At 39.0% G+C, this 144,179-nt stretch overlaps 6 protein-coding genes across 26 annotated transcripts; 3 read left to right on the top strand and 3 right to left on the bottom strand.

The window, feature by feature from the left end:
* Positions 1-6,432: 6,432 nt before the first annotated feature.
* On the bottom strand, positions 6,433-14,933 carry LOC124157463 (vicilin-like seed storage protein At2g18540). Its single transcript, XM_046532197.1, has 3 exons — positions 14,831-14,933; positions 12,382-12,477; positions 6,433-8,294 (listed from the first exon to the last, which is right to left on the bottom strand). Exons 2-3 carry the CDS (start codon positions 12,447-12,449, stop codon positions 7,388-7,390), a joined length of 975 nt encoding a protein of 324 aa, XP_046388153.1. The 5' UTR covers positions 12,450-12,477; positions 14,831-14,933; the 3' UTR covers positions 6,433-7,387.
* Positions 14,934-21,037: 6,104 nt separating this feature from the next.
* On the bottom strand, positions 21,038-36,181 carry LOC124157460 (trichohyalin-like). Of its 19 annotated transcripts, none has more exons than XM_046532193.1 (23): positions 36,065-36,181; positions 34,394-34,479; positions 33,888-33,989; positions 33,635-33,718; positions 33,401-33,502; positions 32,166-32,249; positions 31,215-31,298; positions 30,309-30,383; positions 29,816-29,914; positions 29,531-29,620; positions 29,260-29,349; positions 28,989-29,078; positions 28,718-28,807; positions 28,447-28,536; positions 28,175-28,264; positions 27,904-27,993; positions 27,633-27,722; positions 27,363-27,452; positions 26,956-27,045; positions 24,484-24,555; positions 24,332-24,400; positions 22,700-23,882; positions 21,038-22,198 (listed from the first exon to the last, which is right to left on the bottom strand). In XM_046532193.1, exons 2-23 carry the CDS (start codon positions 34,477-34,479, stop codon positions 22,070-22,072), a joined length of 3,069 nt encoding a protein of 1,022 aa, XP_046388149.1. In that variant the 5' UTR covers positions 36,065-36,181; the 3' UTR covers positions 21,038-22,069. The 19 variants fall into 19 exon arrangements, with proteins under 19 accessions (XP_046388149.1, XP_046388148.1, XP_046388131.1 ...); XM_046532192.1 differs by having other exon boundaries at positions 21,038-22,691; positions 23,193-23,882; XM_046532175.1 differs by having other exon boundaries at positions 21,038-23,882.
* A 7,385-nt stretch (positions 36,182-43,566) lies between these two features.
* On the top strand, positions 43,567-61,516 carry LOC124157459 (golgin subfamily A member 6-like protein 22). The gene is made up of 3 exons (XM_046532174.1): positions 43,567-43,718; positions 47,234-47,293; positions 57,781-61,516. The coding sequence occupies exons 2-3, from the start codon at positions 47,235-47,237 to the stop codon at positions 60,323-60,325; spliced, it is 2,604 nt and encodes an 867-aa protein (XP_046388130.1). The 5' UTR covers positions 43,567-43,718; position 47,234; the 3' UTR covers positions 60,326-61,516.
* Positions 61,517-64,818: 3,302 nt separating this feature from the next.
* LOC124158133 (vicilin-like seed storage protein At2g18540) lies at positions 64,819-108,246 on the top strand. Its single transcript, XM_046533317.1, has 3 exons — positions 64,819-64,962; positions 100,330-101,052; positions 108,129-108,246. The coding sequence occupies exons 1-3, from the start codon at positions 64,838-64,840 to the stop codon at positions 108,244-108,246; spliced, it is 966 nt and encodes a 321-aa protein (XP_046389273.1). The 5' UTR covers positions 64,819-64,837.
* On the top strand, positions 76,786-83,483 carry LOC124157458 (golgin subfamily A member 6-like protein 22). The gene is made up of 2 exons (XM_046532173.1): positions 76,786-76,978; positions 81,994-83,483. Exon 2 carries the CDS (start codon positions 82,037-82,039, stop codon positions 82,760-82,762), a length of 726 nt encoding a protein of 241 aa, XP_046388129.1. The 5' UTR covers positions 76,786-76,978; positions 81,994-82,036; the 3' UTR covers positions 82,763-83,483.
* A 4,965-nt stretch (positions 108,247-113,211) lies between the features above and the next one.
* Positions 113,212-127,264, bottom strand: LOC124157457 (chromatin assembly factor 1 subunit p90-like). 3 transcript variants are annotated; one of them, XM_046532171.1, is made up of 4 exons: positions 127,024-127,264; positions 117,626-117,723; positions 114,268-114,342; positions 113,212-113,941 (listed from the first exon to the last, which is right to left on the bottom strand). In XM_046532171.1, exons 2-4 carry the CDS (start codon positions 117,694-117,696, stop codon positions 113,539-113,541), a joined length of 549 nt encoding a protein of 182 aa, XP_046388127.1. In that variant the 5' UTR covers positions 117,697-117,723; positions 127,024-127,264; the 3' UTR covers positions 113,212-113,538. The 3 variants fall into 3 exon arrangements, with proteins under 3 accessions (XP_046388127.1, XP_046388126.1, XP_046388128.1); XM_046532170.1 differs by having other exon boundaries at positions 127,046-127,263; XM_046532172.1 differs by lacking the exon at positions 114,268-114,342 and having other exon boundaries at positions 127,046-127,258.
* Between the last annotated feature and the right edge of the window lie 16,915 nt (positions 127,265-144,179).

The following is a 144,179-nucleotide window of genomic DNA, read 5'->3' as shown; positions in this document are numbered from 1 at the left end:
AGAGCCCGTGGGCATCACCATTACACCTTGTCCCGAAGAAGAATAATGGTTGGCGCCCATGTGGCGATTATCGTGCCCTGAACGCTCGCACCATTCCGGACCGATATCCAATACGATATATGCAAGACTTCGCAGCCAACCTTCACGGAAGTAAGATATTTTCTGTCCTCGATCTCGTGAAAGCCTACACCCAAATTCCCGTTCATCCTGCTGACGTGCCAAAAACAGCCATCACCACCCCGTTTGGTCTCTACGAATTTCCATTTATGACTTATGGACTTCGTAATGCCGGCCAAACGTTTCAGCGATTCATAGACGAAGTGCTCCAGGGCTTCGATTTCTGTTTCCCATATGTGGACGACATCCTCATCTTTAGTTCTACCCCAAGTGAGCACGAGAAGCATCTGAAGGCAGTCTTTCATCGATTGGAGCAGTACGGCATCGTGGTGAATTTCGCAAAAAGCGTGCTCGGCTCACAATCAGTGACCTTCTTGGGTCACCAAATCACAACAGACGGCATTCGAGCCCTTCCTGAGAAAGTTGCAACCTTATTAGAATATCCAAAACCCACGAATGCACGCGCTCTACGACGATTTTTAGGAGTCATGAATTTCTACCGCCAATACCTGCCGCATGCCTCCGAGTATCAGGCCGCACTTCACACGGCCCTTTCCGGACTTCGCGGTTCGCAGAGCATCGAATGGACACCGCCTATGGAAAAAGCATTTTCTGATTGCAAGACTGCCATCTCCAGGACGGCAATGCTGGCGCATCCCATTCCTGAAGCAACCCTCGGCTTATTTACGGACGCCTCCCAAACCGCCGTAGGCGCCTGCTTACAACAACAAGTCGACCATCGTTGGCAACCCCTGGGCTTCTTTTCCAAGAAGCTCACCACCGCACAGTCTAGGTGGCCGGCATATTATCGTGAACTCCTGGCAATTTATTTAGCGGTAAGACATTTCCGACATATCCTCGAAGCGCAGCACGCCATTATATTCACTGACCATAAGCCACTGTGCTTTGCATTCCATCAACATGGAAATAAACTTCCTCCTGTCCAACTTAACCACCTCACCTTCATTGCTCAATTTACGACGGATATTCGCCACATCAGCGGATCAGAAAATATCGTCGCAGATGCGCTTTCCCGGACCGACGCCATTAATCCGCCACCAGTGGATCTAGCCTCTCTGGCGGAAAGTCAGCTTGAAGATTCTGAACTTCAAGAAGTACTCGGTGGGAATTAATCATTGAATTTGCAACGAATGCATATTCCTGGGCTAAATAGAGAAATCTACTGTGATATGTCAACTGGTCGCCCTAGACCATATGTCCCAGCACCACTTAGGCGGCAGGTTTTCGAATCTCTCCACAACCTTAGTCACCCAGGTCCTAATGACTCAGCCAAGCTTGTTACAGAGCGTTTCGTCTGGCCTCTTATCCAACGAGATGTTCGCGCTTGGAGTCGAACATGTATTGCTTGCCAACGAGCCAAAATTACCAGGCACGTCTCTTCGCCACTCGGACACATCGCACCGCCGTCCGCCCGTTTTATGCATGTTCATCTGGACATCATTGGTCCACTGCCAGCGGCCAATAACTTCCACTACTGCCTCACAGCAATAGACCGTTTCTCCCGCTGGCCAGAAGTATATCCCCTGGAAAGGATCACGGCCGAAGATGTCGCAGACGCGTTCACCCGGGTCTGGATTTCAAGATTTGGCTGCCCACAGCGCATAACAACTGACCAAGGCCGCCAATTCGAGTCGAAGCTATTTCATGCTTTATCTGTATTCACAGGATCACATCGCTCTCGATCATCACCCTATCATCCCCAAGCAAACGGCATGGTGGAGCGGCTACACAGACAATTAAAGGCAGCGCTTATGTGCCATCCCGATTCATCTTGGTACGATGCCTTGCCATTAATTCTCCTCGGAATGCGGAGCGCCTTCAAGGAGGACATACAGACATCTACTGCAGAGATACTGTACGGCGAGCCACTAAGGCTACCTGGAGAATTCGTCCTACGAAACCCCGACTCCGAGCATCCCTTGGATATCACCCAATTCGTGGACCGGCTTCGACAAATCACCGCTCGTCTGCGCCCTGTTTCCGCGTCACGACACGCCACACCTGGGACATTCATCTTTAAGGACCTTAGCACATGCACACATGTCTTCTTACGAGATGACACAGTGCGTGGCAGCTTAAGGCCTCCGTACACCGGGCCGTATCTTGTGATCAACAGGGATAGTAAGAATTTCACCCTGCGAATCAAAAACAATAATATTATTGTTTCTATTGACAGGATAAAACCAGCCTTTATTTTGGCCGACCACCTTCCTGCGGCCGATCCCGGAGGCGATGCGGTCTCTAAGGAGCACTCATCCACCTTGTCTTCACCGGACAAGCCACCCACGGTGACGACGCGATACGGCCGCCGAGTGCATTTCCCCGATCGCTACTGCCCTTAGCTGTTCGCATTCAACGGACTTCCAGTCTCCGCAGGGGGCTGGTGTGGCACCATTCAACCGGCGCTCGGCTATTCCCTCTATTCTCGCCCGAAGCTTCCAGAGGACGGGGGAACCTTCCAGATCGCCCTTCCAGAATGTTCGGGCGAGGGTTATATAAATACGTCGATGCCAGCAGCCAGGCAGTTCTCGCGAAGCCAGCGACTCACCAGTTTACCTTGTATTGTGACGGTGCCTCAATAATAAAGTTCCTTCGTTACCCAGCGCAAGTGTCAAATTTAAAGTGCCTTCTCCCACAGATTTCATCATTTTAATGAATGGAATGTTATGCGAATCACTCTGCTTTCTCTCCCTCCTGTATTGGACTTTCCTCTTCAATTCTCAGTGAGACGTGCTCTCTTGCATGAAATCTGTATAGCTCTCGGAAAAGAACCTGGCGAGGTTCTGAGCGAGAGAGAGGGTAGGTGGCGGTAGAAGGGGATGGTTAGAAACGAGGGTAAATTGGGTAGCTATACAACCCAACTAACGTCCATGAAACGCGAGTTACGGAATCGTCAGGAAACTATACCTGGTTGAAGCAATTCGATTTTATGTTTTTCCTAGAGTTTTAGAAATACTGCATTCTTAGCCATTGGATCCTTATAGAAATCTGGTGCTACAATTTTATCGTGCGCACTCGGTAGCGGATACAGAAAAAACTCAAGGGGGGTGCAAATATATCTTGAGTTGCCTTTACTTCTATCGTAATATAAAATGATCAAGTCACGGCCAGAGTATAAGAAAATTTTATTTAATGTGATTATACTTATGTAAAAGACAATGCCATCTTATGATTTAAGAAATTTAAATTGTGGTTTTGCATTTTCGGCAGTACGGGCGGCCCTCCATCTGTATCCACCACTATGCGCACTATTGTTGGTTAACCGTGTCAGTATTTTAGCTTCGATGAACAATGGGAATTATGAAAGTAATGGAACACATTTTTTCGAAACAGTGGTTGTTTTATTCAGCATTCAAATACTACTTGTTATCCCCCACCCATTTTTCTACACAGCACAAGTTTTCGACGTAAACTCGATTCAATATTACGGCCTGAAGCTACCTTGAACGAAAGGTCAGCATACCTGCACGGTACCATTCCACGGGTTGATTTCGCAGCCATCGTCGTACTGCATCAATAAGTTATCCACCATCCCCTTAGCGGTGATGATGAAATACGCGTTTCCCAACGACTTATCGTGCTTTTGTCCACTACCAGATCTCTGTAGAAACTCAAACACTGCCCGTTGTTTGGAACTCACCTCCGTAACAGACGCCACTTAAAAACCTCCGTGTAGCGCGTATGGGAATTCAAAGCAACTTTACAAGATGAAGCGGGAATGTTTGAAAATGTGCCACAAGAAATGCCAAGTTTTTTAACCAAAATTGGCCGTGAAAAAAATGTATTGCATTACTTATTTAACTCACCTCGTGTATTTCATCCGAAAGACAAGAGTGAATATGGTCCCATTGTTCCATTGAAATTGATTTCTTTATTCACTCGAAACGTATTAGTTTTTCATAAAACTAGTGATTTCAGATGCCAAAATTCATAACTGCTTGATATTTTAGCTTTTTTGTGTTTTTTGGGGAAGTGTTTATAAGAATATTAATCTATTTATTGTAATAATATCCGTCATTACGTACTCCAAGATTTTTCGTGTTTTGTTATATTATAATTTTTCATAATTGCATGATTTCTTCCTTCCTTCTTTCTAAAATTTTATACATTTCAAAGGGATAAGTCTTTATTTTAGTAGAAGATTTCTGCGCAAAGGTATCGATGATTTGGAGTTTACGAATTCTCTGCCTCATACGTACAGCATGTTTCGCCGGCGTTACTTTCAGCAAACCGTATCGTTAACGCAGTAGAATTTATAGAAAACGGAGATATATATACTCTATTCTCGATTGTTGCATTTCGCACAGTAATTTAAAATTATCTGCGATTTTGTGATCGCGATATTGATGAATTTTTCAATTTTTCTAATAATCATTTAACCTTTATTAGCAGCACCAATGGTATTACTTTCGTGCTTTAAATTGCCCAAATACATCTAATGAAGTAACTACTATAATGCAATATTCATGAAGGCACACGAATCCAAATCCATCATCAGCTGTCTCCAGTCGCGAGATTGCTTTGACACACTATCTCTATGCCTATTGTAATGTTGTTAGCGCTTATCGGATATAGTAATAGCGTTCACCGATTGTCACTTGGTTAAATGCTATTGCCAGGTCGCCAGCTGTTGTCTGGCTGATTACTATAATTAATCGTTTTCCATTGGCCTTTAATGTGCAAAAAATAAATAAGAGAAGAATAGTATGTGCGATATAAATAATTCCTGTGGTCTAAAAAAAACTAGGGAAAAATTGGATGTAAGGTTTTCGCGGCGTTTCTCCATATGAGTCACGGCTTTCGGGCGTTCCTCCGCGTTGTGTTCTCTATAGATGACGACAGTTTCTCCAGCCATTCTGCTGGCGTCTTCAGGTCAGAAGAAACGATGCATAATTAGGCCGTCTTATATAGGCACTTGGGGGATCGGTGGTTAGTTCTGATTGGTTGGTTATCAGGTGGGCTCTGATTGGTCACTGATTTTCAATATCCTTTTCCGTGTGTTGACTAATGAGTGGCCGTCTTCCCTGTTGCAGTTCTCAGGATGCTTAGGTATCTCTAAAGCCTCTCGGATTAGCCTAGGATAGAAGTGGCTACCATTACACAGGACTTTAGGCTTATCGAAGCCACAGTGTGGCCAGGTTCCGACCATATATGCTCCGAAACGGCAGAAAGGTGGAACTGCTTCTTCTCCGTGGCACGTTGAGGTTCCCTTATCCTGATTTTGATAGATTGTCCGGTCTGATTGCCACAAGAGCATTGCAGTTGATACACTCCCTCGCATATTAAGCGCGAGATCTTGTCTCTCTCCTTAGGCAGAAAGTCGCTTGTTTTCTTGCAGCAAGTGAACCTGGTCCTCACATTATTTTTGGCCAGAATTCTGGCAATTCTCTCCGTGGTTCACGCCACATAGGCCGGCAGCGTATGCCGCAGGTTTCTCTCGTGAAGAATCTTCTGTATATTTATTTCTTTTTTATCACACCATAAGGTCCGTTTTGGGACCGACTCTTTCTTGTAGCCATTTCTATGAAGCGCCTTGGCGAGATGTTCATTTTCTTTCCGTATGAAGTGTTGGTCCGAAATGGTCTTAGCACGGTGGATCAGGGTTTTCAATAGACCTGCTTTCTGAGAGGGGTGGTGATGTGAAGTTGCGTGTGGATATCTTTCGGTGTGGGTTTTATTCCTGTAGACGGAGTGCGCCAAGCCTCTCCGCCTCTCTTCCTTTCCACCGTGACGTCCAGGAAAGGGATCCAACCACTCCTTTTTGTCTCCATGGTAAAATGGATGCCCGGGATGTTGCCTATTCAGGTGTTCAAGGAATTTATCTATATCTTGTCGGCTATGGGGCCAAATTACGAATGTGACATCCACTTACCTCAGCCCAAGGGAGTAAGAGTCCACGGTCAACATTGCATCAGCACTGTTTTTAAAAATATATTTCTTTTGATTTTCAATAATTTACTCTCACATAAAAGCAGCCGTAATTTTTTGTCATTGTAGAATTTTTAATGCATGCAATGTTGGTAATGACGAAGTTCGTAAACTCAATGTGACATTTTTCATTACTCAGGCCTCTTTCATATTACGATTGTTCCAGAGACCTTTGGAACTACCGTGCGTTCACACCAAGACAGTGAAACTCGTGCTGTCCCCTGTGCTCCAATCTAAAGCGAACTAGTAACTAACAGTTAGAAAAGCTTTTTAGATAAGTAGGGGAAAGATGAAGAATGATTGTAGGCTTTCCCGGCGCATAGAATTGTGGAAGGTTACACGGGATTTCCACCGGGTCAGGTTCTCCAACTCCATCTCGGCCGACGTTTCGATGGGCGAGTTGTCCATCCTCTTCAGGGCATGTTACTCCATTCAACGTGTATTCAACGTATGGTTCTTCTTCCGCCCAGATTCTTCCTTGCTGGGACAGCTTCATGAAAATAATGAAACGATGGGAGCTTCACAAAATTTTCGTCTTTCTCTTGTCAGTTACCGATACACTGCCATCTTCCTTCTTATCCATCCTATGGTCGATGATATGATGTAACATTTTCACATCATTATGCTGCTGGGCTGGTCCCCTGCAATGATGGGAGCCATTTGGCACTGTCTTGATGGCAATTCTCTAGCTCACTTTTCAGGTTCAGTTTATGGCAAATCACAAGCTAAAATCACATCTCTATCACTTCCATTCTGGATAAAGCTCCAATTTAGAGAGTTGAGGGGCAGAGGGGAATAAGGAGAATTTTTCCTATGAATTATAAATATATTTTCCTCTTACACTTACTTTCATGTAGTGCCTTCCTTGTAATTTTCTTTACATTTAATGTTTGGGTATAAATGCGTTTTTAGTGCAATGATATCAATGTATTAAGGTCATTCATCTTCAGGAAATATGTAAGAGAATAGAAAACCTCTTGGTGTTTTGTCGGAAAAAATTTCCTGAGATGTATCGTTGAAGTTTTCACTTTTAGTATATCGGTTAGTGTACTTAAATCAAGAAAATAAAACATATTGCAATCACAACTTAAATCAAGGATTTTACATCGATGAATATATGAAGCTTTGAATACTCTGTTAAATTATTTCCAGTAGGCATTTTGAAGCAAAATCTTCAATCCGTCATAAAATCAGTACTCGGCTTTGGGCAATCTTAGCTTCCTAGCAACCTTATCGCTGCCTCTTTATGACAGAGAAAGGCAAAATAGACCATAATGAATGAATTTTCTTCGATCAATCCCTCCCTTTCCTTAATTCTGATTTAAAGAAGTTCCATCATTGCCTCTATCTCCCTCCGCCATTCTTCTAGTGCTTCCTTCTTTAGCTTATACAACATTCCCATCTCCCTCTCATCCCTTTCGCACATTCTCTTCCACCTCCTCTTCAGCTCCTCCATGTCCCGCCACGCCGCTTCCGTTTCCCTCCTGTGCCTCTCCTCCCTATCCCTCCACTCGAGGGCGCGATACTCCACCGACCGCTTCATCGCGGCCATGTCCTCCTCCATGTCCTTCCTCCTCCTCAGCCCTTCGCGCCGCCAAGACTCCCTCTCCCGCTCAAACTCCCTCCTCATCTCCTCCCTCTTCTGCCTCCCCCACTCCTCAACCTCCCTCAGCCGTCCCCTCCACTTCCTCTCCACGTCCTCCTCCCACCTTTTCGCCTCCGCCCCCTCTCCACATTCCGAGCCCATCGCGCTCCACGTTTCGGAGCCGGTTGCTCCTTCCGTTTCCGAACCTGCCGTCCTCTTCGTTTCCGAGCCTTTCCGTCGCTGTCCCTTCGTTGCTGTTGCGTCATCCTTTATTCTCTCCGCATCCTGTGCTAGCTGCGCCTGCTTTTCCTCCAGCTCCTCACCTTGCAGCCTGAGCCGCTCCTCCCGCGCCCTCAGCTCCGCCTCCTTCTCCCTGAGTCTCTCGTCTTCCCTCCTCCAGTCTTCTTCCCTCTCCATCCTCGAGCGGTGCACCATTTCCTCGCATTCCGCCAGTCTCCTTCGGTCCTCCTCCGCTAGCCTACTCATCATCTTGTCCCATTCGTGGTCCTCCCTCTCCACCGTCCTCCTCTGCTCCTCCCTCATGTCCCTCTCCTTCTTATCAAGCTCTTGGTCCCTTTCCTCCATGCGCCGCTTCAGCTCCTTGTATTTTGCCCTCACCGCTTCCATAGGGGCCTCGGGAACGCTTCATCAATAAGAAAGAAAACGATTCATTAGCATTCACATTTTAAGTATGATTCAATGTTAAAGCTAACATATGGACGCAAAAGCTGGAAAAGGTTAGTGGTCGAAGCGTTGACATGGGGAAGGTAGGAAGTCAGAAAAAGATCGAAATTTTGTATATTCATGGAGAGGGTAATATATGCATATGCTAAGGGCATGGAAAAGGTAGAAAGTCAATTGGTGCAATAAATATCAGTTGCAACGATTGACAAAGTTTGCACACTAATAAAAGCTTCTCTTTGTTGGCAAACCTCTTTCTTTCGTCTCCGGTAAAATTACCATTTGGTGATTTACAAACTTTCCCATGTCAACGATTCAATTATGTTATCTGGGAAGCAGAATCAACTGGCGATGGACGAATCAAGGAAGAATCACCAGTGTAATAGTCGAGAACAGCATTCGACATTACATTAAGGAGGATCAACTTCTAGCAGAAAAATTATGCACAGACGTAAGGAAATAATTCAGCAGAACTTAAAATCTCGAGTATGCTTATCTGTGTCAGTTTGGCGTGGACGATGACGAAAGTAGCGATATCAAAGTTGGAGCATTTGTAAATTGTTGATACAGGAGGATGATGACAATGTAAAGTGAGCGCTGAGTACGACCCAGGAAGAGAGGAGAAGATAGGAGGAGAGAAGAGAGGCGTTATGATTGCATTATGAAGAAGGCGGGACAATTTAATCGCCTATATCCTGAGATGTGATGCCTGATGGAGGTAGTCAATGAGGGACAAGCAAATGTAGGCACGACACCAGTGTATTCTGTATAAAAAATACAAATTAGACCATAAAATTTCCATTTAAATATACCGGGAGCTAGAGGGTCTGGTTTAGTCCTCAGATTTTCTCAGGGACGGATGACGCCTCGGTAGCTTTACTGGCTAAAGCACTCGAACGGAAATCGGGGTATTCGGGTTCGAATCCTGGTCAAGGCGGTTGATTTTTTTCTGTAGATCTTTCGCACTGAAAATTGCATATAACTCTTGAAAACTATGTATGAAATACAAAAAAAAAAAAAGTTTCGAAACAGTTCTTTGAAATACAAATTACAATACTCCTTCGGACTAAGAAACTTAAAAATTTAAATGCCGAAGATTGAAATTTATTTATGTTTATACCCTTTCATTGTTAAATACTACGCAGTAACTAAGTGGCTCCACATGAATTCATTGGACATGAACTACGCTTTGAACAAACCATAACAGCACCTGAAGTAAGTCACCCGTCCCCCCTTCCCCTCCTCCCAATAGACCAGTGGTTACCAACCTTCTTATCCTCCCGTACCTCTCTCTATGTATACAACTAATCGTTGTCCCAAAAATGTAGCGTGCACATTGCATTGCATAATTTCACTAGTAGGTGCCACTTTTAGTTATTAATAAATGAATAAATAGAAATTTTTTAAATACCCCGTACAATATGCATACATATTTCCTGGTTGAGAGATACAAAGTTCCTGGCGTCCGCCATTACCGATTGTTTTCGGCGAACCCCCGACTGGTTCGTCGCGTACCCACAAGGGGTACGCATACCACCCGTTGGGAACCGCAGCCTTTCACCAATGCTCAGCTCAAAATTCCCAACCCTCCCCTTACCCCTACCTTCAAGTCTCTCCCCCACCCTTCTTTACCAGGAATAGGACAATATTCTCCTTCCACCCCCACTTTCCTTTGGTCACTATTTATTCTGGCAAGTTAATCTGTTGTTCCTGATGATGATGCTGTGGAGTGAAAAATGTTGACTCCTTTGAAATAAAAATGTTTGTGTAAAAGTGTAAATTATCATTATTTCGTAGCCCACTTTCCTTGAACTTCAGCCTATCCAAATTCAAAGTGTGTTTCTATATGACGTTTTGTCCTTTTCTATCTCGATGAATCTTTTCGATAGTTATTTTCGTCATTCAAAGAAAGTTTCTTAATGCCGATAGAGCCGATCAGTATGGGCATGGATGCAACTATGCCAGCGAATGTTGCCAAAGAGCAACTGTGGTAAATGAGTCTCGTCAGTGAAGAAGAAATACCGCTGATATTTAATTTCAGTTTCTTTCTGATTGTAGCATCATTTTATTAAGGGCGTTGGTAAAAGAAAAGTAGCTTTCCATTACAGTTACTTCGTACAAAAAATCAATCAATTACGAGTAGAAATTACCGATTTTAAGAAGGAAATCATTAAAAATACAGTTAAAATTACTTCGTGTGATATTTTCCGCTCTAAAGACCACCTGGCAACTATTAAGTATTGCAATTAAAATGTGAAATAATTGAGTCATAGAAATTGCTGAAGTTGGGATTTTACTTGCAATGTATACAGTAATAGCTGCTGTAACAACACAAAGGGTTTCATATCTTGTACGTATTGTAATTAGACTAAAAATTGTGGCTGTAAAAGAGTGGCTGATCCTAGACAAGCAAAGTTAATTATACCATCGGATGAAGTTCGCCATGAAAAAAATATTTTTCTTCGCCGGGATTCGAACCCGGATCTCCCGATTGCCGGTCAGACGTGATAGCCAGTTACACCAAGGCACAGTTACACCACCAAGCCATTTTCTCAGAGCGAAATTCGTGATGGGTTTCCAGCATTCGGGAGATCCGGGTTCGAATCCCGGCGAAGTCAAATATTCACTATTATAATCCATTTTCGGGTGTACGTCTGCGTGCTTAATATTTGTCTCAACGTTTCATTCCACTTACTGGGAACGTCGTCAGGAGAATGAAAATATAAACATCTATCTTACCGTTGGAAAAACTGGTTCATTGTTGTCAAGGTATTTAAAAAAGTAAATAAAAATAAAATAAAAGCCAACTTCTTAAAAACATCTACTATAAAAAAGAAAGATGAAAAGTGGAATATTGTTATTAAATTTTCGAAATATATCTCTTCCACACATGGCTTAAACTATATCCATCATCCCTGTTAAAATTCATAGGTCGTTTAGGAATAGAAATGCGATAGAAATTTCTAAACGACCTATGAATTTTAACAGGGATGATGGATATAATTTAAGCCATGTGTGGAAGAGATATATTTCGAAAATTTAATAACAATATTCCACTTTTCATCTTTCTTTTTTATAGTAGATGTTTTAAAGAAGTTGGCTTTTATTTTATTTTTATTTACTTTTTTAAATACCTTGACAACAATGGACCATTTTTTCCAACGATATGATAGATGTTTATATTTTCATTCTCCTGACGACGTTCCCAGTAAGTGGAATGAAACGTTGAGACAAATATTAAGCACGCAGACGTACACCCGAAAATGGATTATAATAGTGCATCTAATCGCTGCGAAAACCTTAAAACTAAAAGTCAAATATTGTTTCATGGCGAACTTCATCCGTTGGTGCATTTAACTTTGCTTGTTTAGGACCAGCCACTCTAATTTTTAGTCTAATTACGATACGTTACAAAATATTAAACCCTTTTTGTTGTTACAGTAGCTATAACCGTATGCATTACAAGTAAAATCCCGAAATTAGCAATTTCAAAGACTGAATGATTCCACATGTTTATTGCAATGTTTGACAGTTGCCAGGTTGCCAGAACTTCATCCGTAGGTGTATTTTACTTTGCACCCGTGCGCGTGACTGCGTACAACTTGTTCCTGCAGTGCACTAAACAAGCAAATTGCAGCACCCAAGGGCATCTGTAGGCCTAGGTAAATCAGTGACATCAGAAAAGAAATTGTCGATCACTACTAAGCAAAGATTCCAACTAAACTAAGGATTCCTCTTTCACCGTTTAGGGCAAAGTAAAATTGAGATCAAATTTCGTAAAATTGTGATCGTTACAAGTACGAAATATGTACTGCAAAAGTAATAGTTACAATTGATATTGTTACCTCTTCTCGATTACTTACCAACACTGCTTATTAAAGGCTCAATTGTTTCGTCTGTATTTTTATCAATTTTATGAAATAAAATGAAAGTTAAATGAAATGAAAGTTTAATAACTTAGAATGCCAAGTGAGTAGGTATCTTATAATTATTATTAGCCGTTTACTTCGGTGTTAACCTTTTGTCAGAACACATGTTTTTTCACTTACCTTTTTAATTCTTGGCTCTTCACTGGTTCCATCACTTTTTCAGGTTCCTTCGATTCAGCCTGCCCCATCTTTAATAAAATTTGCCTCTCTTAGAGCCTGTAATGTGAACACATTTGTATATTATCATATCAATTTCATTTCATTCATTTACCTTTACAGGTCGTCCAGGAGGAAAAAAAGGTCCAAATTACATTTTTTTAAATGTAGTTTTTGTTGCAACTTTGTATCGGCGGTTGAGTAAAGATTTTTACCTCAGGAAAACGACCAGAACAGCGTTCAAATGAAGGAAAATATATTTTTTAAAGGGGAGGGTCTCATGAATAAAAAAAATACCTTAAAATGCGTTACATACTTGCCACGACTTGATGACTTTAACCTGTAATGACGAGTTTAGCTCGTCATGAACTTTCAATGACAAAATGCGCAATAGCGAGTGTATCTCCTCATCGGATTTTCATAATTTGAGCACTATTTAGAGGAACAATATAACTATTATGAAAGTATAATAATGTTAGAATATACATAGTGTACATAAATGATTCACATTTCATGAAATATGATGCATTGTAAGGATTAAAATGATTTTATTCGAATAGCGGTGGCTGTGTTCTCCATGTTTAATGATCACATTTTATTTCACAGTTGTAAGTTGATTACAAATTACAAAATATCATTTCATTACCTACTGTTTAAAATAGAACACTGTAAAAATAAATGCAGAATAGAAGCACTATATTCGGAACTTTATTCGAAGGAGAAAGGGTTAATAAGGATCTATAGAAAAATATCTGAGTAAATGGGAAGTAATTCGACCTGGACTAGAGATATTTCTGATATTTTAATCATATGCATCCATTTATACTCTCTTCCCTCATCGCTTTTCACTGTACTTGGGGGACCTCCATTAATGACGTGAGGTGATTTTGGCGAAATCTGGACACCCGGCCCTTGCTGAGATATAGTGATATTTGGCTCGACTCCCTCTGAATTCACGTGGGATTGTTCAAAATGCGTATTTTCTGCGTAAATACTTTGATTTATATTTGATAGCGTCAGATTTATTTAAAAATAACGATTTGTTTAAATTTTTGCTATGCACGATTAGTAAAGACTAGTATTTAAGATCACTAAGACCGCAATTTTACAATAGAAACGAGGCTCCAGGACGGGCTCGCCGGTTACACTCCTGGGGCAGGAATTCTAAGCGCTAGCTTTTTTCCTCTGCCCGCTGAAGGACTGGATGGAACAAGGAAGGAGGCGCCGCCGCGATAGGAGCCCGACGACGCCTCCTGGGAGGGGATAGGGAAGGAAGGGAAGGGAAGGGACGAGGAATCCCGCACCGTCACAAAGGCGGGCGGGTCCTACCATCAGCGAAACCAATCTTACGCAATTAATGTTCTAACGATCTTGGAGGACCATTCTATGAGGAAGAAATATCCAACGATCAAATCGTTAGATACCGCAATTTTACCGCGTTTCTCCCGGAAAAAAATAATTACGTGATACTTGACGGAACCCCCCTCTCCCTCACGTGAGATTGGGTGAGAATCGGCTTGACCTTCTCTAAACGCCTCTTGTAATTGATGGATGCCCCCTTGCCTACAACGCCTGCGAGTAGTATATGTTATCCCCCTTCTACCTCCAGTTGTCTGGCACTGCCTTTCAATGCCATTTGGTATTCCCTTTCTCCCGAATGCTCCTCAACTGCATTTAACCATTCATCAAATTTCTGTTGTGAAATTAGTGGATTTTTAACACTAGGATTTCTTTTAGATTAAAACATTGTGCTGGCAGTTTAGACTGAAATCGGAATAGAATGATTACTTTTGATCACCAGATCGGTAGTTCATTTAGCAAATATATATATTATCTTCTAGAAAACAAGTTATCCAATTAATATTTGCATTTTTCTGTGCATGAATTCTTTTGAACAATCAATTCAGGGACATAATCGACACCTAACAAACGTTTCCCACCAATTAATAAATATCGTGTTATTATTCCTGGGGCTACTTATAAAATGCATTCTCTACAATCATTAATTGCAGACCAATGAGGTTTTTAACCCTTTAAAATGCTGTTACCGTGGTCAAAAATGAGAAATAATGCTAAGCAATGAGAAAAATTGAATGAAAGAACGGTACTCTAAAGATTCACTAGCACTGAATGGCAAATTAGATGCGAACAAATTGAAAAAGTCTTTCATGAGAACGTAAAAAAGTTTTGTTTCAAGAGATACATATGGAAAGAAGATACTAAGAATATAAAAAAAATGGTTATTTGACGTTTAACAGGACACACTTCAGGTCTTAAATATCATTGCGTGTCAAGATTCTGTATGATCTCTTTTATGATATGACTGATGGCATGATGATTTTCTCTTGTTCTGATCTAGGTAAATCGAGTACTCTTATTTACAATCCTTGATATACTCAGAATTTTCACTCACCTTGCTATTGGTCCTGGTCGATGTGAATGCAGTTCACACGAACGTGAGCGTGCCGAAGAACACGAGTTATCACTCCCATGAAAACGCTATCGTAGAGGCAACGTGAACGATCTTCGAGCATTGTCTTATCTCATTACTATCACCGTCTAATTTAGAGATAAGTATGTTGAGGACGATACGTCCGAGCGGAGAGGTATTAACCTCCTAGATATGTTGTCTTCAGCGCTATTTTAATGATTTGCCTGCGGTCGCGTAAAAACTCAATGGCGGAAGCTTATGGTGATTGTGACTATCACGAATATTATAAAAGAGGATAGGTACACAAGTCGGTCAATAAATATGTTGTCATTCACCGCCCATTCACCGCGGGTTTACAAAAGTCGCCACTCGCGTGATCATTTTGTTCGCCAGCGAGAGGAAGAAGTTTCAAATTTTTAAAGAGCCGAAAGGAAGACTTGCAGTAATTCTGTTTTAGAATCACTCGGATTAGTCTCTTTTTTAGGGTTATAGTTTTTTTAATGGAGACCAGATAAGCACCACCCCATACAATCGTACTACAAGGCAAAATCATCAGCAAATCAAAACCATAGCTGTTACCAACTACCACGCATGGGAAGCGATTTATAAAATAACACTGGAACCACTGAAGAGGAATTCCTCCAGTATCAGCTTTCTCGAGTTTAAATAAGAGAATATTGTGATCGATTTTATCGAAGGCCTTTGGATATCAAGAAAAAATCCAGCAGTGCGTTTATTTCTGTTCCCTGAGATATAAAAATGAGAAAGGAATCTTTCCAGAATATCTTCACGAAAGAATTTCATTTTATCAAGATATTTTTTCAATGTAAGCTTCGCAATTTCTTTCTAATATATTTTCAAAATGGACAATGGAAATCGGTCAATAATTCTGAGGTAAATTTTCATCTATTTTCCAAAAAATGGGTTTAATAATCGACGATTTAAGAGAATTAGGAAATACCCTACTTGTCAGATTTAAAATAAATGTGTAATAGAGTATCGGAGAAATGTTATTGATACCCCCCAGCTAGCACACGAGAAACGGTCTCTTGAAGAAAGGTTGGAGACCCCGAGGAAATAATAGTCTTTTAATAGTCTTCCGCGTTTCCCGGGGAAATAAGGTATAATTAGGAATTAATAACCGAAATGTATACGCATCGTGATATGTTCTATCAATATTATAACATCATAATTCTATTTATTACAAATACGAACATTATCATGCAAAATATTGCCTTTTATATAAAGTTTTGAAAACCGATTAAAATGCGGCCGGAAAGTCAACAGATTTCATCCTTCTATGGGATGGAATCGGATCTACTCTATGCAGGTCCTCTTGGAAACAACGACTTCTATTATCCACACAACTTTTACCCCTCTCCTTACCTCTCATCCCCTTTCGATATTTATTGGGTCAATTCTAAGAGGGCACAAATCTAAGTCGTTATTATTCCGATCCTCGTGACAACATTTCACTGAGTACAAAGATCACAGATTGAATCTTTGTGGTATCTTATATATTTCATCAAATTATCCGTTGAGGAGGCATGTAAGAACTTGCGAATTCAGTTCTTCAATTCTACAAAAATTCATTGATCGGAATCTTGTATTAGTTCAGGCTTCACTTCGTGGAACTTAAGTGTATTCATAATGGTGAATGTATATTAGCAAAGTCATTTTCATTCAGATAATAACTCATTATATCCCACAAATGTGAAGTGGCCAAGTTTTTATCATTAATATATTCATTAATCCACTGTACTTTTTCATTTATAATATAGCATTAGAGTATTTACGATGAGATATACGTTCCGGGTATTTTTCTAAGGAATTAACTGATCAACCTTGCACGCTTTATCCTCATCCTAGACAGTATTTCTAGAATAGAATAACATGCTAGATTCACATTCACAGCTTGCTAAGGTTCCTATCTTCATTACTCTTCGTGAAATGGCGGCCATCGTTCATTATTGAAAAATTTACTACCCAACCAGAGTCCAACCCTTTTGCGATTTTGCGTTTAATGAAATTAACACTCTAGCGAAGAAATTACAGAGTTGAACATCCTCACCCAAACGTCAACAAAGAAACAACAGGCACACTTGCCTAGAAATTCATCGTTAAAATTTTCTTTCAAGCTGCTTCCGCCAAAACTGTATGTCTGGTGCAATGTCACTGGAGAATCATCCTGGTATCGAATATTACCAACAGCATAAGCTGTCAAAGAGGTTCCATCACCTGATGCTTAACACACATCACCTATCAATCATGAAATTAAAAAATGTTATGATTTCATACATTCCTTGCGAAAGCATGGTAGGAATGGCTGGATAAAATAGAACATGGGGTAATGGGAATAGAAAACCATATTGTTGATTTGTAATTTTTCCATGAAAACATGCACGGACTCCTGCGATAACCAGTAATTTAAGTCCGTAATGTAATATTACTGTCTATATACAGCACATAAGCCCTTGGGCGCATGAGTACTTGACGAGATAATTATTTATATAAAAGAATTATATGTACATCTTCATTTTATCAATAGTGACGATCATGTACGAGAAATCAACTAGTTCTTCATTGTCGAACCTCATTCAGAATACGCCACCAGTACATGAGAGTCCAACTATACCGACATTAAAAATTAACAATAACGTGCATAGCGAATAACGGAGGGATTTTCAAAGGGACGAAATGCCGATTATATTATCGTCAACAGCCTTTTAAATGAATTAATTTGGAAATCATCGTTAGATCGCAGGTAGAAATCAATTCTTATCTCTTAAATAAATTCCAAGATTATCGTTTCAGTTATGACTTTAAAGAAATGTATTGCCAACCCCATCTAACTACTATTTTTTTTAGATGGTGAAGTTAAGACTACTACCCCATTACAACTCCCTTTTAGTTTTTCTAATAGTCGGGAGGTCAACGCAACTTAATAATCTACAGAATCATTAATAGCGTCGAAAGGATAATGGCCTTTCTTCGTGAATATATTCAAGCCACACGAACGGAGTTATTTGAGATAAATACTAAGACACATTAGGTAACGAATAATACCCTTATAGAGGTGAATAAGAAACAAATGAGAATACAAGCAAATGTCAATCATACGCGAATCGAATTCACAATGAATAAACGCCTATATCCAAGTCCTTTAGGCACGAGGAATGTAGCGCACACGCGAAAGCAATATGACATTAAAGCCACAATAATTGGCAGGGATAAACCATAATTCAGTACTTACCTTTAACCAGTGATAATAAATGCTGTTAAATAAGCAATTACAACATATGGAAGGAGGATAACGACGTAGTGTTTGTATCTTCGAAGTCAGAACATCTCAGATTGGAGTTTAAATGAGTTTGAGAGGGTGTAAAAGAGGTGAAATGAGGGCTCCTGTTAAATTCGTGTTGTACTAAACTGTATTACAATTATTAAATTGGGTAATAATTAAAATGATTGCTGTTATCATACTGTCTCCGCATACTACTTTTTGGAGAAGTAATTTGAGAAATGCGAAGCGTTGTCCTCGTGAAGATGTGGAAGTGGGAGGTGTACAGCCTCGTAATTAAAAGAAACAACGGAAAAGACTATTATTTCCTCGGGGTCTCCAACCTTTCTTCAAGAGACCGTTTCTCGTGTGCTAGCTGGGGGGTATCAATAACATTTCTCCGATACTCTATTACACATTTATTTTAAATCTGACAAGTAGGGTATTTCCTAATTCTCTTAAATCGTCGATTATTAAACCCATTTTTTGGAAAATAGATGAAAATTTACCTCAGAATTATTGACCGATTTCCATTGTCCATTTTGAAAATATATTAGAAAGAAATTGCGAAGCTTACATTGAAAAAATATCTTGATAAAATGAAATTCTTTCGTGAAGATATTCTGGAAAGATTCCTTTCTCATTTTTATATCTCAGGGAACAGAAATAAACGCACTGCTGGATTTTTTCTTGATATCCAAAGGCCTTCGATAAAATCGATCACAATATTCTCTTATTTAAACTCGAGAAAGCTGATACTGGAGGAATTCCTCTTCAGTGGTTCCAGTGTTATTTTATAAATCGCTCCCCATGCGTGGTAGTTGGTAACAGCTATGGTTTTGATTTGCTGATGATTTTGCCTTATGGTACGATTGTATGAGGAGGAGTTTATCTGGTCTCTATTGAACAAACTATAACCCTGATATAGAAGAGGCTTATCCAAGTGATTCTAAAACAGATCTACTGCGAGTCTTCCTTTCCGATCTTTAAAAATTTGAAACTACTCCCTCTCTCACGCTTTTACGTGTATAAAGTAGAGATGGGTCGAATAGCAGATTTCTTGAACTCGAATATTAATTCGTTGCTCAAATATTCGAGTACCTTGAATACCAGAATTGCGCAAAGCATATTAAACGCACGTTTCGTCTTCTATTTCACTTGACGAATGTATAAATAAAAATGTAAATATCATATATATTTTTAAAATCAACTTTATTATTTTGAATAAATTCCCCGCAGTGAGATTGCTGTTGCTTTACATCAACTATTTTCGGTTGCTTTTTCCTAATGTGCCTGTTTTTTGGAGTGTCTTTGTTTACACATTCTTGTCATCTCCAAAGCCAACTGATTTTTTATCTTCCCAACTTTATTTGAATATAATGAGAAGTTTGGGCATTGAATGAGAAGCGGTGAAAATAATTTTTTTAAATGTTGGTGTATTGATGCACTTAGCAAAGAGCCCGCGCACTTGTCGTTTTTTACTATTATTTTAATGAAAATTTCTATCCTTTTTCATCTCTGGCGCGTTATTGCGGAGCCGATGTTCGGCATTAAGAAACAAAACTGACGCCAGGGGAAGCCTGCATCTTTGCAGTCTTCGAATACGTGATGATCTTTCCAATGAGTGGAACAGTTCGAGAGTAGTAGCTCAATGCATAACGGAAGGTACCCCAAAAGTCGATTTTTTTTAACCGCCATTTTTAATTTTTTTGAGGGGCTTGGTGGAGAAACCGGGGATTTTTTTATTATTTTCCCCGATCATTTTCGATTCCCCTCGTCGAACGATATCTTTTCACCACTCTCATTCGCGAATTTGATGTAGTTCATGAACTTGCCTAAAATGGCGCTGCATGCACCCAAGGCCATATATGTGTATGGCCTTATTATGGTATATGTATTCATATGTATGACCTTGCATGCACCAAACGACTAGAATTCTCTAGATTGCTCTCTCAACACTACTCGTAGTTATTATATGGCAATGTAAAGGACTGCAAACGACTGGAGTCTTCTACGTTTTCCCGAGACAACTGCCTGCGACGTGCGTGCGACAGTATATGGAGCGAAATTCAAAGTATTCGAGGTATTTGAGATCGCCCTGTTAGCATAATCATTCGAGATCTCGAATGTGGAATACTTTCTAGTATTCGAGTATTCGCGGATACTATTCGCGCATCTATAGTATAACGTACTTATTTTTGTAAGAAGTGGAACAAAAGCATCGGTGTCATATAGGCCGGGTAAGTGGTATTTTTGCAGGGTGTCAACTCCCTCACCAAGGCCCAAATTGCCACTGTTCAGAATAAAATTCACGTAGGTGCTTTGAATCAAAAGTCTACGACTCATAACATATGAGTACAATAGGTCGGTGAAAATTTTACTCCCTAATTATGTTAAAATTGAGGAAATTCATTGTTAAATAAAATCTGACAATGTAATAATATGTTTAGTAATATCTATTATTTTTTAACTGTTGGTACAATATTTTTACAATACTTTTAACCAATACATGGATAATATTATATAATTATAAAATGGTGGTAAACTTAACACACCTTCTAGATTTCCCTAATATCCCCTACATTTTTTCTATTCGTCTTTGTTTGCCATTAATATGGTGTGACAAAAATTATTATTATTATTAATAGTGTATTTCGAGGTGAATATCCGCATTCCATTCAAGTTGTACTCAAAATATCTGAAACTGTTAGCTGTCTCTCTCTTAGCCTAATTTATGAAAAATAAACAAACACTGTTTCCTGGCGATAGACACCTAGGTCACTCGGAAGAATATAGATAGAAAAATATACACAGAATAGAAGAAGATAGTCACCTCCTAAGTCACCCGGAAAACCGGTTAAGGAGAAGTTTCTTCCCAACTTAATCGGCACTCGGATTTTTTTTTCTCATTATTGAAGGATATAGTTAACTGAGCACATTCGCTGTGTCTTCATTCTGACCGACCATGTTACCGAGAGTAATGACCACTTTCAAGGTTTTTGCGACCAGCAATACCCATATTCTAGGAGATATTTCGACATTACGGAAAGTTGACTCAGACCCGAAATTGCAGTTAATTGAAAACTATCGAAAAGAAAAAGATGAAAATAATTTGTTTAAGTGGGTACATTTGGTGTGACGAACGGAAAAAGTCATGTGATATGAAGAAAAACAGTAATAATTTCATTTAAAGTATCAACATTTTGGAAATGAAATTACAAAAAATAGCTCAGAAGTAGCATAAATGGCGTAGATGTTTAAGAAAATACCCTACTCCTCAAAAATACCTTACTCCTCCTTGCTGGAGCATTTACGCATGGAACTGCCAGTTCTTTCAGTGGAGTGGGTAAAATTTTAAATATTCCAATGATTATACTTCCCTACCACTTGATGTCTGTGAACTAGGATCAAATAAAAGAAGTGCGTAAACCGATTGCTTTCAATGACCTACGATTTCTGGTCTGATCGGGTGCGTCCCGAATTGTCGAAATATCCTCTAATGTGATATAGTCCTTTTCCCTACTGATGGCGGTTGACATCGGACGGGCCTGTGTCCCTTTCACTTTTCTAACCAATCACAGAAGAGCGGCTTGCGAAAGTGTGGAGGAGTCTTCAGTCTCTCTCTCGCTTCCGAACGGTAAACATCGTTTTCCAACTCAAAGTGTTGTCAAATTTATGTTTATTATCACCGTTCGTTCGGCCTTGCATACAGTTATTTCCAGGGACAGGCAACGTTGGCGGGCCACATGGAGGGGAAAAAGGAGGGGGATGGATGGGAACGGTGAGGTAGAGGGGGCTGCGCCTCTGATTGGCTATTAGCTCTCTACCGTCCAGCCGCCAACAGTTGGGAAAAAGAGTATACGTATTATTGCTGGCACCGGTAACAAGGCCTTAACAGAGCTCAACCCAGATTACCGCATCAAAAAATATATGCATGCTCATCATTGAATGACGCAATTACTTTTTTCCATCTCTTTCTTCTTGGCCTCCAATTCTCTCTGCCTCTGGTCCAGTTCGGCCCTCTTCTGGGCAGACATCTGCGCCTCCTCCCTCTCCCTCTGCCTCCTCACCTCTTCCAAGTCCCTCTGGTTCCTGAAGTAACTCTCTTGCAACTCCTTGGCCATCTTCGTCGCTTCGGCCATATCCCTCCCCTCCCGCTCCCACCGCTCCCTCATCATCCTCTCCTGCTTCTCCGCTTCCTCACGCCACATTCTCTCTCTCTCCTTCTGCTCCTCCTCTCTCCTCTTCCTTTCCTCCTTGGCCTTCATCTCAGATTCCTTCAGCGCAGCCTCGCGCCTCTCCCGAGCCTCTTTGAACTCCCCCTCCTTAGCTTCCCTTTCCCTATCCTCCTTCGCCCTCCTCTCCTCGGCCTGCCTCCGCCTTTCCTCCTCCTCAGCCTTCAGCCTGTCCCTCTTCCACTGTTCCTCCTCAACCGCTCTCTGCCTTTTCACTTCCTCCTCCCTGTCCATCCTCTTTCTCATCTCCTTCTCCTCTTCCTTTATTTGCTCCTCCTTCCTCAACCTCACCGCTTCCACCCTCTTCAGCTCTTCGGCCTCTCTCTGCCTCCTCACCTCTTCCAAGTCCCTCTGGTTCCTGAAGTAACTCTCTTGCATCTCCTTGGCCATCTTCGTCGCTTCGGCCATATCCCTCCCCTCCCGCTCCCACCGCTCCCTCATCATCCTCTCCTGCTTCTCCGCTTCCTCACGCCACATTCTCTCTCTCTCCTTCTGCTCCTCCTCTCTCCTCTTCCTTTCCTCCTTGGCCTTCATCTCAGATTCCTTCAGCGCAGCCTCGCGCCTCTCCCGAGCCTCTTTGAACTCCCCCTCCTTAGCTTCCCTTTCCCTATCCTCCTTCGCCCTCCTCTCCTCGGCCTGCCTCCGCCTTTCCTCCTCCTCAGCCTTCAGCCTGTCCCTCTTCCACTGTTCCTCCTCAACCGCTCTCTGCCTTCTCACTTCCTCCTCCCTGTCCATCCTCTTTCTCATCTCCTTCTCCTCTTCCTTTATTTGCTCCTCCTTCCTCAACCTCACCGCTTCCACCCTCTTCAGCTCTTCGGCCTCTCTCTGCCTCCGTTTCTCTTCCCGTTCCTCCGCCCTCTTCTCTTCTTCCTTCCGCTTCGTCTCCAGTTCCTTCCTCACCTTCGCCTCCTCCACTCTTATCCTTTCCTCTTCTTCCTTTAGAAAAGCCTCCTTCTTGCGTTTCTCCTCCGCAATACTCTTCTCCTTCTCATCCAGTTTCTTCAGCCTATCCTCCTCCATCTTCTTCACCTCGGTCTCCATTTTCAGCCTGTCTTCGTGAATCTGCTCTCGCTTCTCTTCCACTTTCTTAGACGCCTCATTCAACTCCGCGCGCATCTTCTCCTCTCTCCTCAGGAGCTCTTCCCTCGTCTCCTTCGCCTCTTTCTCCCTTCTCTCCTCCGTCTCAGCTATTTCCTTCCCCCTGCGTTCCTCCCACTCCATTTGCTCTTTGTCTCTCCTCTTCCGATCCTTCCTATCCCGCTCTGCCATCTTCTTACTCTCCTTGCGGCCAACTTTCACCATATTGTCCATGCGCTGCATCATTTGCTCCATGAACTCAAACTGCCTGTTTGCCATCAGCCTAGCATCGGCTCTAAGCTCGCGCTCACGCTCCACGATGTCGTATTGCTTCAGTAGTTCCACGGCGTTGTCCAGATGGACGTGAGTGGCATTTCCGCCGCTGCCCGTCATTAGCACCGTGCTCGTTGCTCCAGTCTTTGATAATTCTTGCCCGTTCCGCCTAAAAAAAAAGGATCGAAAAAATATTTGTGAAAAACTGTGAGAGAAAAAATATGTCTTATTGCCTCTCAGTGCATTAAATGAAAGCAGTAACTTTTCACGTCGTCACGCCCATCGTGAAAAGTTCAAGATGCCACCAGTTACTCGAAAACCTTCGTGCGATGCGAATTTAAGACCAGATTTTTGTAACAACGTGCAAAGGTCCCAAGTCTCAGTGAGCACAGGAACAGAGCAAGCACAAGAGACAGAGGTTGTGCTTTCCAAGTCATCGTCGGGAAGGCAGTTCTACTATAACGCAATTTGGTAGCGGAGGTAGTCCAAAGCAGGACATGAAATAAGTAGCTGCATGAATGAGTAATAATATTTTTGGCTATGATTCAAATTTACTTGCAAGACATTAATCAGGGGTTCACTAGATTTTTTTTGGCACGGCTAAGTGCGGGATCTTACCCTCCAGATCCTCCGCCATACCCAGGAGACAATTGGGCCAGTCGCACAGCTTCCTGCAATCTCTGCACACTGCAAAAGTGAATGATAATACAAAGTCCATTATAAATTAAAGCACACACATTATGCGTTGCCTAATTTCCGATGGAATTTACCTCGGATGAGAATCCTTAACAGGACCACCAACTTGTTCCTCTACGTGTTGATCACCAGAGTAGTCTCTATTTCTGCAAGAAAAAGGGGAAACATGATTACTAGGTATCTTTCAACTTCAATTTAAGACCAATCAGCGATATTTGACGTAGAATGCCAAATTTGCAGGTTGGCTTAACTATTTTGTAACCTTCAAGTTGACATAGTGGACATAGCAGGAATTTAAGCCGAGGTAAATTATTCGGGTTTGCCTAACGGGTCATGTGTGGCCTATCCTCTGATTTTTGTACGTGCGTTTGTGAAGCGTACATGGTACTGGGAAACGCTAACGTGCATTGAATACAATATATTGTAAACGGCAGTGGCGGTGCCAGGGGTCGGCCAAATTTTTTTCGGTCTATCCTATGGCCCACCCAAATAAAACAGAATAATTTCAGAATCGAAGACCAAAATTAAAATTTATTTTTTAAAATTAAAATGAATTGTATACAGTTATAGGCGTAGAAAAACCGCTTTGTTATTGGGTTCAACAATTTTGTATTGTTCATATTAATTAGAACATATTTCATAGTGTTTCGCTTTCTTCTCAGTGGAAACAGTTTTGATGTTTTTCAAGTGAATATAAAATGAATGCACTCTCGTAAACGCGTTAAGGCCAGAGGTATGAATAGTTTTTGTTGCGTGGCATGTCAGGAAAGGAGTCCCATTAGTGCAAGGTCAATACATTAATGTTTTAAACTATATTTTGTCCTTCGCATTAATCCACATAAACTCGAGGTTAAGCCCTTCTATTTCATAATCTGGCCCACTCATCTGGCACATGCTTGAGTCGCTGCTGGTAAACGATGCACGAATGATGACTTATTTTTTCTCACTTACACTTCATCTAACTATACTAATAAAAGGATATTGGCCCAGGACGCGTGGGTGAAGTATCAAATGGGAATTTAATTTTTTGGAGTGTTCCGTGGAAACGTCGATGAGACACGTGATGAAACAAGTGACTTGAGTGGAAAACTAAAAAAAAAAAAACAAGTTTTCTTTGTGTGTATGATTTAACACTTTCCCGGCGAACAACATGTAAAAACTTTTCTCGGGATACCGCGCGGCTAAGATTTTATGAGACTCGCTACCCATACTAGTAGCCGTGAGAATGGGTAGCGAGTCGTTACCCGAAACGTCGGCGCTCTCATATAGTCTTACCCGCGCGGTATCCCGAGAAAAGTTTTTACATGCAAGATTACTTTGTCAAGCGTTGCCAGGGAAAAGCGTCCAATCACTTATTGTATTTAGCTTTGAATTGGAATCGCGTTCATGAAATCGTACAAGAATGTAATTAGGCTTGCATATAATATTTAACTTAAGACATTCCAGTGTATGATAGCTTAAGCTTCCCGGTTGATTCGATGCGATCTCAATTTAAAAAAAAAAACAATAATACTTTTTTATTTGCAATATTTTATCAGAATCGCGATTGTTCTCCCTGAAATATTTACATATATTGTAAGCATTCAGTAATTTATTATTTCTCTCAGTAACTCACCGATAAAATAAGACGATTACAGGTTGCGGGAGGTGAGGGTGGTGTATGCGTAGTGGATAAAAGTTGTTGCATTTCGAGAGAGAGTGATTCAACGATTGAGAGGAAATTCGAACTGAAAATGGCTGAGAAAGAAGCTAGAGGGATATAAGTCTCCACTGGTTCGACGGAGTATAGAATGTATTTGAGGTAGTACAGAATGGAAAGGAATGCAAGAATATGAGAAAAGCATGCACAACTTGGGGAATGAGCGTCACAAGAAGGCTATATTTTGATTCAACCCTTGAATTTGAGCATGGGGCATCGTAAAAATCGATTTTTTTCAAATTCATGGTGGCCAATGAAAAAAGTTGTGGGACTGATCAAAAGTAAGGTGTAAAAATTTGGGACTTCCAGGTGTACCCCTGACCCTCGCTAAAATGCCATTGTGGGGGGGGGGTCACTAACTGAAAAGTTTTTTATATTTTAGGTCATTTCGTATATATTTTGCCGAGTTACTGCCCTTTGGAGCAAATAGTTCTTGTAATTTAATCAATCTACCACATTTAAGCCACAAAATGACAAATTTCTGGCGCGTCCGCGAAGCAAATATTCCCACGCCGGTGCAGCTCCTATCCGGCTCCTAGCTACAAATACACATACATTTTGATGACAATTTTATGTAAAATTTGTGTGGAACAGCATTTTCACTCATTGATTTAGTTCTATTTACACCAATAATCTCATTAAAATATATATATAAATCGTGAAAAACCGTATTTTTTACATCTTCTGTGCTATTGATTAATTATTTAAATAACTCTTCTATAGTGTCACTCAGATATATCGTCATTATAATTGTGTATAATGACGTAATAAAAAAGTTGTACCATATCCACTTGTTCACGGGGAAAACAGCCGGATGTAAAGAATTTCATCTAGTGACAAATCTTACCTCGATTTTTTGCCATCCTTGATCTTTTCCTTATGACTGCTGTTGGAGTTGAGTGATTTCTTTTTTCGGACGTCTGAACTTTCATTCGCCCTGAAATAAAATAAAAATTGTAATGACAACATATTATCCTACACATCTCTTAATATTTCTGTAATAATTTTGATTAATGTTAAAAGAATTGCTTCCTTATCTAGTCCACTCTAGGCACGTGCTTTGTGTAGATAAAAACTTATTACTATATTCCAGTTAGATAATAGGTATTTTAAAATATATGTTTCATTTTTGGATGGTTGTAATAAATAATATAGTCAAGTCAAAACCCAGTACAAAGAGTGATTTTAAGGTGTGAAATTATCTTCTAATATTCACCCTGACATTCGAACTTTGGGAACAAGCAATTCACCTACCTGTTACTTTCACCGTCCTTATCTTTGTGTTTGTGTCGCCTAGAGGACCTTGCTGTTGGCTCATTTTCATGGTCTGAGACGTCAATTGTTCTGAAATAATTCATTATTGGATAAGGGATTTTAAGTATTTACTTTTTTGAATATTTAGGAGACAGTTAATGATTCCAAAATTAATATGAAATTCAGAAGATATATGTACCAATGTAGGGGTATAGTCATCTTTACATATTCACCCTGACATCGAACTTTGGGAACAAGCAATCAACGTACCTGTTACTTTCACCGTCCTTATCTTTGTGTTTATGTCGCATAGAGGACCTAGCTGTTGGCTCATTTTCATGGTCTGAGACGTCACTTGTTCTGAAATAATTCATTATTGGATAAGGGATTTTAAGTAATTACTGTTTTGAATATTTAGGAGACTGTTAATGATTCCAAAATTAATATCAAATTCAGAAGATATATGTACCAATGTAGGGGAATAATCATCTTTAAAAATTCACCCTGAGATTCGAACTTCGGGAGGGAGCTCTCCACCTACCTGCTATTTTCACCGTGCTTAACTTTGTGTTTCTGTTGCCTAGAGGACCTTGATATTGGCTCATTTTCATGGTCTGAGACGTCACTTGCTCTGAAATAATTCATTATTGGATAAGGGATTTTAAGTATTTATTGTTTTGAATATTTAGGAGACAGTTAATGATTCCAAAATTAATATCAAATTCAGAAGATATATGTACCAATGTAGGGGAATAATCATCTTTAAAAATTCACCCTGAGATTCGAACTTCGGGAGGGAGCACTCCACCTACCTGCTATTTTCACCGTGCTTCACTTTGTGTTTGTGTCGCATAGAGGACCTTGCTGTTGGCTCATTTTCATGGTCTGAGACGTCACTTGCTCTGAAATAATTCATTATTGGATAAGGGATTTTAAGTATTTACTGTTTTTGAATATTTAGGAGACAGTTAATGATTCCAAAATTAATATGAAATTCAGAAGATATATGTACCAATGTAGGGGTATAGTCATCTTTACATATTCACCCTGACATTCGAACTTTGGGAACAAGGAATCCACCTACCTGTTACTTTCACCGTCCTTATCTTCGTGTTTGTGTCGCATAGAGGACCTTGCTGTTGGCTCATTTTCATGGTCTGAGACGTCACTTGCTCTGAAATAATTCATTATTGGATAAGGGATTTTAAGTAATTACTGTTTTGAATATTTAGGAGACAGTTAATGATTCCAAAATTAATATCAAATTCAGAAGATATATGTACCAATGTAGGGGAATAATCATCTTTAAAAATTCACCCTGAGATTCGAACTTCGGGAGGGAGCTCTCCACCTACCTGCTATTTTCACCGTCCTTAACTTTGTGTTTCTGTCGCCTAGAGGACCTTGATATTGGCTCATTTTCATGGTCTGAGACGTCACTTGCTCTGAAATAATTCATTATTGGATAAGGGATTTTAATTATTTATTGTTTTGAATATTTAGGAGACAGTTAATGATTCCAAAATTAATATGAAATTCAGAAGATATATGTACCAATGTAGGGGTATAATCATATTTAAATATTCACCCTGAGATTCGAACTTCGGGAGGGAGCTCTCCACCTACCTGCTAATTTCACCGTCCTTAACTTTGTGTTTCTGTCGCCTAGAGGACCTTGATATTGGCTCATTTTCATGGTCTGAGACGTCACTTGCTCTGAAATAATTCATTATTGGATAAGGGATTTTATGTAATTACTGTTTTGAATATTTAGGAGACAGTTAATGATTCCAAAATTAATATGAAATTCAGAAGATATATGTACCAATGTAGGGGAGTAATCATCTTTAAAAATTCACCCTGAGATTCGAACTTCGGGAGGGAGCTCTCCACCTACCTGCTAATTTCACCGTCCTTAACTTTGTGTTTCTGTCGCCTAGAGGACCTTGATATTGGCTCATTTTCATGGTCTGAGACGTCACTTACTCTGAAATAATTCATTATTGGATAAGGGATTTTAAGTATTTATTGTTTTGAATATTTAGGAGACAGTTAATGATTCCAAAATTAATATGAAATTCAGAAGATATATGTACCAATGTAGGGGTATAATCATCTTTAAATATTCACCCTGAGATTCGAACTTCGGGACGGAGCTCTCCACCTACCTGCTATTTTCACCGTGCTTAACTTTGTGTTTGCGTTGTCTGGAGGACCTTGCTGTTGGTTCATTCTCATGGTCTGATGCGTCACTTGCTCTGAAATAATTCGTTAGTGGATAAGAGGCAGGAATTTTAAGTAGAAGTTTTTTTTAGAAGAAGAAGAAGAAGGAATTTTATTTTTTTTAGAAAATTCAGACGAAAATTATTGATCCCAAAATTAATATGAAATTCAGTAGATATGTATTCAAATCTAGACGCATATCTAATTTTCATTAGTAAAAGAAAACTGACCTTGAACCTCCACATTCACTGACGTTTCGCCTTATGGTTGAAGGTCCAACATCAAGATCATCGTCGGAATTATCCCCCGAATCACGAACTTCACTAATGCTGTAAAATAATTTATCTAAATACGTATTCATTGAGAATATAGAGTAAAATATGACTTCATTTCATTTATTTGCATATTTCTTAGTTTTAGCTAAAAGAGAATGAATTGAGACACTCGAAAAGAGCGCTCTTTTGGTGGGGTCGCCATCATGTACGGCAACATATTCCAAGAAAAATATCTCACAATCAGCTTCACCATAAGTCTACGCATAGACATTTTTCATTAATTTAATAATATAAGATTATGTGCACGAATGGAAGAAAATAGAAATGTCTTTTACAGAAGAAAACTATACGTATACTTTAAAAACTAATAATTATTGAGAACAGAAATAAATATCACAACTGTTGACAGGAAGGCGTGCCCGACTTTATTATACTGCCTTATGCTTACCTGACGCTCTCACCATATTTTGGTACGTGATAATGTTTTCTGTTTGTTTCCGATGTCGATTCTTCTTGATACTGTCTAGTCAAGAAAATAAGAAATAATGTGTCAGCATGAAGACGAATATTTATCCAATTCAGGTATGCTACCTAATATTCACCGTTCTCCATTTTTTGATAGGTATCATATTTTTCATAGGCATGAGCTTAATACCGTGGAAAATAAAATGGATCGACCGTGTAAGTAACGAGGAAGTGCTAAGAAGAGTGGGAGAAAAGAGACGCCTCCTAAAAACCTAAAGCAGGGGATGGGGCAACTTAGTTGGCAACATTATGACACATGATCGCCTGATGAAATCACCCGTTGAAGGACAGGTGGAAGGGAAGAAGGGTAAGGGACGGCCCCGAATGAGTTACGTGGACAGGTTATAATGGATGTAAAAGAGAAGGAATATGTCGCTATGAAAGGGCTAGCGGAGGGGAAAGAAGGATTAACAGCCTCTTTAAACCGATCTTAGGATTGTTGACTATTGATGATGGTGATGATGACCAGAGAAGTATCGATACCACATGCTAGTGAAATCTCTGAGCACTAATATTCGACCATCTAACGACTTTTCTCTCCGTAAAACGGAAAAATACTTTTTTGGGAGAAAATATGCACCCAGCATTTTCTTTAAATAGGTTGATCTACGTCCAAAGATATGTACTCAGTAGAGCCATGTAAATATATTTTTAGTATTGTCTGATATATCATATGTGTTGATAGAAAATGTTCAAGATACACTGGAAAGAGGATTTTCTGACTGAAAAGGGTTAGCTTAAACAAGAAGCTGTAGTCACTATGAACTATATACTAGGCTTCGTGAAAGATACTAGGCTTTGTGAAACTTAATTGGTTAAGAGTATCTACCTGTATTTTTTATCGTCCTCTGCTTTAGTTTTGCGTCGTCTGGGGATAGCGTGCTCCTTCTCACTTTCCGAAGCGTCACTAGCTCTGAAATACCGAATTTCAATAGGAGTGAAATGTTGGATATTACTATTTATGGTTTTTTTACGCTAAGACGAAAACAAATGATTAAAACATGAATTTTATGTGAGAAGTGCATTTGAGGGGGAAAATTGAAAGAAGTTTAAATTAAACCAAGAGTATGGATTTTAATTCTGATTCCGATTGGAAAGCAATCTTCGTTAAAGATGACCTCGTTACAGCATGAAATCAAGTACTTAACTTAAAAGTTGTGTTGTTGCTCATGCAACTATATCACGTATCTACAATCATGGCATCTTTGCATAAAATACTACACGCCAATTTAAAAGATGATTTTACTGCGAAACGTGTTTATCTCTTGCCATGTCATGTTTAATAGGGAGGAGAATGAGTTTGTTTATTTTACTTTCCTTGCTTAGGTTTTTTCCACTTAGGAACGAATGAGGTCTCGGTACGCACTTCTTTCGTATGTGGAGGAACTAATGTAATTCGCTTACTCTTGAAGTTTTACTCATAATATCAACAAAAAATGTCGTTTCCTAGTCCTAAACTTTAGGAAATACTCAAGTTCAGCATTGATGAATTTTAGGTTATAGAGTCACGAATTAGCGCGTCATAAAAATGAAGTACTTCGCGTCATAAAAAATCTCTTATTCATTTATTTTTTCATTTGTAAAAATTTTGAAATTTTGGAAAAAAATCTGTGCAGCAATTTCCTCAGAAACAAAAGTTTTATAAATATGCAGGGAAATAAATTGGTTGAGGAATTCTTCTCGCGTTCTCAACCAAGTAAATTCAGTCGTATTGGCCGACGTTCCGGAAGACGTGAAAGATACTGAGTTCTAAGAAACTTTACTGATTAAGAGTACTTACCTGTAGCTTTTATCATCCTTGGCTTTAAATTTGCTTGGTGTGGAGGACGCTGGATCTTTTTTACGCTCTGGAACTCCACTTGTTCTGAAAGAACAAAGTCAATAGGAGTAAAATGATGGATTTTGCTAGTTATTCCTTTAAAAAGTTAAGTCGATAACACATTATCACGACTTTTGATGGAATAATGTCGGCCAAAATCGATTTTTCGAGCAATCGAATTTAATTGAAATTTAAAGTTCGACTTTTCAACGAAAATTGGAATTTGAACCGAAAGATTGAATAATTGAAAAAAAATCAATGGTTCTTTATTTTTAACTACAGTTTGATCCAAAACATTTTAATTTCATATAAAAATTGAAAACTCATTTGAGATGTAGAAAAAACTAATTTAAAAAACCTACTTAGAATACATGCTTGAATTATTAGAAGTGAAAATCTAAAAATGCAGGCGCATTTAAGTTTTTGGATTGTCGTTTATTGATGATGCTTTCCGATTTTACCGGCCTTTCATGAAAGTCTTTCACACGGGAAAATGGTGTTGAGAATATCACATATTTATTGAAGTCTATTCGTAAATACATCATTTGCAAACTTTCTCTATCACCCATTATTCGTATTGAGCTTTGACTTTCAACGTTGGCATTTGGTAATGAAGCAAATTTATTTTCTTGGGTCTTAAATAAAACAAATGTTTAGGCCATCATTTCTCCTATGTTCGACGGTAATTTCAATCTATTTAATGAGAAATTATGTAATATCTAGAGAAACATAAATTATTATTGCATGCCAGTGTGGGAATGAGAATATTTGACAAACTAACTCTCATTGTGAAATTAATGATTGTAATAAGAGATTGAAGTCAACACCCCTGATTCATAGTGACTATATTCATTAATGAGGTCATTAATTATTTCTATTCATATACACCCTGACACTCTGGATCGGGGCTGAGTTTCCGAGTTTGGGAACGAGCCTACCACTTCGGCTGTAAACCTCAGTTGTGAATCTGTATCATCCAGAGGAGTTTGGTATTTGCCTTTTTTATTGATCTAAAATGTCTTATTTTCTGAAATAAGTCATTAGTGAGGAAATTATGGGAATTATAAGCTATTGCTTCATACAAATCCTTTAGCTGACAATTTAAGCTCAAAAAATAAATTGAAAGTGAATAGATGCACATAGGAATTGTGACGCTTTTCTGCTTATAAATATTTTTTTCAGGAAAAAAATCCAACCTTGAACTTCCACATTCACTAACGTTTTGCTTCTTATTGGTAGGTTTTCCTCTGCCCAGCACAACGTCCGAGTCGTCTCCAAGTTCGAGAACTTCATAATTGCTGAAAAAGAATTAGTGAATATACGGATGACTACAGACTCGGAGAGGCGCTTCAGTTAATTTTAAATATATTGTGTGGCTTAATTGGGTAATATTTCTTAATTTGTAAAATTTATTGATAATTAGTACATACCTATCGCTTTTATCATCATCGGCTTTAAGTTTTTGTCGTCCGGATGACTCTTGCTCTATTTCATAGTCTGATACGTCACTTGTTCTGAAATACCAGTCAATTCCGGAGTAATAGTTAAAATTATTCGTTATTGATGTTTATCAATTAAAAGACATCATGGGATCTCAGAATAAATTGAATTACTTCATTTCCTTAGCCTTATTGAGATGCTTTCCATTTCACAACTGAATATTTCAATGTTAAATCCACTCACCCTGTACTTTCACATTCAATGTCACTCTTCTTTCTGTTTTGAAGTTTTCCTGTGCCAGGTACAACGTCTGAGTCACCACTGGGTTCATCGAATTCATCCCTGCTGAAAAATAATTTGTTTAGTTGTGGATGTATGCATGATCGGTAACCCGTATAAGATTGCTGCATCGCGAAACGTGGGTCACGATCACAAAACATCAAAAGAGTATCTTACAAATTGCAAGTCCTCATTGCTTTAAAATAAAAGGCTACGCATAAGGAAGCCTGAAGCTGCCAGCAATACCGACTGGTATATTTATTACTGAAAATAGATGGAGCATGTTTAAAGGCACGTGAACGGGCATTTTGTGAAAGTTTCAACTCCGGATATCCAGCATTTAGATGATATAAATTTTAGTTAAGATTTTGAAATTCAGGAAGGAATTTCAAACAAACGCTTTGTTTTTTATGTTTTATTTTTATTAGTGTTCGCAAAAGTTATTACAGCATCAAAAACCAAGTACTCACTCTGAATATTCGTCATCGTTTTCTGATTGTGAAAGGCTGGCAATATCATCTTTTGGTGGACATATTCCTTTTCCTTGAGAATCCATCTTGAAATCCAGAAGGAATATATTTGAAGAAAATATGTCATGAAATTGTAAACTCTGAATAAATGGATAAGATAACGTAAAATTAATTATTTGAGATCAATCAGGATATGCAATGTCCGGGAATTCGATACCAAATCTAACGTGGTCGGGTAATAATTAGCAATATTTATCTACCCACTTATCGAACTTTTCAACGGCAATACCTATAGTATAACACTAAACTGCATCCCTCTTCATCCAAACTAAAGTCCATGTTTACCTTAAGTTATTTGCTTTCATTATATTCCCGATGCTATTTTCAACTAAATGGACCGATTAAAATACATTATTTTGGAAAAAAAATTTCCTAAATTTCTGTCATGAAAATGATCTAAAGCATCGGGTAGTGTGAAATATAACGAATATTATTTAATGTTTCCGAATGATTTGGGATTATTTTGCTTTGTTGCGAAATCGTCGGTACACAGACGTCCACAACGCAATCACAAGATACGCACGTAAGACAAGGTTTTGGGCTAGCTGCATTTTTTCTGTTTATGCCACAGCTATGTTCGACACTATCCGTATGTAGTTTGCTTCTATTGAAAAGTACTGATCGATGTTATTTCTGGTTCGCCCTCTCGCATCTATGTGCTTGATCCCTTCCTCTACTCTGATTATTTAATTTATAGAGTATTGGTTGTATTTTGTTGTACTTTGATTATTTAAATCATTTAAAATTATTATTTGTTGCTGCGTTGAATTTAATCGCTAAGCTACATAGTACGAAAGTGAAAAGTATCTATAGGTCTTTTCCAAATACATTGGCTGGTGCTGGACTGAGTTACCGCTGTGAACAACGACATTGAATGCTTTCTTAGTGGTGAAAGATATAAAAAAATGTAGCTTTCTTGAGATGGGAGCTTCCAAGCGGAGTTTCCAAGATTTGGTATGCGTAAAACTTCAATGCAAAGCCGTTGCAAACCGGAAGACGTCTTGATGCTCAAGCTCCCCTCGAAATTTATTGTTTTACTATTTGACCCCCTAGATTTTTCCCCTTGAAATTCTCTTACCACCCAAGAAGTTAGTCTCCAACTCCTCGCCTTCATCGCAAATAATTCTGCCGACAGTCTTTCCCAAGTACAAAAACCATTATATTTTTGGCCAATGCTTTCCCAATTTTTTTCATTATAAAAGCGGTATTGTAGAGCGTCGATTTTCCGAACTTCGGTCATCGGAAACGTCGGTTAACTGAAAGCCGAACGCAAGCCGAATCACGCCGAAATTATGCGACAGGGCATGCCGAAAATTGTAACGAAACACAATATTTTGTACTTTCATGTGTTATTAAAAGATATAGTGTTATTATAGACCAAAAACATGTTTTTTTGTGTCCCCACCTTTTCCCCCACCCAAAACAATGAACTCGACGTTATTCCCAGTGATGTTTGGTTACCCGAAAATCTGTTATCCGAACACCCCACTGCAGCAATTGTTTCGTATAATCAACTCTCTACCGTAGTTATTTCGAATACTTAATTGAAATGAGGTCTGCTTTTGGGAGCACGTGAAAAACAAGGAACATTTGTACACAAGCTCTTCTTACCTTATGGAAAAGATGGGTTGAGCTCCGAATTGAAGTTCAAAATCGTCCTCGTGTGTCACACTTCTTTTTCCTCTTAGTTTGTCGCCCACGTCAATCAGTTTGAGACACGCAAGATGATAACTCCGCTTTTGATGCGCAGAAGTACACCCGTTATCTTGCAAAAGAAGGGGCGAGGAGATAACTTAAAAATAAGACTTCTAAGAAACGGGAGGGTTAGTTATTTTTTTTTGTGACATCGATTCCACGGATTATAGCGATTTAGCGCCAATGATGTGCTCCATTGAGATTAAGTGAAACTATTTTTAGTCTAAAGTGGGGCTTTATGTGGAGAAGAGTCCCTCGAGCCACGAATAGTTTGAATATGAAAATGCAATCATTTACCTCGGGATATTAGAACAAGTCAGACGAGTCACCTTCTGGGGCTGCATATTGACGGTGGGCCTTAGATCGGGGTAAGCTTTTCTTGACGATGCACGGAGTGATGAAATCGAAAAAAGCATGACAAAACCTAAAGAAATAAACCTTATTTTAATTAGGAATTTGACGCTTTGATACCACTGGGGAACAGCCATTTTGGTCTCAGATGTGTGACTAGTTTTTGACTAATTTTTTGTCGCTGTATAAGAAAATTACCTCAATTTTTGTCAATCACGTCAAATTTTTTAAGCTACAGGGCACCCTCTTTTTGTATAATGCGTCGTACAAAATTTGCAGTTGAAGGAATTCAATGGGAAATCTTACCTAATATAATGTCCATACATAATGATTTAATTTATTCATAGGTGATCGTGAATTGAAAAACAGAGTAGATGATCGTGAACTGACGAAAAAAACTATCCGTATGGGCAACTTCCGCGCTTCACCAAAGCTCCCGCCAAGGAGGAAATTTCGGGCTTCGTGCCTAAGCTTCGTCATAGTATCTCCTGAATAACTATACTCCTATGCACTTTTCGCTGCATTTACCTACGGCGTCAGCCACCTGGAGCCGGTCGGATAACTTTAATATCACCCAGTTGCAGAGAAATAATGCCTCCTGTGATCGACACACAATCTAGCGGAGAGTTGTCAAAATTATTAAAAGAATAGTGAAAAACTTGGCGTATTAGAAGAAAAATAAGTATAGTTTTGAAATCAGGATGCCTGTTTTACCCTGAATAAGTTCAAAAATTGAAGTCAAGAGAAAATAAGCGAAAAATTGTTCCACAGCATAATCTCTATTATCTCTAGTAATTTATCTCAAATCAGTATTCCCTGCCGCCGCAAAAATGGGACCGGATTCAACCGCGGGCTCGAAAAATACGGTTTGAAATTCGGGGTTATGAGGGGGTATGAGGAGAGTTTTTCTTCAGAGTAACAATCTGGAAGCTTTGTCGAATAGCGTAGTGCAAGTTACCTGTCAGGATTCGGCGGAAGTGTATTGATTCTCTGTACGAATATGTAAAAATTATTGGCTGAAAACAGGCTCCGCTATTTTCTTACGTATTAATTACGTATCACCGGATACACTAAAATGTAATTTAAAATTACCTTATAGAAAAAAAATGTGTTGTAAGATAGTGTGATAGCTTTTTTCCGCTCAGCAATTCTTTAAACTACACCAAGAGCCTAAAGCTAGCTATCCAATAATGATTGGGCCATCCCTCACGTTTTTGTTTTTTCAGATAAAAATCGAAATTGGTCGTTTTTCGCAAACTTTTTACCAAATATGAGTGAAAAATCAGTGATTGATTAAAGTTGAACTTTTTTGCATAATTTTGATACGGTTATCCAAGAATAATAACTCATTTATAACTTGTAACTTTAGGTACTTGAGAATGACGCCTCAGCGTCGAAACACGTAGTAGCAATAAATAATTTTCCAGTGAAAAGTTACCAGAGTTGTGTATTTTCATTTCAAGATTATTAATGAAATACAATGCAATTAACATTTGATTGCATCGTTGAAGATTGCTTTTCTTTTAATGCAAATAAAAATACGTCAAGGATGCCCTTTTTTTAGTGAGTTTTCCCTTTAGAGTGGAAAAAATGAATATTGGCATCAATTGCTTCTGACAACCCTCTCAACTCACGTAAACCGTGAGACAGTCTTTTCATAATCAACAATACATCCTCTTCAAAATCCTCATCATTCTACAAATAATCATCCTAAAAATGAAAAAACTCAATATCGTAGAAGTACTTGAGAATGACGCCTCAGCGTCGAAGCGCGTCGTACAAGTAAATAATTTTCCAGTGAAAAGTTACCAGGCTTGTATATTTTCATTTCAACATGGATTTTCACAAATTAAAAGCCAAATCGATTGATTTCATTAATAATCTTGTTATATGCCGAAATAAATATATTTAGCGACGCGTCTTTACGTTCATTTGTCTTTAATACATTCGGAATCGCAAGTGCTAATAGGTTTATGGAGTTCTAGCGTGTTCTACCATCGCGTGTGAACGGGCAGGTAGCGATTTTTTTCTAAAGTTTTAGAACAAAGTTTGTGGCACCTCTTCTGCTTCTCAATGAGTTTTAGTTTCTCTTTCTTCTTTTGTTGTCATTTGCTACGCAGCGCAAATAATGCACGAAATAATAGGCACTAATAGGGAAGTTACTTCAATCCTAAAATTTATCATTATGTTTCGATTTTTATTGGATTTAATGATTATATCGGGTGCATTTTTGCGTACCTGCATGACTGAATTAGATTTCGCCTTAAACGTCACATGTTCTGAAATACTAGTTAAGAGTGAAGTAGTAGATTGGTGGTTTGAAAAATGGTGTACATTACAAGAAATAGTTTTAATCATTTCTCTGCAATTCTTTATTAAACGAAAATGAAAGGTTTCATTGGGTAAAGCCCAAATCTACTAACCTACTGGTATCTTTAACACCGAAAACAGTTTGAGCATATTTTAAGGCGCATAAACGGTCATTTTGTGAAAGTTTTTGCAAATATCTAAGAAAAAACTTTTAACAAAGGCGTATATTTTTATGTTTTTTCATATTTAGAGTTCACAACGATTGATATAGTTCCAAAGAACCAAGTGCTTACTCTGAATATTCGTCTTCACTTTCTGTTTGTGAAAGTCTGGCAATATCATCCTTCGGCGGACATCTTCTTTTTTAATACAAAGTTCAGTATCTTTGAAATTTATAAGGAATATATTTGAAGAAAAAACTGAATAAAATGGAAACTCAAAAGTAATGATTGACACAACGTAAAGTGGAATGTGCGGGCTTCATCAGGAAATGCATGTTCCGGGACAGATTATCAAAATAAAATGCCATAAACAAAATCCACATCCTTACTTCATACTTTCCCATTATATTTCGAAATATCCCAATTAAACCACCTCATTTGCGACATGGTAGTCGATTTTTGATACTCAAGTGGGATAGAGTCAGCCTTATCAGCGTCAGAAAATAATACATATTTGCCGAAAATATAACCTCACCTCATGGGAAAGAAGGGATGGGCTCCGAATCGAAGTACGAAGTCCACGTCATGTTTCGCAATTCTTTTCCTCTTATCCCCAGTCCCAGTGAATCATATACGATAGATATCGTTTTTTTACCATATTTTCGATCTAAGAGTGTCTCCAAGTGCTGAACGCCGCCCGTACCGTTGTCCATACAATCTGCGCTTGAACATACTACGCTGTTTTCCATCTCAATCTTCAATCTGAAGCGTGGTTGATGACGAAAGATTTCAGTTTTGGTGCTATTTTACAATGAGTGGCATTAAGAACGGCGAGTACCATTTATTGACACTATTGTACTATTCATAGATATTATTTCAATAAGATGACCTTATGCAACATCAATACTCTGCATGTAAGCATTTTTTATTTTTGCATAAAACTCTTTTCTTGTAATTATTACCATATTTTAACGTATCATGCAAGGGGTTGCTATCACTACGATTACAATATTTTAAGCAGATTAATATTTTTAAGTTCTATTTCTGTAGAAAAATGAGGCAAACGCGAATTTTCTTCCGAAAATGCTCTTTGAAGTCTGAAGAGGTTAATAACTCGCCCACGTACATCAGTTTGAAACAAGTAAGGAGATTATTCCACTTTCGAAGTACCAAAGTTCATCCGTTATCTTGCGATTGGAGAGCGAAGAGATAAATTTAAAATAAGACTTTTAAGATTCTGGAGGGTTATTTTTTGTACGAGCAAATTTTTCATAAACTTAAAAAATGACCCCTTTATGTGAATATTTATAAAAATAGTTAATGAAAAAACTTATTTAAGTGTGAGTTAATTACTAGTCAACAGATCGCGATGTGTTCTCTAGCGGATAATTGCCATCTGCGCTACGCAGGACAGTTGTGGGTTGTGTACGGTCTCTTGCTGACAGACACTTCCACACATGCAGATTTAAGATGAAGTACTTGTATCTCGTCTCCTGTTTTCCATTCGTTTGAAATATAGAAAATGCATTTAGTATCCAGAGTTAATTTTTGGGAACCTGCTTCATCTACTAATCGTGGATACGAAAGTATGTTTTTACCATAGTGCGGACTGTCTTCACGAAACTGGCGGGTCCACCATCGCCTCTTCCTCGATATATTATCCACATGGTTAAAGAAAATAAAGCACACAGGATCTAAAATCGAGTCATATTCAGTCAACATATCGACAAACACAGGCTTACTAGTGTGGGCGCAAAACAAGTCGGTAACTTGTATCAAAAACTGTGTCGTCAGACAATTTACAGACGAATCTGCGCAACCGGTAGGCAGTCGAACGACTGTTTGCATACAGACTCTCCAAGTGTGAACGAGAAGACCTTTTTTGCGACCAGGATACCGATGAATTAAACTGAAAGCAGCCAATTTTATATCTTTCTCGCCGCCACGCATATTCTCGTGACTGATGTATTTATAATCTATTTACTTTATGTTTGCGGGTAAGCTTTCACGAGAGCCCGCACATTCTCGGAAGGCTTCGATAATGGGGTGGGGGTAGTACCGAGAGAGATAGGAGGAGCGAACTTAACGTTGCCAAATGTACGGAGCCACCCTAGTTTGTCACTGGAAATGTGGGAGTCATGGGTGGCCCCAGGTATTTTGGGTCCATTGCCGAGACAATATACCTATTCAATTGGAAGGTGTTGAGGACATAATCCTTTTACAGAAGCCCATGACATTGTCAGATACCGCGCTGAATGAGGCACCGTTGGTGAAAGGCATACCTAAAGACATACCAGGAGAACGCGTGAGACTTGGCAACACTGCTCCAAGAGCAGATTCATGATGTTAACTCGACGGAGGCCAGAGAGCGACACTGTGGCCACGTCTGCTGTTTGCTAATTGGCAAAGAGAAAAAAAATATCTACCGATTCGATCGATGGATTTTTCTTCCTCATAGGAAAATCCTCTAGAATTGGTAGAAAATTAATTGCGTATGCTTGGTTTCGCTATCTAGTGGGCCCTTTTCGCTCTGTAGCGTTAAGGTGTTTTTCCTCGTCCCCTCCCTTCCGCTCCTATCCTTTCCCAGAGGCGTCGGCAGGCTCCCATCGCGGCGGCGGCTCTTTCCTTTTTCCTTCCTCTCCAGCCCCTCCCCGGGTGATCGGGTGGATCAAGCCACGGGCTTGGGTCCCGGCCCCGGTGTGTTGTATCCTTAAGAGGGTTCACCTAGAACCCTCATCATCTCTGGCAAAGAGAAAGTCATGCGTCGAGAAACTTTCCCTCCCCTCACACCCACTTGCTTTAGCCACACCAGCTCATCCTCAAAGATAAAATGAACTGAGTATAAAACACATGAAAGCTTATACAATTATTTCAGAAAAACCATTTTTAAAATGATACTCACAGAAAGAAATTATCGATATATCTATTCCGTTAATCTTCCATTTTTTTAGTTATTAAATTTTAAATTGAACCCTGTTTTCCCTAATTTTTACATTAAGTTAATAGAAAATTAAAAAGGGAAGAAAAAGGAGCAAAATGCGTTTACACACCCATAAATCTAATTCCGCCACTACGTTTTTATAAAATAAAATATTGCCCAAACTTCCCACACTTCATTGCGGGTCATGTATGCTCAAGGAAACCATAAATAATCGCTCAACTGTTTGGTGTGTCTTTTGCCTCAGGGTAACTGTGATGAAAATTCTTTGTCTTCTCAATTTTAAGCTTGAAAGCGAAACACATCTGACGAATCCTCGTCTTATTTCACCTGTTTGAAATGAATATCTGCTAACCTTATCCTATGCTTTATGCCTGAATGTTTATAGATTCACGATCAATTCATTATTATTTAATTCTTTTAAAGAAGATATATTAATATCCTCAGTCTATCTAGGCCATTCTCGCGAGGGAAAACAACTCGGCGATTTATTGTCACATTTATACTTACTTTTCATGTATTCAAGAAGGTTTGAAATAGAGAAGAATTGCAAATGATGACAAGAGATGAGCATTGAATTTACTTACTCTCTCTGAGCAGTGTGCTCTTGTAGAATTTACCGAGTATCAAGCATGGACAACTTCGCATCGCATATAGAGGGTCGATTTCTAGATACTGAGCCGTCAAAGTTTGAATGCCATAGGATTTCGTCGATCGAGTTTAAAGCAGACACCTTCCTGCTGTTAAATGGGGAAAATGTTTTGAAAAGACGCTATAAAAATATGAGTCATACATTATGAATGAATGCTAAAGTTACTATGATCGTTTCCGAACCATCCCGGCAACGCGTTAAGCTGCATTTACACTGAGTAACATGTTATATAAACAAGTTACACATAACTTGTTCTAAGAAAAAGGTACAAATCCGTGTAACATGTTACATGTAACATTGTGTTAAAAAATCCGTTAAAAAAAGTTATTGGTTTCCCGCTTCGTGTGGGAAACACCAATTTTTGTTTTACAGCACAATGTTACATGTTATATGTTACACGGATATGTAACTTTTTCGCGAAATATGCCTTGTTTAACTTGTTTATTTAACATGTTACTCAGTGTAAACGCTGTTTTCGGATGGAAGGTAGGCTACCAAGTCGGAACCAGAAGAGTGTTGCGGCGGCACTGCGGCATTTTGAACAATCCCACGAGAAATTAGAGGAAATGGGGGGGTCCTGGATACTGGATCCTGGATACTGAACGCGATACTGGAGGCTTGAGGAGCTCCGTGAATCGAGAATGGCCGCCACGGTCTGCGCATGCGCGTCCACTATTCGATAGTGATTAATAGAGACAGCCGTCAATGCTACAAGCTATCACGTCGACCTCTTTTAATGTTGACTAGTATATGCTAGAATGACAATTCACGCATCGATAATAGAGGAGCATTTTTTTGGGCATATTTTGATTGCCTGAAATACAATGGTTTGAGTCAAGCTTAAATTACAATGGCATATCATTCTCTTTAAGGCTAATGTGCGCCTCATTTTTTGTAACTCGTCAGAAGTTTCAATTTTTCCTTGAATAAATTTATCTTGGAGCAGAAATACAAACGTTTATCTCCCTCCTGTTATCGGGTACACTCTTATAGAGCCCTCAGAAAGATAGGAAGAAATATTGCTGCTGTGAGATTGCGCGGCAATCGAAGAGTTCGCAGAATGTCCTGGGTGGTCACATTTTGAGTGACTGATATTAGCTGGAGACGCTGTCACCGGTGTGGTCGCACGTAACCAGTTTGCTCTTGCATCGCATGCAGGTAAGAGATAGTATTTCACAGACTTCAAACCTTGCCGCAACTGTACGCATAATACGTATAAGATGTAATTATGATGGCTGTTTCACGCAATTTCAGATTGCCAATATTTGGAAAGACCTTATTCCAAATATTTCATGTGTAAATCTAGAAGATTTAAATATGAGCAGGTTGCCTTTACATGTGTTCTAATGGTTAAATGAGAGTTCTGTGATTAATTATCCAATTCTTTATCCAAACCAAGGTGATTAAATGTGACTTTATCTTTCGCTTTTCGCATAATATTGGCTTTTCACTTAGTGCTATTTATCTTTGTGACGTAGCTAGTATTGGCTTTATCATCAGCAGTTTTTCATTTTCCTTCATTCTTTTTTTTACTATTCCACTACTCCTCTCACGACTCTCTCTCAATCTGCTATTTCACTTCTTATCTTATATTTCGGTATGATAAGTTAAAAGTTATTTAAAAGTTGAAGAAATGGATAATATTCATTCGGTATTAGGTATATGAAAATTACTTATAGTCGTCGGATATTTAAGTGGAAGAGTTAAAATACTAATTTATTTCTATCTGCCACTAAGATCTAATTTGAGGCATCAAATTAATGCCTTTCGCCGTCTAAAAATTAAGTACGGCATTTTATTTGAGTCACCAGCATAGATTATGTTGATATTAAGAATACATCTTTTAAAAATGAAAAAAGGTATGATTACTTCGGACTCGATCTCTCGCAGGACTCTCGCGAATTTACAGCGCACAGTATAGGCATACTCAAACACGGAGCCACGCTTTGTAAAGAGGTAAACGGTGAGTCCAAATATGAATCTAAAGATAGGAAAAACCTCGCCATGGAGACCGAAAGAAAACACTCCGACGGCCCAACGTCTGCGGGGACGTGAATTGCCTCAATGCATTCCATCCACTAATCTTAAATTCGATTGGGCACTTGCTCCTGGAGTTTTACTCCAGGATCGGTTGCTCAGTTGCGTCCGTGTCCGTCCTCGACGGCTCGCTGCGAAGGCAAAGGATGCAGGTTGCTTCATGTGCCAACCTTCCAAGTTTACACCGACCCGGCCCCATCAGTTAAGCGGGTCTCTTGAGTGTCTAGATATTATTGAAAACAATAGAATATTCGGGTAATACGAAAAAGGACTTGATGGAACAGTTTACCTGGCTGAAATATATTCCATATTATTCGTACATTGATATTTCGGTAAAAACGAATTATGATATCCACGGAAAGCAAAAAGAGAATTTTCTCCATTCAAAATTTTATAACGACAGCAGTGTTTAATTAAGTTCATATGCGTTAAAGTGGATAAAAAAATTATAATTGCCATTCTATGTGACTGAAAAAAACCAGGCCAGAGAGTTTCGAAACACCAACTTCGGATAGCTGCCATGGCAAATTTCCTCCGTTACCACTAAGCCATCTCACTCACCGACTCCGATTGTGATTTATTACGAGCTTTGTCATGCAAGGGAATGAACCAGTCTCCAATTGTCACTATATCAAACTGAATTTTAACATCAGTGGCATTTTTTGCTGAGATACTGCGGCGGATAATATATATATACGGTATGTTCGCTATCTCTGATAGAAAAGATTCATCGTTAATTGTTAGAATATACACTTGGACGGATAGGCCAACTTACGAGAGTATGTAAATTAAAGTCCTGGACGTGGATTTATTACATTTCATGAGCTGCACAATTTATGTGGCATTAAACATTGCACATATCCCGCATACATTTCCCTTTAATGATTTTGTTCTAAAAATATTGCGGGAGGTGGGAACGTTGTTCAAATTTCCCTCCCACAACAAGAATAGAATATTCCGAAACTCAATTTCCACACTGCGGCGAATGTGGCGCCGCTCCACTTGTTGCAATACTTTTGAATCCGACTGTAAGTTTTGTGAAGCATTAACCCAATTTTTTATCATGAAGTAAGGTTATTGGAAGATAGATCCGATTGGTTTGCTAATTATCCTGGTTTGAACAGCTAAGACAGTAAAAGTAATTCTGTTCGAAAGATGGCTATCATTAAAACAAATGCTTGCGCAATTCTAGAGAATACGATCCTAAAAATAGGCTGTAAAAATACTATGTGCCTCAATTGCTCCGGCCTGTTTGCTTTGTCTATAATATCTACTTTTAAGGGGTCGATTGAATCTATATTTTGTCTTTCTATTGTCACCCGCGTCAATCAATTTTAATCAAAAATGTTAAAAAATTAACCCAAAATAAATTCTTTAAAAACGTTTGTTTGAAATCAAAGGTTCAAGAAGTTATTTGAGCGACGAAGTATATTCAATTTTAACCAAATATTTTAGTAATATTCTTATTATTGTAATTTATTGACTGACGGCCAGAAAAACATATTATATACGGGTTTAAACATAAAAACATACGGGTTTCCGTGCTTTGGAAATTAAAATTCGAAAATCTGCATCTTTTGATTAGTCTCTTATGACGATACTTGTCCTTACATGATGAATGCACTAATCGATTCTACGGTTTATAAGTTGTTTCTAAAGTAAAAAAAAATATATATAAGAGGTTTCAAAACGTGGCAATAATGTTCAAAAAACTTGGAAACTTGGAATTAAATTAAATTCCCCTTAGCCCGTGCTCTTTGCGGGGAAGAAAAGAGGGGGATGTAGGAAGTTAGGAGTTGATTCACAAAAATTAAGCTGAGACACAATGAAACAAACAATCGCGGAAGCTTACTCACTCACCCAGCAGATATTCTCTTATGGCCGTTTTACACGGGGCACGGAATTACGCAGGTTAGAGCTGCATTAATTTCTAAAATGGCGTGGAATTGCGCGAATGCATGAACGAAATTAGAACAGGGGCTATTTTGTCGTCTCGCATCCACGCATTCTCGCATGTGTTCTAGCAATTCACCGCTTTACACGACGCAATTTTGATTGCGCCTTCGCACGTACGTCGAATTTCGCAATTCCGTGTACCGTGTAAAACGGCCTTAAGGAACTTAAATCCGGTTGGGGCTGAAGCAAAAACACCTTCAGGCTTACGAAAACTTCGCATACGCCAGTGACCCACTCACGCCAAAGAAATAGACAAAAATATTAAACTAGGAAATGCACGCTCTCGCTCATGCACCTCGCGGATTTGCTCTATGGAACGAAATTCCGCGCATGTCTCATTCTCATACACACTCAGGTTTAAGGAGCTGTCATCCTTCCAACTTCCCACACCCCCCCCCCCCCCCACTGTTTTGCCCAGCAAAGAGTACGGCCTTGGGGAATAATTCTGTTACGGTTTAATAACTATTAAACGACGGAAATCGTTCAACCACCTATATTAGGCCTAAGATATCAACACCACCCCGACCTGGTCTATTTTGTTTTTCAATTTTCACAAAAAAAGGTGTCTTGAAAACATTTAGCTAGTGCCGACAGCATATTTCGTTCATGGCAGAGATATGTTTGCTCCCCATCTTTGATTTGAATATTTGTTCTATTGATAGCTTGCTGTCTCCTTTTAGGATGGAATCGTCGGGCATTGTGACTTATCCATCAGATTCTTCGGGTGATGAGATGGAAAGGTATGTATTTAAAATTCGTGTGAATTTCGTTCTTTTATGATGTATTACATCATGCATACATGTTACGTCATTATATTGTACGTCATTCAAAGAATACGAAATGTATATAATGCTATCCTAATATATAAGTACCAGGTATTTCAACGCTTATATAAGCAATGGATAGCGGGGTTTCAACACTTTATAACATTAATTTCCCTTAGTTTAAGCTATAAACCAATTATAAATGAAACATCTTATGAAAGAGCATCTCAAACAAAGATATTTATTCGCAACAATGCACACTAGGCATGGGCATAAAATACCGGTATTCGGTAGTACCGAGTACTATTTTTTTTCTAATTCGGTAGTACCGGACAGTATTTTTTTAGCGGTACTGCCGGAGTACCGGTACTAGAAATACCGGTATTTCGACGGCGCTGCCATCTTATGTGTTATCAATCAACTACCTACCCAGCTACTTAAGCAATTGAGTGTTGATAATATACAAGAACCCTACATGCAGGGTTCTTGATAATATATCAGGCGAAGTAGGCCATTTCCAAGAAATAAACATCAATTTACAAATGGCTTTCAGCAAGAAGTGTTTATTTAATTAATGCCAAGGATATTTCTCAAGAAGTCATAACAAGAGACAAGAAAATGTAGATGCAGACTTATGCAAAAAGTGCACAACTTGTATTTAAGCACACTAAAAATAGTACCATCTGTTTATTTTAATTTAAACTGATGGTATAGGCACTAATACAGTTGATCAACGTAGGAAGAGACTGAAAAATAGCGATGCTATCATGATATAGACATTTCTATCAAGTTTAAGCTTGTTTACAATAGTCATCAACTTTTTTTTAATGTATTAACAATGTTCATCCGTTTCTCGTTTTTTTTACATACAACCAATCAATTGCACCACCAAAAGAGCGAATTAAGTTTGCTTCTTAATTATTAAGATGTGTCCTCCTTCCTTTGTTCCTTTCTTGTTTTCTCATAATTTTACGGTACTTTTACAAAACTGTAACTTCGATACGAGTGTTATCATTATTGATATAGAAGATATTTATTTACTCAAATAAGGCAAGAAAAGTCAAAGTTATCGAACTCCACGTATGTATTTCTTTCTCTGAAATAAACGGAACAGCGACCTACGCGCCAAATGCTATTCGATCGCAGTATTTTAGGCATAACTAGCACCGATTCTTGCTGTGTAAAATCATAAAATTAAATGTCTTAATATTAGAGGAGCTTTTTCTAGGTAATCTCAGACTGACAACGTAAGCTCTGTGAATAAGAAGACTTTTCATTATAAGTTCTCGGCAGATGACGTTCTAATGTTGGTCTCGACTCTCGAGTGCGAAAAAAACGCGTGGCTTTAGGAAATAATTCATCTGATAAAGTTCCCGAGAGAACTTCACACTTACGCCATACATACGCCAGGAAAACACCAAAATTTAATGATATGCACCAAAATCATTGCCTTTAAAAACTTTATTGCCATCACTCTTCTCACTGTTATAGAATCTAGCCTCCCATGTATTTTTCAGATAAATTTTCGTAAAAAAATCCAGTTAATGATTGTTTTCATTGCATTCCTTCTGTATGTTACCCCAACTTGCCGAAATACCGGACAATTAGGGTAAGACAAGCGTTAAATTTCAACATATTAACATATTTTATCAATTATGAAAGTACCGGTAAACCGGTATTTTTTCGCCGGTAGTACCGGTAGAGTACTATTATTGATTTTTAATACCCATCACAAAAATACCGGTACTTTTTCAAGTACCGCCCATGCCTAATGCACACGTGCCCCCATACTGTATGTTTCCGCCGCCATCCGCAAGAGAGCTCTAGTAGCAAAGATGGCAACAATTGACGATGGTAAATGGTGAACAGAAAGCTTTTTGTGTTTTACAGTTCGTAAAGACCAAATTCGTGGTTACTATGGAACGTATGTTCCTTATTTATTTTTGTTGTGATCCTCCAGACTATAACCACATCCGTGCCTCCACTCCCAGCTGACTTTTCTGAATTTAGAAACGAGATTGAAGTAGGTACCTGTTGCAACATTAATTCGATAGTCAAATCAACGTTTGAAGGTTTGGCAATTATAACGTTAAAAGGTCTTCACATATATTGTGCAACGAATGCCACACGCATTGAACATTTGTAGGCTTTAATGTAAAACTGTTTGAGGTGCTCATTCATTTGATGCATGATTTATGACGGTTAGTTTAGTGCAATAAATTTTAGAAAGCGGCAAAATCCCGAAATTAACATTTAAACACCCGGTTCGTCATCCTTTGAAACGTTTCTACCAAGTTACTTCACGCGTAATCCTCAGGAAGCAATTTGAACCTGAAAAACTTCTTAACCCATCAATGCCCAGAGATTATTTTTGAGTACTACAAGTAAAGTTTATCTCTCCTCAACCACAACTGTTCTCTAAAAAGAACTCGAAATGCTCTTGTTGTTTTATTTTGCTGCAATGACATTCAAAATCAGCGGCCATGACAGGTTTGTATCTTTTCCAGAAGCTAATTTCTGACGAATCAGTTTATAAGCTTTAATCGTGCATTCCGCAGTGTGTCACTTAGTATGAGTATCTACGGAGAAATCTAGAAGACTCTCTCGCTCATGTTGTTCCTATCGAATATTTTTTCAGAGTAAAAAGAAAATCATGTATCTAAATCGGTCGAGTGTGTTTTATCACAGTTTGACAGTAATGAATGAGTCCTTAAGTTGAATGCAGAGACTACCAGAAGAACAGCTCTTTGGAATCAGCACTTTGTACGAGGAAGTGTTGGCGCTTCATCGGAAAATCACTTGGCATGAATTTATATCGAATGTCGTACAGTCCGTCAAAATCAATAAGTTATTTCTGTACATTTATCATTCACTAGTGGACCACAATCAATCATAATTAAACACCTTATCTATCTCAGGAAGAAAACTTGGTCATCAAATCGTGCGGAGCCTAGGTGCGATGGACCACAGATCGTATACCACCTACATTCGAAAAATCCAGATGAGGCCAAGAGGCTGTACCAACGGCTTCTGCAGAACAGGGAGGAGAGGAGGCTGGAAAGAGAGAAGCGGATGAAGGAATGGGAAGAGGTGGAAAGAGGAATGTACGATAAAATAGAGGAAGGATGGCGAGAGAAGAGGAGGAGGCAGCATGAAGAAGAGAGGAGGGAGGCGGAGGAAAGGGAACGGAATGAGAAGGAAAGGGTGGAAAAAGAACGCAGGGATAGAATAGCAAGGATACTCAAGGAGGAAGAGGAAGCAAAGGCGTATAGGAAAAGGAAGGAAGAGATGGAGAGATGGATGGAAGAGAAGAAGAAAAGAGGAAGGGAGATGATCAGAAGTGAAGAGGAAGAAAGGAGGAGAGCTGATAAAATGGAGAAGGAGAGGAGAAGGAGAACAGAAGAAGAGGGAAAGAGGGAAATGGAGGAGGAGAAGGACATGATGGAAGAAGAGAAGAAAAATATGGTGGAAAGGAAACTCAAGGAGGAAGAGGCGAGAGCGGACAGGGAAAAGGAAGGAGAGACGGAGAGGAGGGAAGAGGAGGGCCGGAGGAGAACCGATAAAATGGAGGAGAGGAGAGGGATGAAAGATGAAGAAGGAAAGAGGGGAGCGAATAAAAGAGCGGAGGAGGAGAATAAGAAGATGAAAGAAGTAAAGAGCAATGAGGCGGAAAGGAAACCCATGGAGGAAGTGGAAGCTAAAGCGTATAGAGAAAGGAAGGAAGGGATGGAGAGAAGGGAGGAAGAGATAAAGAAAATGGAGAGGGAGGTGAAGAGGAGAGAAGAGGAAGAAAGAAGGAGAGCTGATAAAATAGAGAAGGAGAGGAGAAGAGAGGAAGAAGAGAAGAGAAAAGTGGAAGAGAGAGCGGAGGAGGAGAAAGAGAAGATGGAAGAAGAGAAGAGAAATGTGGTGAAAAGGAAACTCAAGGAGGAAGAGGATGCAAAAGGGAATAGGGAAAATAAGGAAGAGGTGAAGGGGAGGCTGGAAAGGGAGAAAACAAGGAAGGAGGTGAAGGAAAGGGAAGAAGATGATAGGAGTAGAGCTGATAAAAAGGACGAAGAGGGGCAGGCGAGGAGACGAAGGCGAGAGAAAGAGGAGAAGAAGGTAGCGGAGGAGAGAGCGAAGGAGGAGAATGGGAGAATGGAAGAAGAGAAGAGGAATAAGGCGGAAAGGAGACTCAAGGAGGAAGAGGCGAAAGCGAACAAGAAAAAGAAGGAAGAGATTGAGAGAAGGGAGGAAGAGATAGATAGAAGAGAGAGGGAAATAAAGAGGAGGGAAGAGGAGTTGGAGAAGAAGGAAAAGCAAACGGAGAGGAGGTTTAAGGAAAAGGAGGAAGAGGGAAGATTGAAGATGGAGAAGGAGTGGAAGGAGAAGGAAGAGAAGAGACTAAAAGAAGCGAAGGAAGAGGAGGAGAGGAGGGAGAAGGAGTATCGGAGGAAGAAGGAGGATTTGAGGAAGAGGGAAGAGATAATGCGAGAGGAAGGAATGGCGGAGATACAAAATGTCAAGGATAAACTGGAGGAGGAGAGAGCGAATATGGAGAAGGAAAAGGAAAAACTGAACAGAAACGTGGAACAAATGAAGCAAAAGGTGAGGCAGAAGATCGAAGATGGATTAACGAAGGAACGGTTGGGAGTTGAGGAGGTGGTGGAGGAGGTGAGGAGAAGTGTGGAGGAGGAGTTGAATGGAAAGTGGAGGAAGAGGGTGGAGGAGGTGGACTCGTGGTGGAAGACAAAGAATAGCGAATTGAAGGGTGAATGGGAGTATGAGAGAGAGAAATGGGATCGTGAGAAAGCGAGGAATGTGAAGGAGATGGATGAGATGAGATGGAAATTGGTAGAGGAGAAGAGGTTGAGGATGCATTTGGAGGAGAAAAACAGAAGGTTGAAATCGGATGCGGAATTGCAGAGGGAAGAATGGAATAGGGAAATGGAAAAGAATAGGAGGGAAAGGGAAGAAGAGAAAGAATTTAATACTTTAAAATGGACGGAAATGCTCAGTATTGAAGTAAGTAAAGCGAAGGCTGACGAGAGACAGAACTGGGAGAAAACATTGGATTTGTTGATTGTGAATGAGAGAGATTGTTCAAGAAGAGATATTGAAGCGGTAAAACGACAAATGTGCAATAAATGTGTGACTAAATTCGCGAATCAAAGAGAGTATGACAGCTTCAACATGCAATACTATTATTGATTAAAATGCTCTTAAATAGAAAAAAATGGGAAAAAATCAGTAACTGGAGATCAGGCCCTGTACAGTGCAATGACTTAGCTAACAACGTAACTAATTACATAAAAGTTAATTATTAAGACAACCTGCAATCAGTATTTGCAACAACTCACGAAATAAATTTATTTGGAATAGCTTAACTTGTAGTGAACTCGATGAACTACTACTACCTATTTCGTCAATCTCAACACAAATACAACACAACAATTTTGAAATGCATTTAAGATTTAATGCATGCACTACTTGAGGTAGTTTTTATATCTCCAGATCACCAAAAATATCCTCATATCCAATGGTTGAAATGAAGAGACAAAGGAGCTTATCTTAACTTATGAGAATCCTAAGTGGAGTTTCGCCGTTTTAAATTGTTGTGAACCAACGAACAATTTGGTACAGTTTTCGTCTCCTTAGCTAAGCCTGGATCAATGAAAATAAGTTGCTCTGAACGATTTTATTTATTTAACCACGCATTAAACCCTAGGAATAAAGACGCACTTATAGTGGTGAAAGCATATAAATAATTTTACGAAATTATATTGTTAAAAAAAAGTGGCAGTGTGCCCGATGTAACCCATGGACATTTAATTTAAAAGGAGATGATTGCTGGTGAAAAGAATGAAGACCATTATGAATGGTTCAGAGACACTACCGGATTTTGTACTTGTCATGGTTAATGTTAAGTAATTAAGTATTGGTTGTGTATGGAATAGAAATGTACTTGCCAAAGAAAATCTAAAAACAATAAACAATCAAAAATGTTACTGAGAAAAATTTATTCTACTTTATCGTGAACGGATATCCATCTCCCAGTATTCGGTCAGGAATTTGGGCAGTTGCATAGCGTAGCCCGTTCCAGTGGAACAATCCGTTGGTACCGTGCCAGGGGATTTTGAGCAATAGCTTTCAATGCCACGGTTAATAATTAACACTTTAACATATCGTGGCTATATTAACAGCTTCAAAATCGAAAAAAATGTCTACGTTTATTTTTTCACGAAAATATGCTGTGAAGTACTTTGACTTACATATTTACATGCATTTACATGCGTTTGTGTTCTAAAAATGCGATTAGATACAAGGTTGATTGGTGATCTTATTGAAGTTTCAAGTATTGAATCCATCTTCTTTCAAGGCTGTATTAGATTTCTGTTTTAACGTTTAATTATGCCCACATGCTTATAAAATTTCGATTGATGCAGTCGTTATATGCGCGCTGGAAAACAAACCTCTTTAACACGACAACCGCATATTTTAGAGAGATATGTGGGTGGCAATCACCGTATTAACGTTGGTAAGCTCCTCAACCCTCTTTTTTCACCTCAAATATGAAGTGTTTCACTAAGGCCAATGAAAAAAATGTCGCATTTTTCGTAATTATGTGTTTTAATTTAATGTTCAGCAATGCATGTTTCTTCTTTGCCGAGATAAAGAACCAATTGTTACAACTATTGCGTTGCATTGTTCTTTTGGGGATCAAAAACTATAACGAAGCATATGCAAAAAAAAATAGTATTAGCTGAACCTCTAACCTGTTTTTCGCTATTATAAGCACAAAAAAATGAGCAATTTCTAATGATTGATGAACAGAGAGAGAGTGAATGTGAACATTGACAATGCATACTCAGCGTGGTAAAACGCGTTTTGCAAGTTCATGCAACTCCATTTTTTCGTGGAAATTTCATAGTATAAGTCGCCGTGGCTCTCTCGTCGCCGTCGTCCGCGGGAAAAGGATAAGAAAAGTCGCGGAGAAAAAGGGATGAAATCATGTCGGAAACAATCATGCTTTGTTGACTCACGTCATTCACCTACCCAAGCCGACTGACTACCGCCGCGTAGTCCCCATCTCGTCGGTACATCATCTTCCTGTTATCTACATTTACGTACTACGCAGGAAGCCGCTTGAAAAGGCGTGTGTCGGTGGGTGTTAAAAAATATGTTTAGGTTTGCTAGCTTGTCTTCGGTTTTAAGGTCGAAAAAACCTATTGGTTTACAGCATCTATGGTATTATTCCGTTTTTTAATTTTTGTGCTGGAAAAATTATAGCGAAAGACCAAACCATGACTTCACTGTTTGGTGTCACTAGAACGAGAGACCCGAACGAAAAGAAACAACTCGGTGATGAAACTGTCTCGAGAACGATAATGTGGAACTGATTCGTTTGGACAGCATCAATATTGTACATCAATTAACCCTCATATGGATTCTCTGCGCCTTAGCGGCGCTCGTGGTTTTAAAAGTGGTGTAAAAATTTTCCATTCCAATGGATCATTCTGAAATTTTCAGTAGTCTACTTTTTCTGCCTTCTTCGTCTACGTATAAAATTTTGTTAGCATAGTGTCGATAGTTTACATTTTATTGGCCTCTAATGGAAAAAGTTACGTCGTTGGATTTTCGGCGCCGCTGCGGCGCTCAGTATTTCCTCGTCGCTACGTCATTGACTGCACTCCCAATGTTAATGTCAAATCATTTATGTTTCGTATGAAATGCTATAATATATTTATTATCATATTATTTATATTTTTAAACATTATAAACAAAATGAAATTGTTAAACAAAAGGAAAATTTTACCATACCTATTTTGCTTTCTATTACAGCTAAAAATCAAAATATTTGCCTCAATATGATGTTCATTGACAAAACTTCATCTTTTTACAAAATTATTCATAAAAACTTATGGCTAGTCAAAGTTGTTTTCTCATGGGCCGCCGACTTAGTTTTGCTTGGACCGAGAATTTCCTCATCGTTACGTCAGGGTCTGCACTTTCAACGCTAATGTCAAAGCAATAATGTTTCATATGAAATGCTATAATCTATTTTAATCCTATTATTTAATTTTTAACTTATAAACCAAGTGAAATTGTTTAACAAAAGGAAAATATTACAATACCAATTGTGCTTTCTCTTTTAGCTAAGAATCATTACGTTTGCTTCGTTATAATGTTCATTGACAAAACTTCATCTTTTTGCGAGAATTATTCATAGAAACTCATGGCTATTCAAAGTTGTTTTTCCATGGCTTCCGACTTAGTTTTGCTTGGGCACCTTCTCCGCTCCGCTTCCACGTTACTGCCGTGGTGATAGTCAGCTTTGGGTAAATACTAGAGTGACTCTGTTTAGAATTACTCCAAGCAGCAATTCTAAGAAAAATTTAACACAATGCATTATCCGAATTCGTAGAATAATGCTTCCTCACCGTTGTGTGAATATTTCTCGCTGAATGAGTAACTGTAACTTACCAAGAGATTCAGAAGTTTCACCGAATACCGTGAAGAACACATCGCACAGTTATTGTTATATGTCTTGTACTTTTCATTCGAAAAAAATCCCTTTGCGGCTACGATAGTCTATACAAAATTGCTGGCGTTTATATAGCTACTGATGACGTGACAGTTTACCATTGAGGTGAAATCAAGATAACTACCCAACTAATTTCGTGATAGAAAATAATTTCTCTTTCCTGACGATGAGTTTAGACTTTACATGGTAAAAATCGTTTCATTATGAATAGATGAAAAGACAATTTACCATGAGGTGAAAATTTGTAAACATATATCTCGTTTCTATGTGTACTGAAATGTACAGATATTTTATGCATTGGGGGTGTTACTAACGTAAAGGGATGAGTGAGAAGGAGAAAGGAGAAGGAATGCCAGGAGGTTGTTTTGAGGTGAAGGAGCGGTAGTTTGTAGACTGCCAAGGATCGGGGAATACCCAGATCGTTAGGACAGGTAGGAGTAGAAAATCCTTATCGCAAAAAAGGTTGGGAGTGCAAGGAGGCAATTAGATACAAAAGCCTGCTTTTTCTTCATCCTTCTAACGCTGCATGAAGGACAGGGAACAAAAGCCTTGTCAAAACGCCCCGCGGTGGCCCTCCCTTCATTCCAAGAAGGTCCAGCTCGGTGGGTCATTAGGGTAGTGAGAAGTTCAATCAAGTTTTGTGGGAGGGGGTAAGAAGGTGGTGAATGACGAATAAGGGAGCTTAGTGGGAAAGTATGGAGAGTCTCAATGTTTGGGTCAGTGAAACGCTAAGAAAGGAAACGGAAAGAAAATGTAAGGGAAGTCCTTCCAAAGTGAGGGTATTTTTGTCACCCCAGAGCATATTATCATCAGTTTCTCACGCAGATTTGGACGAAAAAAAGGCAGCTGCTTATTCTCCTCTACCACCAATAACACATACTTCTAAGAATTTATTTTTTTTTGGACTTCCCACCAATCCAGGAGTAAAACCTAATCTGATGCACTCCCACGCAAAACTTTTTTACCCGTCCATATCTAAGGAAACCTTTCGCTTGGGCTACACGTCCCCAGTGGGGGAATGGGGCTCCGTGGTAGGAAAAGAGTACCGTCTCTTCTAGCTCCATCTCCAAAGAAGCGTTGAGTTCTTTGACACGCCGCTTATCATCCCATATTATTTATATTTCAAAAGCCATAAGACGTGATTTTTTTAATTTCAGGACATAAGCTCCCAGAATATTCGTAAGATTTGTCTTGATCGCCAGAATCTTGTAAAAATCACGAAAGTTACACTCGTCTCTTCACACTTAACCTACATCTGTTCCATTATTAACGTTTAATAACTTATCCTTCTATATACACTGCAAAGATATAACATATGGGTGGACGCGTTGAAGCAAAATTATGTCATATGGGCATAAACGAATTTTATTTGGTCATCATTTTTAGCATTTAGATACATAAAATTATAAACAATATAAACATTAAAAAGCGGAGTTTACCGAGCTCTGCATATCAGAAAAATATTTCAAACAACAATTACTCACGAAATTAAAACTTTCACTCAAAAATAACATACAAAGGGAACTGAAATAAAGAGCATTACGGCAAGAAATGGAAAAGAATGCAGCGTTCAATTTTTTTGTTATTACTTCAACAATAAGGGTTTAAATCTAGCAAAACACGGTAAGAAATAAAGATAATAGATGTATTTACCATTATCAATCAAAAAACTTGTAAATTCAGGCTAACTTTGAAAGATAATAGCAAAAAATGACGCGGCGCCGCTGCGGCGCCGAGAATCCAACGACGTAACTAATTTTGTAAATCCATATGAGGGTTAAAAAACAAGTGCATATTCCATTAGGTTTCTCATTTTTTATTAATAACTCCAGTTTAGAGGACTTTTGTACGTTAATTACAACTACACTGGTGCAATGACGCATACATTTTACGGAATGAGAGAAGAATACCAGGTGATGAGATTTTATTATTCCAGGGAGGAGACAAGGATGCCGAGTGTGAATCAGCCTCCTGGTGAGCCACAATTCATATACCACTTGCACTCTAAAAATAAAGAGGAAGCAAAGAGGATGTACCAACAGGTGCTGATGAACAAGGAGGCGAGGAGGCTAGAAAGAGAGGAAAGAGAGAAGGAGATGAAGGAGAGGGAAGAGGAGGCAAAGAGGATGGATGAGAAAATGAAGAAAGAGAGGCAGGAGAGGAGAAGGAGAAGAGAGGAAGAGGAGAAGAGGGAAGCGGAGAAGAGGGCGAAAGAGGAGAAGGAGAGGATGGAAGAAGAGAAGAGGAATAAGGCGGAAAGGAGACTCAAGGAGGAAGAGGCGAAAGCGAACAAGAAAAAGAAGGAAGAGATTGAGAGAAGGGAGGAAGAGATAGATAGAAGAGAGAGGGAGATAAAGAGGAGGGAAGAGGAGTTGGAGAAGAAGGAAAAGCAAACGGAGAAGAGGTTAAAGGAAAAGGAGGAAGAGGGAAGGTTGAAGATGGAGAGGGAGTGGAAGGAGAAGGAAGAGAAGAGACTAAAAGAAGCGAATGAAGAGGAGGAGAGGAGGGAGAAAGAGTATCGGAAGAAGAAGGAGGATTTGAGGAAGAGGGAAGAGAAAATGCGAGAGGAAGGAATGGCGGAGATACAAAATGTCACGGAAAAGCTGGATGAGGAGAGAGCGAATATGGAGAGAGAAAAGGAAGGCTTGGAAAAAGACAAGGAATATTGGAAGCAAACCGTGAGGCAGGCGATCGAAGATGGATTGAGGAAGGAACGGATGATAGTGGAGGAGGAGGTGAGGAGAAGTGTGGAGGGGGAGTTGAATGGAAAGTGGAAGAAGAGGGTGGAGGAGGTGGACTCGTGGTGGAAGACTCAGAATAGCGAATTGAAGGGTGAATGGGAGAATGAGAAAATAGAATGGGAACTTGAGAAGGCGAGGATTGTGAAGGATATGGAGGAGATGAGATGGAAATTGGTGGAGGTAGAGAGTTTGAGCATGCAGTTGGAGGAGAAAAACAGACGTTTGAAATCGGATGCGGAATTGCAGAGGGAAGAATGGAAAAGGGAAACGGAAAAGAACAGAAGAGATTGGATGGAAGAGAAAAATAATATGACGAGGAAATTGGAAGGAAAATTGAAGAAAGACGTGGGTGAGGTGAAGGAGGCCGGGAGAATGGAAATGGAGGAGACAATGAATATTCTGCTTCAGAACTACGAAAGAGAAATAAAGACATTAAAAGAAGACGTTGAAATGAAAGAAAAAGGGTTATATGAGTTGCAACGAAAGCTCGATGCTATATCTTCAAAGTATGAGAATGAACAATATGAATTGACTAATAAGTATCAAAATGAAATGGTTAAGTTAAAAAACCAAAATAATGACACTAAAAAGGTTTTCAATTCCAAGATAAATGAGCTTGACGTTAAGGAGAAAGAGTTGGGCAAGCAATTGAAGGAGTTGAATGAACTTCAACTTTGGACAGTTAACGAAGTAAGGCGTTTGGCGGGAGATCGGACGGAGTATTATTCACAATTGGCTAGTCAACAGCGGGCCAAACATTTAGATGCTCTTGATACAAGAGTTGTGTCTCATTCCCACCATGTGAGACAAGGAATGTCTGGTGACACTCGTGACTACTGTAATGCTAGACAAAAAGCGGTTGAAAGAAAGGAGGAGTTTATTGGAGAATTGGAGAGAAAGTGGATTGAATACGCTAACCAAATGATTGGGAAGTTGGGGGATTTCGAAAAAAGCAGAACAAATGCAGGAAGAAGTAATGGTAATTTTTTTACAAATGCAATTTCGAAAACAGCTTCATATCTTTCATCCGTGACTGGGGATGCGAGTGCAGAAGGGTCGGTGGAAGAGCATGAGGATTTTACTAATCCTAGGGAAGTCCATGATGCGTTAAACCGAAATGGCGTGAAAGTGCTCTCTTTTTCAAATGGCGGAGGACAAGATTGTGAGAAATACCAAATGCATGACCTCAGTAACTACGGGTCACAGCTTCATGGATCAAATTATGATCCGCTTGCAGGTATCACGTGCTCCATTAGTGGACAGAATGAAGAAGTGTTGAACACTGATCAAGATGTTGACATGAATGTTGGCTGCGGAGACCTGTGTCGAGACGTGGTGAAGAAAGGAGTGAAGTCAACCAATCACGGTGAAGACTTTGAGGTGGCGATTGGGGGCAGAACTTGCGAACCAGCCTCGGTGAATGGTAAGAATTCTCATGTCGGAAATGACAGTGATTCCTTCCAGGATTGGCTTGTGGTGACAAAACGGGAATACGATGATAAGTTAAATGAAAGCATATCAAAAATTAAAGAGGAATGTGACCAGAAGATGATGGAAATGCAAAAGCAAATTGAGGAGTTGCGAAAGGAAATGGAAGTGATGAGGGAAACGAATCGCCAATACCAACTGCAATCAAATGATCAAAGCAGTGAGGTGTTGTCTAGCAATGAGGGAAACGTATTCAGGGAAGGAGGGGAGGAGTTGGGTGGAGACGAGTTGAAAGACAGAAAGAATAGATGAACTGAAAAAAGTTGTGAGAAAAAGAGAGAGCACAAATTAGACTTAGCTTGTAAATGTAACGATAATGATATGATTTACATTGAATTTATTGTGTCCATGAAATGCGACGTTTATCCAGAAATAATCGTGGAAAAGAAATTCTGAGCAATTATCAGTGAAGAATACGGTGCACGTGTGAAATAATAATGATGTGATGTTAACGAAGACGGTAGAACGTAACATGCTGCCACACGGAAGGCATTGTATTATCTACATCATTTTCAACAGATGTAACTAAGCCGAACCTAAATACTATTAGGTGGGAATGAAAAGGTCATCGAAGGCATGGAAAGATAATAGTTTGAATAACAGAATGAACATGACAATGTTACAATAAAAATGAACCTTCAAATGAGTCGGGTTTTTACGTACAAGTGTGCGGGAAGGCCTAAATAGTACTTGAGCGGGTGAAAACGATTTAAAGACTGAAAAAATTGGAAATTCGGGATGAGCCAGGATGCTAAGAATATCTGCAAATGAGGCATTACTATCAATTGACCACGAACCGCAGCTTACTCAAGACTTAATCAGCAACATTTAGCATTAAGTTCTGTGTACATCAATTTAACCTGCAGTAACATTTTAAAATTTCTGCATATTCTGACCATATTAATAAATATATTAATGATTTTATTATTTTGTAAAAGAAGGTTTATTTTCCTATTATGATACGTATGCGTCAGCTTGTGACTTATTTTCAGATCCTATTATGCGCAGTAGAATAAAAAAACATGCCTGTGTAGCCTAAACATTCTTTGCTTAGTCTTTTGTGAAATAGAAGTATGTGTTAAATAATTTTTCTTCTCTATTTTTCGAGAAATATTTCGGAATAATTTTTCTTAGATTTAATCAATCTGTAAATTTTGATTCATGAACAACAAAAATGTCATCTCCTTATAACTTTTGGATGCAAAAACTCTTCATTTTAACGTAAATTAACCTGGAAGTAAATAACCTAGAGCTTCAAATAATTTTCTAGCGGTTTGACATAGATGACTAAAATGGTGTTTCCACAGATATATGGGTCACTCTCCAATAATCGTACAAAATTATGTCCACGGACTGCCATACAAAACCAATTTTATTTAAAAAAATAAACTGGTTAATTATTTCAGGTTCCCTTTACTTACTATTTGATACTTATTACTTTTAGTGACATATTAGGAGGGAATAAAATTATATGTCCCAAATTTCATGTCCACAGGCTATATTTGGTCATGTCCCTTGACAGTCCCACATAGATTTTAAAAGAGATGTTTTTTATTGTATTCACAACCTTTACTGAATAATTTTTTATAAAATCTATCATTAAACAAGCTACATCAATAAAAATAATTCAATATTGCCTTCTGGGGTTCTTTTATTTCATAATATTTACTATCAAAGAAACATATGATCTACCCAAAAAAAGTAGTATACGTGGACACAATGGTAAAAGGAGGAATAATTCATAGGACATGGTGGCAGCCCTGAACAGCCAGTGTGTAAAGAAGGAGATTGACTGCCATTAAGTTTATATTTGGTTTAGTGAATTTATTAATTCTGAATAAAAATGTTTAATCTAGTTTGTTGATAGAGGAAATAATAAGAGGTAACTATGCATGTTTTATGAAATACAATTGAGATTTCATTTACGGATATAAAATACAAATTCATTGAGTTAAGGACAGTGTGCTAACATATTGCCTGTCCCAACCATAACTTCATTTGGTGAAAATCTCCATATCCGAGGACATCATGGCGTGGACATGTGAACTTCATGTCCGTGATCCCTGCAGTCCATTGACATGACAAATGGTAACGGACATGATAATCCAATATGACTAGTTACATAATGTCGAATGGTAAAATTTAAAAAAATTATCACGTGAGCCAACACTTAATATTCCTCTTCTGTCCTCTCCTTGGACGGTACAAACACAGAATTCAACAATACATGCAGCTGATTGTTTTCCTTAAGATTTATTCTGAGGGTGTGCCAATTTGGTGTGTTGATCCTGGAAGAAGAATGAAATATGAGATCAGAATTGATGGCAAAAGTCGGTAAGAGTATGAAACGGGAGTACACAATAAGAAATATTTGAGGTAGAAATATAAGTATAGCTTCTAAAATTTTAATACGCAAAGCAGTAACTTTCGACAAATTTGTTGAATAGTGCTTGGTTGTAATCTCTGCGAATGCTTCCTGACACCACAAACCAATAACCCATAAGTAAGAGGTTGCCCATTAGTGTTCTGACTTTTTTATAACCCTAGTTTCCTTTGCTATGACTTGATAAAAATATGTTCAAAATTTAATAATATTACATTATTTCTATTTAAGTTTTGAAAAAGGTCCCCCAATCAAAAAAAACTACATATGTACCATAATACTCGCATTAGTTGAGAAATTCATTTTTGTCGCAGTTTTTTATTTAAATTACAAATTAAATAATAATCTCTGCCGCTCTCTCACCTATGGATTCTTTATGTTGAGCACCACCATCGCATATCAAAAACAACGTTTGGGCTAAAATACTCTGAGAGATTATATTTAACGAAAAATAACCGGCAAAAATCTTGAATGAGGAAAATAGAATTTGCGTACAAAGATCAACATAACCATTTTATATTGTTCACGTTGATGAGCTGAAACTGATCCGTTTTTCTTCACAAGCTTTGGTTGCAAAACTTTTATAATTAGAAATTAAAGCCGATTACACTTTTATTCGTACGATATATTCATATACATGAGGAATATTTAACTCAATGGTGGTCCGAAGGTTTATGTCGATCTCACTCCATGATACGAAAGGGTTAAAGGAATGTCAATCATTTCAGCACTTCTCTACATGGATTAATATTGCGTCTCTTGACTTGAAATACTGGAGAAAGGGTATGTGGTAGCAAAAATCAAACTAAATAAATAAATTAAATAGCAACAACAGGACACATATGCCGGGATGTTAATGGTCGTATAAGCATCACTCTCAGCAGTTACACTTCTAATGTCTTTTATCGTCTATACATCAAGGAGTTGAAAAGGTGATATTAAAACGATAACAGTACATAACATACTGTGAGCACATTTGAGCATCTGATTTCAATCGCCGAGAAGCAGACAGTTTCGAAAGGTGCGGGAAACATCAGCAGGAGATGCTGAAACTCTTATTTTATTCATACGGTAGGATATTATCGTATTTATTAACATTTTTTGCCGTTCATAATCTAGGAGTGTTTTACATAAGAAGAGGAAACGCTGATTCAGTTTTTCCAAAGTATAACCCTATAGTTTTGAGTGCATTAATTTGATGGGGGTTCACAGATAAAAGAGGATTAAAACCATGAAATTGATACAATTTTTCTCGAAATAACGATTCTGAATGGGAAAACTCTTCTATGGATGTCTGGCATTGTTTGACTACATCAGAAATGAAGTCATATTAATTCATAATAAGTGTAACTACCAAGTACTTAGAAAATTACCAAATACCTACACCACCTAAATGTCGCCTAAAATGGTAAGTTCTCTTATAGTAATACACAACGCCAAGAAAATTATGCAACAGACTTTAACTTGGAAAATAAACTTTATAAAAAGTTTTAGAGCTGATTAAGTTTTCTCATATACTATGCTGTCATAAACCCGTATTGTGTGTTTTACTGTTAATAATAATGAAAGTCTAAATTGCCTCAGTGTAAAAATTGTACCACGTTATCTTTACATTCTCGGTGGTATATTAAGCGATACAATTATTAAATGATATGAATTTACCCAATGCTTACAGTTTTGTCCTTCATTCATAATTATTGATAATTGAATGCGGTCATTACTTTTTCCGGCGATAGATTTGAATGCACATTTTTCAATTCAAGTTTTTTAAAAATGGATCATCGACGACAAATTATTTCATTCTTTCGAGTTCTCTTGGCTGTATATTCATTAAATCTTTATTCGCAAGGGAAAATATTTCCCTTGGATGGGAATAATTCCATTATCTGAACCCATCTCCAAGTTAATCATGAAGAGTAATGATTCTTAACTATACCTATTAAATTCGCCTGCAGCTTCGTCCGAATCAATTTTTCAATGAAAGCATAATTTAAAAAAATAATAAAGCGAGACGTTCCTGTAAGCAAGGCCGTCTAAACCCTTCATACAAGTTGCAACCCTAATCATAAGCTAAGGGTAATTTCCCGCCTTCTTGTTGGCGAACTTAGCAATTTGTATCAGGCCTGCTATGGTGAGGCACCAGCCAGTCTCGTTGGGGTTTTTGTTTCCTTGTCATTTTTGGTACCTCCTAATCGGAAAATTAAGATGTCCAAAGACCGATGATGAGGTGAGAGTGATAAATAACCACTTGAACGGAGTTTGCCAAGGAAAAAATTTGAATTTACAGCAATAATGTCACTGACGTCATTCATTAAGTCAGTTATCTCTCCTTATCTACGAGACTGTCGAATCTTTGGACTCTCTCATCATTATTTTGTGTGATGATTACGGTCGAGGAAATATCACCAGTGGCAGCAATTATTCTAAACTTTGTAAGTAAGAAGCTAGCATCTATATCGCCGAAAGGGATTCACCTTAGCCTCCGCGGTATCAGACTTCACAACCGGTAAGTAAGGGTACAGTACAAATCCATATATCGATGATAATTCACCGCACTCTATCGCTAAACAGGGATTAAACACTTTGTACAAATGATTTCCACCACCGAAGCAATGAGAGAGCGTTGTTAAGGTCTTAATATTCCTTATGTTTTATTTTCACCGAAACGATACAAAGGGAAATAGACTTAAAAGATCTTTAGACCCTTAATAACACGTTTATATAAAGTTCATTTCTTGTGGGTTGCGTTGTTTTTTTATCCACCAGGGCATAGTTTTTTACTAACATTTCGCTCACCTAGAATATTCTATATTTAACCCTGGAATACAATCTCAAAAAATAATGATCAAATTATATCATTCCGTTAGCGAATTTGAAGTAAATTTTCAGCGCGTTTTTGCTATTGAACAATTAGTTTATTTTGTTATATTTAATAATTCTTTGAATCGAAACTGTTCAATAGACTGTTTAAAACACGTTTTTATGATGTCAATTTTAATGTATGCTTCCTTGCTTGTTCGTCCTTAGGGTTTTTTACAGTACTTGAAGTAAAATCTCAAAGGAGTAATGAGTATATATGAGGATCACCCGGATCAACCTTGAGAAAATTTTGAAGCGAATGCGCAGTACGTTTCTATTTTTAAAATTAAGTCTTTCACCAACATAATTTGAGCGTGGGTTATTGGAACATTCCGGGTCGGTTTATTTTCCCCTTTTTAGTTCAATAGAAATTGAGTTTTTATTATAAGTTTTCAGAGTGTCTGAGTAATTCACATCGTTAGTTCGACTTTCGCCGCTTCGGACACCTATTAATAATCATAAATTTTCCGCAATCTACGGATTCTTACTCTTAGTAGAAGTGCCCAATGAAGTTCACAGATCAACCCGGATTTATTCGTGAGCCCGAGGAACCTTGTGGTTTCTTGCTTAGTGTTCCCCGTTTTGGAATTAGTGTGGCCGTCATGAGCTCGCCTTCTCGTCAGCGCCACCTAGGCGTAAGCTTGGGTACCTCTGTGTCCCATACCCTGACGATTTACCACTCCTATTCCCGTTGCCCTGTGCACCGTGGTCTCAGTGCTAATTTATTTACCATTTATAATGCTCCAATATTTACGAATTTAAATCTTGCATTTCCCTCCTTCTGCTACCACGCTCCAGATCAACATATTACGGGTACAGTTCATCGCAATGTAGCTTATCTTTGGAATGTTGATAGTTTAGTGTAATGTGATGGTCTGACAGTGGTTGTACGGGTTTCCCGCCGTCCTTAGGGTGAATACCGGGCCAATACCACACCCGTACTAGTGTTTATCTCCAGAAGTGCTGAATAGGCGAAATCTAAGCAGCTCCACGATAAGTTATGGTGTGGTTATTTTATTATTCTGATAACATTGTATATTTCATGTGTTGTTATCTCTCGTGAAAAATAATCACTGTTGATCTGAACTGAACATAGCAATGAGCCTTTATTGAACTTGCATAATTCACATATATGTCGTCACCGATTCACCTTAAAAACAACGTTTGCCTTAAATACAACCTTGGCTATACCTGATGAGCATAAGCATTCATGGAAATGATATCTTCGCGAATAATTCATGGCAATGTGATAAGGACGGATCGATGAATGCATTCATGAAAGATAATTTAACAAGGGATATCAGCTTACATTAATACATGCCCAAAGAATAAATGTATGCCGGGTCAGAGCCCTTGTGACCTGCAGGAAGACAATAATCAACGGACAATGAGGTGTTTAGTCAATTGTAATTGACTCAATGTTACTCGCAAAAAAATGGCTGGCAATTCTAAGTTTGCATTAATTTCAAATTTATGAATCTTTATCCGGAAATGAAATATCGATTGAATACGCTGCTATGCAACCGTCTTTTCTTCTTCAAACATATTAGTCACCATTAAACTCGTCATGAAATGCTCCTGTATAATACAAATATTGGCCAAACCCTAAGTTAAAATAATTTTTAGGACGTTACGCAAAAATAACTCTCGACTTTGTTTCATATAATTCCATTTTCACCGTCAAAGCCCCCGAAAAAGAGCGGTGCAAGGTAATGCAAGGTAGTGCACTACGAGTGCGTACGTTATTGAGCATGCTCAACTACGTACGAAACATTACCAAATCACTACGTTTTCCATATAAATTATTATATTTTTACTACCCAAGCCCCTGGGAACTATCCATACTTCATCAAGTAATGCCCCTTTGAACGCGAGTGAACCCGTCTAAGTGTGCGCCTCTAAATTTAACTTGACGAAAAGGTCGAAACATTATGATTGTCAAAGAAAAACAATATCAAGCATGAAAATCCATTTAATCGGCAAATTACAAATGCATTAATTCACGACACAAAATCATTCTGACATCGTTCAAGTGCAAGATTCAACTTCGGCAGATCAACAGCAAATGTAAACATACACAATGTATGAGTGAGACCAAAAATGCAAAACCGATCTGCAAACATTATGAGGCGATTGCAATTCACAATTTTTCCACTGAGCAACTGCCACTCTTCATTATTCATTACACTTAAAATACCGATAAAATTCATAATTATTGCCGTTAACTAATAACATATTATCAACTATTCACTTTAAAAGGCACCCGAAACACGAGCAACGTCGTAGGTAACAAATTCAATATTTATCAGACGTAGCGAGCATTTTATGCAATATTGCATTTGTTTGACTATTTTATTCTATTTTTTTGCTCCCTGAGGAAGTTAAGACCTGTTATCCTTCTATCTGTGCGATTATTTCACCCGTTAGCCGAGCAGCAAACCATCTGCGAAAGCAAAGTTTACATAGCATATATCCGCTTAACGGAATGTTTCCGGATATAGATAATAATATGCAGAAAAATAAACACTCTACTGAATATTTACGTATCTTTATATGACCTCTGTAGCCACTGGTTTCAGAAAAAAATGATATTTTCTTTACATGCACGCTTATGGCAAATTGACGAAGCGGGACCCAGCATGATGGCTAAATGCGCAAGAGTACCGTTAGGCCTAGCTCGCATGGCTTCACGTTAGCAGAGTTCTCTGGATTGTTAATAGTACACTACAAAGTTGAGCGACCCTATGAGGGAGTAGTGTAGAGAACTGCCATCCAGAGGACTCTGCACGTCAGAGCGCCTATTCCCCCTCCAGGGACCTCTATTGCCGGGTCTACACTAGTAACTTAAGTGACTACTTAAGTTGGCTCTGTACTTAAGTGGGTAGTGTAGGTGTCACCAGCTTCACTTAAGTACACCTCCACTTAAGTCATCTTAGAACCCAACTTAAATTGCGTTGGCAACTGTTTCCGCACGGTTGAAGCTCTTCAAGTGTTGTAAATGGCACATAATACCCATCTCACTTCTGAATCATCCCGTTGATTATGTTCTAAGTTGTGCTGTATTCTATGATGTGGTTATTGAGCGTTTTGTTTCGTTAGTTAATTTCTAGTGTTGGGGTTATTAATTCGACGAATTTATTTTGTGGTGTTTCTCATCTTATTGTTGGTTTTATTTCCGTGAAAACTATTTGCTATGCCTGTTGCTCACGGTGAAACTCGATTTATAAAACTTAGAAACGTTTAGGAATTTTAAGACTGACAATGAGACGACGGCAGAGGATCCGGTAAAACAGTTTATTTTCCATGGTGTCATAATCGAAAATAACGTAAACGAATGCACTCAGTAACTTCCCACACACTGTTATTGAAACTATTGCATAGGGCTTTAATTTTAGTCCCAGGGATGCCGAGGGAGATAAGATGTGGCGATTTCATTGAACGTGGGAGGAATTAATGGTTGAAATTTAAATCAATGGTTTTAATAAAGCAGTGGAATTTGACTAGTAATAAGTGTTTTGTTTACGTTATGAATATGTCATTCCACGAAGTCACGCCAGTCATGCTTAGTAATTCTAAATTCCTCTGGCTCCATCACCTCTCGCCATTTAGCGTTCCCTTAGGAACTGAAATCGATCTTTCCTTTTAACCTTCTAAATCCAAAATGGTTAATTCACCGAGTTTGGAAGTTTATTTCAAATAACAGTCGCTTTGGATCAAAGGATCATTAGTTGCTCTCCTAGACCTTCATCTGTCAACATAACTGTTTCCCGATATAGACAATCACGGTGCTGAAGTCGACTTAAAGCTCAAGTGTAGCTACCGCACCACATTTAAGATTATATTTAAGTGAAGTCACTTAAGTTAAGTGTGTAGTGTAGACAAGGCATATAGGAACAACTCCATGAAAATATGAAGGGATGGGAGCTTCACAAACTTTTCGTCTTTCTCTTGTCGCTTCCAATTCCGGTTTTGCAGCGCCTAGCCATCGTTAAGAGGCAAAGTTCGGAACTACCTTAACTATTCCTTTCTTACGCTTTTCTATTTAATTTAATGCTAGTTTAAGTTTAAAAACGACTACCTCCAAACATGGGTCCACGCCTCAAGTACTGACAACCATCGTTAGGACGATGGCTGGAACAATCGTAATCTGAACTCGCATTATGCCTCGTTCACATTGCGATTGTTCCAGCGATTGCCGGAACTATCGTGCATTCACACGACGATTGTTAAAACCTGTGCTGCCCTCTAGTGCTGACATCTAAAGTGAACGAGAAATTGACGGTTAGTAAAGCTGTTGAGGTATGCAGGGATAAGATATTACTGTGTTCGACGCGTATTTACCGAATAATTTTTCTTCCGCCCATATTCCTCCTTCCTAGGACAAATTCATGAAAATAATAGAGCTTCACGAGCTTTTCGTCTTTCTCTTGTCGCTTCCGTTTCCGGTCTCCCAGCGCCTAACCATCGTAAAGTGGCAACGTTCGGAACTACGTGAACTATTGTCAGGACATGCATTCACACGGCTAGTTCGGCCGACTATCGTTAGGACGATCGCTCGGACAATCGTAATGTGAACGAGGCATTATTCCCATCACTCCAAATCCACTGACTAGAGTCCTACTTCCACCCTTGAGTTTTCCCGTACCTCTTTAGTTGTCCATTTCCTCACTGTCTCCTCACTGGACGCCTGTTTCCCACCCCTTCCTACAACGTGTCAAATCCTCCTCATCTCTTCCTCAATGGTATCAATGTTATGTTCTTATGTCTTACAGTGTATTGTACTAGATGATGGACCTGAGAGCCGAAACGCGTCCCACGCATTAAATTATTTTGGAAAAGTGCAACTTCCTTTCATTTCAAGGAGTCGAACACCTACTATATTAACTGATTTGATTGAACATGATTTGATTAAACTTATTCAAAATTGTATACATCAGAAAGGACGAAAACGTAAAAATTTTAAATAGCATATAATAAACCATTTCAACTTCTTCACTGGAAGAGACTGTGATCCTAAATTATATTTAAGAGGGTTAAATATATTTTAATGAGAGGGAAAGCAAAAAACGGTCCGATTTTACAATCGAATGATACTCCAATTGACTGCATTTATCCATTTCTTCTTTAAAAAATCCTAGGAACCATAATCATATTTAAAAAGATTATTATATTCCATACAATATGACTTTTGAACTAAAATATACCTATAACTTTATAGCCTTGTTGCCGTGGCATTAATCGAAGACGTACCTGACGAAAATAAATTGAAATAAATTCGACCCCACTGCTCTGCCAATGACGAAGACAAGAGAATGAGGAAACGATGTAACCATATCCTTTATTCAATATCTTTTCAGTCCGACGGGACAGGAGGTAATTAAGACGGGGACCATGATGTCACTACCTTCTGATGCAGTGGAGAGTGACGTCCATTCGCAAAACGCCGTGGAACTTCTAAACAAATATGGCGCGATTGACAGAGAACGGAGGCTTAGGGCCGACGAGAGAGCGATCATAGAAAGACATTACATCACTGTAAACCATTTACTGGAGATGGTATACAAGATGATTGATGAAGCGCGCGAGGAAAGAAGAGTCCGCCTTGAGCTGGATGAGAAGGAAAGAGATAGAAAAGCGAAAGAGGCGATGGAATGGGAGGAACGAAGGAGGGGTGAAATAAAGGAAACCACGATAAAGCTGGAGGAAGAGTATAGGAAAAGGGAGGAGGACCTACGGAAACGTGAGCAAATAATGAAGCAAGACGTGGCCGAGGCGAAGAGGGAAGTGGAGAGGATGAAGGAGAAGGCACGCCAGGAGATCATGAAAAGGGAGAAGCAGATAAAGGAGACAGAAGAGAAGAGGTCGCGAGAACTGGATGAGAAGGAGAAAAGGATGAATGAGGAGGTGCGCAAGAAGGAGGAAATTATGAAAGAGAGGGAAAATAGGATAAGGGAAGAAGAGGAGAAGGTAAAGAAGGAACTAGACGAGAGACGGGAGGAGGAAGAGAAGAAAGCGGAGGAGAGAGAGGCGAAGAGGAGAGAAAGAGAGGCCGAGGAGGTGAAGAGAGTGGAAGAGGAGAGGTTGAAGAGGGAAGAGGCGATGAAGGAGGAGACGAAAGAGAGGAAGAAGAGGATGGACATGGAGGAGGAGAAGAGGAGGGAGAAGATGGCGGATGAAGAGAAGGCGTGGAGGGGGAGGATGGACGGAGAGGAGGAGGAGATGAAGAAGAACTGGGCGGAGGAGGAGAAGGCGTGGAGGAGGAGGCTGGAGGAGGAGGAGTGTCATAGGAGGAGGCAAGAAAAGGAGAGGAGAGAATTGGAAGATAGAGAGATGGCCAGCCGCGAGAGGGAGTTCGAAGAGGAATGCGCGAGGGGCAGGGCTAATCTTAAAGACGCTGAAACGAAGGCTAGGCAAGATATAGAGAGGCGGGAGGAGGATCTGAGGAGGGAGGAGAGAATGGTATGTGAAGAGGTGGAGAGGCAGGTTCAAAAGCTGTTAGAATTGAGGAACCGGGTAGTTGAATGCAGGCTGATTTAGAAATAGCCAGAGAAATTTTGAATGTGGAGCGGAGAGGATTAGTCAGGATAAAGGGGGAGCTGTGAGCTGGAATAAACAGCAAAGAATGAGAATGGTATTAGGACCGCTTTCCATTATTACCCCGACCGTCGTTCTCATTTTTCCGTTGATTCACTCACCGTAACTGGTATCCAAAGGATTTCAACGGGCGGAATGAATTCAATTGGGAGCAAAAAGTCACTTAGTGCTGGAGAAAATCTATTAATTACGTGAGGCGTTCAGGGAGTGTAGGTGGTCAAGCCGATGTTCACCCAATCTCACGTATCAGAGATAGAGGGTCCTGGCAAGATTTTTTTCCCCGCAAGAAACAGTGTAAAATGTGGTTCTACGTAGATTACGATCTTAATATATATCTATCTCTTAGTAGATATATTATAAATTCAACCCAATGAAGTATAGATTGCCATTTTTAACACTGAAAATACGCATTTTGAACAATCTTACGTGAGATTAGAGGGAGGAGAAGGGTAGAGAAAAATGTAACGATATCTCACCAAGGGGGAAGCCCCCTTCGTCAATTCATAGTTGAAACGCGCGCCGCAGCGATGGTATCGAAAGGATTTCAAACTGAAACCCCATAACGAGAGCAAATTTCCTCTCGCATAGGTACTAAGGGGAATCCTCAGCTGCTATGCCACATTGTCCATACATATTCAGCATCCTCTGTATGTAATATACCTGTTTTCTTACATTACTTACAAATGTATTTCATATAAGAAGAGTAATATTGATGCTACCGGTGGTATTGTAGAAATAAAAATTCTCGAATGAACAGGCACGATGTTTTTCTATCTTTAATAGCAATAAGCATCAGCTCTACATTTCTCTGCATACGATAATTCATCACCAATGTGTACACTGTACATGCTCTGGAAAGGATATTTCTGCATTTATGGTTAATTTACAATAAACCTAACCCTGAAAAAAGCTATTTAAATAAGCTCTATTTGACGAATTTCATTGTGAAATCTGAATTGCAGGACAGGCTGAAGGAAACCTGGAAATAGGAGCAGATCCATGATAATAGAACACAAATGGTAATTTCTGCACTTTAATTCAAAACTCAACAACCGACCATGGTTTCAACACAATTTGTCATTTTCAACCTTGTGTGGAAATTACTTATTTCGTTCTGATATCATGGATATATATCGAACTTCCACAAAATTAAGCCTTGAACGATTTTATACATATTAGAGGAGTTCAACAAGTAATGTAACGTATTTTTTTCTGAAACAGGGATTGTTTCATATAGCATTCAAATACACAATATTATTCCCCAATATTTTGCTACAAAACATTATTTTTCAACGTAAACTCCATTAAAAGATACCTACTGCTTGACGCCACCTTGAAGGGAGGGCCAGCACGGTACCTTTCCACTTGTCAATATCGGAGCCAACGTCGTACTGCATCAACAATTTCTTCACCATCCCCATAGAGGTGATGATGAAACATGCGTTGCCCAACGACTCATCGTGCTTTCGTCCACTGCCAGATCACGGTAGACATACTGCAAGCGCCTATGGATATACGAGATACCCTGGTATTACGCCAAAAGAAACTCAGTCATAGCCTTACCGTGCTTTTGTGCAATGCCTGATCACTGTAGACATGATCCAAGTGCCCATGAATATGTGAAAATGCCACCGAGAATATTCCAACAAAATAAAAGGAATTATTTTGTAGATGCTTTCAAAAATTAGTTATGATTATGTTTGACATAATTCCTAATTGTTTATTATCGCTTTGATTACTTGAAAACAGAGTCGACGCCAAAAGAAACTCAATCATATCCTGTTGTTAGGAACGCATGTCGGTTACAGACGCCATTTTAACATCTCCGTATAGCGCGGTCACCTATCGGATATGAAGCGAATTGAGACAGTTTGATGTTGGGAAAGGTGATGATGCGTTATGTCCTGAATCATATAACTCTGTAAGACTTACTGCATGAGTAGAAGTAGAGCCATGGGCGAACCCAGCTGAGGGCAGGAGCTGGTGCCCCACTTTTGAATAAAAATTAAATAAAAAACAAAACGAAATTTTTGAACAAATTTTCTTTAAATCCAAGAAAAGCGATATTGGTATAAAACATGTAATTAATTAAAATATTTTTTTCCGAGCAAATAATTTAAAAAAAATAATAAACCGCTTTTATAATAGGGTAGTTTCCTTCATCAAAGAAAACAAAAGGCAATAATGCGATTCGTTACCCACCATTAGTGTATTCATAATATATAAATTATTTCGTTTTAGAAATGCCGGTTTAGACGAATGGCAATGGTCCATTTTTATCCTCATTTGAAAAGGGCCAGATTGGCGCCCATGCGATGCCACTCCACGTGACGTCATAGGGACCTAGTTTCTATAGGAGAAGATAGGAGTTATACATCGTCTGAGGTTACCAATGCATGCATGAGGCACAGAGCCCAGGGAAACATGTCTTAATAATCACTTATTAAAACTGGCTAAGGTCGGAAAGTTCTCCTCGTTTGATAAGGTATTAATAATCCTTATTTAAGCCAAGCGCTACCAGCCAGCAGGGTACTCAGCTACCCGCTAGCAGCCTGCGACGTATCAGCGCTAAGCCTCGCCTCAAGGTCACCTCACCGGGCGGGAGGGGGAACCAGAAATACGACGTACGGAGAGATTTCCCGGCATTCCTACTTACGCGTCGCGTTTTCGCGCGCTTGAAAATTTTGCACTTTTCATTTAATGTCGAAAAATAGATATTGTCATTTAAAAATCTAAAAGCGTGAAATACGTACTCCAGGAGTTATAATCTTTCGATTTAGGCAATAAAAAAATAATAGGAAACCACCCTATTTCTTGTAAATCTTGTTCATAAGCTTTTCTGTGTTACAACTTGAGCGACCATGGCTTGCCCCCCCCCCCCCCCCCTCAAGTTTTGATCCTGGGTACGCTATTGTGTAAAGTATGAATTCATGCATTAGATATAGCTTCATGCATGCTGTTCAATTATTTTGGTGCTTTTTAATTGGTATTTTGTGATGTCCGAAAACCGATGATGAGGTGAGGGTGATATAAGAGCACAAGAAGGGAGTTCGGTAAGAATAAATGTCTCCAGGGGCGGATCCAGGATTTCTTTCTGGGTGGCACAAGCAAGGCCGTATCCAGGATTTTATTCTGGGGGGCACAAGGATGCCTCGTAATACAAAACGAACGCAATGATAATGGGAAAAATCTTGCATACTTTTTAAGGGTCTCGGGGGGGGGGCGTGTACCCCCGTAACCCCCCTAGATCCGCCTATGAATGTCTCTGTGTTCAATTTCCTGCAATCCACTCATTCACGTTAATCGTTAAGTCAGCTATCTCTCTGTATCCCCGTGATTGTCAACTATTTTGAATCTGTTATCATTCTTTTCGGAATGATAATGGTCGTAGATTTACATCGCCATCGGCAGTACTTCTGCGTTTCAAAAGTAAGAAGCTAACATCCATTTCAGCTGAACCAAATTCAACTTAGTCTTCGTGGTGACGAGCTGTGCAAGCGGTAAGTTGTGGCATCAACACAAATTCTTATAACGTTTATAATCCACCACAATCTATCGCTTACCAGGAATCTTCCGTTTTTTACTAATCATTTCCACTGCCAAAGAAATTTTAAGCCATGGTTAAGGTCTGAAGATTACCTGCGAATCGATTTCTCTGTAATAACGGCGTTTGATAGACTCTTACTAACACGCTTGAATAAATTATTATTTCTTGTCTGTATCTTTATTTGTCCATCGGGGCAAATTTTCAACTCATATTTAGTCCACATCAGTGACGTATCAGGAATTTCGTTTGTGGGGGGGGGGGGTCAGAACCCAGGGGGAAATTTTTGAAAAAACAGGGTACGAAGTAGAAGGTTTAAGCTAATTGAACACTTTTCATCATCGAAAAAACTTCATTTGTTAAAACAAATATTTTGTGAATTCATGATTCTTCAATATCTTGTTTTCTTTTAAGAAGGAAAATAATTGTGTTTTTATATTTCGGATGGGCGGACCCCCCGGACCTGCCCCTGGCTACGCCACAGGTCCACATCGAGATAACCTATCGATTTTAAATATTTGGTACAATTTAAACCAGATGAAAATGAATTATAATGTTTTAATATTCCTTTTTAACCAAAGGTCTTCTTCTGTCCTTCCCTACACACTCCGTTAATACTGCACCTGCACTGATAAATCAAATATCATTTTAAACTTTGAATCACCGGGTTCTGACGGAAATAAACTATCAAAAATTTCAGTATTTATTGGGGATGGACGGATCTAGGATTGTTTTCGGATTCGGATCGGATCCTTGATTTACGGAGCCTTTCGGATCGGATATTTTCGGATCCAAATGCATTTTCAAATTCCCGCTTTAAACGAAGTAATCATTCCAGTTTATTCTGGGTACGTACAATTGAAGGAATAATTTTTAAATTTTCACACACATTTAAATATATATATAAATTATAAATGATTTTTATAGACTTTAAAGTTGTTTTTTTTACATCTTTACATGCTCAGGACCTAAACTGTTACGCTTGGATTTGGAAATGAAAATAGGAAAAATCTTCGGATAAACCACTGAACAGTGGCGTAGGACAAGAATCGCATGCGACGGCACATTCGAAGAGAGAATCGGAACTGTTTCCATCCTTATGGGGCGTTGCATTCACTGAAGCTATTATTTAAAATTTCGGATCCAGATCCGATCTCCTCCGCGACTTTGGATTAAGGGCAATATCCGCAGATATTTGGATCCGAGTTATCCGATCCGACCATCCCTAGTATTTATCTATTGTTGGAGCGCGTCGCTAGCTCTGTGCGAACACGTGTCGTCTGCTGCTCCCCATCGCGCATGCGCGGCCGAACCTGCTTCGCTCGGTCTCGCCGAGTTATCTTGGTGTGTGTGCTTCAACCGCGAGTCAGCGAATCACTGTCAACTAAGGGCGTAGTCCAGCAAACGCGTTCCGGTCGACTGAGCAGCCAACCAGCTACGGTGAACGAAACCAGTCACATCCACCATCGTAGCGACTTCGGATTTACCGGGGGTGATTGAGAAATTTTGGATCTAAGCCCTTGTTGTAAGTTGGCAACTTTACTGCTTAGGGCATGCTTGATCTTGAAGAAAATCATTTTTTCGGCCCAACCTAGACTAGCCCTGTTGCCGGATACTCTGGAAAACTCGAAGGCTTTGCCTGCTGGAGATCGCATTTTATCGAGGAGAGGAGGACCAAGCCCATGTTATCAGAGCGTATGCGTTTTTGACGTAGTTCTGGAGCTGTGGCTCAGATGGCTCTAAGGCTCACAGCTCCAATCGCGCGGGCTATTTGACTCTCGTCGTATAAAGCGCTCCACATTCAGTTGACAGTATGGTTTCTTATGGAGATTCGTTTCCCATGTTATTCTCCATAAGGCTGGGAGCGCGGTTCCAAGTCGTCAATTACAGCATGAAAATTAAGATTGCGCCCTGCATTATTTAAAAAATGCATTCTAATGTAGAATAAGACGCTTCATTCATTGGTACCAATATTTTTTCAATAAAAGTTATAACAAAAGCTATAAAAAACATTTCCTTAACTTTCCGTTAGAAACGTGTATTTTTTTACTTTGTCATCTTCTCGCAATTGCCGCCTAACCGTTGAGTGTATTGAATTGAATCTTCTGCATAAATTTCTTCATACTATTCTCTCTTTGAAGGTTTACAATATAGGAGAAAATACTATAAACGTTACTATCTTTCAAATTTGCCTTGGTGCCAGTACCGTGTTGCGGAAGGCTGCAGAACTTCGTCAAAGGACTCATTGAGTCTCACATTGCTGAATATAAAATCCTCTGTTAAATGAAATAAAATAACTATGTTTTATTTCATTGAACATGTAGCAATTCCATAAAATAACGCCTGAGACCTTGTCTTATATTGAAATCCTCTGAACGTCCATTCGATATTCGTGCATATCTCCTCTCAAAATTTCATAAAAATCCCTGGAGGTCGAGTGGATACTTCCCTGAAGTTTTCTCACTGATAGCTTATTCGTTTAGTTTATCAATATGGAACAAAATACCCTAAAGGAATATGACCCGGAATGGAGATGCATTCAGAATTTAAGAATCTGTTCTTTCGGACTGATGGATAATATTTTTGCGGAAGCGATATTAATTCAAGGTTAGATTACATAATTTTGAGTTTTCAATAATGAAGGATGCTTCATTTTTCACTTATAACCATCAAACCGGGGGTCCCGGTGCCCTGAAATTTTTTTATCTCTTGCCTTCGGACCGCATTCTTTGAACTGTATGAGACTGTTTCAACAGTTATTCACAGCTGCATGTTGTAAAAGTGTTTTCAGTAGTAACGGGAAGAGCCAAGCAGAGAGATGAGGGAAGGATTTGTGGAAGACGCAGCTCGCCAGGCGATAAAAAAATCCCTCCTATCCATGCTTCTCTTGTCCCAACAGCTCTCTCCCTCACACAGCCCGATCTGATTTCGTCTCCCGTCGGACCGAGGTGTCGAATGTCACGAGTGTCCCCCCGTCAACAGTGAGGGGAAAGAAGGGAGGGAGAGGACCCAAGGTCAGCTTACCCGTGCGAGAGTACGCCACTGCCCTCTCTCGACAGCAATTCACAACAACAAATGTATATCCTTTTCCCCATAAAGGCTGGCCCTCTCTTCTCCTCTCTGATTTTATCTAAGTCATCCGGCAATAGGGTAAATTCGGAACCAATCGGAGAGCTTTGCTCAAAGTTTCTGTGGTTTAAAAATGGTGATTTTTTTTACCAACACTTCATTAGTAATTTTGGTACTTACTGGAATTAGGTACCCAATTTTAAAAGTTCATGGCAAAATTTTATCCTCCCTACTCATAGTTATGTGATTCCACTAACAATACGTGAAGTATGCATACGTGTTATGTACACTATTAATGGGTTGACTGCTAAGCTGATGGAAGGAGTCCGTTGGTACGCCCAAGTTTTTCCAACAACATTGCCACGTTGTGAAAATTCATTTATCAGTTTTTACTTTCGAAACAACTTATGAACTGTAGCCGCGTTCAAGATATTCCTTATTTCAGGACAATATCTTCATAAGGGACTTATTAAAAGACGTGGATTCTCGAAATTTAATTGCTAAGAGATATAGCCGATATTTTTTATGGCCTTCGGTTAATGGATTAGAATTTGTAGAATATTTTTTTTAAATATTTGGTTAAAATTCAATGTATTCCGTGGCTCGGACAACCTTGAACAACTTTGATTGACGCCGGGGATATTGGGCAGACACAATGATGAGGATGATCAAAGGCAAAGCAAACGGGCTGGGGGAAATGAAGCGCTTCGTAATTTTCCACTCCTTTTTAAGGAGTGTTATCTCCCTAAAATGGAGTGAAATTTCGCATTCTTTCGCGTCAATGTAGATTATCTTTCGAATTGAATTACTTTGAATATCTCAGCTGATAAAATCAAGATAAACGCTGAGTCTCTTCCGATAGGCTTATTTCCTGATAAAATATGGGTGAAGACTTTGAAAACGTACATAAAAATCGACACTGGAAATGACCAACATGCGGCCCTGTTTATTACAATATTTTCGTAGTCTTTTAATCATAGATATGGCTAAGTTTCTAATGCATAGGTAAGCGTACGCAAATACCAAACGATTCGTGCGTATGCAAACAAATATGGGGAATTTAAGGAAAAAGCTTGTGCTTAATATTCACATGTTAATCTTGATAGGGGAGGGGTTTGGCATGAGGTTTTCAGGGAAAACCATATGCGCTTAGATTTCCATCAAAGAAAAAATGACACCAGAAGTTATAACATCGTAAGATTTCAAATATATAAAATTTTAATATCCAAACCAATTTTGAGATCAACATTTTATCTTTCAGCAACATTGAAAAGGGAAAATACTGGAAAGCGTAAGATAAAACATTTCAATGGAATAAAACGTAAAGTCTTCCATGGAAGAGATGGGGATCCAAACTTATATTTAATAATGAGGGTGTCCGAAAACCGGGTCCTCGATTTCAATAAAACTTTGTAGTGTTCTATTCCATCGAGATCTAGCCATGAGACATCGCCATACGAGGCTATATGTATCACCAATACTTTAAACAAAAAGTGTAGTTAAATATTTGTAGGTCAAATACATTCCCTTAGAAATGAACCGCCGCACTATGGGCTGAAATCGAAAAAAGGTAGAATAAGCCTCAAAAATGTTTTTTTAAGTACGGAATTTGAAACTTTGCACAATTAAAATTAAAAAGAACTTTTTCCTTTCACATTAATATTTATTCGCACATTTACACGACAATGGTTTTAACGTAAGACGTCATCATCAGGTGATTTCTAAAGAGGTTCATCACATCCTTTTATACCAGGCTAGGAGGGCGAGGGAGGAAGGTTACTAGGTTGAACGGATTGGTCAACAGAGACCACAATATACAGCTAGGTTACAGGGTACTATGAAAAGGAGAAACATATTATGGAAATTAGTCTCCAATATATATACCCAAGCAGGGGCCTCGACTTACAAACATATTGGGAGGGCCCGTGTCTGGGCCTTGCCCTGGGAAATTTTCTAAATTTTAGATGAAAAATAGTGAGTTGTAAAGTTTTTTAAAGAGCCTTTTAGAGGAATCATATGATCAAGATTAGAACCCCGAAAACTCGACTCACTCTAACTCGACAGTTCGGGAAACACCATTAGCCTGACACATAATTTGGCTTTGAAAAAAGAAAGAAAACATCAACTGGACGGTATTTTAGTAAAAAGTTAATATCATTTACAGTTCTAATTACGCTCATAGACTATTACAGAGCGGTGAAATTATAGCTCTGGAAAACTAAAATTATTTTAAAATTAATCCAAAGCTAACATAATAGAATAAAACATATAATATTGCTGTGGCTCAGCAATAGAACTTTGATTTATAAGTGATATAGATAATTTAAGTTTAATTTGAATAATACTCACGGTTTATTAAATTAAAACAATATCTCAACGTTAATCCTGTAATACTGCTAGTAAACTTTATACAGTACGCATTATACTTTCATTCAACAAGTAGGTACATAGTGGGTTTTAATTGGGTTTTACACTCTAAAAATACTGAAGTACTCGATATATAATACAGTGCTGTAGTACGAAATATATATAAATACAGAACTGAACTATCACTAACATTTCGGAACTGAAAATTTAACATTATGTATGTATTTATCTGTTTTACAATGATTTTTAATTTTGCTATAAATACCAATATTAGGGCAAGAGTGTCTTAAGAAAGGTGCAAATGTCGAGCGTCTGAATGTATTGCTTTGTATGAAGTCGTATCGCTCCGCCCCCCCTAACGAATTTTTGAGGGGGCTGGGGCCCTCTCAGGCCCCATGGAGTCGGCGCCACAGTTCCCAAGTGAGGGAGATTCGAATACAGCTCTCGATGGACTACAATACTGCAAAGTTTGATTGAAATCTGAGATCCGGTTTTCCGACACCACCCTTATTTAATATAAGTTTGGATCCCCATCTCTTCAATGGAAGACTTTATATTCCATTGAAATGTTTAATAATACGCTTTCAAATATTTTCTCTTTACCTGTTGTTTCGTTTAAACATTTGATCTGAAAATTCACACTTTCCCGGATAGGATTCGAGCACCAAAACCACCGGGCTACGACTCATTCTTGATCGTGGTGGATTTCTAAGGGAATATTTTTGACCTGAAAATGTTAAACTACGTTTTTGTTCAAGGTATTGGTTACATAACCTCCTATGGGGAAATATTCGTGGATAGCTTCCGATGGGCTACAACACTGATTGAAATCTGATACTCGGTTTTCGGACACCCTCCTTGTATAATGATAAAATATATTTGACATTAGTGGAGTAACAAAAAAAAATTCCTTTTCTTATATTGATAGTCCAAATGACTGATTTGATCGTTTTCTTCTTAAAAATAAAATTCTGACAACTATGATGAAATTTGAAAACATGAATTTCTTCCATATAGTTGCATACAGTGCTCCCCAATCACTCTCGACAGAAAACAACGTAGAGAGTAAAGTATAACTATATCCTGCATTCAATATCTTTTCAGGGGGACGGGGTAGAACATAGCAACGGTTTAGACAACGAGCATCATGTCAATGGAAACCTGGGCAATTGCTCTTTACGCTCAAAACGAGATTCAGAGTGCACGGAGGGAAAGGAACAACGAAGTAGCAAGGATACAAAATCAGTCTGTCTCCGAAATCCGGAGGCTGGAGATGGAAAACCAGAGACTAGAGATTGAAAATCAGAATTTGCGAGAAGAGATGCAGTATAGAAGACAACGCTATGCTCTGGATATCCAGGAACGAGATAGCAGATTTAACGAGATGAAGGAATGGGAAGAGGAGAAAAATATGGAAATAGCGAAAAACGCAAGGAGGTTGCAGGACGAGTACAGGGAGAAAGAGAAATATCTACGGGATCGTGAGAGGAAATTGCAGGAAGATGTGGCTGAGCTGAAGATGGAAGAGGCGAGAATGAGGGAAGAAGCACGCGTGGATATCAGGAAAAAGGAGGAGAAACTAAATGAGATCGCGGATGAGCTGCACAAGAAGGAGGAACGGATGAAGGAGGCGGCGGAGAAGAGGTCGCGAGAAATGGAGGCAGAGTATAGAAGGATGATGGAGGAGATCCAAAGGAATAGAGAAAGGCTGATAGAGGATGAAAAGAGGATAAGGGAAGAGGGGGAGAAGGTAAAGAAGGAACTGGAAAAGATACGGGAGGAGGAAGAGAAAAAAGCGGAGGAGAGAGAGGCGCACATGTGCCAAATTTCGTGCACAGATTTCGTCCGTAAATTGGTTTGCAATATCATTTGACCCTTAGTTCTTTACCTCTACGAATGCTGTGTAAGCTAGCGCAAAGAGTTTTTAAGTAATATAATTCCTTTGGGATGCGATAATATATTAAACTGAAATCTATTTTTGTGTTAACTTAATCAATACATCTATTGTTTTAATATAAAAATATTTTTATTATCTATTCTGTGTGTCTTTCGCTATTATCATTGTTAAACCATACTGAAATCTATTTTTGTGTTGCCCTAATCTCTATGCTGAGATAATAATATAAATATGATTTTTAAAGTTATTGGTACCTTCTCCGAGCGATGAATTATATCACTAACATAAGTTTCAGGAATTCACCGTGTAATATCGGAAATTCGCCATTTTTTTTGGGAAGATAAATAAAAGGAATGATTGCTGGAAGAAAAATAACATGTGTAATATATATAATCCCAATATGTTTGCGGAATCATTTAGATTTTCGAAGGTTTTTTCAGCAATGGAAATGAGGTACCAAGAAGCCTATTGTGCATTGTTTCTCGTGTGCTCATGCGTTCAGATTGAGATAATGTCAAGAATTTCAAGATTTATGGATAGGAATAAATGTATCTCAGCTATTACGTCTCAGCAGTGTTAAAAACTTTGTGTAATAAACAACTTTGGAATGAATAAATCTGGATTATATTCAGTCGTTTGTCCTGTCTTAGGGCAAATGATTTTATTTCAATTATAGCACACATATCGATGGCTAAGTTCTAACAACACGTATCTCAAAATTTGGCCGGTTTGAGTTAATACTGCTAATACAGATAACGTTTTTTTTAATTTCAATTAAAATTACATACAAATAATTAAAATAAATCGTTTTTTTTGCTCTCCTGAAAATTCACAATTTTTGAGATATGTGTTGTTAGAACTTAGCCATCGGTATGCTGAGTCAACTCCAACATCCTCGAAAAAGCGCGTGTAAAACAATAAAATATCTTTCCACGCAATGGCCCAGCAAGGGGGGATTTTGAGGAATATCCCCCCCTGAGGTCCAGAGAATGTTTTTTAATTTAATCCATTTTACTTAGTTGGATCGATATTACTTATAGAATAGTGTAAGGGTTCCTTAAATATCCTTCAGAAAGCCGTAAAACTCACCATTGTGAACCATTTATCCTATTTTTTTCTGGGGGAGGGCCCCCTCACCTCCCGCTTACCCTGGCGGGTATTCCATACCCCCAGTATTAGTTGCGCCTAAAAACCCCCTAGCTAAAATTCCTTGCTGTGCCCCTGATTCTACGGGCATATGAAATTATTCTACCGGTCATAGAATTCCTTTCTGTGAAGAATTAAGTTATTACGTCACATTTACATCAAAAATTTCAATGCTGCTCAACACATAAAATCTACCTCAAGTACTCTTGAATGCATTTCAAAATTGTTGCGTTGTGTTTGTTCTGGTATTGACGGAGTATGTCACTAACTCATCCAGTACACTACAGGTTAAGCTATACCAAATTAATTTGTTTCGTGAGTTGTTGCATGTATTGATTTCATACTGCTTAATTAATTGAGTTGTTATGTAATTAATTTTGTTATTCGGCAAGTAATGGTACTGCACATGGCCTAACTCTACAGCTACTGATTTTTTTTAATTTTCTGTAATTAAGTTTATTTGAATCAATAATGGTATAGCGTGTTGAGGTTATCATACCGTTTTCGATTCGCGAATTCTATCACACACTAATCGCTTATTTGCAGCCTATCCGCATCATATTCTCTTCTTGACCTCTCTACCCCGTCATATAGCAAATAGTTCAATTTTTTTTTCGAGTTCTGACCCTGATCAATCCTCACCTGAATTACTTCATTCCACAGCTTTTCCGTGCAAATTAAAGTATTTAAGTCTTTCTCTTCTTCCCACTCTCTCCTATTCTTTTCTATTTCCGTATTCTATTCTTCCCTCTGCAATTCCGCATCCAATGTCAACCTTCTGTTTTTCTCCTCCAACTGCATCCTTACCATCTCGTCCTCCACCAAATTTCTCCTCCATTTCCTTCACATTCCTCGCCTTTTCACGTTCCCATTCCATTCTTTCATTCTCCCATTCACCCTTCAATTCGCTATTCTGAGTCTTCCACCAAGAGTCCACCTCCTCCACCCTCTTCCTCCACTTTACCTCCACTCTCATCCGTTCCTTCCTCAATCCATCTTCGATCTCCTTTCTCACCTTTTGCTCCATCTGATCCACGTTTCTGTTCAATCCGACCTTGCCTCTCTGCTCCTCCAGCTCTTCGTCGTAATTTTGCAGGTTTGTGGTAGTTTTATGGGGCCAAGATCCAGCCAGGTATATTGGACCCAAGCAATGTTCGAGCGCGGCCCTTTTCCAAACCCTTCCCCGGACTCCGACAGATAATGCGGGTCCTAGGGAGACGGTCGTAACAGTAGGAACCCACTTCTACCGATATGACCTGTCGTAGTATATTTTTTACCATGTTAATTCCAATACTTAGAGGTAAATAAATGCACTAATCAAATTCGTCGCGGTTGAGCGATTGAATGCGTCTTTTTATCGAGGGTCTACGATGAGAAATGAGGATTTTACAAAAAGCGATCAAATTTACGTCGGTTGCCTATAGAGTATTGGCAACGCCGTAATTTTGTGATGGGAGCGGGAACGAAAGAAACTCCGTTTTCTTCTTCCCCCACTCCACTTTTTAGCTCGTCCACGTGTATTAATGAATCCGGAATTCTGTACATCAACTTCTCCATGCGATCCACCAGTAGAGTGTATAGCCGGGGATGACCAAAGACCAGGATCCCGTCAAGCACGCTCCCCAATGAGAAAATGTAACAATAAAAGCATGCAATCTACATCTACATAAAACCGCGCGAGCCACCTCCAGGGTGCTTTGCTCGGGGCGATCAATCTCCAACATTCAGCATGTAGGAGAACCGCAATATGTACACCACGCGGTCATTAAATGCTACAGTTAATTATTACAAGACATATGTGTACTTTCATATGTTTCAATATCTCAGCACAGTGTTCAACGCCAAAACAATGATGTATTTTGAGTATTGGTGAAAGGATATTTCAGCTTAGACTAAGCGCAGTAGCCCCTATATAAAGAAACCGCGTGATAGTGAAAGATAAAGACTTCAGTAAGCCATTAAAAATCTGAATTAATCCGTAAAAGAAGGTTTATATCATTGACGCTATAATCGAGGCTCTCCTATGACCTTGGCAGAAAACAGAATCAAGCCCATATCTACCCTCACATATTACTCAGCAAACCACCTACAGAGGTATATTGGCAGGGGGTGATCAATCACCAGCATTCAGCATGCAAAATAGGCATGGCTACCTTCGTCAGAAAATAAACTGCTCATGGATTTAAAAAATCTGACAGAGATTCCTTTCGAGTTGTTCTAAGAGGTCAGTTACACTAACAAGACTATCATAACAAATTTTCAGGTACCTGGCAGCCCTTCTCAGTACGCATTCTAACTCTGTTTTTAAGCTTATTTCATGAGGACCACAGCATTGGTACTGTGTTCGAAATGGAGTCTCAAGAGGGAGAAGTAGCTCATTTGTCTCACTTTGTCGTCACACTTTCCTAGTATCCTTTAAAATAACCTAATTTACGATTAGTTTGAACTGTCATTTCCTGAATATGTTTATTCCACCATAGATCAACATAGAGCCTAACTCCTTAATCTTTACGGAGTCTAGAGTCTCAAATTTGGTACCTTGAATGAAATATCTCTTTTGAGGAGAGGCTTTTTTTCAGAAATTCATTACTGCGCATTTTTTTTTTCAAATTTAAGTCTAACTGCCACGCATCTCAACATGCTTGGACTGCAATAAGGTCGTTCGTGAATTCACCCCTATCTTAATAGCAACGGATTTTCATGTAAACATCAGCATCGTCTGCAAGAAATCGAAGTCAAATGTCTACTATTTCACCAATATTGTTGATGCAGAGACGGAAGGGGATTGGGGTTATAATAATAATAATAATACGAAACTGGGAAATGAAAAAAACTCCAATGGCCGTAACAGGGGACCTCGTCGCAGGTTAAAACAAAACACTGTGTTGGTATGCTGGAACGGGAAGATTCGCAACAGTGACCAACCCCAGCCTCTCAACCGGAAACCCTTCACAACCACTCGTTCAACTATGAAGGAACCTTCGCGAGGGTTTTGGTGGGCCTCGCTAAGGCTGCTTCCGTTCAATAAACTCACACCCAATCACTCGCTCCACTCCGAAGGAATCTTCGTGAGGGTTTTGGGGGTCCTCGCTAAGGCTGCTTCCGCTAAGAAATCAATCAATTGTTCGAAAACGAGCGATGGAACTGCCACCTGGACGGGAGAAGCGTACCGGTTTCGGAATCCAAGATTCACTTCTCAACGCAACTGAGGAATTCGAGCTTCACTTCAACAAAGGCTGAGTGATGTAGAAACAATGGACACCGCTGTAATATATAGCTAGAGAGGGGGGGCGGTTGTGGGGTTAACCTGAATCCGCCCAATGTAACAAAACCTGTATCACACCCTGTATCGCTCCACTGTAGTCCACTCTTGCATCGCTAGGGCACGGTACTTTGTTGTGTTTTATACTATTAAAAAGAGGTAGCTAAGTGCTTCAATTCAGGGTAAGAATTGTCAAGTGAGAAAGAAGACGTATTCTTTAAGTACCCCTGGTACTTAGAGCGCCTTCCGGAGACACTAAAAATGGGCGTTCGCTTTGAGTAAGTATTTAATTTTTTCATTAACAATATGCGCTACAGCAACAATTTTTGGTATGTATCAACATAATGATGCAAAATTATTAATAATACATTAAATTTTTGGTATTGCTTTCCATTTCTGTAATATTCTCTGATAAATGGTACTGTGACATAAATGTCACAGCGGGCGGATCCCTATGCAAATTTTCAAAGTTGCCAATTACATGCTCTAGTCAGAACTTATTGCAATTTCAACGTTTTTTCCTACATATTCTCACCAAAAGATTTATTATTTATCAATTAATCGATAAATTTGCATTTATTAACTTTTCTTAGTGATATCGTTAGCTCAGAGATATTACACTGCGCGAAGCCAAAGATCTCCCGGAAAACGAAGACTTTGACGAAGTGTGCCTAATATACCTTGAGCCACCAGAAGCAGCAGTTATCTCTGATGAGGACATTGCAGATAACCAGGCTGGTGGACTTGTGGAAAATTGAACGGGAAGACAACCTCGGGGAAGAGTGGAGCTTGTTTTGCGGCTTGATAATGATAATTCTTAAGAATTTCACGAGAAGTCCGGAAGAATTTCGGTACCAGTTACTCATAAGGAAAAGGATTCGAAGTCAACGAAGCCTAAATCACTTCTCCAACAGAAGAAAGTAAAAAGAGACACGCAATTTGCGGCGGGAAGGTCATTTTATAAAAAATAGGTTATCCTCCGAAAAAGATCTTCCTGAATAGAGGGAAAAATCAAGTGTAGAAATGTTTGAAATAGTTTTTCGGATGACATTCTTTTTTTCTCGCGGTAGAATCAGATAATTATGCTACGTCTATTGTTTTTTCATATCCTAGCATCGGCAAAGAGGAGATGAAAATTTTCATTGGAATTTTACTGTTATGAGGTAGTAACAGGTTTCCATCCAAGCGATGCTCCTGGGAAGATTCTGGGGATGTTCTCAACTCAATGGTTACCGTAGCCTAGCGAAGGAATAGGTCCCTTGTGATAAGTAGATACCTTCACTGTGCAGACAATACGATGCCCGACATGGAAGACAAATTGTGGGAAGTCAATCCGTTTTGGTGGTGTTTTTGGAGTATTTTTTCTTGGTTTTTGGGTGTACTTGTGACCAGATTGTACAAGGACCAGATTTCCGTTCATAAATGTGATTACGTTATCCAGCCATAATATTACATTGCATATGTAATTAATATTTAGGAGCAGCAAATTTAGAAGCCTGAGAAATATTTTCCCTTACCTGTATGCGATGCAAGAGCGTAATGCTTTCATACGACCACACCGGTGACAGCGTCTCCAGCTAATATCAGTCACTCAAAATTTTACCGCCCAGGACATTTTGCGAACTCTTGGACGGCCGTACAATCTCAAGGCAGCAATATTTCTTCCTATCTTTCCGAGCGCTCCACAAGAGTGTAGGTACCCGATAACAGGAGGCAGATAAACGTTTGAAAATTTGCTCCAAGATAAATTGATTCAAGGAAAACTTGAAACTTCTGACGATCGATACATAAATGAGGCGTACATTATCCTTTTAGAGAAAGATATGCCATTGTAATTTAAGGCTGACTCAGACGTTTGTGTCTCAGGCAATCAATTGTATCTAAGAGTGCAATTTCATCGCAAAGTGTCACAAAAGTGATTTTCGATAGTTATAATGAATAATCGGAGATAATATGTTTATTTGTAACTTTAGAGGTCCTGTTACGTGCAATACGTGAATGTGAAAAAAATGCTCAGATGAAGGTGTCTCTTTAGCAGACTATTTTACTATCACTCATTGCAAACTATAACATCCTCATGATTTATTTTTTCTTTTAATCCGCAAATATTCGTATTTTACCCGTGCTTATCATTCCATATAAACAAGATTACATCAATAGATAAAAACGTGAGCTCTACGGCCTCAATGTCAACTGAGAAATGAAAAACTCCAATGGCCGTAACAGCACCGCATTCACACGTAACAGCACAAGATTCGCAGCAGCGACCAACCCCAGCCTCTTAACCGGAAACCATTCACAAACACTCGTTCAACAATGAAGAGACCTTCGCGAGGGTTTTGGGGGACCTCGCTAAGGCTGCTTCCGTTGAATAAACTCACACCCAATTACTCCCACCCTTTTTATCTATCGTTATGGCTCTCCAGTAATTTGAGCTCAATAAATTCAGACAACAAAGAGCAAAGATCTCCTTGAATGGGGAGGACATCCGCTTTCTTAAAAACTGCAAACAGAACGATATCTTTCCCAGAAAGACCAGGACAACAAACCACAAATTCCAGCGACGTCCTCAATCATTTCTAAAGAAACGTTTTCCAATAAAGAACTTGTTCAACTATGGCCTAAATTTCAGCTTGAAACCAAAATCGCCTCCTTTAACAGATATTATTGCACATATAGAAGCTTCCACCAAATTCTTTGACAAGGCAACTAAAGACTACATCTGGAAGAATTGTGAAAAACAGTTAAAAAATAACCTTTCCAAAGCCAAAATCTCACAGTGTCATAATTTTTCTAAACGACATTTCCATTTAATTAAAATCTTAAAATAAAAAAATGCTTCTATACAAAAGCTGATAAAAGCAACCTAGTTGTCATACAGGATAAAGATACATACTACAATAAAGTCACTACTTTATTATAAACAGGGCCATATTCCGAGAGCCCCAAAAACCTTGTTAGGCAATAAATTTCTCAATTTAAATCATTTCTAAAAGATTTCCCTGTTTTATTAGACAAAAACACTTCTTTCAAACTGAATTTTTCAAATCCTACTCTCCCTAGGTTATATTGCCTACCCTAAGTCCAATTGCCCGATGAGACCCATTGTATCAGGGATCGACTCCCCCACCTATTTGTTGTCCAAATGGCTAGTCGCCCAGCTTGCACAATTTAACTTCCAGAGTCCGCATTCCATTAATAACAACGTAGACTTTGTTAACAAAACTAAAAACTATATTTTCTGAAGACGAGGTCATGGTTTCTTTTGATGTAAAGAATTTATTTCCATGTGTGCCTATTGACATTGCCATTCATTCACATAAAACATGGCTTCATTCCTACCTTTTGATCAGAAAACCATAGAAGAGTATATATGCCTCACAAATTTAGTAATGAACCAAAATTATTTTACCTTTAAAGGGAAACACTACAAACAAAATTTCGGTACCGGTATGGAAAATTCACTCTCACCATTTCTAGCCAACGTCTTCATGGCGTATTTCGAAACAACCTTCAAGAAGAAATTCTCCTACTCCTGGTCCATTTTAGGTTCCTTATCAGCAATTTTAATTGTAGGAAAGGAGGACTCCTGTGACTCGTCGTCATTGTGAACAATGGAGCGTCTGCGGTCACCTCATCTCCACTAAAGCTTCTTTTTTTCTGATTAGGACCCCCCCATGCGCTCTCCAATACTATATGTACAGCAGTTATAATGGAAGGATCCATTGCATCCATCACAAGACTCAAATAAACCAACCTATGGAAGAGGGGTTTTGTATTTAGCACAAGACGTGATGCTCAATTGTGGATTTGGAAACGTAAACAAAGTTTGCTTTGCATAAAAAGAACTTATAAATTTTATCAGAGTGCCACCAAATTAGTGTGAAAAACACACACTATAAACTGAGCAAAAACGAGAGTCGTTGGCAATAGTCAATCCAATGAATAGTAAACAAAAATTTAAATTTGCAGAAATAAACCCTTTAGCTTATTTAAGAAAGCCACCAGCAGTTACAAAAAATCTGTAAGTAAAGATTCACTTGATAACACAAAAAAATGTTTAGCTGGAATACTAATATCAAGCTTTAAAACCATAAAATCTGCACACGCAATCAAGACCTCTTGCACATGCAATCAAAATAATAATATTAATAGTAGTAATAATAAAAATAATAATAGTAATAAAAAATATAAAATAAATTGAATTAAAAAATATTTGGAAGTTGAAAGACGTCAGCATTCATCCACTGATAATCTCTGCGGAAGGAGTTTTGTCTAAAAGATTCAAAAAAGAATTCTAAGGCCTGGGAATGAAAAAAAAAAACTGATAAACCACGGGCAAAAAGCTGTTTTTCTACAGACCTGCCAGATCGTGAGAATATTCCTGGGTCGGGCATGATTGGACAGTATAGGATAGGGTGAATTCTCTTCCTTAACATCCGAGCCTAATCCTAATTTGCCCTAAGGATAGGTGAATATTACCGTCTGGTATAACCAGCTGAGAAATCGCATGAACTAATAATAGTAATTATAATACTAATAATAATATATGCCTTTATTCAGGCGAGGTTGAGGCTAAAAAGTCCCCTCTTCCATCTAATCCGTCATTAACATCATTGCTTTCTTATATACTAAGGTAAATAAAAATGTGTGCATTTATTTATCTTCATCGCCCCAAACGCAGCTCAAATAAGGCCTTTTACAAGGCGAAAATGATGTGCTACAACGGCTACCACACACGAACATGCCCTGGGTAGGGACAACCTACACAGGCAGCACTCGAACCCACGACCTTCGGTTTGGCAGGCGAGGACTTTACCCCGCCGCCAACCCCAATCTCCCAACTGTAATGTAAGCAGGGGGGATTCAGCATCAAACTTTGGGGGGATGCAATACTTCCCGGGAGAGAGGGACGATCTCCCGCGTAAAATATTTTTGTAGGGAATGCTGCGCTCTACGACATGGGTCTTCAACCCGCCGTCCCCGGGCCGCGTGCCGCCCGCCAGCTAATCTATTCCTGCCCCTAGAGGCTTAAAGAAAATATTGTATCGCGAACCAAATATCGACTCACTCGTCCAAAATAAACAATATAAAAAAATCGCATTGCTTGATTGAACTCCTTAACTAATATACAATATTACACTTTGATATCATACGTTTCTTTTGTACTTAATTGATGTGGCGGTAAAGTGATGAGGAGCATTGTGGCCCTGCGGATGATGCGAAATCGATTTTTGGCCTTGAATTTAAAAAGGTAAAAGACGCCTACTCTACGATAAATGCAACACTATTTCTCTAACGTTTGAGACTTGTAGCCATGCATTTGCATATACATACCCTGTACTCCTTCACAAGGATTAAAAAAAAAACAATTACACTAAGAAAAACTAAAAATTTTAGACAAAATTTGTAGAGGGGTCATGACCCCCGTAAACCGCTCCCCTGATACCACCACTGAATGCTAATAATGATATAGGCAAAAGATTCGAAGCAGGCGTTTCTGGCGAGACCGATTCATCACGAGGCAGTTCATCACGGGACCGGTTCCTCACGTGATCCGTTCTATTCTAAGAAAGAACGGAAAGAACTCTTTCTCGAGAATCGGTACCATGAGCGAGCGTGTGGTGAAACACGTCAGTCGAGACGTGAGCCACTCTCGGAGAAGTCGTAGTTGTCTGGGAGAGCGTTACAGAGGCCAGTTATGAGGAACGGATGCCGACTCTGGGAACAAAGACGTCGCTGAGGGAGAGAGTGCTATCGTGGGGTGGCGAGAAGTCGTCCATTTAAAACCAGCTGACACCAGTGTCGTCATAAATTTTATAAACCGCCCGAGCTCCTTCATCCTCTTCAACAGTCCGTATTCGCCACAGAGCAGCAGAGGAAACGGCGCGACGCCCAGACGATAGCTGCCTTTAGCTGCTCCCCACTTAAGGTAATATATATATGAGCTTTTAAAATTATATACGAGGGCGGTTTTTTGTTCAATCTCCGATGGGTCATGAACAGGGGGCCGGCCGATTGTGTAACTTTACGTTCGAACGTAAAGATCCGGTTCTCGTGGAGTTTAGATCAACTGCTCGAAAACATTTGAAGGGGCGATTGTGATATTGTGTGACTTGATAAGATTTTGTGTGACTTTACGTTCGATTGTTTTCCGGCTATCTATCGAATGTATCTCGTCGTCAACAAATCCCTTGACGTTACGACCATCGCCAATCGTTCGCAGGTGAGGTTTGGGATTGAATTTAACTGTTTATTACCTTTCATGTTCATGTTGGATATCTTATTTGTAAAAGTCATTTTAGTTTATAAATCGGAGTGTTATGTTGTTAATGATGTGAATGAGTGGTGAATTGACACATTTAAATACAATGTGTACGTTTTGGTTTACTATAGTACAAAGATGAGTAAGTTTACATTTGCTTCGATAAGTAATGTGTGTACAATTCGTGTGTGCAATTGGAATGAAATTATGCTTTTTGCATGATTGATTTAAACGTGATTGGTTTATAGTATATTAGCTATATCAGGGGTTCTCCAATTTACTAGGCCACGAGGGCCACATTCGAAGTGCCTAATCGCCGGACAGCAAATTTTCCGATAACTGAAGTATTAGATACCAACGACTACTGAAGTATCCGGTGGCGAATTTCTTATTTACGAACAGTTGAAGGCCACTTTAACGTGTAGTACAGCGCTGCAATTCTCCTAGCGGCGTTGCATAGAGTTAAACGAGCGAGAATCGCGCGCTACTTGAAACGAGTGCGCCGGCCGGACGAAAGCCCTTCGCGGGCCGTATTTTGGAGACCCCTTAGCTATACTATAGCTGCGCTACAAAATATTTGCAAAATTATATCCTCTACAAGGTTCTCAAATAGTTCATTATAACTTCTAAATGATGTCGTAAATTAAGTAGAATAGATATGATTTTACGTACTTCAATGAATGTCTCTGATCCGATATTGTGTTCTCAAGAACATAGAATTTTCGAATCTATATTCGGTTGTTTCAGACGACAGGAGATATCAAAGATGACTATATTTATTTGATTTTTCTTTCAAGTAATGAGTGAAAGGTTTGTGATATTAAGAATGTTTTTGATTTAGAATATTAAAGGTACTTATTTATTTCGTGAGTTACGTGCTGTTTGTTTTAACTGTTAACCTAACGACTATTATTAAAACAAGTCCTACTAATTCACACTCGCGAGTTTTTATTCCTGGCAAATATTCATTATGTTGGGGCATTGCTCCTACTTGCGGACACACAAAGGTGAAGACGGGAGCCGATCAATATCGAATATATATATATATATATATATAGTTACATTAATAAAAAGCGAAATGCAATAGAAACGAATCGCACACATACCGCGAAATTTAAAATAATCAGCGATGTCTGAGTAAGAACTATATACGCCAAATATCAGCTACGCGCCAACAGAAAGAAAAGTATATAATATTGAAACGAAAATGATTGCTTTCTACGCAAAGTTAAATTCTTTCAATAATATAAACCCAATTGTCGAATTGTCTCTGAAGCCAATATTGTTAGCTTAGTTTTGATTTTCAAAACAAGCACAGCTACTCTCAGCCTTACTGCGCATGCGCAAATAATCGCGAAACGTATTCCCAATTCCAAGTAAGTATTATGCCTCGTTCACATTACGATCGTCCGAGCCGTCGTCGGAACTATCGTGCATTCACACGACGATGGTTGAAACCTGTGCTGCTCTCTAGTGCTGACATCTAAAGTGAACGGGAAATTGATGATAAGCAAAGCTGTTGAGGTTTGCATTGACAAGATGTTACTGTTTTCAACGTGTATAAACCGAATAATTTTTCTTCCGCTCATATTCTTCCTTCATAGGACAAATCCATGAAAATAATAGAGCTTCACGAGCTTTTCGTCCTTCTCTTGTCGCTTCCGTTTTCGGTCTCCCAGCGCCTAACCATCGTAAAGTGGCAACGTTCGGAACTACGTCAACTATAGTCAGGACTTGCATTCACACGGCTAGTTCGGTCAACTATAGTTAGGACGACGGCTCGGACTATCGTAATGTGAACGGGGCATTACAATATCGTAACTTTCGATTGCTAGTTGACTATCGTCCATACAGAATCGCTCCTACAGCTAACGTTCGAATACCCGGAGCTCAATCGAGAGTGAACGGATCTCTAACGATGGAAAGGTAGCCAAGTTACACAATCGGCCCCCAGAAGACGAAGTAATTGATTGAAAATAATTTCATCGCTAAATGTTCATCACAATGGTGGTGGTGTCCGTTCGCCATAATGGCTTCGGCGATTGAGGAATTGGTCGTGCCAGTGGACAAGCTTTATTACACCTTCTTTGTAGGATGTTACCGCGAACGAATTCCAATGAATTCTTCCTTTGTCCTGCAGCTCATCGTCCGTTTGAAAACGCTTCCCTCCTAACAACATCTTCATTTCGGCGTAAAATGCAAGTCACACGGCTGTAGGTTGGCATTGCAAGGCGGGTGATCGAAAATGCTGCGTTTAAATTGCTCAAGGAGCGGTTGGGCTGCATCAGCGGTGATTTGACGGGCGATGCCATGGATCAGAACACTTCCAGAGGTCAGCATGTCTCCTGTTTTATTTTGATTGGGAATGAGCGTACTGTTTCACACTGTTAAAAAAATCTCTTTAATCGGCGTAAAGGTCGCATGTCCCTTAACCACATGTAGGAAAGTGCGACGACAAAGTGAGAGAAATTAGCTACTTTTCCCTCGTTAGACCACATTTGGAATACGCTGCCAGTGTTTGGGACCCTCATGAAAAAGGCTTAATAACAGAGTTAGAACGCGTGCAAAGAAGAGCTGCCAGGTATGTGAAAGGTCGTTACGATAGTCTTGTTAGTGTAACTGACCTCTTACATAAACTCGGATGGGAATCTCTGTCGGACCGTAGATTGAAAAATAGACTAAACCTTTTAGATAAATGCAAGAGCAGTGTCTTTTCTGACGAAGTTAACCATATCTTGCGGACGCCAACGTACTACGGAAGATCAGATCATATAAATAAAATGAGAGAGATAGATTGCAGAACAGACAGATTCCGAATGTCATTTTTTCCACGATCAATAAGAGATTATAACGGCAGCAACAGAACGCGTAAATAGATTGCATGACTTGTAGTGTAGCCTACTAACCTATGTAAAACTTACTGCATGTTTCTGAATTTCTATTCTATATTCTATTTCTAACAGCATATGGTAGTATAGTTTGATATTATACGGGACGTTTCTTGGACGGTGTGGTGTGCATGTGGGAGTCCAAATGCATGCTGCATGCTGGTGATTGATCACCCCCTGCCAAACACCCTAGAGGTGGCTCGCAGGGTAATTTGTAGGTGTAGGTGTCAATGCTGAAGCCATTCGGTGAGTTTTTTGGCTGTTGCTCCGCAGTGTACACTTGGCCTGGAGGATCAATTGAGGAAGTGTATCAATGAGTTTGCAACTAACCTAAAACTAACATCTTACGATCTCAAATGACTTGAGCGTGTGGTGAAGCGAGGACGCGCAATTGCCCTACCGGCACCGTACCCGCCTGTCGCTTGTACCTATGGTGTTTTTGCTGAGCTATCGGAGGTTGTAAAAATCTGCCCCAGTGTATTCCGATTTAGGGAGGTGCGATTACTCGAAAATTTTAGTACAGTGCTTCCAGTACCATTGTGAATGTTGAGTCGAGTCTAGTAGTTCCGATTACAGAGTTCTCGTGACCACTTAGGGCTCTTCCGAGCAGTTTATATGCATAAACTGACGACAATTACTTAGGGTAATTCATTTCAATTGTGCTAATGGAACTGTTTAAGTCGCATTAATTTTCATTCGTTTCCTAATTCTGACACACTCACATCTGTGATATCACTATTCCTAATTTTTTTTTCCATTTCACGTCATACATTTTTATTAGGTAAGAAACAAGACCTTCCACCGGCAGTGAGTAGTTTTAATGGAACAGTTCGTAATCAAAATATCAGTTGATATATATCTTTTTTAAGTACTAGCTGCATATTCGGCACCTCGTATATTGAAGTCACATATTTGCACCCCCCTTAATTGCATTTGAACGAGGGTGAGGGGTACACGTAGAGATCTGAAATATTTCAGGCCTTATTTTTGATCGGTCCCCCAACTTTTTTTCATTGGGCCAGTTGGATTTGAAAAAAATCGATTTTTCCGATCCGCCCTAATGGGTAAGGCTTTCCTAAAATGCCTAAATCGTAAACACCCGGATTACATCTTAAACATAACCTACTCGGCGTATTAGTTCCGTCTTAAATTTTTCATCGCCATGTTATGTACACTTGCTCCTAAATGCACCAAAAATGCGGCGGATGAGGTATGTATGATCTTAGGTTTTCCCGGCGTATCAGTTGCAGAAAACTTTCTCGGGTTTTCCACCGGCTGCTGTCGTCCATGTGTCCCAGCGTGTGTGAGACATGGACGACATCAACCGGTGGTAAACCCGAGAAACTTTCCTGCGAGGTAATATATGAATGCTGTGGGGTGTTATTTGTGGAGCACGGACATAAAGAGGGTTTCATAAGACCGAAATACTTTTAACGAGCAAGATGTTGATTTTTTTCCTGCTCAAAAGCTGCTGGTACATCTCTAAGTCATTTCTTTTTTGAAAAGAGATGAATGAAATTAATAGAAATTGCTGACTTTTGTCAACGGCGCTCTGTACTCACGAAATGGCAGGATTTGGGGGAATCAACGGGGACACGCCCCCCTGCCCTCTTTCGCTCTTTGCAAAACCGATCATTTACTCTCTCGAGCTTATTCTTTAAACTGGTGTGTCGCGGTGTACAAATGGCAAAAGAAATTGCAATGTACGTGTAATATAAATTTACCCATTCAATACTAGACGAGATATAAGAAAACTAGAAAATTTTACCGCTGCATCAATAAAAATCAGGCAGTGAGAAAGAATCATGTTTTCAATGAACAGCGGCATAGGATACAAAAATGCCAGAAAGAAAACTCGAATATCAATGATTTACTAGCAGTCATCGGGCTATCTGAAGAAAAATAAAATTTCATAGACGTCAGATTGTGTGGACCTTGAATGATTCAGTGTGTTAGATGCACGCAGCATCTGAGTTTTGAGGAAGAACCTGAGGATATGATGTGTGGCAAAGGGTACAGACATGCGGGACTCGAAAAAAATGGATCCGAAGAAAGAAACTACCTTAAATACAGTAACGTCATGGCAAAATTAGCAGTGCCGGAACGCACTATCTTTAGCATTTTTAGGAGTGAAGTATTACTCTTGTGTTTTTTATTACAAGTTATTATTTACATTTTATTACACACATTTTTGTTTTGGTTACAAATGCATTTATTAGAAATTGTGAGGCAACAAAATTGATAAAAGTGTTATTTGATTATTATGTCTTTTGTTAACCAGGGCCGGGATGGCGTTCAGGTACCATAACACCACTGCTTAAATAGTACTGATAACCTTTTCCATTAAGGAAGGCTGAGAATATGTAACGTGGTACTTTTTTCCCGTGGTGAGCGTCAGCTCTGAGCGCTCACTCTCCCTGAATGCATCCGATCAAAGCAACGACGTACGGTTGTGGGGTGCGAATTTCGTGTTTAAACTAAAAATGCAATTCTAAAGCGTAAAATTCTTTTTAGGAGTAACATCGTCAACTTCCCGTTAAGGCTGAGACCATTAGTTCCCCATGCATGCAAAATATGAGTACGTCACTCCATTTACAACCGCATTCCCTACATCTACATATACATACACATCTACATAATAACCTGCGAGCCACCTCTAGGGTTTTTGGCAGGGGATGATCAATCACCAGCATGCAGCATGCAATTGGACTCCCGCATGCACAGTACACGGTCCGAAAAACGTCACGCATACTAACAAATTATACTACCATATGCTGTTAGAAATACTAATAAAAATAAAAAACATGCATCAAGTTTTACATAGGTTAGTTGGCTACATCACAAGTCGTGCAATCTATTTATGAGTTCTATCGCTGCCGTTATAATCTGTTATTGATCGTGGAAAAAAGACATTCTGAATCTGTCTTTTCTACAATCTATCTCTCTTATTTTATTTACATGATCTGATGAAGGTTTAGTCTATTTTTCAATCTACCGTCCGACAGAGATTCCCATCCAAGTTTATCTAAGAGGTCAGTTACACTAACAAGACTATCGTAACGACCTTTCACATACTTGGCAGCTCTTCTTTGCACGCGTTCTAACTCTGTTATTAAGCCTTTTTCATGAGGGTCCCAAACACTGACAGCGTCTTCTAAATATCCTATCTAATCTATATATTCTAAATCCTAGATGGAATACATATGGAGAATATATCTATGGGCAAGACACATAAATGAATTATGCTCAATTCAATTAGGATGCAACGGAATTCCTACATCCAATAATAAAAAAATTATTTGCATGAAGGAATTTGTAGGCAAAAGGGCATGGGTACCTGTTCAGGAATGACCTCTATCGCCGTCCCCTCGATGAAAGTCCATAAGATATTTCAAACTTACCTAGATTTTTCGCGTAGGAAGTGTGAATTTTTAGATTGAAATTTAACATTTTTGAAACAACGAAAAGAGAAAATATTTGAAAGGATGTTGTAAAATATTTCAATTTGGATTGAAAGAAAAGGCTTCCCAGGAAGAGACTATATCGATGGCTAAGTTCTAGCAACACGTATCTCAAATTCGGCCGGATTGAGACAGGTATCTTAAACAAAAGTGAAATAGCACTTAAAAAATAAAATACAAGCAAAAAACAACTCTAAGTTTGAAAATGAATGCTACTTCTTCAGTTTTATGAACTTTTGGTTTTTCATTTCAGTGAACAAGTAAAAGAAATTAATAGTCATTTTGCTCTTGAAAAATTGCAATTTTTGAAATGCGCATTGTTAGAACTTAACCAACGATATGAATTTTGTGCGTAAAGTATACCTATAACCTCTTACCTTTTCCGACTTAGCATTAACTGAAGGCATATATGTATTACTAAACCCATTGGAAATAACTTCGCCCCATTTCTCTTTACTAACGACGGAGACTTGATAAAGAGAGGATAATATAACAATGTCCTGTATTCATTATCTTTTCAGTTTGACGGGACAGGAGTTAATGGAGGTGGGGACCATTATGTCACTATCTTCTGATGCAGGGAAGAGCGTAGTCCATTCGCAAAACACCGCGGAACTTCTCAACCAATGTGACACGATTGAGAGGGAACGGAGGCTTAGGGCCGACGAGAGAGCGATGATAGAAAGACAGTACATCAACATAAACAATTTACTGGAGATGGTCTTCAAGATGATTGATGAAGCGCGCGAGGAAAGAAGAGCCCGCTATGAGATGGATGAGAAGGAACGAGATAGAAGAGCGAAAGAGGCGATGGAATGGGATGAACAAAGGAGAAAAGAAATAAAGGAAACCGCAGAGAGAATGAAGGAAGAGTACAGGAAAAGGGAGGAGGACCTACGAAAGCGTGAGCAAAAAATGAAGGAAGACGTGACCGTGGTGAAGAGGGAAGTGGAGAGGATGAAGGAGAAGGCACGCCAGGAGATCATGAAAAGGGAAAAGGAGATAAAGGAGATGGCGGAGAAGAGGTCGCGAGAACTGGATGAGAGGGAGAAAAGGATGAATGAGGAGGTGCGCAAGAAGGAGGAAATGATGAGAGAGAAGGAAAAGAGGATAAGGGAAGAGGAGGAGAAGGTAAAGAAGGAACTGTGTAAGAGACAGGAGGAAGAAGAGAAGAAAGCGGAGGAGAGAGAGGCGAAGAGGAGGGAAAGAGAGGCCGAGGATATGAGGAGAGTGGAAGAGGAGAGGTTGAAGAGGGAAGCGGCGATGAAGGAGGAGACGAAGGAGAGGAGGAAGAGGATGGATATGGAGGAGAAGAAGAGAAGAGAAAAGATGGCGGAAGAGGAGAAGGCGTGGAGGAGGAGGATGGAAGAGGAGGAGTGTAATTGGCGGAGACAAGAGAAGGAGAGGAGGGAATTGGAAGATAGAGAGAGAGCTAGACGCGAAAGGGAGTTCAAAGAGGAATGCGCGTGGCGAGAGGCTCATCTTCCGGAGATTCCGGAGTCTCTGAGGAGATTTATTGATGAGATGCAGAAAGAGGTAGAGAAATGCAGGCTGCAGGAGGAGGTAGACGAATGCCGGCTGAGTTAGAGAGAGCCCGACAAATTTTGAATGTGGAGCGCAGAGTAATGGATATCCCAAAGGGGGAGCTGGAGTAAGAGAAAAGAACAAGAGCGGCATTAGGACCGCTTTCCATCTTTCGAAGCCAGCCGACGTTCTCCTTTCATTGCTCACCTCAGCATTGGTATCCAAAGGATTTCAAAGGGCGGAATGAATTCAATTGGGAGCAAAAAATGACTTAGTGCTGGAGAAAATGTATCAATTACGTGAGGCGTTCAGGGAGAGAAGGGTTCAAGCCGATGTTCACCCAATCTCACGTGGCATAGAAAGGGGGCCCTGGGAATTATCACGATTGTTCTTCGAAGTGTAAAATGTTTTCCTAAAATACGATCTCAGTTATCTTAAATACTAGCTTGTCTTGATTGATCTTTAATAAAAATAATAATAAACTGTTTTTTTTTTAATTCCAACCCAATGATTCACAGATTGGCACATTAACACTGGAAATGGGCAGTTTGTAAGTAAGAATAGAGGGAGGGGATCGGGAAAAATCTCACATCTCACCAAGTGGGGTGTAGGGTGTTGCTTATTTTTTATCTTTTCTCGGATTATATATATATATATATATATATCGTTTTATTCTCTGTATTTTATATTGTTCACACTTTTTCTTACATAGCCCTGAAGATGATTTAAAAAATAAATCGAAACGTTGGCTGAAACTTATCTCATAAATGACCTAAACTCCAAGAAATACTATATTATATATTAAACAAGGTCAAGAAAAGGAAAAAAATAATAACTATTATCATTGTCAGGGGTAACGCACAATGTTGCAGCCTTTTAAGACCAAAATTCGCTCCATTTTAACTTCCGCTCAACAGTTTTCCAGGAATACAATACTTTTCCGCGAGTTACAGCCGCGCGTCACAACCCTGACGGCGAGCTGGTCGCCCGCAGACCGCATTTACGGCTAGCGACCGTCATTGCATTACGCCCCTCGCACCTTCCCTAGCGGAAGAAAGGAGGAGTCGATTACTATGTTGGCGTATTTCATACCGAGTGTTTGCTGTAGTTTATACTTTAAAATAATTACATCACTGTTCTTCAAACCTAATTAATGATAAAAAAAATTCTTGTTGAGAATCCAAAAAAATATGATATATTGAGAACCTGAGATATGAAAAAATTTAGTTAACTCTCTATTTACGCTTGTCGAATCAATTGAAATGCTTTCTTATGTTCGCTAATCTTCACTCATCAACGCAGTCGTGAACAATCTCAGCAGTGGCCCGGCCCCTGGCAGTTCCGGTGAGTTATGGAATCTTTAATGTTGTTTTTATTTCATCAATCGGCCATGAGATTGATAGAACCAATGAAGGACGTAATATTCAAAATAATATTTACTTCCTTGATTCAATTAACTCGTAAATATTTCCTTTAGTAGACAGTATCTTTTTTTAATGACTCTGTTGGCGTATCATCAATAGAATCCGTTTCAGAAACATCTCCACTGCTTAAGTTTAAAATATCGCCATTTCTTAAAATGATAATGTATCATCAACAACAATATTATTACGTATGAAAAGGGAATCGATAGAGATTTACTTTCACAAGGCCTATTTTGTTTTCTGTGTACTCTTTAATTCAGACTTGCTGCGATACTCGTTATATCTTTTCTTCCTCTCCACTCGACGCGCCCACTTCTCTGACTCCCACTCCTCTCTCTCTCCATCAATTGTAAGTGCTAGATTAAGGATGTCATTATGTGTCAAGCCGAAGGCGCGTTATTGCTCTCCCGGTAAACTAAGTCCACCCAAACCAGCCTGTTTACAATGCATTTCATATTATGCACATTTGTCTATGATGTGGATGATAACTTTGTTGGTGCTAGCAGAAACTTAAAACTAAAAATTTATGGAAGTTTTTCAGAAATAAAAATATTTTGAAAACTCTCTCCCTATAAGTGCTAGCTTAGGATCATTTGAAGTAGGTGTCCCGGTCGCCTCTGTATTTTCAAGAGCACTTATTCACATCATTTTGAATGACTTCCAGAGCATTTACCGCGTCAATATCAAACAACTGAACTGATCTTGAATATCAACAGCTCACTGCACACTGCCTCTATTTTATATATTTCATGTATTTCTTGAATTATTTTAATGCTCGAAATAATTGCCCGGAAAGGGACCACGGACCTCATTGATAGTCTCGTGTTTCCACACACTCCTTGTTTCAGGGTTAAGTGGTGGTGATAGAACATCTGCAGCACTTCGCGAATCAAAGGCAGCTTATTTTTCGCGAAACAAGCGGCTGTAGCTGCTGGGAGGCCGATTAGGAATACTTCAATTGACTTGCGCGCGATAAACGAGATTGTTTTTGTCAATAGCGTTTCGGCTCCGAAAATTTACTCTACGCCATCCGACTGCGATAGGGTTAAAGGAGGTGTGAAACAGCAAACTTGGGTAAGAAAACATACACATAGTTGTATCTAAACATCATTCTTAATGATTTCATCTATTCTGCTTAATCTCAACGAAACAGTCTCCTGAATTTATAACAATGTAAAGCAATACAAGTTTTTAAGTAACTCCTCCCTTCTTCCACCGACTCTCGTTAGGGAAGGCGCGAGGGGGGCGTAAGGCAGTGAGGGACGCAGGACCTAACAATTGACTCTGAATGCGGCCTGCGAGCGACCTGTTCGCCGTCAGAGGTGTGACGCGCGGCTGTAGCTCGCGGAAAAGTATTGTATTCCTGGAAAACTGTTGAGTGGACGTTAAAATGGAGCGAATTTTGGATTTAAAGGGCTGCAAAATTGTGCGTTACCCCTGAAAATGATGTTACTTTAAAAATTCGGGAAAATCTAATGTTATTGCAATTATGCTCTTTGAGCGACCTCTAAATGTTAAACAATAGGGCTTAAATGTTTAGGATATCCATTCTGCACCCCACAGCACATTTTAAGAGGTAAAAATAAAAAATCCGAAAAAAAACTAAAAAATATGCAAAACTATAGTGGGATGTCGCCGCACAGTGAGCTAGAATCGAAAAAAGCTTCCCAAACCTTACATAAGAATTTTTTTGAGCTAGGAAGTTGAAACTTCGCATAAATATTCTCAAATAAATTGTACATTACGTCCCTGATTATTTCTTATCTGTTCTTTCATGTTAACAATATATTTTAGGTCAAAGTTGAAAAAATTTAGCGAAAAAGGACTACCCTCGATTTTTTCTGAAAATTGCCAAGTTTATCCTCATGCAGTGGTTTCATGAAGAGTTTTATCGACAAAACTGTTGTACCATCTTAATTGATACAGTTTTTTTCCTTCCATTTTTTACCGCTTTCAAATATTTTGTTTCATCAATAACTAATAATAGTTACATCAATAACTAACAATAGATATGTAACAAAGTAGCGGAGCCTGTGTTAAGCCCAATTTTTTTTACATAAACGTGGAGAAAAAGTAGACACTTCCGCCGACTTCCGCCAAGTGACTTATACCACGTCGTTCTATGAAGCTTCTACATTGTGGATCTAAAGTAAAATATTGCAACCCCGAATTTTAAATCGTTTTTTCGAGCGTGCGGCCCACTCCGGTTCTGGCCGTCGGCGGCGGCGGAGAGTACGGCGACGCGGCAAGCTTGTGGATGCGATATGGTCTCATTCACTTTTATGTCTGGCAGAGGCGCAGCTAGGAATTAAGGCTGGAGAGGGTTTAGGTGCAACTAATACCGGGGTGTGTGGTGGTATGGAATAACCATCAGGATAAGCGATAGCTGCGAGATTAATAAATTGCAGAATTTTAAGATAAATGGTTCAAAATGGTGAGGAATATTTTTATTGATCCTTACACTTTTCTCTTAGTAATATCAATCCAATTAAGTAAAACGGATTATTAAACTTAAAAATTTCTCTGAGTTCTGCCGGGGGTGGAGGGGTTTAACCCCCAAAACCACCCCCTCGCTGCGCCACTGATATCTGGATAATAGATATAATAGTGTCAGAAAATAATCACCAGAAAGTAAAATTAATAAATATTTCTACGAATCACTCTTCTTATGCAATCACTGGGCACTGCAAGAGGTGCACTGAAAGGCTTGTTTGAGTGCATTCCATTTACTACTACGGATAATGGACTTACATCATGTGCTTTAGGGAAACGGACTTTTTATTATCAAACAAACTCTATTTCTAGGCGAGAGCCATCGAAGGTCCATGGCCTCCACTTCCTAACCTCCCATACGTAAGTAAAGTTCTACCGGCAAGTACACGTGAGTTGTCTTTTGCTGTTATTTTCGCGGGTATATTCTCTTTTTGCTCTTGCAATTCACTTTTACATTTAGTTATGCTTCTGGTGCGATGTGGAACGGTTCTTTTTGTTGTAATCCTTCTACTATTCTTGAAAACCGAATACTTCGATTTTTTTCTGTGCTCGTTAGTTTCATATATCCAAGTGAAAAAGCATATAATTTATCTGAAGTAATGTTGATGATCCATTTTGACTGCATTGCAATTAATGTTTTCTTATTATTTTTTTGTAAAAGGCCTTGTTGTTCTTTTGATTGAAAAATTGAATTCAATTCACGTAATTACAGATTATACTCGTAAGTTAAGTGTTTTTCTCATTAACATTTCCTGACACGCACACCATCTTTTCTATTTCATTTCGTAAGTATTTTTCTCAATTTCTCTCTTAAAGTCCATCTAACTTTAGGCTTAGTTTTAAGTTTAGTAAAAACCTTAGGTAATTTCACGTTTAAGCTGCATAATATCCTACTGAAATGTCGGAAGCATCGAATGCTAGAAACCTTTATGTGACAAAATATATAGGTACAAAGTTGCATTTAGCATATGATAACAATAGTTGTGAATCATTTAATGACTTTTAGAATGGAATTTATTTTGGAAATACGTGAGAAAGTGGAATGAATGTTTAAGAGTGAGCAATAGCTTCCTTAAACGTGATGGAAAATGGCTAAAGGCAGTAATCGATTTTGCCAAAAAATCAAGTACAGTCTTGAAGAGTACATTATTCTAATCCAGTAAGTTTATTTAGTTTATATCATAGATTTAAAGTAGTATATAGCTATTCCTTATGCAGCATAATGCACATGCTGTTTTAGTTTAGCCAGTGCAGGTGGACGTCAAGTCGTATGTTTTCAGGGTTATAGCGAGAGAACGAAAAGGTGGAAAACAAAAGGCCTCAGATTCTCCCATTCCGCTGAAGTTCTTTCATTTAGAGCAGCAATCAATTTAGCAGAAGAAGGCAATGAGGCTACCTCTAAGCCTCTAAAGGAAGCTACAATGACCACACCTCGAAGTTAAGAAGGACCCTTGCCAAGAGGAGAAAATGCAACCCCGAGTCTTATGTGATGTCAGATGAAGAGGCCCTCTCACTAAGTAATTGTGTCCATGCAGCTCACAAAATTTCAGTACAAGGGTCTTGGAAAATCTGTGAAATGCCATGGATATGACCTTTACCCCAGTAATGAGAGATTGAGGCGAATATACGATTCCATTTACCCGAGTGAAATTATTGTAGCAGAGGCTATATTGTGACGAACGGGTTCGCGTCTGTGATAAAGTAGATCAGAAAACACCTCAGAGCGGGGGCGACGTGAAAACGAGTAAATTTTGGGAAGCGAAACGAACGGGGCAATTGGAAGGGGAGGTTGTGAGTGAAGAGACCACACGTATTCATGGGATGCGAACACAAGAAATGCGTTTATTCACAAAAGAATGTGATAATTAAAGGTAGCACACAAAATATGGGGAGTAGCACTTGAAATGATGTTAGTAGGGCCGGATTGACATGGATCGGATACAAAATACAAAGAAACCAAAAGTCTACTTGATAACATCAACTAAGTTTAAAATGAACTGCGTTTAAATCTTCCTGCAGGGTTTAAAATTCCACTGCTACACAATAGAAATTCAGGGTTCACTTATTGTTCCAGCGCAACTTGAATCAAGGGGGAAATAGGGGGTAAGGGAAGTAGGAGAGAAAAACGTGGTTCGACCGGGGAAAGTGGTGAGGGCATGGTTTTTTACTGCACCTTGTTCGGGAACACGAAGTCACACGAGGGGATGGCGAGACCAAGCAGACTTCTTATGAGCTTGTGATGGTTCCTCGTTGCGTGTTCCAGGCCGTTGACTTGAGAGTTGCCAAGGTGTTTTCTGGTTGCTAAGGTGCTTTCTCTCTCTCTCCGATGCCCAGTGGCTCGACTGACTCGAGCAAAAGCAAGCCGTAGCTGTCTCGGGAGTCTCCCGATCGTTCCTTCTCCGATGCCTGGTGGCTCAATCTCCTCAAGCACCCCTCGTGAGAGGGGAGGGCAGTGGTTTTCTCTCTCGCGCTCTGTCGGGACGTGATTCACTCACGTCGTTTTGCGGTATTCAAAAATGCTGTTCACACGTACACAAAATAAACTAAACTTACACTAAATAAACTTAACGGCGAAAAAAGGAAAGGGTAGAAATTGTGTCAAGTGCTCCCCATAAATAGTAGTTAGCGCTGCCGTTACATTTTGTATATAAATTTTCCAAAAATGGTTCTGGATTATACCACATATCGAATCATACCGTGCATTTCAACAAGTTCAAGTCTCTTGTCACATATAAAGCGCACTTTAATTAGCATAAATACGGTTTTGACTGAAGTTAGGACATGCGCAATATAATCACACGTGGGAACTATAACCTTTGTCTCATTAATTCTTTCTCGTGAGCACCCTTGTGTGATCTTGTTTTGCTCTAACGGACTAGGATCCTGAGCGCAGGTAGTGTAGGTGGCAGCTACACCGCTACACTACCTGTGAGTAATTCTACAAACGTGCGAGTGCGCATCCGCGTCACGTTAAGTCTGCTCCCACCACCCACTTGAACATGGCATGCATCCCCCTCCCTCCCCCGCTTACCTCGTCCCGCCCGAGCACCCACCAGCGATCGCGTAGACCGAAAACGCGGCCGGCGTGATGCCACGGAATCGCACACCTGTAGAGCCGTAAATTTTCCAAAGAGATAGCAGTAGCGTTAGGAGCTTCATATCCCATCTCTGTAGGAATAGGATTTTATATCTTTTTATTCCAAAAGGAATTCGTAGTTTTATCTTACAATTCATTCATCTTTGGGTGTGCAGTTGCTAGCATGCGTATGTGCACGCGCTGCCTCTGGCTAAAACATTGGGAAATAACATGGTGTATTCAAATGCTGAATAAAACCAACCCTGTTCCATAAAAAACCTGTAGAATTAGGTACTTTTTGAAATTCCCTCGTATTACCAACACCACGGGCACCAATCACATCCGCTGCGTTTCACTCCTGTGAAAGCCGTCAATCTCCGACAGAGTACAGGAAGGCTGATTGACTTACCAATCAGTTTCATGTGATCTGAAAGTTAAAGGGAAGTTAGAATCCGTGTTAGCGGGAAGAATGTGAGGTAAGCGAGGAAGGGAAAGGGAGAAAATGGGACTTTAAGAGGTAATTACTGTACAAATGATCGAATAGCATTTTTCTCGAATTCGAATGTCGAATACAAGTACCTTATTTTATTCCCGTACACCTCACTCGAATATCGAAGGCTGAATATGTAGGGGAGAGTGGGGCAAAACCGACCAGGCGGGTCAAACCGACCCCTCTAATATTCCCCAGTAGGTGTTGCTATCCAGCGGCAAAACTATGAACTAGTTGAAGAGGCCGCCATTTCGTGCAGATCGAGCTTGGTTTCGTTGGCATGCTTGACAATGTTGGGGTTATGTAGAGTTCTGAAGTTTTAACCAGTTTCTTTTACAACTTTAATGTCATATTTATTTTGATTTGAGAAGTGTAACCATCAATCTAATTTACCCGGAGGTGAGTACATGTGTTTATTTACAGTGTTTACTTATATTTTAACGTACGAGTAGCTTAGCTAATGATTTTGGATAACCTCAAATTTTCATATTTGTTTTACTGTGTACCTAGGGGCAAAACCGTCAACAGAAAGTGGGGCAGAACCGACCGGGGTCGGTTTTGCCCCATGATATTTCAACTTATCAGCTGTGCTTCACTATATCTATTAAAATAATAGAACCCATTTTGTTAAGTACTAGCTGTACTCGTGTATAATTGTGCATAATATTGAGATTCCATCGTCTCAGCCAAACTTGAATCGATTGGGCTGAAATCATAGTCTTTTAACAACATTTCTATAATTAGCCTACTGGATGTTAATTCCTCATTTTGCTATGATCCTGAAACTAATACACCTGAAATTTTGTTTTAGACATGGTGAGGAACTATGTCAGGAAGACGGATCGGCAGAGTTGGTCTCATGAAGGGATGGGGGAGGCTGTAAATGCAGTTCTTGAGGGACGGATGGGATATACTGCAGCATCAAAATCTTTTGCTGTTCCCAGATCAACATTAATTGATCGGGTAAAAAAAGCTCGAAAAAATCAGCTAACACCTGCGCTAGCCTCTGAAAAACGTCTAGGGCGATATGACACTGTGTTTACGGAAGCCCAAGAAAAGGAGATCGTTGAATACGTACTGTTTATGGAGGCAAGATTATTTGGATTAACAATTACCGATCTTCGGCGGCTGGCATTTGATTTAGCAGAAAGAAATTCTATCAATCATACCTTCAACATGGTTGAAAAAATGGCAGGTAAGGACTGGTTTTATAATTTTGTTAAGAGGCACCCTAAAATAACATTAAGATCACCCGAGTACACATCATTGGCTCGAGCTAAAGGATTTAACAAGTGTGCTGTTGGAAAATTTTTTGATCTCTTGGAGTCAATTTACACTGAATATAAAATTCAGCCAAATGATATTTATAATGTGGACGAAACCGGGATACTCACTGTCCCAAATAAACCTTCAAAGGTGTTAGCTCTCCGGGGGAGAAAACAAGTTGGGAGTTTATCCTCTGCAGAACGGGGTATCCTCGTTACTGTGGAAACATGCATGAGTGCATCCGGGAACTTTATGCCACCAATGTTTGTGTTCCCCAGAAAGCGAGAAAATCCATTGTTGATGGATGACGCTCCTCCAGGATCCTTTGCCTGTTACCATGAATCTGGGTGGATAAATAATGAAACTTTCCTCGTCTGGTTCAAGAAATTCATCGATTTCTCAAATCCCTCAAAGGAAAAGCCAGTTCTACTCATTTTGGATGGGCATGAATCGCATGCAAAAAATTTGGACCTTATTGACCTGGCACGGAAACATAATGTGGTTTTACTATGTTTTCCACCACATACAACACATCGTCTGCAACCCCTGGATGTTTCATTTATGGCTCCTTTGAGCACTTACTATGAGCAGGAAGCTAGGCAGTGGTTGTGTAGTCATCCTGGGCGCTGTATCACAATTTACCAAATCAGTAAGCTTGTGAATAAGGCTTTTACTAGGGCTGCCCTCATGCAAACTGCCATAAAGGGCTTTGAGAAGACTGGCATATACCCACTGGATAGGAACATATTTCCTGATGACCTGTATGCTCCATCTGAAACCACTGCTAGACCAGATGAAACAGATCCTACGAACTCCCAGTCATCAGTGTCTACAGAAGAATTGAACACTGCACCAACTCAGATGTTAGCTTCAGTTTCACCTTGTTCTGTCCAGCCCCAGACCTCTGAACAATTTGATCCCACATCTCTCCTGCCTTTGGATTATAGAAGACCCGATGTTAGCCTTCCTCAGTCATCTTCATCTGGTGTTAATCATCCTCAGCCACCAGCATTTCCTGCTTTTGATGATATGATGTGCAGGCCATCAACCTCTAGAGCACAAAATGAAGCCTGGAACCATCCCTCATGTTCTGCAGCAACATCGGCGTCAAGTTATCTCCAATCCTTTCCAATGGAAAAAAGTGTGTGGAAACAAATTTCACCCAAACTACTCATGAAACCTCCACAAGAAAAGGAAAGAGTTAAAAAGAAAGGAGGAAGAAAACCTGGAAAGACAGCCATACTTACATCGTCACCTTATAAATTAGAACTAGAGGAAGACGAGAAAAAAAAGGAGGAGAAAAAGATTATTAAAAAAGAAAGAATGAAAGCTAAAAACAAAGGAACAGTGGCGAAGAATGATAAAAATAAAAAGGGTCCTAAAAGAAAGCTTGCTTTCCAAGCCACAGCCCCCCAAATACACAAAAAGAAGTCGAAAAAAATGAAAACCGATGCTTTCGAAGATGAGGAAGAATATGAAGAAGACGAGGCGGCATGCATATTTTGCAAGGAATTATATTCAAGATCTAAAGAGAGGGAGGGGTGGATTCAGTGTTTGAACTGTAAAGAATGGGCTCACGAGGCGTGCGCTAATTGTGAAGAATATGACAATTTCATATGTGACTTTTGTTCCTAAAATGTAAATCTAAACTCACACAGTGTTAATTTCTTATTGTTAATTAATAAATATTGCTGTACATTGTAAAAACAGTGTGTTTTTTAAATATAAATTACCAAAAATAGCATTATAAACTTTTTTTAATGTAAAACATATGGGTGTCGGTTTTGCCCCACTAGTGGGGCAAAACCGTCATTTTGTCAGTGTTAGAAAAAAAATTCATATAAATTTAACCTGTATCAGTAAAGAATAATGCATCAGTATTTTATTTCTTTAAATAGTAAATATTGCAATTACGCTAATTTTGTGTAAATATTTGTAGCAGAAAGCCAAATTTCTCATGAAATAGCTTAGCAGGTCGGTTTTGCCCCACTCTCCCCTATTCTTTCACCAATTTTAAATACAAACGTCAATAAAATTAAAAAATGCTGAACACATTCAGTGTTCAAAATCAAAGATTTGAGAAATAAATCACCTAAATAAAACTGTTAGAACGCATGTGGTTTAGTTGTAGTGCTAGATCAAAGGGTGGGCCGTGGGCAACCTACCAAGCATGACCATTCCGCCATTATAGAGGTCAATCTCACAAAATAAAAATAAAAAACAGAAAAAATAATAATAATATATGTGGGGATTAAAGGTGAAGCTGGGTCATTACATTTTTAACATGTAGTCGTCTACATTTACGTTAATAAATGGTCGATACCGCTGATAAATACCTAAGCACGTCGTTAATGTAGCTCTGAACGCAACCAGTGGCACGCCCATGGCCCTTATATACTGGTTACTTATCTTCCAAAGGTTCGAATTGAAAGCGGTAGAGGGCGCTGTTGCCTCAATCTTCCGACACCAAATAGTTCCTCTTTTGAACGAGTGGTAGCGCGAGGGTGCTCACGGTTTCCTGTTGTAGGAAAATTAACATGGCGATTATAGGCAAAACGCTGATTTGTGGTGTTTTTTTAAGGGCCATGGGCACGCCAAGCGGTTTCGTCAGAAACACGAGTTGCGCGCGCAGCTCTTTGCGTATTCAGGCCTCTCATCAAAAAAGACCCGGGCCACCCACATCCTAAATCCTGCCCTGTTTACGCGATCTATTTATGGTTTTCGGAGAAGTTAGGATTTGGGTTATCAATATTTTAATGATATAGCACCCAATAATTATTCCAACGCAAATTAATATTGAGTAAAATAAGTTTCCATCGACGAAAGTTAAGTCTCAATAGCACTCCGTGCAAGAGCATTGTAGGCGACCGTACACGGAACAAACAGATTAAGTGAAACCTTTCCAAAAAAATTATAAATTTAACCTCGTGGAGTTTTCTAATTTATTTGCATAGAGCACATATCCGCCGACAGATGCTTCAGCAGATAAGCTGTCACTTATTCCACAGGTAAATTATTACTTGTCAGAATTGATCGATTTCGTTCCTACAGTTAAAGGCTGTTAGACGACATAAATGTAAGAGCCTCCAGAAAGTAAGTTCCATTTTTAAATTAAAGAATAACAAGTAAAGATGCTTCAAACAAATTTATTGCTCAAGTCTCAAGCATTCTTACACAATTTTCCGACTTAGATCCCGTTCGAGTAAATAAATCATAACGTGGCACAAGTTTTACCTCGTATTTTACAACCTCAAAGACTTCGATCGTCGTGGCCATCACTTATTTTTAATGAACAAACACCGGTCGTAATCACCAAAAGCACATGTCCGTTACACCCCCATGTCTGGCATAAGGAGCTGCTACCATGGGCCGCTGGATTCGCGAAAGAGGCTAATGGGAACCCATCTGATATAATTTAACGGCTGTTGCCCGGAAGGCAGTCACCACTGCTGGGTATTTAAAAAAAGATTTTTTTAAATCCCGTCGCGATAGAGCCAGCCGTGTCCGCTATACCCGTCACGACAGAGCCAGCCACGACCGCTACGCCCGTCACAACGGAGCCAGCCGTGTCCGCTATGCCCGTCACAATATTGTCAGCTACGTCCGCTACGCCCGTCACTAAATTTTTAAAAAAGTTATCACCCTTCGATTTGGCTCTTTCCTCCAATAACTTCTGATGTCGCCTCAGGTTCTCCATCTCCTCTCTCCTCTGCGCAGCCCTCGCCTCGTCTTGTTCCCTTTCCGCCGCTCTCCTCAGCTCCTCCATGCGCAACAGCACCTTCCTGTACTCTTGCTGCATTTCCGCCAGCAGCCTCGCGTTCTCGCGCCTCTCCTCCGCTTGCATCTCCATCATCTTCATTCTGCGGGGTAAAATTCATGTAAACACAAGAACAAATTTTTACCTTCGGTATTGCGGCCTGGAAAAATGGATCAAATCTTTAAGGACATAGGGCAGATACACACATATGGCAATGAAAAATTTAATAGTTCAAGATTAAATTAGCTATTTTCTTGTATAAACCAAGCGGGAGTATCTCCAGAGAGACTATTATTACATTTCAAGGGTAATAATCATCCCATTGCGTGTTTTTACTCCAAAAAACTAAGATGAAAAGTTTTCAGACACGTGTTCACTTAACAGGCATTTGCTGCTTGAGAGCCAAAAGTCACACATAGTATTCCACACCCTTGTTCGTCGTCCTCTTCACAATCGGTAATAATCGGCCGAGAATTCTCACGAGCATTCTTTTGGCAATTATTCCTGAGGGAATAAGGTTCAAGAGAACAGAAATCGGTGCAATAATTTGACATCTTGGAAAAAAAGTCTGGAAGAGAACTTAGGAATACTTAAAAGACTTGATCGTAAGTTAAGTGGCCATAATATTTGTGGGAATTTTGTACGAGAAAAATGAATTTAGCAAATTAAAAAAATATTAGCAGAGTCAAAAAATTGTATTTTTAATGTGTATTTTGTTAATTCTATAATTTTCAATAGCACAGAATTCCCATATTAGTGACTATAAAGGTTATCAAATGGACGGTCATCGGGCCACTGAAAATTTATTCTAACGTGCCCACAAAAAAATTCAATACATAGTCAGCTGCACATGCACAATCAACAATCCGCCAATATTCGCATGATGATGGAACCACTTTTTCGAACACGTTTTTCATTTCGATATTAGGCTGAACCGAGATGTGATGCATAATTATTAATTGCGTCGTAGACGTGAAATTTTTTTTGGAATATCTTAAAGAGTTAAATGATATTGAGTGAAGTTACAATTATTTTCATTTTTTTCGATTACGGGATACGTGTAAATCTGCTGATGAGTCTGTTCGCGCCATAGGGAGCCCTATGCTTTAATCGACACTCGTTTGCTTTGTTGTTTGTTGGGCGTCAGTATGGGCGAGAGTTTAACCCGGTAACGCCTGAATTAAAAACTTTCTGCGATTTTTATGGCAATCATTTATCTAAATGTCATTGAAACTCTGAGTCATCAGGTGCAAAATTTATCCTTTTTCCACCAAGAGTTACGCCAAGCGGTACCATATGGTACAACCGACATATTTGGCATCATAACATCCCAAATATTAGGCTCACATCAAATAATCACACTTTATACGAGATATACAGGCTAGAAAAGTCGTAATTATATAATAAAACCTTTGCATTAGGAATACATGGAGCGTAAGTAAAGAAAATGAAATGCTTGCTCTGAAAAATTCCGTTTTTTTGGGCTAGTTGATAATTCTCAATTTTCGAACGGCTCTAAATGCGTTAATTACAGCTTTAAAATACCAAACCTTTCTGAAAATGTCATTAAAAATGTTCACAGCAACTTAAAACTCTCAAAAATCCTTATAAATTACGATAAATAATTTTAAAAAGTTACGTTTAACACTGCACTACCAGCTGGTACCATTTGGTACCGCTAGGCGTTAACGAGTTAATTGTTTAGATTTATTGTTTCTGTGGCTGTTGGCCGTGAACGTGTGAGTTGTGGATGAGTCGTCGTGCAGGAAGGATCTTGGATCCGAAACTGCCCTGGGAAAGCCATCGACTGGAGCCCTCAGGTGAATGGTGATTTTGGATGGTGTGGGACACCCAGCGCATATAGTATGTAGGTGGGACTCCCCCTACGTCCCTTAGGCCCCTTGCACACACTTGATATGTCTTGATATCTTCGACATTTGGCTCGACTCCCTCCCACTGATCTCACGTGAGATTGTTCCAAATGCGCATTTTAGGTGTAAATACGTTAATCTATGCTTCGTTGCGTTGGATTTATCAACATAAACAATTTCTATGGTAATTTTTATTTAAGATTAAGTACTTAAGACTAAGTATTACGATCAGTAAGATAGCAATTTTACACTATTTCTTGGGGAAAAAATTACGTGATACTTACCAGGATCCTTCCCTTTCTCACACGTGAGATTACGTAAGAATCGGCTTGACCCCCAACCACTTAAACGCCTCATGTAACCAATGGATGCCCCATAACCTCAGAGTATCTAATTATATATAATAATAATTTAATTATCAATCGTCCTTAAACGTTCCTTGTCAATCATTGCCGTGTGCGCTCTAGCCTTGTGCAACGTTCTCCTTTCGCTGGTAGCAGTTTTTGTCGAATCATTTTTCCTTCGTTTGGGATTTGGTTCACGGATTACATCTGTCAGCGTCGGATTCCATGTTCTTGCCGCGTAGTGGAGTTTCGGCCTGGCGCGGCCTGATGAGTACGAAGAAGAAAAGCCTCCATCACTTGAGTTTAATAGTTGTGTCGTCAAGGCCTTCGTCTCTCAATGGCAGGTCCAGGATTTTATTCTGGGGACTCAAAGGTCTTATAGACAAACGATCTTCTCATATTTGAGATTAACAACAAACTAAAATTACTTGACGTAATATTCTCTTTTTTCTGATATGAATGTTGTTGACATGATATTAAATGATTGAGACTCCGTAATGCACAAAACAAAACGAACGTAATGATAACCGTATTAAAAATATTCTCTATTTTTTAAGCGTCTGGGGGGGGGGAACACTTGCCGGCCACTCCCCCTCTCTCCCCGCTCTAAATCCGCCAATGAAGTTAACTCTATCCCGCAGTCGGTGGAAGAGATTACAGCGGAAGCCAAAGAGCTTTCCGGGAAAAAATGTGGGCCTCTGCAATTCTTGGAAGGATGTTCACATATTTTTTATAAGAATTATGATATAACAGTATTTCTCGGAAGCCTAGGGCGAAAAACGGCGAAAAAGGTTATCATAGTAATGAATATGGTTAAAAGTACGCAAAGTTCCCATTTTCCAGATAAATTTATTTTTAGGGGAAGGCTCAAGAATTGTTGCTGGTAAATATTCTAGTCAAGTGTAGTCCTTTTAACCCATTTCCACCAAAAACAGATATGCTTTCGAAGGGGAGATATTTAGGTACGTTGCTCCTATGGCCGTTCTCATCAATCCAGTAAAATATTTTTGTGACACATGAACTCGTTCCTTCCTAATGTCTAGACGCCTCATCGCTACACTGTGTAGTAACGAGGTCAGAATCTAATGTTGTTCAAATGTGATGAGTGATCTGGAAAGAAAGGATGCAGGGAAAGCATATTTTTGGATGAAGAGAAGTTACAATTATCTATGCGATGCCATTACGTGTTTAATTTTACGATATTTGCATGTAAACTTACAGACAGTAGACTTCCATATAGAATTTTCGTTTCGCGCCGACTCTTACCGTCTTATGCGGGCTTATTTCGACGGGCTTTCAGAAATAAACTAATTGGTGGAATAATTTATTCCAAGCTTCGAAAACATATCTGAGGCAATGGTTAGGAAAAAGAGGAGCGGTTTATCTTCAAAAGCTTTATGTGGTCAGAGTGGTAGGGTGTAGCCATATGGCTACGCTAAGCGGAAACGGATGAAAACAGAAAACTTTGTCACATTGATCCTTTGTGGGCGGCACTTTATCTTGAACCTAAAGATACGGATTCATGGGAGAATGCAACTAGCCAAAAGAATTGGTTGAGTAATTTGTACTTACATTTCCTCTGATTTTCCAGCATTGGAGCTTGATTCCCATATTGGTTTTGCATTGTTTGAGCTTTCAGACATGGCGTCGTACACAGTATCCCGTTTTTCCTATAAATAGACAGTAAGTCATACATTGGCTTTATAAAAATGCAGTCAAATTGACTCAAAGGTTTATCGTGATCACGTATTTTTAAGCGCTCCTTTGAATTGATGCTGAAATTTATAATAATTATTATTCTTAGTTAACACGTTACTTGAACAAGGAACAAAACCTAGTTTGAACTCCATAAGAAAATTTGGAGCATAATTGTTATAAAAGGGTATGACGAGGATATCGCGATTATGGACGCAAAAAGGTACAAAATATCAAAAAAGGAAGGGAAATGATAAATCAACTGCAAAATCAAGAGATGGAAAATTTCGTTCTGCCTGCGGGCATGTTGCACTCATCAATGTCTGGAGTAGCATGATACGATCTTGATTTGTAACTAGGAATCATCACTGGGCTGCAAGGACGCCAAAAACAATCCAAAAATAACTGGAGGAATGCAGACATTGAAAGACGGCAGCTGGAATATGTGAAGGAAAATTGCGTCACGAATTTTTAACCATTTATTAGCTGATGTCAATAGGAACCAAAATTTCCATTGGCTTTAAGGTCGAAAACGTAATGGTAATGGCGGATGGTCTTGCCAACTCATGACATGGAATGCTTTGCCTGCCCTCCAAATACAGAGAAAAATCGCAGAATCCTTTGATAAAGAGTTTCCTAGGTTTAAAAATGGTGCGTTTCCGTAGTGAATATCCTCAGTAATTTTGGTTCATGCCGGCATCAGCTATCCAGATTCAAAACTTCGCAAAACAATTTTTCTCCACCCTGTAAATATTTCAGTGCGCATTACTCTGGAATGTAAGGGATTTCATTAACGCAATGTGTATGTAAAAACAATACCATTAAAATGGGGAAACAAAAAGTGGAAAAAGTGCATCAATTCTGCTATTTGGGAAGCAGAATAGATGGCATAGCTGACGATGGAAGATGCAAGAAAGTAATTACCGGTTCAAAAGCTCCAGGCGAAGAGGGCATTCTACCAAGAGCAAGGTCTACATACAGCGGGATATTAAAAGATGGAAGCAAGGGATCACTTTATCAGGAATATGCTTCCGTAAAGGAGTAAAACATGGATCATGACTCCACCTGAGAAATCAAGAGTGGAGGCTTTCGAAATGATTTGCTACCAAAGAATGATGAGAATCAAATGCATCGATCGAGTAATTAATGAGGAAGTTCTGAGAAGAGTAGTAGAGAAAAGAAGCCTCGTAAAAACTTTAATAAGAAGTCAGATCAACCATATCGGCCATATCGTGAGATAAGTTGGCCTGATGAAGGGCAAGTAGATGGCAAGAACGGAAAAGGAGGAATAAAATACATGGAACAAGTAAATAAGGATGTGAAGGAGAAGAAATACGTAGGTGTGAAAAGATTAACTGATAGGAGAATTGAGCTGAGATGTGCGTCAAACTGCGTCGTAAATAAATAAATAATGGAAATTTATTAAAAAAGAATGTTATTTATTTTATATTAATAATATTATTTTAATTTTATTTTATTATTTGTTAATTAATTATAAATTAATTGATAAAAAACCAATCTTTGGATTGTCGACCAGTGATGATGATGAACATGACTCAACCTTGATGAATAAAATTCATGGAACAGGTTCAGAATGACGTGAAAGAGGAGAAATACGTGCGTGTGATTTGATTTGCTTACAAGATGATTGAGTGGAGTGCTGCACCAAACTAATTTTAGGATGTTTAGCCAGTGATGAAAATGGATAAAATAAATCCAGCTCAAAACTTCTGTTGTCATCAGTAATACGTATTAGTGAGCAGAAGTTTCCTCCACGGGCGGTCTCTATCAACTGCTTAGCAAACATGGATGTGGTGTCATTATCATTGACAGAATTATTATTTTCACTTTAGTCTCTTCCTGATGTCTCTTCCTGCTTGTCCCGAATACGTCATCATCACATCATTTCAAATTAACACCACTTTTCCGCATAACCACGATGTGGTCACTCGATTAAATAAATAAACTGACATACAAGAGGGGCAATGGGTTGTAAAAACATATCTTTGAAACACCTTCGGGTATTCTTCCACCTATTACGTACGTTAATTGGTTTCAACTCTTCCCTATCTTCTTACCCGCAGATATATCTTCGATATTTGAACACCCTATCTTCAATGTTCCATTCAAGTGGAGCTCCATTACGGTTGGAACTCATTTATAATCCCTGAATTCACTAGAATTGTTTAAAGGGTTTTCGCTTTTAATATCTTGAATAACTTTTTTATCTCCCGTACAGTGGAATATTCGGTAAAATGCATATAATGCGATAGTTTGAAAATTTCATAGGTGGCCTTGAAAGTGTGGTGAAGGCAAGCACTACCACAAAAACACGGCCCGCAGTGGTCCCAAATCCACAAAAATAACTTGCAAATTTGATAACTTCGTCATATTACTTTGACATATATTATAGCATCATCTCATAGCTTTAAGACCATACTTTTTAATCCGCACATTCCAAATTTTGATATACTTTTATGTATCTTCAATGATTTTTAATCAAGATTTTGTTCAAACGAATTATTTCGGGAATAAAAATGAAGTTTGAGGCTACTCTCACAAAAATAAATATGAAATACATCTCCGATCAAACTGAATCAGTTATTTCCATGTACAAATATAATAAATACCGCAGCCTTCTTTTAGACTATATTTGAACAATAAATTGAAAATGAACAGAGATATCATACTCTACCTCCGAAGAAGCTTGAGTGCATTAGATACTCGAGTAATCGTATGTGGAAGTTAGTATATATTAGACCAAAGTTGGCTCCACCATCTTCTGTCCTAGGCTTCCTCCTTGGTTTCCTTACACCTTCTTCCCAAGTTCATAGCGTCTTATATCATCAGCCTTTTTCTTCCTCTTTTTACTCCTTCAACTGTTCCCTCGACTTCTGTATTTAAAATCCTCTTCCCTCTTAAAATATGCCCGATCCAACGTGGTGTCTCTTTAGTGCAGATCTCAATAATATCCTATCCTCCCCATCTTCGTTCCAGCACTTGCTGGAAAGTTGTTTGCTAGCTTCTAGTGGCTACCTAATGTTAGTTGTAGCTAAACCGTAAAGACGAAAGAACTGAGCTGAGAGAGTGACCTCTCCTGTTTTTTAAATTTTGTGTCCGGAGTTTTGTCCCTTCCTCGTTGAATAATCCACCACCTCTTCATCTAAAATTACATTGCGGAACAGCCATTTCCTTGCCTTATATCTGGGAGTTGTTTTTGACCAACAGTTGCCTCTTGAATAAGAAATTTACCTCAGTTTTTATCTTTTTGACTTTTTGAGTCACAAGATACCCTATTTTTGTCTCAGATGTCATAAAAAAATTGCAAGTTATGGAATTCAAAGGGAAATCTTACCTTACATAATCAACATACAGGAAATTTGGTGGTAATTAATTACACAAATTATTGTTTACCGATGCGCGCGAATTGACAAAAATGTATCCCTGCATGAAACCAGCACAACGACAAACCCCCCCCCCCCCCACACCTCCACTTTCCAAAGAAGCAAGTCTCACTATAGCATCCGGTGCATAACTAGACTACTGTGCCCCTCTCGCTGGCCTCCTGTGGCGTCAACCACTCGACACCAGTCTGATTATGATAATGTCTTTTGTCAGCCTTGTGTCAGCCAATTGGAGAAGTGCCTCCTGTGATCGACGTTAAAATCTAGCAGAGAATTGTAACAATCACACAGGGTTTAGAGAAAGAACTTGGCGTGGTCGAAGAAATCTAACTACAGTTTTACAATCAGCATGGCCATTTTACCCGATGGCATATCAAAAATTGAAGTCAATAGAAAATGTGTTAAAAATTGTTCGCCAGTGTTATCCTTCTTAGAAAGCGATAGAAAGATCAAGACCAATAAAGGATGAGTGACCTGTGCAGTTTTTTCTTTTCAGTTTCAGTGAAGAAAAAATTAAGAAACCCTGGAAATGAGCGCATACGTTAATTATGAGAAGAACTGAAAAAACTTCATGGTGGAATAACTTCGAAAAATGTCCTTCGGACAAAACACAGTCCAAAATAAACAGCAGACAGTCATTTTTTTTAAAGCCATTTTGCAAGGTGATTTTTCATTTTTTTTTCTGGATGAGTTCAACTGATTGGATCGTGACTGAGTGTAAGTTCGATATATTGATATAAATAGTAGTCTCACTTTCCGCTAAAATTGTGGAAATTAGAAACAGCGGAAAAGTGCCTCTTACAATTAGTGCTTATCTTTGAGTGGAAATATTTGAGCTTAATTAAACGAGAGCTTTGGGAGAGTATCAACGATGCGGTTTTCGGAACCTCACCCATTATGAAAGTAATTGTTTCACCTAATTATAATTGCATATATTTGTCCAATCTTAATTATAAAATGTCCTTTTCAGAGTATAAAATAAAAAGTCGAATATGGATGGAATGAAAAAATGGATACTCGCGAAAAGCAGCCGTCACGATAACTGGAAAGAGCATGCATAAAAAATGTTGGCGTTACTATACCTTAGTTAGTAAGGTGTTGAAATCCAACGTTTATGGGACAAATATGCCTAAAAATGTCTTCCCTACCACCTTCTGATACCCCGGATTAATTAGATGAAATAGCAACCGTAACAAGAGCAGAAAATTCATTCGCTAATTTTAGCTAGCGATACCACTAATAATAAGAGCTTTCACACTGATACGGCGACGGTTTATCGCCGTGATACAGCTGCCGTCTGCCACTAGGACCATACGGTCGCCGTCCCCGTCGAACTGCGTAGTAGCGCATTGGAGTAAACAGTAGGGTGGGCCGAAAAAAGTTTTTTTTTCCTGATCAAATTTGCCCTATGCGGGAAAGTTGCGAAATGATATAAGGATCTCGCACACAAAATTTTTTTCAAATCGGATAATATTTACCACTGCCGCCCGAGCTCTAAAGTTTAAAATTTTGCGAAAAATCAGGCTGATTTCAGAATCAAACGGCTATGAAGACGAATTTTATGAAAATATGGGATAATGGATAACATCAAAGAGTGGATACATGTTTATAGTTTCTGAAAATGAAATTTGAAGTTTTTTTGACAAAATCTGTGGTTAAAAATATGTCTATGAATTAACAACAAAATTAGAGTATAGACCACCCGCACAACACAGCTCATTTTTGCCTACATTTCTAAAACTCCATTTTGGGGGCTAAATTGCAAGTAAAATAATATTTATTTCGATTGAATTTCATTTCTTATCAAATAAGTCATCATATGGTAGTAAATAATCCCACAAAAAGTAATAATAAGGTAAATTATTTGAAATTAACATCAATCATAATGACGAATAACGTACCTGTGGAGCTATTTTCAACAAGAAATTCAGCCAAGGCTGAGAAAAAACAGAAACTGAACACCAAGCATTTAACTAAGTAGCTCTCTGCTAGTTTCGTAAAGAAACTACCCAGAACTCACCACGGGGAAGAGTCTACCATCGAGTTCCACTCGTGTCCCCCAACCAACCTTCCAAAGGATTACGGGAGGATTGACGCAATGGTTAGAATAGAGGGAAAGCGTACCAGGTGTGGAGTGAAGTGCGTGATATTTGTTGCCCCCGAAAATTTCATGGGTAATGATTTGCTCACTTATGAAGAGATGATGAAAATGCTTTTGTACTCTCGGTACATTGAAGAAGAAAGTTAAAATACCATTATTTCTCTGTCGGGAATCGCGGAGACAGTGGCTGATGCTATTGAAGGCATTTGGCATAGATCCTCTATCCCAGTTGTTGGATATAGGCAAATTGCTTGACAAATTATTCAATATCATGGAAATAATCGCAATATTCTTCGATCTGTCAACAAGAATGCTTTCATTGATCTAAAGCAAGACTTTCTTCGTCACGCACGTCAGCTTTTTGATGTTGTGGCATGTAAATTGCTTTAGTGAGACTGATTCTGGTTGTGATATTCTTTCGAAAATGCCTTGTTTAGAATGGGAATTCCCTAAGGACAGAGAATTGGTAGGAAAATGAAGATAGGCGCCATCGATTTGCAGGAGACCAAAAATAAGAAGACGAGGCTTTGCAGGTTAGAAGGAACACAGGAACACCCGAATGTTCCACCCTATTTTGTCATAACACTTCTGTTCGGAAGGCTCAGGTGATGAAATGACATTGAACGGAGAGTTATGAGATGCAAGTGAAGGAGAGGATTTCATGGAAAAAGGTTAGTGTAAGTAATTTGAAATTGCTAAGATTTGCATCATCCTGTGAACAATTCTGCAAGTCAAACCATACCTCTGCAGCACTTGCATCTGCGCACCTAATAGATATCGGGTTGGTTACTCAAGGAGTCAATGTGCTTTTTGTTGACAAGAACAAAGTTAGAAGGGAAAGAGAAAGATTGCGCACGTCTCTTCGGAGGAATGTTGGAACTGTTAAACTACAAGCTCTTTACTGCGACGAGAGGAAAGACTCTGCTTTCGTTTATAGTCAATCAAAGTGAAAAACAATAGGTGAGGAGCATGTAACTCTCGTTCAAGAGCCCGGTTTACGCTACTTATGGCATGTCACCCCATGTGTCAGCAAAGCTATTGGCCTCTAAGATTCCATAACGAATTTTCTAGGGAAGGAAATGATCATTATCGATGGACTCCAAGCAATTGTGTGCGATGGAACTGAGGTTAACACCGGAAGCCATGCTGGAGTAATCAGGAGAATAGAAATGGCCCTAAGAAGACCTTTGCATTGGTTTGTTTGCCTGCTTCATTGCAATGAACTATCGTTCAGGACCGTCAAAAGAACTGATGACCCCGGCAAAATTTGTTATCGAAGTTTACGCTTCAATGCGGTTTTCATTAAAATTGAGACAATATTGAACAGAAGGCCCGAAGCATATTATGAACATGATTCTTCTTATGAAACGTATAGATAGAGACATCAAATTACGCCGCTACTCTATGATTCAGGGAAATGTAATTTTGCTCACCCAGAGAATATTCCGCTTGCAATGTTAGCCGATGAACGCAGACAAATTCGTGCAATGGCCATCACAAATACATTGAAATCGAGAGAAACTCAGCAGGAGGAATTGAGGAAATTCGAATTTTCCAAAGCTAACCTTCGATGGAGTGAAGAGTTCTCGGGATCGTCATCGGTTCAGGAACTCCATATCTGCCGACGTTTCGATGTCCGACTCGGTCATCGAAACGTCGGCAGATATGGAGCTCCTGACCCGGTGGCGATCCCGAGAACTCTTCACTCAGTCCATTCGTCGGGAAAGCACAAAATCTTTCTAAACTTCGGTGCTCAAAATTATATTGACTTGGTTGACTGTGAACCAATTGAGGTAAATCAACCACCAACAGTAGCTGGGATGACAAACATAAACTTGGAAGACCTTGTTACGGAAAGATCTGTATTAGAAGTACCTTTTCCCTGCCATACACAAGCAGTTGAAAGAATGGTACAAATGATAATGTGAGCATCAAAATCCGTGTGCAGTATAGAACGCAGGCATGGATGGGCATTATCGTGCATAAGAGACGGATAATAATAATAATAGAATAGAATAATTTTCTCAGAGTAATTGATGTGCTTTCACAATCGTGTCCTTCGGAAGGTTGGCTGGGAGGGACACGGGTGGAACTCGATGGTAGCCTCTTCCCCGTGGTGAGTTCTGGGTAGTTTCTTTACGAAACTAGCAGAGAGCTACTTAGTTAAATGCTTGGTGTTCAGGTTCTGCTTTTTCTCAGCCTTGGCTGAATTTCTTGTTGAAAATAGCTCTAAAGGTACGTTATTCGTCATTATGATTGATGTTAATTTCAAATAATTTACCTTATTATTACTTTTTGTGGGATTATTTATTACCATATGATGACTTATTTGATAAGAAATGAAATTCAATCGAAATAAATATTATTTTACTTGCAATTTAGCCCCCAAAATGGAGTTTTAGAAATGTAGGCAAAAATGAGCTGTGTTGTGCGGGTGGTCTATACTCTAATTTTGTTGTTAATTCATAGACATATTTTTAACCACAGATTTTGTCAAAAAAACTTCAAATTTCATTTTCAGAAACTATAAACATGTATCCACTCTTTGATGTTATCCATTATCCCATATTTTCATAAAATTCGTCTTCATAGCCGTTTGATTCTGAAATCAGCCTGATTTTTCGCAAAATTTTAAACTTTAGAGCTCGGGCGGCAGTGGTAAATATTATCCGATTTGAAAAAAATTTTGTGTGCGAGATCCTTATATCATTTCGCAACTTTCCCGCATAGGGCAAATTTGATCAGGAAAAAAAACCTTTTTTCGGCCCACCCTAGTAAACAGCCCCTTTCACACAGCCCGGTTTCAGTCGTACGGTTGGTTCGCTAGCGAGTGCACGCTGCTCAGTTCACTGTGGAAAAATGTATGAAATTGACGCTTAGGTGCTTATATCTTTGGTAGAATCTAAGCCTGTGTTGTGGGACAAGACTCTTGCAGTATTTAAATATAGAAATGCGACGTGAAATGCTTGGAGTTTGTTTGGCGGTGAAACCTGATTTTGATGTCATCGATAGATAATAATTAATTTAAAAAATTGCTTGTTCTCGATCCATTTTAGCTAAGCAGTACACAACATCACATCCGACACAAGCCAATGCTCAACTGCAGTCTCTCACCGTACGACGGGACCGTGCTGTGTGAAAACTACTTTTAAACCACTTACAACCGTACGGTTTTCCCCCGTACGGGAGAAAACCGTACGGGACACATTCCAATAGTGGCGCAAAGAATCAGATAAGAGCTTTCACACTGATACGGCGACGGTTTATCGCCGTGATACAGCTGCCGTCTGCCACTAGAACCATACGGTCGCCGTCCCCGTCGAACTGTGTAGTAGCGCATTGGAGTAAACAGCCCCTTTCACACAGCCCGGTTTCAGTCGTACGGTTGGTTCGCTAGCGAGTGCACGCTGCTCAGTTCACCGTGGAAAAATGTATGAAATTGACGCTCAGGTGCTTATATCTTTGGTAGAATCTAAGCCTGTGTTGTGGGACAAGACTCTTACAGTATTTAAATATAGAAATGCGACGTGAAATGGTTGGAGTTTGTTTGGCGCCAAAACCTGATTTTTATGTCATCGATAGATAATAATTAATTTAAAAAATTGCTTGTTCTCGATCCATTTTAGCTAAGCAGTACACACAGACAGGTGCACATCCGACTCAAGCCAATGCTCAACTGAAGTCTCTCACCGTACGACGGGACCGTGCTGTGTGAAAACTACTAAGGGGGCCCAGGTTGCCCAAAGCACCCTTCGGAAATGAGAATCTACCGTCAGTAGCCGGGGATGTTACCTATCCGCTTCCAAATCCAGACGTGCCGATTGCGCCGCCAGTCATTACGAAGTGATCGTCCTCGATTAGAAAGACACCGTCAACGCACAAAACCCAGTGCAGGAGAGAAACACACTCGAACAGATGCTCAGGGGGCGAAGTCACGCCAGTAACTGCTCCGATCTCCGCTGCTCGGAGGCATCGCGCCCCTTGGCTGAGCGGCCGTAATTCGCAACAGACAACTGCCGCGCGATTTGATAAGTCACTCCTCCCCGTAACTGGACCTCCCCTTTTCCCCTCTTTCCATGTTATCTCCGCCTCTCACGCGGTTTCCATCTCGACAACATGCTAGATATAAGACTCTCCGTCATTTAACATATGCAAGAGAAAGCTCTCCCAATACCTAACTTGATAATGGGGCTTATTACGTAAGTCATAACTCTGGAGCTATAAGAGTTATGATGGCCTCCAAACCTCAATTTGCGATTACAGTAGTCAAAATAACTCGATAGGAGTTGCGAACTGGAGCTATCTCGAAGCTGGAATAACGCAGGCTTCTGATCCGTCCTTATGATAACTCCAGCCCGATTTCCTTCGCTTCTCAGCTGTCATTTGTTGATGTCTGCCGTCGGAATCTGAAGGACTTGGCAATGGATCGACCAATGAACATATATTGGGGAAGGATGATTAGGGTGTTTGAGGAGTATTTAAGAAGAAGGAGGCATCTGACATTAGAAAGGAGAAGAATAAGGGATTCCCACAACCCGATGGAATTAAATGAAGAGCATTTTCGAATGTTCTTCAGTGTGTCGAAAGACATTTTTCAGTATCTCTGCCAGTCTCTGGGACCCACACTAAGGAAACGCAGAATATCTTGGCTAAGCGTGGAAAAACAGGTAAGTATTATTAAAGATTTCTCATTATATCACTATAGACGTGTGTAATGTTGAATCTACCATGCTAACGGAAGAGAAAGAAATTCAACGTTTCGTATTATAATGGACTTTTTTATTTTCATTGTTCGTATAAAATATATATGCCGGTGTGTGTTCAAATATCTTCCCTCTGTCTGCATGATTGCTTTATTTGCGAATGTGCAGACTATAGTATTGGACTATCTTTGTACGATTGTTTTATTTAGTGACTTTCTCGATTCTTCAGATACTGGTCACATTGAGATTTTTGGCTGAGGGAGGATATCAGAGAGGAGTTGGGCAGGATTTTTTTCCTTTCTGTAAGCCAACCTAGTGTAAGTATTTGCATTAAGAGAGTCACTGGAGCCGTTTGTAGTCATCTGCTAGGTGATTGGATCAAGTTCCCTAGATGTAACGAGGAGAAAGTTATTTCGGCGAACAGGTAGTAGCTGAATTTCCTTCATATACGTTGTGGTAAAGAAATAATAATTTTAGTTATTTTTCAATTTGCTTTGCATAGTTTCCAGCGATTGATTGGGTTCCCTGGAGTAATTGGAGCCATTGACTGCTCTCACATAGCTATAGTTTCCCCAAAAGTAAGAGAGAATGGTTACAGAAATCATAAGGGATTTCGTTCCCTAAATACCCAGATGGTATGGTATTTTTAAATTAGTTTCCTTATATGTAAATAGCTTGTACTCTTGTAAATGACATTTCTTAGGATCATCATTGAAGCTAATTTTTCTTTATGCTAAAATGTAGTCATCCTACATTAAAATGTAACCATATTTATTCCAGATATGTGATAGCTCCACAAGGATTTCAAATGTTTGTATTTATCCAGGAAGTTTCCATGACAGTTTTATTTGGAATTACTCCCACGCCAAAGAGGAGATGAAAACAACTTATGAAAATGGATTGGGACGATTTTTTCTTTTAGGTATCATTACTGCAGGTTTTTTTTACCAAATTCGTAGAAAAACTGCCTGTATCACTGGCTTGTGACAGTAATGAAGCAAAATCAAATTTCAGGGGATGCTGGATATGCCCTGGAGCCTTGGCTGTTAACACCACTGCCTGGTACTCCTGAGTTTTCATACACAGAAGCACACTGCAAGGCACATAGTGTCGTTGAACGCCTTTTCGGAATATTGAAAGCTCGATGGAGGTGCCTCTTGAGAGACAGGGTTCTCCACTATCAGCCTCCTCAAGCAAGCAAAATTATTTTAACCTGTGCAGTATTGCATAACATAAATTTGTTTCATCAGTGAGTAGTGATAGCAATAATGAGATTAGTAATTAATTATGCCGTATTTTTAGTTGTGGTACTAACAGTGAACCCGTAATATGGGGAGAGTCACTTTAAAACATAAGAAAAATAAAAGGAAAAATGTTTGTTGGCTATATATGTTGCCTATAAATTGTTTCTTGTAGTAATTTATCTTAAATTATGTGTATGAGCTTTGCATAACTGCATTTTTTCCATTCCATTGCAAATAATAGGGTGGTTTCCTATTATTTTTTTATTGCCTAAATCGAAAGATTATTACTCCTGGAGTACGTATTTCACGCTTTTAGATTTTTAAATGACAATATCTATTTTTCGCGATTAAATGAAAAGTGAAAATTTTCAAGCGCGCGAAAACGCGACGCGTAAGTATGAATGCCGGGAAATCTCTCCGTACGTCGTATTTCTGGTTCCCCCTCCCGCCCGGTGAGGTGACCTTGAGGCGAGGCTTAGCGCTGATACGTCGCAGGCTGCTAGCGGGTAGCTGAGTACCTTGCTGGCTGGTAGCGCTTGGCTTAAATAAGGCTTATTAATACCTTATCAAACGAGGAAAACTTTCCGACCTTAGCCAGTTAAAATAAATGATTATTAAGACATGTTTCCCTGAGCTCTGCGCCTCGTGCATGCATTGGTAACCTCAGACGATGTATAACTCCTATCTTCTCGTATAGAAACTAGATCCCTGTGACGTCACGTGGAGTGGCATCGCATGGGCGCCAATCTGGCCCTTTTCAAATGAGGGTAAAAATGGACCATTGCCATTCGTCTAAACCGGCATTTCTAAAACGAAATAATTTGTATATTATGAATACACTAATGGTGAGTAACGAATCGCAATTATTGCCTTTTGTTTTCTTTGATGAAGGAAACTACCCTATTTATATGGTCAGAGCTGTTATATTTCTTTTTTATTACATATTAAATTATTTTCCCCAGGATTCCCCTTCCCGAAGATGAAGCAATCATGGAAGAAGGCGAGAACTTAAACTTAGATGTAGAAGAACTTGATGAGCCTGTAGCTGGAGACAGGTTGCAAATTGCAAGACGAATACAGGGAGGTATTATTTTTCAGTATTTTAATTAACAACATGATAACCATTACTATATTTATGAAAAATAAAAACAGTTGATTTATTCTCTGGTATTTTTTGTGTTAAGTCTTCCCTACCTCTTATTCTAAAATGAATATACCTTCTGATTAGTTTGTACATGTAAATACAATAACCTGAGCCTGGTCCTGAACATTTCCTGTTTGCTAGAAACTGTCTGTTCAAATGACATTTAAAGCTTCAGTTAAAGAATTGCATGCTCATGCTTCCAGTATTTGCTATGACTAATTGTTCATGGATGTGTGTTATAAAAAAAATTAAGAGAATAATGTCAGAATGAAAGTAATCTTGAAGAATATAGTTAAAATCAGGTATTATCAACAGAGGCCTGTACTGAAGAAGTGAAGCAATTGGATGAAGAAATGATAGAAATAGGAATTTTGAGTTCTCTCAGCTATTTCAAACATTACACTTTTTTGGTATAAATGATCACCTGTCAAAATACCGGTTCAGGAACTTTTCAATTATTCCTTTTAACATGTTTTCTTGAATGTACCTGTTTCAAACAGCGATGATGAAGGAGTAGAGGCAAGAACCGTCTGGCAAATTTCTGTTTTTCAGGAATGCTGCAATCAGTATTAGTTGCAGACTTAAATATGTAGCACATGCTGCATTAAACCATTTATGGTACTCCTGAGTCATAAGACCCTAAGAATTAAAACTAGACAATTTGAAGATTAAGCAACCAAGGCTCACTAACTGATTTTAAAATTTTATTAAATAAACCACATTAAAATAATATAGGTACTAAGAATATGTGCAAATAATTTGTCATGATAAATAAAAAATCCTTTTCTTGAGTTCCCTTCCTTAGGGTTTTTTAAATTAAAATAGAAAACACTGTACAAATAACTTGTTATAATAAATAAAAAATCCTTTTTCCTGAGGTTCCCTTCCTTAGGGATTTTAAATTAAAATACAAAACACTTTGACTACCATGTCAAATAAAATTAATGCCAGCATTAATGTTGCTCCTGAAAAGGATAGGAATGCTTAAACAAGGTACCAAAAAAGTATTCGCCGATATTGAAGAATTGCAAATTAACCGCAAATACCTTAGCAGAGCCACTCGCTGAGAATGCATTGTAATAGAATTTTCCACAGAGAAAAAAATCCACCTCAACCAGGACTCAAACCCAGAGCTTCCTGATGTCATGCCAGGAGCCTTAACCAGTTGAGCTACCGAGACTTCCTTCTCTGTGGAAATTTATTTTCCATATTTTATGTGGAAAGTAATTTCATGACAAACTAAATTAAATAACACATATTTCTTTCAGTAGTTATGCTCCACCTACCTCTCTTGCCTTAGCCACGAAAGAGAACGAATCATTTCGTGGCTCCTGACTGCTAGCCATCCTTTGATGGCAGCGCAGTATCTCTCTCATGATACCCTCAGTTCTTAATTGGCTCTCTAATTGAGCCTTCCTGACAGAGAGCATTCCCTCTCTAAACTCCTTCCTCTCCTTTCTGTCGTCATCCAGGCTTTTCACAAGGAGGGATAGGTTTTCACATATACCCTACAAATGATTTTCACATTATATTCTATGAACTAATGTTATGATGATTACATTAATGCTATAAAATAAATCATTTTACCTTTAATACGTCATTGTGACTTGTTTCTGAGGCTACAAACTCAGATTGCATTTCTTGCATTCTGTCCTTTAAATTCTTTTTTTTAGGCACAAAAGGGGCTAAAATAGCAAGTTCAACTATTATAAATTGGTCACAATATGACAAGGATGAAGAATTAATGATTAAAAACCTTAGCACGAGTTGCTAAATCTATAAACTATTATAATTATAAATGAAACGCAACAAAAAAAGTAAGAAGCATCCATATGGAAATGTATATTCACTGGAACAGCTTCGTTGAGTGCGGGTTTTATGAAAAAAATTATATAGAATTATTACACAAAGATAAATCAAAGATTAATTTATCTCCTTTTTAATACTTACATTTTGTTGGAGCTCTCTCAGCTGAAAGAAAATTTTTCCTTAGTTTAGTTGAAAAAAATCAACCAACCACAGAGCAGCTTATGGTCAACTACAGCATGATCTCCTCCAATCAAAATGCTAAATTTCACATACTGCATTGGGCACTGGTACTCGGAAGTTGATGTTCATCTTCCCCACACACCACCTTTTATAAATGAAGGATAACAAAATTTCAAACTTCTTCTATCATCGGTACTTACAATTATATTTAAATCCCGACAAATTGTCCCTGAGATTCATTAAATTACCTCCAAAGGGATAGACAACCCCTTCGCATCCTGCTGTAGACAATTTTCCTTAGTAAAAAGTAAAAAAAAATTTTGTTATGCCCTTTTCACTTCATGCTCTGCCTACCTACACTAATTACAATTTCCTCACCACTGAGCCAGAATCGATGGTGTCGACTAATGGAGTTGACGTTTCATCTCCGATAATACTTAAAATTGATTGCTCCACATCCGTGAGACAGGGTGTACTGCCCTAGAATTGAATGAGTCAGAGTTATAGTTATGAATTGAATGAAAAAGTGAGTCCATAGGCAGGAAAAATACCTCCACATTTCCGGTCGCCCTGCGTTCCTGGCGAAGTTTGGCATTCTTTGCCCTCGTCTTCACCCTCAGATCTTTCCAAGCCTGGGTTAATCAAAATTATTAATTACGACATCTACCATAGGGTCTAAAATATTAGTAATCAAAATTATATCCCGGCAATCATACGCGCTCTCACCCTTTTCCACTGCTCCACTGTTTTTGGAGGTCCGTGCGTATTAAGGAGGTTTGCAACTTCACCCCACATTTTGTTAGTTGTGGCCTTCTCATTGATTCCTTGGAATATACCAAGGGCAAAGTTCTCATGAAATTAGTGAGCACCACGCACTGCTTCTTGCTCATTTTCTCCGACCTTTGCCGGGATCTAAAATCGTATTCATTGCCATAATAGCAACATGGGTAGAGAATAGGTTTGAATTTGACAATAAAGGATTGACTGTATACAATATATGACATATAACTGTATATGAATAAGGTTTACAGTATAAACATTTCAACAATTCAGTTTGTATTAATTATTTTACATAAACTTACGGAATACAAGTTTGGGACTCCATTCCGAAATTCACAATTAACCCGCCTGCTCAGAAAAAATTGACTATCGGATACCTAAGCTCCTATTGGTTGACTCATTTCTAGAGATTTGCTTTCCGAATTTTTCATAGCCTCCTTAGCTCCGCATTCTTTCGGAGACTTCTCGTAACTCCAGCTGGTACGTAATAGGGTTGGAGCTACAAATCCAAACAAATCCGGGCGGAGTTACAGATAGCTCTAGCTCCGAGTCAAAGTTACGTAATAGGCCCCAATATGTCTAATACTTCAGCTTTCCAGTCCTATGCCCAATAAATCATAACGAGTGATAGATGAAAATCGTACATGCGATAAAAGCGATATTGATGCGATACACGTGAATAAATGCGACAAAGGTGCGATGACGGGACTTTTATGATGTTTAAACCGCAAATATGCTTTTTCGATGGTAAAGTTCGTAAATTTTTATTGTCGAGCCAACCCCTCGCTGCTGTTTTATGCCAAAATTTCATGTCATTGAATATTTTTTATTAATATTAATAACAACTGAGCTGTTTTTATACATTAAATCCAAAATTTCACCGAGGATGTACTAAGGATATTAATGTGCTATTTTATGTTATGTTATTTTCGTTATAAGTATCTTAATTTTACCATAGTAATCTAAGGCCTTATTACGCTGCGAATTTTATCGACCATTTTTATTAATTAATTTGGATTTCATGCCCGCTTCCGTTTAACACATAGCAACATCAAAATCCCCAAATCAATAATTTATTTCCCAAGGTCTGGCATGTTTACAAGGGGCGTTATCGTTTATGCTAAGCTAACAATAGGCAGTATGTAACGATCCTATTTTGCTTTACTGTCGCGGTAGTGCGTTATCATAAGGTTTTTAGTTATCGTTAAATTAAAACGACTTAAATCGCAATGAGCCTCTCTTTGATGGAGCTATAAATATAAATCATTCCCACATATACCCTTAAAAGTAAAGATCCAGCCGGAAATCAAAGGTTGTTTTAACCATTATATGCTGTGCATTCCTAAGACAGTATTGTGAGAGAAAGTTATTATGCCTTTTAACAAGAAATCGACCATTCGAAACGAGGGATATGTTTACTATTGTGGCCCAAAAATAACTCATTTTTTTATTTCGAAGATGTAGAATCGCGGAAAAGTTGCGAATTGTTTAGATGAAGCATGTGAAAAAAATGGTCAAAATCGATGGATATCTTCCGCTCGCACATGGGCCCTAAAATTGGAAAAAAATAGGGGGAAAAAACTTCATTTTAATTAATTTAAGCATACTGGGACTAGCGACGGTGATAACTTTCCACGGAGTCACCCGCAATGCACAAATTGTGCGAAAAATCCACATAGGAAAAATCATTCGCCTTGACCGGGATTCGAAGCGTTTTTCATTTCATTAAAGTTAACACCCTTGGACAAGTCGGTTTGAAGACGCGTACCAAAAATCGAAAATTTTTTGGTCCTTCGGGCCGGATAGATGTGATCGGTTTGTGCATAATATCAGTGTTATGTGCATTAGTGTTGTATCGTTAAGCCACGCGTCGAATACTCCAGTGAACATTGCTTCCAGAACAGTTCCGAGTTCGATTCCGATGACATTACAGTGGAGGTAGCGGGAGATCACTTCAACAGTGCACTTTCAGAAAGGTTAATTCTGGCGTCATTGCTTCCGTCAACATATCACGGCGGGCGGCAAGCGTCGAGAATAGCCTCTCACCAGGGGATGCACCCTACTCCGCGCTAGCATCCACGACGCATTTTTCTGGACCATCGGGGGACATAGGCGAGGACCTCGGCGGGAGCACAGCTGACGCAGATAAGGTCGTTGGAAGCCTCTCACGCCGCAAGGAGCTCATTGCAACGTCACCGTCACTGCACGGCGTGCTAGCCAACCAAGATAAGTATTACTTAAGTCTGGTTTATTTCTCCTTTCTTGTATAGTATTTATCCCTAAATTACCTACCCATACCTTAATCATGTCATGCAAAGGCGTGCTGATTAGAAAAAGGGCTTTAGCCAAGGGTAAATTAACACGAGCGAAAACTTTCCTCGATAATTTCGTAGAAGAATCGGATACAATTCAAGTTCAAGTGAGATTGGATAAATTGCCTAACATATGGCAGGAATATGACGAAGTTCAGCTGCAACTAGAGTTAGAAGAGGAAGGAGAGGATCACGAAGCGAACAGGGAGGATTTTGAGAACACCTACCATGCAGTGGTAGGAAAAATGACTAGCATTTTAGAAAAGTGTCATGAAGCGCAGTCTTCACACTCACAAGAGTCGCTCTCCAGGCACAGCAGTGGTCGAGATAACCAACGGGAATTAAAACTTCCAACTATGAAATTACCCAGCTTTAGTGGAAACGTAATAGAATTCAAACATTTTTATGATACTTTCCATAGTTTGGTCATAGGAAACAATTCGGTGGATGATATCCAACGGTATCATTATTTGCTGTCAGCACTCACTGGAGAAGCGCATCAGTTGATTGAAAATTTGCTCATTACATCAGAGAATTTCAGGGTCGCATGGGAAATAATTTGCAAACGTTACTACAACCTGAAACTTATAGCAACCGTACACATGAAGGCATTATTTTCATTGCCATCGATGAAACGCGAGTCTGTAAATGAATTACGAACTGTGCTTAATCAATTAGTTAGCAACTACAATGCGATCGAGGCATTAAAACTTGACACCCCATTGCATGAAGTGTTACTATCTCAACTTCTGCTCGAGAAGATTGACGAACAGACTTGCAAGGAATGGGAGGTGCCTAAGCAAGTCTATTGTCGCTAAATATTCAACAATCTGCGTTGAGTTTTCTTGAAGCACTTTAGTATTTTCATCTAATCTATTGTGCACAAACTCAGTAGCCTTGTTCAAGTCCAATTCCATGCGTTTCCTGTCCTCTTCAGCTTCTTCTAGAAGGTTTATAATGAGAGAGATACTAGCAGTGTCCGTATCCGCCAGTGTCATGCTCATACGTTTTTCCGCAGCGCAGGTAGGACAACGCCAACTTTGCTTCTCAGCACTTAGACACTCAATGTCCCCTTTGGACAAGTGAACACAGCTTGCGTGACACTGGGTTTGATATTCACTGCAGGTAATCCTTAGCTGGCGTTCAAGCACACTAACATTACATACACTGCAATTAGCCATTTTTAACTGCGGTTTCAACTTAATAATATTAGTAGCTCGAGCTTCTAAATTGAGTAGGAAGTTATCCTCGTAATTGAATGCACTTACACTTTGGACGCAACTGAACACATCACTGAGGCAACCTGCCTGTCTCGAGCGAAGCACCAGCCCACGTCTCTCTCGCGGGGAAGCTCAACCATGACTGAAAACAAAGTGCAAAGATGTAACTATGGGATTCATTATCACCTGCCAATATTTTCAATATGATGCGATAAATGAAACGACTGTTGAATAGCTATGGAAGAACGTTGCATTAGATTTTTTCGTCTTGCTTCAAAAATCCGGGAATTCATAAACAGAGCAATAGGTTGGTATGAGTGCTGCCCGATCATTTACAATTAACGTTTAAGTTTATTTACCGGTCATATTCGTGATGAGGACTCGACTCGTCTCATCGAATTAGTATGCTACACAAGGGTGAAAAACAAAATTTTTCTTCCATTTTGTTTGCTATTTCTTCACACACAAAATCGGAGATAATTACTTGTTTCTTAATATTGCTATCAAAGTCATTGTAGCAATTGCACTAAACCTCATAATATTTGGTCATGTACTCAACAACCATATCACTTTACAATCAGCTAAAATACCTCCCCAGCACCTTGCCTGGAGACAGCAAAATAATAGTAGTAGATTAAGATAATAAAATTCAAAGGCGAGAGACTTAAGTCAGTTCTAAGAACTAAAGTATAACATGCAGATAACGAAATTCAATGAAAAGAGACTTAACTCAGTTCTGAGAACAGATAAATAATCGAAGGACTCAAGGTTTGATTGAATCGCTCGATATTCAAATACAAAGCATCTTTTTGTGTCCCCTACAATCTATTTTTAATTGTGATAAGATATATCCATACACTGATGTCTCCGTGACAGATTTTCAGGACAATGTTGTCCAACTCATTTTCCAAGTTTGATTATACTTTTTTATCAGAATAGAATGAAGATAGCAGTTTTATTACAATTTTTTCATGAATCAAGCACTATTTTATTATTTCTAAGGTAAAATCAAAACTGTACTCGATATTTATGACATTTTTATGTGTTTTGTGGATGAGTTGTTTTTCATATACACCTGTCGATACTCGCAATCCTGGTTGATTTATTAATGGACAGATGGGTAGAAAGGGCGATATATTTTGAGCATTACTTGGAATAAATTCATCCTTCGAGGAAGCATTGCTTCTTCTCCCTCTCCAGCCTCCTTATAGCCATATTTCTCTCTTCTATCACTCAAGCGGGCGCGCCGAATTCAAGGTTTTTAAAGCCTTCCTGCCACATTCTTTCGCCTTGGACGCGGTAGTAGGTGGCTTCAACGATTCTAGAATAAAGACGTTTTATCATAGCATAGAAAAGTGCCATCTACATCACTAGATGTAACAAAATGAATAGCGGGGTTTTGGTGAAGGTGACATTGGGTGAATTAACTATGTGGAATGTATGCATGCTAAAATAAAATAAATGCAATATGTACTTTCCGCGCTTATTTTAATATTCTGCAACCGGTTTAGACGATGTCTACGTCATTTTCAAGCCTGACTACCATTTTCACCACTACCACTTCCATTTGCAAGGTAGTCTAGCTTGAAAATGACGTGTAACAAGTCGAAACCGGTTGCAAAATATTAGAGTAAGTGGTTTTAAGACTCCATTATATTATTTCCAGTTCACTTTCAGCTGTTAATGATACACCAAATGAAAGAGCAACTGAAACAGTTTTGCTTGCAGACAACAATGGGATACCTCCACTGCACAAATGCTCAGCAATCGCCCACCGAATCAAATCCGCTCATCCAGTAGCCCAACAATATGAATCCGCAGAGCATAAACGCTCACCTCCAAGCTTGGAGAATAGGGTTGTTCACCATATTTTTTTTATTTAAGAAATCGAAAGATCGTGCTTCAGAAGGAGCAATGACAATTATATTATGCTATTTTCTTGATTGTACATTTTTAGAGAAGGCTTCAAACAGTGACAAATTTTACGTTACGCCAAAAAGCCCTACTTCCATCTTGAATTGATGTGTGACGTCACAAGCCTGTAGACGCCCTACTGCAGTGTTGTTGAAGTGGCTCAGCAGGGTTATTCCACTTTTTTTAAAGATCTCCAGCGTCTGCCGCCAGATCAGTGTTTAAAGAAAATCCAAATTTATCCTTCAATAAGAGTAATAATAAGCAAAATTACCCTTACTTGTACATATTTATTGCTCATCATATCACAAATAGCACTGCAACGCACACATTTCACGAGCTGTCTTTTTGATACTTATAATCAGTATATTCCGAATCAACTGATTCAATGAAAAACTTGGCTCACAATAAATATAAAACACTATTATGTAACACTAATAAAACATGACAATCGGTTTTCCAATCACTCTGCACACACTAAAAGAATTTGCACTCCTTGAAGTTCGAAAGGATTCTCCACACCTCACTTCCCACTCATCACTAACGACTTAGAATCAGTTTACGTTATTTCACATTGACATTGCGAAGACAATTAAATGAATAGGCTGAAACAAACTATTAAACTAGCTTAACCAGTTATTGTAACATCAAAAAACTTCGAATTTCACTTTCACTCTTACCGTAACCAAAATATGACCAAAACAAACAACAGCGCAACGAAATTCGTGAAATGTAAACACTGGCGAATGCTCAAAATGAATTGGCAATAGGTAATAAAATCAAACAGAACTTAGAAGTGAATAAACGAATGAAAATTAATATGCGTTCGATGTATCCCTATGGAAGAAATAAATAATTTCGTCGAAGATGTTACATTCACAACTCACTTCACTTGTCGCTTCACTCTTTACTTCATCGTCTATATGCAAGCATTCACTTAGGGGTACATTAAGGGCACAAATTGTGTTCACTTGCACGAGAGGCATAATGAAAGTTCACTGCACGTAGTTTCCTAGCAAATGCAGCTATACAAAACTATCAATTCCTGTCAACACTACATACGTTGCCTGCCTAACTTGAAGAATGGATTTTATGTCGCCTTGATCCATCCGGAAGTTTCATGCACAACATAGTCCATTTCAAAATAAGGAATAACCTTGGTCAATGTCCAGTCGGCATGCAGAGTGCTCAGCTTGGCATCGAGGGTACAGGCCAGGCGTACAGGCTTTCTACGTCATCACCTCTATTTCAAGATGGCGGACCGTTTTTGGCGGCGTTGAAATTGTTCGAATTTTGATTGCTAATAATTCCACCATTACTTTTTCAACGCATCTGTAATTAATCCCAATCAAAATGAAATTACATCAGAAGTGATATCCATTCGTTTTTTGAGACCGTTCTGATAGGCTTGAACAACCCTATAGGAGATGAGCGTTTATGCTCCGGTCCATAGAGGTTACCAGGACCAGGACCAGTGGCTGTTATCCTTCTATCTGTGCGATTATTGCACCCGTAAGCCGAGCAGCAAACCATCTGCGAATGCAAAGTTTACATCGCATATATCTGCCTAACGGAACCTTTCCGGATATAGATAATAATATCCAGAAAAATAAACACACTACTAAATATTTACGTACCTTTATATGACCTCTGTAGTCACTGTGTTTCAGAAATAAATAATATTTTCTTTACATGTACGCTTATGGCAAATTGACGAAGCGGGGCCCGGCATGATGGCTAAATGCGCAAGAGTACCGTTAGGGCTGGCTTCACGTCAGAGCGCTTATGCCCCCTCCAGGGACCTCTATGCTCCGGACACTGCCAGCTGAGCGGATTCGTATTCTTGGGCTACTAGATGAGCGGATTTGATTCGGTGGGTGATCGTTGAGCGCTTTTGCAGTGGAGGTACCGAATGTGTATGTTTCCCCCGCCATTCGCCATGTATTTATTTGACATTATTAATATTGGTGAATGCCAGTTCTGTTTGGCGAGTTTAAATTTTTATGCTTCAAATGTTAATTTGAGGCCCAAATATTGGTTTTACTTAAATTATGCTAAACATGATTATGCGAAAAATTCACCATTACGTAAAATGTGTAAGACGTATATTAAGTATTGTAATGAACTTAATTTGTTTCGACAAAGAAATGAGTATTGTAAGGCTTTAATATTGTTAATGAACTATGACGACTAAATTTGATATGTTTTATTCTAAAAAACTGGGATTGTATTTTTGTATAATGTTTCTATACTTTACATCAATTGTGCTTTTCCTGTAATTATGTTGTTGGGAAAACAAATAAAAACCAATAAATAAATAAAAATTCGTTAGAAAGCGGTAGTAGATAATATGGTGACAAGGGAAAAGAAAGTTTTATTCGAGTTTCTCATTTTACAAAGACGGAATCTGAAGTCACTGTTCAGTGTACAGCGTGCGTTCCATATTAGGTTTAATGATGATCCATGATCCTCCAAGTGATCAGGTAGCATCCGTGCCTTCACCATTAATTAACTTTTCCGAATGAACAAACAGGATTGAAGCAGTTGTCGCTAAATTTACTCGAGACACCGTAATCCACGCCTGGGAATAACTCCCATATCGTCTTGACGAGTGCCGTGTCACGAGTGATGCTCACATTGAACATTTTCAGGCCTCTATGTAAAATTGATTGAGATGCTTTTTGATTTGATGTATGATTTTTAGCAGTAATTTTAGCGTAGTAAATATTAGAAAGCGTTAAAATCCCGCCATACATGTTGAAACTCTCGGTATTCATGCAGAATGATTTAACTTCCTCACAAACACGTTCCCGCAGTCATGACTGGGCAGTATTTCGAATTCAAGTATTTTAAAATACGTATTTGAAATAAATTTGTAATTTGTATTTGGTATTTCAAATACTCGACTTGAATGTTTCATTGCATTGTATTTTTTATTATATTATTGTAAAAAAAACGCTATCGTAAAATCTATTTATGTAAAAATATTGTATATCTGTGTTATCTTTGTATTTTATATTGTTCTTATGTTTTCTTTCATATCCCTGAGGACGGTTTAAAAGAAACAGAAACGTTGGCTAAAACTTTTATTGCATAACATACATTGATCTACACTCCAAGAACTATTTTCATATGTATTAAACATCCTGTCAATTTTTAAGTTTATAAAGAAGGGGGGACGTGCTCCCCCCATAAATTTGCCTATTTTATCAACTATAATAATATATAAAAAATACAAAATTACTATCTTACAAGTTTTACCTGACGATGACGTTTCGGTGGCGGCGGGGTAAAGTCCTCGCCTGCCAAACCGAAGGTCGCGGGTTCGAGTCCCGCCTGGGTATGTTACCCTTTCCCAGGGCATGGTTGTGTGTGATAGTTGTTGTTTCATGTTATACCCTCCGATGTAAAAGGCCTTGTGAGCTATTTTCGGGGCGATGGAAATAAATAAAATAAATGTACCGAAACGAGTGCGTAATTAAGTATCACCATTAAAAAGATCAGACATATCAAAACGTTATATTAACTTCAATTGAAGACGATGGGTGAAGACGCGGCAGACCGGTGATGCTAAATAATAGCTACATCCAACCAGTGGTCGGATCTCTAGAAGAAAGGGTGGTCCAACTCTGACGTGGTATATTTGGCAACGTCACGACGCGACGCCTGCTTCATTCCTTGGCCCCTAGACCTTGGCCACGCATTCAAATGGCTTCTCAAGTGGCAATAACTTACCAAGTGTTATGGCAAGAACTTCCGTTCGGCGAACCCCGGCGCTTATAGGCCTCAAGGAAAAAATCGAAACGGGGTTTTGTAAACACATCGCCTGAGCTTTCGCACTCGGAGAATCCGGTGCGAACTTAAGAGATAGAGAGAGCTAATGAGTTAGACTCAGGTCGATGATCCCAGATCATCGAAATCTATATTATTGTTATTATAGTAGTAGTAATAATAATAATTTAAAAAGTAGCATATTTCTTTCATTGTACAAATTACAATATAATGAAAGTTTTTGCTAAAAGATCAAAGCTATGTGAAATTTGAATACTTACAAATGTAATATATTTTTTTTAATTATTATAATAATAATACTTGTCAATATTAACAAAAGAATGACAAGGATAAAAACAATTTATGCGAAATCATAAGAATATTGCAATAGTAAATGTATCATGCTGGTTTGTCAGCAGGTGCCGTTTTAAACTAATTTAGTGATCGGACGTCTGTGGAACAACTTGTTCTGAATAAACAAGGAATAGCGGTCATAGTATGCATATGTAATGATTATGAACAAAACACTCTGAAGAAATTTCAATATCCAAAGAATGATTGAAATGCAACTTTTTTCATTTTTTTTTACATCTTTTCCGTAAAAAAATCAATAACACTATATCATGAGAAGAATTACAACAAATATATACATGTAATTAAGTAAATGTATCGCATTTACATAATTGGTTTTTCACTCTACAAGATAAGTATACTGTCACATCTGTATACATAATGTAATCCCAAGTATTTTACATGCATCGGATTCAAGACTGCGAATATAAGTATTATACGCATTTCCAAAAACTTACCCATTACGCGTTACCCAAAAACTTAAAGATTTCTATCTCTCTTGATTTGTCGCTTCTGTCAGACCTTAAAATATAGTTGGGCCCTAAGGTGATATTCTCCGTATCGCTATTAAAGAAATCTATTCTCAATTGCCCGAGCAGTGTAGGCCTTGCACGCAGCTTACGAGTTTCCAGCGGCTTCAAACCTAATTCGCTTAAAATCTGGGTAACGCCGTTTGTACGCCCGTAGCAGTTTTTGACCAATCGCGCACTTTTCCTTTGTGTTTTATTAAATTCACGGATTAAGTCTTTCTGCACCGGTTCTCATATGCTCGCTGATTACACTGGACGGCATGAAAATCGGCCCTGACACCATTCCTGCTCATTCTTATGTAAAATGACCTCCTAATTCCGAATATGAACTCCGTTTTTTCCCATCACCCACCATTTTCGGGGGAGCTCCCCCCTCCAATTTTCATCATTTCAGTCATTTGGAGGAATTAAAAGGATTATTTTAGCATTTAAATTTTTTCTAGGGGTTTTGAGGGGAGCAAACTCCTAAAAAATTAATATTTATGGTAAAGAGGTATATTTGGGGGGAATTAGTCTCCGTAAATTGTGTAAAAACGCATTACAAATGATCAGTTTTTCATTTTTTTCGCAAATTTTCATGCATATAAAAAATTTCCAGCTTCCATTTCACATCATCCTCCCCCACATGATAAAAATATATAACAACTAGAAACATCAGTAATAATAAAAATATTTTGCGGCATAGCATAGCAACAACAATTAAAAAATATAGCAAATGCTCGGAAGATTCACTTTACTACGATGGCCTCTTAGTCCAGGAAATGAAGCATTTTGGCTCGCAATTTTTTCAAACTGAATCGATTTTCTTGAAATTTTCACAATAAGTAGGGAATATACCAAGAATCAAAATCTATATCATGCCGACGGGCGCTTTTACCCTGGGGGTGGTTTCCACCCCATCTCGGGGGTGGAAAATATTAATTATATTTTGACTACAGAAATCGATAGAAAAATAAATTTTAAGAATGAAA

Source organism: Ischnura elegans, chromosome 4 (assembly GCF_921293095.1).
Source record: "Ischnura elegans chromosome 4, ioIscEleg1.1, whole genome shotgun sequence".
NCBI lineage: Eukaryota > Metazoa > Arthropoda > Insecta > Odonata > Coenagrionidae > Ischnura > Ischnura elegans.
The sequence above is the reverse complement of the archived record's forward strand: the minus strand, read 5'-3'. Positions and strand labels throughout refer to the sequence as shown.

Bases quoted from the DNA above. Each gene is read 5' to 3' on its own strand.
- LOC124157463 (XM_046532197.1), bottom strand. From the start codon at position 12,449: ATGGGGCAGGCTGAATCGAAGGAACCTGAAAAAGTGATGGAACCAGTG. The intron at 8,295-12,381 runs GTAAGTGAAAAA...TTATTGATGAAG, and splicing joins AAGAGCCAAGAATTAAAAAG to CGTTCCCGAGGCCCCTATGG.
- LOC124157458 (XM_046532173.1), top strand. From the start codon at position 82,037: ATGTCAATGGAAACCTGGGCAATTGCTCTTTACGCTCAAAACGAGATT.
- LOC124157460 (XM_046532175.1), bottom strand. From the start codon at position 34,479: ATGGATTCTCAAGGAAAAGGAATATGTCCACCAAAAGATGATATTGCC. The intron at 33,503-33,634 runs GTATGTACTAAT...ATTCTTTTTCAG, and splicing joins GATGATGATAAAAGCGATAG to CAATTATGAAGTTCTCGAAC. The intron at 32,250-33,400 runs GTTGGATTTTTT...TTGTTCTTTCAG, and splicing joins AGTGAATGTGGAAGTTCAAG to AACAAGTGGAGTTCCAGAGC.
- LOC124157459 (XM_046532174.1), top strand. From the start codon at position 47,235: ATGGAATCGTCGGGCATTGTGACTTATCCATCAGATTCTTCGGGTGAT. The intron at 47,294-57,780 runs GTATGTATTTAA...TTATTATTCCAG, and splicing joins TCGGGTGATGAGATGGAAAG to GGAGGAGACAAGGATGCCGA.
- LOC124157457 (XM_046532171.1), bottom strand. From the start codon at position 117,696: ATGTCTGAAAGCTCAAACAATGCAAAACCAATATGGGAATCAAGCTCC. The intron at 114,343-117,625 runs GTAAGTACAAAT...TTATTCCCTCAG, and splicing joins GCTGGAAAATCAGAGGAAAT to GAATAATTGCCAAAAGAATG. The intron at 113,942-114,267 runs GTGTGGAATACT...TTTACCCCGCAG, and splicing joins GAAGAGGACGACGAACAAGG to AATGAAGATGATGGAGATGC.
- LOC124158133 (XM_046533317.1), top strand. From the start codon at position 64,838: ATGATTACGGTCGAGGAAATATCACCAGTGGCAGCAATTATTCTAAAC. The intron at 64,963-100,329 runs GTAAGTAAGGGT...TTATCTTTTCAG, and splicing joins GGTATCAGACTTCACAACCG to TTTGACGGGACAGGAGTTAA. The intron at 101,053-108,128 runs GTTGAAGAGGGA...CTAACGGACTAG, and splicing joins AGGAGAGTGGAAGAGGAGAG to GATCCTGAGCGCAGGTAGTG.